The sequence below is a fragment of the Martes martes genome (assembly GCF_963455335.1).
Source record: "Martes martes genome assembly, chromosome: 10".
NCBI classification, from domain to species: domain Eukaryota; kingdom Metazoa; phylum Chordata; class Mammalia; order Carnivora; family Mustelidae; genus Martes; species Martes martes.
Genome location: NC_137898.1, coordinates 39,858,286 through 39,980,181, shown reverse-complemented (window position 1 = coordinate 39,980,181; position 121,896 = coordinate 39,858,286). Strand labels below are relative to the sequence as shown.

Genomic DNA, 121,896 nt, shown 5'->3' with positions numbered 1-121,896 from the left:
CTGCCTCTGATAGCTTAAGTAACTTAGAAAATGTGGACAATTTAAACAGAAGATACCTAGGTGTTTGCAGCCAAGTGGGAAATTTCAATAATTCTAGATACTTTCCTCCAAGGAACATAATATTCCACAATCTGGAATGACAAGCATATGCTATTCAAAGGAAGGCCATCAGTAACCTAGAAGGATAAAAGCTAAGTAGGATTCTTACAGGACCCAGAGAGAGAGGGAGACATTTCAATTCGGTAAGATTTCATCACACTTGAAGGATATTACTTGTTACTTGCTACTTAATCTCTTTATTTACATATAAAATATCTTAAGTCATGGTAATCTCTGCTTTGGTCTCCATATTGAAATACATATTTATTTTTTTTTTCAAGTTGCATCTCTTTTCTGTCCTAATTTCTCCCAGTATTCCTTATACAATCACATATTTCAGTTTAGGAAAATCTTTTTGAGAGTTTAAAGTGAGTTCAAAGTCCTTCTGTAATTTGTCACATTACTCTCTACATATACTATGGAATTCAAAATTAGAAGTACTTTTCTGATATTGAGAACAACAGTATTTGGTCTCCATTCATGTTAAACTTGGATTTTTCTCAGAAAATAAGAAGTTGGTTTTTTTTCCTTGAGTACAGAAAGAAAAGATAGGAATAAAATGGTTAAATCTTTCTAATGGTAAATTATACAGAGAAAGATACACCCTAAAAGAACACATAGCATAAGTGATTATACACATACATTTTTGGTAGTTACAATATATACTTAAGATTACAATGTGCTTTATTGAAAGCTTCCAGTTTTTTTTTTAATCAGATCACAGGGAAATCAAAAGATACTTTTTACTAGGCCACTAAATATGGCAGTGCAACATATTGGCTTATGTACACAGATGTGGATAAGACAAACTAAATTATTTCTTCTATCTCCAACACTCAAGAAATTGCATAATCATAATTTCTTGGAAATGTCTCTGAGGCTAACACTGCCAAGTAAAATCAAATAAAGCTGAACTAAAAGCTGTCCACTTAAAAAACCTTGATAAGAAACAAGTCACAGATGAATCCTAGAGCTTATTTGTATAGCCTCTACCTGAAAGAAGTGTGTAATTATTAGAGTGAATGTTGATTTAGGAATTCAAGTCAAATAATAAAGAGTGATACTTTAAAAAATAGCTTCTCAAAGCACCTTCCTCTTCAGGAATATACACTTCCTCCATCTATTATAACATGTATTATAACAAATGATACTGTCCTGAGCTCTTGGTTTACTATATTCCAGGAAAGGGCCTAAAATACATGTGCAAATTATCTGTTGCGTATTTGTTGAAAAAGGTAATAGAAAATGTTGCATTTAAAATATCCCTGGAATTAGATACCGTGAAGAATTTTTTTTGAAATAAATTTGCCTTAAGAAATGCTCCAGGAGAGATTTGTGAATGGCATTAAATATGATGCTTTAAAATATATTTTTTGGTAATGGAGAAGGAAACATCAAGTTTACATTACTGTTTTCCAATATTTATAAAATTATCATAAATTATTCTATTGAGATTAGAAAATTTAACCCATTTTCCCACTGTCTGATTACTATATCATTTATAAATCTTAGTAGAGTTAAATTTCCGTATAATAACTCTGGTTAACTGATTCTTAGATAATCAACTTACTTCTAAAGACATTTAGTACTTGGTTAGGCATTTGCAAGTGTGTTGTCCACAAAAGAGACTTCATATTTTTAGCTGTAGATATTAATTTAAAAAGTACTAAAAAGAGAAAAAGATGGAGTGAATGAGGGGGAGAGAGACTGAAAGAAAGGAAGGAAGGAAACAGTGGTTTTAATTACATAATTAAGGACTACAGTTGCTTCTAAAGTAATTGTGTATCCTTCCACCAGAGGGCAACATTTGCAAGTCATTTAAAAGATCTCTCAGAAGTATTTCCTCATAGGTGGATATAAACAAATGCAAACCTATCAAATTGTTATTGGGTCATATCTTCTATAAATTTCAAAGAATACTATAGAGACAATTATTGAAATGATTGCATATAAAACTCAATATCTACTCCTAGTAGAACAGGCAATAATTTATTCTTTGAATATGTAAGAAGATTCAACTCAGGAAGAAGCACACTTCTCTCATGTTACTGGCATTTTCCTCTGTTCATTATCAACCATTCACCTCAAATACAATAGAGAAATCTCATGGTGGGATAAGCAAAGAAAACGTAGCTTTGAATCAATGAATAAATTAAGGAAAAAGTCATAAAATTTTACAAGTAGAAGGGGTAACAAACCACTTACTCTAACCCATCATCTGCACAAGTAAGGAACTGAAGTTCATTAAAGTGAGATGATCGATTAAAAGTTAGAAGGATGATAACCAACAGAATCAGGATCCAAACCCAGGTCAGCCAATTTCACCTTTCATACTGTAATGCTGTCTAGATTCAAAGTGTGATCCATGAACAAATGGTACTGGAAACTTGTTAAAACTGTTGAATCTTAGGGTCCACTCCGGACCTATTGAATCAGAATCTGTGTTTTAACCAAGATCTTAAATTGTGACAAACTACTCTACCTCGTGTCTTCAGGCAATTCATTAAAGCTAATTTTTCTCTTCAATAAAATGGGAATGAAATTAGTTTAGTCTGAAGAATAATTATAAGGAATAAATGTGATCATGTAAACGAAAGTCATTCATAATTTGTAACAAGTTACACACATTAAATAAATTCAATGAAACCTCCTTTTATTTTTAAGAGTGCTTGGGTAGAGGGGACAATTCTTCTATAGGAAGACTTGTCTAATAAATCAATTTAAGGCACTGTTAAAATTGGATGGAAAATGGTGTAAGGGGTAAGGGAGGTAAGTGAGTAAGGGAGTAATCTCACCAGATTAATACCATATGTGTAACCACTAACGTTTCTTTGCATAAGATATATCTGATCTTGATTGATCTTAAGGTTGATCTTAAGGTCACAAACATACATGTTGAGTACTTGAATTTGAGGATCACACATGAAGAAAATCTGTTGGGTATGTTCATAGTGCCTGAGTATATGTCTCTTATATTGGGAACCATTAATTTAAGAAAAGCCTAAATGGCATTCTTTGGTCTCAGGTGGCCTAGTAACAATTCTTGTAATTTTCCATATACAATATTTTTCCTTTGTTTATGACTTTGCTCAAGATGTCCCCTTTGGCTGGGATGCTCTCCAATCTTAGCCAGTTCCACTGGGCTGTTATCGCCTTCGTAGAGCTAAGTTTCTTTTCAAGTATTAAGACAGATGAGGAAACATCATTTCCGGGGATCTTTTCTGTATTCTTTAACTTCCAGGCAGGCTTATTTACTTATTTACTTGTCCAATTGCATCCATAATTGTTTGTAATTGTATTTCTGTGTCTATTTCCCATAGCTTGTGAAATCTTTCAGGGAATATTCCCAGAACCTAGTGCAATTCTTGGCACTAAATGAGTATTTTTAGAATGAATAAATCAATATTAGCAATAATTCTGATTCAAGCACTTGCCTTGTTATCAAGAGAATGGAGGAGCCAGATGACATTCATTTCAATAAAGGTGAATGTAATTATTTTACTACAGAAACAATGTTCTCATGTTGGATTTGTATTTCTTGGTGCCCTTTCAGATAATCTATAGTGCAGAGTTAGCAATTCCATTTCATGGTGGTTTATATCGCTAGTTATTTGAGGTTAAATGTAAGCAGGAGATTGAGGAGAATCAGTTTTATATCACCCTCCTAACTTCACAGATATTTATCTAACTTCTATTTTTTGTATAACTTCCCAGAATTCCAAAATCATGGAATCCCTAAGTGAATTTGATCTAATGAACTTGGTTACTAAAGAATTGAAAAAACATAAATATTTTGAAAAGCACTCTAGATGAGTAAAATCCTGGTTAACTTGAACCTTTTATTTGGAAGGAGATAGATGTGTATGTGTGCATGTGTGTGTTTCTTTCTTATACTAGATCATCTTTGGGGATATTATTTTGAAAGATTCCAGAGTTCCAGTGTTTTAGAAAAATCTGGTTCACTGTTTTATAGGGACATATATTTTAATGCATATTTATCAAAATGGTATATTGATATATAATATAACTTAATAATGGCAGATAGTTTTAGCTACTTTTGATTTTTTTTGACTATCCATTCACTGTATACATATCCATTTTATTATTTGGCCTATTTAGGGAACATTCTTACATGATTCTGTATTTAGATCCATACTTTAGAGATTTGGTCCCAAAATCCCTAAGAAAAATCTACTCCCCCTGTTGGCTTAAATAAAATCCAAAGATTTTGACCTTCATAATGTGGCCCAAGGGCAATCAGTTTTGTAATCACTTGGCTGAATGGCATCTAAGAGGTTTGTGATTCATGTTAAGTGCATTAATAATTAACATTAAGCTAGCATAGCTTTCTTGCTTTGCTTAGTGAAATAGATTCATTGATGCTATACCTATGTATGTGATAACAAAAGTCTTATATGAATGTCTCTCTAGAATTCTGCTTTAAGGGAAGATGGTACAGAAAAATCACATTTTAAAGGAATGTAAGTGATTTCAAATAAATCTTGAAAATATCATTACTCATAATTTGTTAACAAGCACAAGATATAGCCACAAATTTTCTTGTTATATTGATATTTCCATATTGTACTGTAAATCAGTTAAGTGAAGAATCATAAAATTCTAAGGAATTTATATTAAACTGGCTGTATTTTATTTAACCAAGGGCACTGAGGTTGCAACTCATCTTTTCTTTCTCTTTCTCTCCCTTTCCTCCTTCCCTTCTTGCCTTCCTCCTTTTTCTCTCTCTTTCTTTCTCTCTCTTTCCTTCCTTTCTTCCTTCCTTCCTTCCTCCTCTCTCCCTCCCTCCCCCTCTCCCTCCTTCATTCCTTTTTTCCTTTTTATGAGAAATTAAAACAAAACACATGAACAATATAATTATACATTCCGTGTACAAATGTTTTATATCCCAAGGAGACCAAGCGCCCCAGAATTCCACAAACATAAATGAAATATGTTGTAAGCTTCCTTCCCTGCAACACTGTCAGAGCTGGAGGTAGCGCGCTGGGCAAAATGTAGGAAACTAGAAGTAACTTGTCAATTTTTAATGAAGTCTTCCTCCTTTGAAGAGTCAAATGCACCATTCTCTCTGCAAACTCTGGCGATGATGACATATTTTCACTTGGTTTCCATAGCATCCAATCCTGAAGACGCCCAGAGTGGTTCTTGGTCAGGGCGATCCACCCAGCTCCCTTAGAAAGTTGGCGACCTGGCCAGCCAAAAGCAGCTTTCTCTTTTCCGAAAACTTACTCTGTCCGTGGTGCTGAACAATTCTGCCGAGACGCGCCCTAACGGGCGCTGTCAGTAGCGCTGAAGAAATCTTTCCTGACGCTGCCCAAATCAGAACTGTGTATCTGTTATTTACTCACGTCCTCAAAGAGCAGCAAGCTTTCTCCATCTTAATTCGACACTACCGCAGAGCAGAGTTGCGCCGGCGTGAGGAAAGGAGATCATAGGCAAGGAGGAAAAACTAACAGCAGCATTGCTCACCTGAGACCTCAGATGCTCCCATGAGTTTTGGAAGTGCTCTGCTCCCTACAGCAAAGACACCATTAAAAAAAAATAATAATACTATTCTTCTGACTTTGCTTTTACACAAAGGTTCTGTGATATTTCTGCTCCTCTGTTTAAAAGCCAGAAGATTTGACAGCAATAAGGTTTTCAAAATCCGAAATTTGCATTGTTTTTCAGTGCACCGACTTCCAGGACAAGGACTCATCTGCACCCGCCCAAATACCATGGCACTGCGTGCGCCCTTTGCCACCGGATCCTCCCCTTCCAATGAGACTTTCTGATTGTGTCTACCAACTCTCCTATTAGGAAACCCGTGGGTTGCATGCAGCTATTCTGTTGTATTCTCTTTCTCACTCCCTCCCCTCTCTCACTCACACTCTTGCTGGAGGCACACCAATACCGTTCTGCTGAGAAGAAAAAGCCCACAACTACCGTAAGCGATTAAGACAATATGCGCAACTCTCGCCTTTCATAGCCACCACTATTTAAATCTGGCAAGAGCCAACACCAGTCTTTGCAAGAATGGAGTCGGTAAAACAAAGGATTTTGACCCCAGGAAAAGAGGGGCTAAAGAATTTTGCTGGAAAATCCCTTGGCCAGATCTACAGGTAAGAGAAAGCAAACCCATGTTTGCCTGGGGCTCAGCATGAAAAAAATCTACAAGGCTATTTCTGTAAACCCTGGTTGCTTTGAGAGATTGTAATATGATCAGGAAGTCTTTTTTGTTGTTGTTGTTGTTGTTGCTCAGTGCTTAAGCGGGGCTGCTCTGGAAACCTGCTTATTAATTCAGGAATGTTGCACTAAATGAACCTGTCTGCTTTGTGTGTGTGTATGTGTGTGTTTTTTTGTTTTGGTACCTGCAGATTTTCATCCTTTCCTACCCGGGATTTATCCTCTGTACAATTGAGAAATGACCAGCACCTGTTCAGAGAATCTGTGTTTTGGTGCTTATAATCACAACAAATTAAATTCCTTTGATGCAGACAAATGAATTTAAAAAATACAACCCTCAAAAAATTAACCAAGAAATTCCAAAGAGTAATGGCAGAAGGAAATTTAGATCTCAGTTTCAAAACCACTCAAGAAGAGAATCTCCCAGTGGAATCTTCCTCATGTGCTGAAGGAAGAAGAATCAAAATATATCAATAATTAATAGCTAAAGCAGCTCTTCTCTCAGAACCCGAAACAATGTATATGTATTTTAATTATTTGACTTCTCCCAGAAGTCTATTTCTTGCATGGCAAATGTCACAGTGTTCATAAGAATAGCCATTATAATAACCCGCAAAATGACTTCGAGTATTAGAAATGATTTAATTTTGTTTTTCTCCCTGTAGTCAATGTACTAATTATACTGAAAATTTTACACCTTTCAAGAATATTGCATGAATACACTTTTCTTAATAATATGAACAAAATCAAGAAGAGAGGGCAGAAACAGAAGGATAAACGGTTCCAAGACAGCGCTAATTTTCACATTTGGGAAATTGAATTCTTTAGAAATGCATAGAAAATGTAAAGAAAATGACCAATGCACTTCCTGATTTTCCAAATCTATTTGGCTCTGGTGGGCTTCGTGTAGGCACCATCATGCATCTATGCGGCAGTAGATACCGCAAGGGCCCTGCAGTCCCGCAGCTGCCCTGGTAAGAGCTGTTCTTTCCCAGCTCAATTGCCATCAGGTAGGGAGTTCAGGTGCATAGTCCAACTTTGCATGTAGCAGCTAAAGCCAATGTAAAAAAAAAATCACATTAGTTACATTATTTTTTTTCTCCAAGAATCAATAATTTGCCCTATGTTCTGATGGTGGGATTGGACTTTAAAAATAAGCATTAACATAGTTGCAAAAGCCTTCATGATCTATTCTCCAGGTGATATTTTGTATAATTTGGAGGTCTAACGTTGTGTTCTAGTAGCCTCAAATTGCTTGGCAGTCAGCTCCCAACCTGTGCATTCTTGGAATTGATCTTCAAATTTCATTCGCTTTACTCTCATGTGTGTGAAAATAATTGTGTGTGAATATATAATTTAAATGGGCACACAGAAAAATAAATCACATGGTGGATTAAAACAAACCTGTAAATTGCAAACGGAGAAGTTCTTTGTTTAAATATCGAAAGTATCCATCTCTAGGGTCCACAGTGATTCTACTGTTCACATTCATTCTTTTTTTCTTCTTTTTTAAATAGACATATCACGGATATCTTGTGGGCTAGAACAACACCCTCAGTTTTTAGTAAAACCATGCCATCGCCCTGCTTTCCTCTTCTCCCTGCCCCGTTCCCTCAAGGACAAAAACCTAAAAGGAACTGAATTAGACCGGTGAAATCTTGTAAAATACAAGGCAAATTAAAAAACACCAAACAAAGCATAAATGAGATCTACATTGGTGTGGAACATCTTACCAGAGTTGATTTGGGGCACGTTTGTGTATCTGGGAGTCGCATTTTACGTCTTTGGAAATCTGCCCATGACATTTTTCAGTGTTTGTAACCGAGATAGTAATGACGCAAGATTGTGAATAATTAATTATTCATGTTCTGGCAGTGGGAAGCTTAGGTGTCGGCCATATGCTGCGGAGGCCTTTGTTTCAAACTCGAGTAACAAGGAAAAGAAAGTAAGATATGTGACAGGATTGTGAACGTTGAACTAGCAGCCCGGGCCTGGAGGAATGGGCAGTAGAATGCGCGCGTGACACTCTCAGACAGCTTTCACGGACCTCTGCGTGGGCACCGGTCTGGAGAGGCCTTAGTCCCCCGGGTCCCCGGGCTCAGCTGGGGGGGCGGGATCGCGCATCCTTAACTCAGAAAGCTTCAACTTGGCTGGGAAGGAAGGGGTAGCCCGGGTGCAGGACTGAGCTGGGCTGGCCTGCAGAGGCGGGCCCCGGGAGGCTGGGTGGCTGGGTAACTGCCTGTTGCCGGTGGTAAAGCAGGGTGGACAGGAGGAATCGACACAAGTGCGGACAAGGCGCCGCTCCGGTGTCCCATTCCCGCCTAAGCTACAGACCCAGCGAGAAAGTTAGGCCCAAACGGCCTGTGTCAGTGAATCCAGGCGCTGCAGGATGGATCCCGAGGGAATGGGGGCTGGATGCCCCCGGCCAGACTGTATTAAAGTTGAAGAGATGCTACCGCAGGGAGGGAGACTGGCAGGAGCCTGGAGAGCCGGGGAGGTCCCAAAGCCTGGTGGCGCCCTAGCACCCTAACTCCAGAAGTAGTCGAACGTGTCAGCGCCCCTCCCCCCAGCCCTGACGGGTCCTGGGAATGGGGTGGGCGGGCGTCGGGGGTGCCTAACCCGCCGCGTCCTTGCCTTCCCCCGCCCCCCGCTCTGCCGCTCAGGGTACTGGAGAAGAAGCAAGACACCGGGGAGACCATCGAGCTGACGGAGGATGGGAAGCCCCTGGAGGTGCCGGAGAAGAAGGCTCCACTCTGCGACTGCACCTGCTTCGGCCTGCCGCGTCGCTACATCATCGCCATCATGAGCGGCCTGGGCTTCTGCATCTCCTTCGGCATCCGCTGCAACCTGGGCGTGGCCATCGTGGACATGGTCAACAACAGCACCATCCACCGCGGGGGCAAGGTCATCAAGGAGGTGGGCAGCCGCTGGCCGTGTGGGTTCGCAAAGCCACATCACCTGTTTGAGCTCCATTTCCCCCCAGTGAACGAGGAAGGCCTGGATGCTCGCTCAGCCCCCTGCTAGCACTGCCGTTCTAAAACAGGAGTAGACCCGCGGTAGCAGTATTACCTCCCCTTTCGTTCCTGCTCTCAGGGCCTTCCTTTTCTCACCTGCAAAGTGGAAAATAGCATCTAGCTCACTTGATTTTTGGGGAGTAACTTCATACGAGAAGTTGCATAATGTCCGTTAAATTTAAATCGAAATATATATATATTTTTTTTCACTCGGAAGAGTAGGCTGCGTATCAGTGATAATGTCCCCCTGGTTTCCTCCAATTCCTGCCAAGCATTCCTAATAATAAAAATGAAATAAAACCGAAATCAAATAAACTGCGGGCATGTCGGCACTTTCCGCGGAAGGGCCTTTAGGAACTGTCCACCTAACTGGTGGAGAAGAGCCGCCGCTCGGAGTGCCTCGAGGTCGCAGGGAATTCAGTCCCGTAATCTCGTGAATGTGTTGGGGTGACGCCCAGGGAAAGAAGGGTCAACGTCAAAGTCACTGAAACCCGTGGTGTAGACTTCCTGGTCAGGGATCTGAGCGAGCGTAAGCAAGGGTTGGGAGGAGAAAATTCGGGAACCGACTATGCATGAGAAGCTGCTGGGCCCTGGGGATTCCGGGAGACCCTGCAAAGTGCATTCGGTTTCAAAAGGAGATACTATTCAAAAGGAGAAAAGGGATCCTCAGTTCCCCTGGCGGGATTAGCACTCCTTTGCCTTTCAGATGCAGATATTTACTTTAAGGTTCACCTTGTGGGGCCGCCTGGGATAGCTAGGGCGGAGCTAGGCCTTGACCTTCAGACACACCCAGCTCTTAAGACCCTCCTGAACAAATTCTCCTCTCCACTGGCCACCCCAACCCCCCACCAATTCCCAAGGCTACTCCAAATCTTTCTGGCCTACGCCCATCCCTATTTTGCAGGGACGACCCTTTCCTCTGGCTCCTCCAACCTCCTCACCTTCCATCCCAAGTGCCCCACTTCCCTTCGTCAGAATTCCCGTGGTTGGATTTCATTCTGGAAGCGACCTCACTATCGCATTAATACTGGTTGGTGTTAGCTAAACAGACCCCGCTCAGGGGTCGCTATCCCCAGCCGGCAAATGGAATCTCTCCGTGGAGAGTTCTAATTTCCAATACTGGAGCTCAGAGGAGTCCTCAGTCATCGAGGGGATCATACCTGCCTGACGGTAGTCGGGGAGCAAACCCAAGGCGTCCAGCTTCGCCATTAATTGCAATACATTTCAAATGAGCACACTATTTTCCGTTAAAAAAGAAGCATCTCTTCCCTAGAAGAAGGTATACATTCAATTTTGTCAGAAAACGAAAATTCAGCCACCTCCCCCTCCAGAATGCAGGGAGTGCCCCGGGGGTTGAGGGCTCCTGAACCTGAGTCTGCAGCCCAAACACTGACTCTACTCTTTCCCTCCACCCCGTTCTTTCCCCCTACCCCCACAGAAAGCCAAATTCAACTGGGACCCAGAAACCGTGGGGATGATCCACGGTTCTTTCTTTTGGGGCTACATCATCACCCAGATTCCGGGCGGCTACATCGCGTCTCGGCTGGCCGCCAACAGGTAACGCGCCCACAGGGCTGGGGGTCTTGTGCCTCCGAAGGGGCATCAGAGGCTGGGGGCAGGGACCACAGGCCCGCAGGATTGGAACTCCTGCGTGAGGTCTCCTGGTTCCCTGGTACCTCCGCTCTCGGGGCTGGAACTGCTGTTGCCTCCTTCCAGAATTCGGCACCCGAGAGGATTTGGGCTCGCCAGGCTGCGCGCTGGTTGCCGCTTCCTCTCTGTTCTGGCTGAGCCAACTTTACTCCAAATGGTCGACGTGCCTTAAGGCCTGGTAGGAACTGAGGCCGGGAGAGGAGTGGACGGAGCCGGGACTGAGCCGCTGGGTGCACAAAGGGGACGCACTGTGTGTGTGTGTGTGTGTGTGTGTGTGTGTGTGTGTGGTTTAGGGGGGTAGCGACACGTGCTGCACTCTCGCCAGTGCGCCTCCTCGGGTGCCCCGGTCCCTGTGGTGCTGACCTCCCGGCAGGGCGCATCGAACGCCGAGCGGCGGAGACGCCCAGATGGCGCTTTGGGTCTGAAGGATTTGTCTCTATGGAGGCAGGCGGGACTTCAGGCGCCCGGGGTGCGATTCCACCTGTTAATGAGCGCGGGGGGTGAGTAGGGGCGGGGGTGGGGACTGAGCTCAGCTGAGTCCTGAGGCTTTCAGCTAGCAGCGGGGGACTGCAGCCCAGGTCCTAGAGCTACCTCCAGGGATGCCACTGGGGTCACCTGCAGAGACACCCCTAAGTATGGGGCATAAAGACTGATGGGGTGAGGATGTTTAGGAGCACAGCCTGGCCACTGCAGGGTGAGAGGCAGCTTTATCTGCTTCATTGTGTATATTAAGATAAATAAAACTAAATACATTCTCAAGGCTGAATTATAAAACTGAGAAGGAACACTGGCACTCACCTTTTCAAGTGTTGCTTCATAGAGACCCCCCCCCCCAAAAGACTTCAGGTCTTTCCTCAGATTTTGTATTTGTGACTTCACCTCCCCCCTCCCCCATCCAAAGTTAGATTTTCTGGGGGAAGATATCTTGAGCTGGGCACGCTCTAGTCTTGATCCCCTCTTTACTTTTGCTTTTGTAAACTGGTTCCTTCTCATTTCTCAATAAAATCTCCTAGGAGGCCTTTTCCAGTGGCTTTTGTCACCTAACATCCCATTCACTAGTGGTGACTTCCTGCCCAAGATTTTTCTGTCCTCTGCAAAGCCTTGGGAAGAATCCTGGCAAATTTATTTTAGTCTTCACAATTGCTTGGGCCAGGATTTTTGGACAAACCTTCAAAAGAAGAGAGTAAAAGATTAGGAATAGTGCCTTTTGAATATCATCTTTACCCTGACATCATGATGGTTAGTACTCAGACCCAATAGGAGACAAACTATTCTTTTGAAAAAGGAATCATTTTATAATGAATATCATTAACTATCTAGAAAACCCAATTCTATGGATGGGATAAATCAAATTAAAGAAAATATTTCCTTAAATAGTACTGGTAATGAACATACTCATTTTTGGATCCCTAAGTCACAATGTCTCGAATCTTTTTTTTTCTCCTCAATTTTTTTTTTTCTAAGTCAAAATAAACTTCCTAGAAAGATAGTCCAAACACACATTTGTGAAATATTTTCACTTCAGGGGGAAAACAACCAATAATTCACAAAAAAACAACAATGATACAAGAAACTCAAAATAATGTGAAATGTAACAATAATGGCTGTGCCTTTAAGGTTTTTTCAGAGTCAAAACCTTCAGCTTGCCAATTGTTAAAATGCTAACATTTTCCTGCCAGGAAAAAAACACCAGGGATGCCCCAGCTTTCCCTCTTTGTAACACTGGGAGGTCAATAAACAGGTTTTCCTGGTTTAAAAAAAAAAAAAAAAGCAATCTCATTTCTATTCTATCATTTTGCTATGTTTAGTGAAGACTCATGCTAACTCAGGTTCTAATTTATTTGGTAGATTTTTTATTAAAGGAAAAAATTGTGAACTTTAGAAGTCACATTTGGATCTCAAGTCACCTTACATTTGTAGGGATATTCAAGGAAGAGAAACTTAATATCTTCATAATGTTTTCAATGTCTTGTGCTCTCCAAGACTGAGAAAGCTAAAATTTATTGTAAAATATGACCAACATAATAGAAGATAAAAACGAACTTCCTTATCAGATCTTTGGGTTTTGACATCTTTGTCTCATTTAAAAGATATAACATAATGTTACAAATACAGTTGAAGCCTCCTGTGAAAACAGGTTTAAAAAATGTACAACATTCCCTTTTCTGATGATGAAGTATTGTATCCTAAGAAAAATGTATAAAAGAGAAATGTACAAAAAAGAAAATATAATTAAAACCATAAATTAATCACACAGAGACCTTACTGTAAGCATGTCGGTAAATGTCCAAATAGTCCTATATATATGTTACATAGAATTTTATCTTAGAACTTTTTTATTAACACAAAATCTGAGAGATTTAGAATTGGTTGGAAAGATGTACATTTCCTAGTATGATCCTTTTTCAGAAATAGAAAAAACAATACAGCAAGACAGGTTTTCCACCTACAAATATTGTATGCCTATTCAAATAAACTTCTCCCTATAGATCATCTAATAGTAGAACAAGATTTCCCTTGAGTGGGATACTGGGGACAGATTCCTTTCCCTCTAGGTGTAAAAGCTCACTTTGGAAAGTGTTTGCCATCACAGTTATGGGTGGAACTGGAGTAGAGGAACTGCTCCCCTAGAGAGAAGGGCTCCTGGTTACACCTCCTGGCAATTTTCTCAATGAAAAAACCAACAGCAATGATGTGACTTCTCTATTTTATGCTTTAAGCAAAGGCAGCTGCACCCTTGGTCAGAATACAGAATCTTGGTTCTTTTTCTGGTCAGATTCTAAGTATTCTTGCTTTTTTCCTCATTGAGAAAAAAAAGCTAGGGAAGAGAAATCTCAGTCTCAGGGGAGGACTCTTGCATCATTTTTTCCTTTGTCTTTTCTTAAAGGGCTATAGCACATCCTGGACAGGAGAATTTAGTCACCTCCCTGGAGGGCTTTGGGGTGAGGAATTCAAGGACGATTCCTTGCAAAATCTGCAGTTTTTCTAGTGAGGACATATTTACTATAGTGATAACAGTGTGTTGGGGGAACTTAATGTTGCCTCTAAACAGTACAAGACACGGGGCTTACATTAATCCAGATAATTACAAATGTGGACTTGCTAAGGATTATTTTTATCTTGCATTTTGACTGATTAAGAACCTAGGCAAGTACTTAACAGGAAAAACAACAGAATTTTTGCAAAGGACATAATCAAGGATGGTCAGATTTATCAAATAGTTGGTCAACGTTATGTTTTCAATGGGCAATATGATCTTCACACTGGACAATATTATCTTCCGTCTTTCTAGGGGGCAATATTAAATGAAGCTTATTTAAAAAATTTTCCAATCCTGCTCATATCTTCTTGATCTGTCAATGGTGATTTAGTTTTTTACATAGCACTTATGGTCAGCTGTCCTACCAGTATTTTACTTATTTATCTTTTTGTTTTGTCCAATAAAGTGTAAGCTCCATGAAAGCAAGCAATTGTATCCATGTTGTTCTCACTGCTATATCCCTAGCATCCCTATGGCCCAAGACAGATATTTATTGAATAAATAAAACGAAAGTGTCTGGGCTTTAAAAAAAAAAAAAAAAAGCAGTATGGCAGAGTGGTTAAGATACAGGTTCTAAAGACAAACCAGGTAGGTTCAGACTCCTAAAGGTACTACTTAATAAATGAATAACATAAATTATTACTTAACTCCTCTGAACTTCAGTTTATATTTTTGTAAAAGGGGACTAATCAAAGTACCTACTTGATATGAGTATCATGACAGCTAAATAAAGAATATGTGTAAGGTTCTTAGAAGTGCCTGGCCCTCATTAGATGTTGGCTCTTATCATTTATTATTATTATTATTTTTAAAGATTTTATTTATTTATTTGACAGACAGAGATCACAAGTAGGCAGAGATGCAGGCAGAGAGAGAGGAGGAAGCAGGCTCCCTGCTAAGCAGAGAGCCCAGGACCCTGGGATCATGACCTGAGCAGAAGGCAGAGGCTTTAACCCACTGAGCCACCCAGGCACCCCTATTATCATTTATTATTAATAAAGCCCTAACTTCAGAAAAAAATGAAAGAATAAGTAATATCTTTAGGCCATTCAGTATTATTTATGTTTAAATTTGTCTTAAGTACTAGTAATGCAAAAGGATTATTTCTATTGTGATGAAAATGCATCTTTCCACCTGTCAGATTTCTAGCTTTATTAAAATTATTTTCCCATACACATTATTCCAGCTAAAATATTGTCCACTGAAAATGCCTTAAGTCTCATTTGAAGGACTGTCTTAGGAAAGCTTTTTAGCCAAGGGATAGAGAGTGCTAGTAATTCAATGCATTCAGTCTTGAATTCTAGTCTGGTATTGTAAAAACACTTAGAGAAATCCATTAAGTCTGAGGTTAGACCTCTCTGTAAAAAGTTACAGTTTATTTCCTCCTACTTCTCTTTTTTATTTAAAAAGGGTTTAATTCCTGGAACAACGTTTTGTCTTTCCAGGTATTTCTTGGGTTCCTAACTTGACTTTTGCTAAAGAAAAAAATAGTTCTTTATTTGAATAAGAGATTGAGGATCCTGTTTGTAACACTCAGTGAACTTCAGCTAACAGAAAGAACTAATGTTAGAGGCAGATAAGGCTCATCTAATCCAATCTTCTCACTTAGAGACCAGGAAAGGAAATAGAGAATCAGGGAGGTGGTGAATCGCCCCAGATCACAAAAAGATTGGGACTAAAACTCAGGTGGCCAGCAACGCATGATCTCAGGCTATCTCTACACTGAAATTTAGCATCTCTGCTTGATACTATGTACTTCACCATAAAGTTCACTTTCAGGAGCAAGCTGAGCCATCTGCTCTCTCAGTGAGTGCCTACAATCCATCATGCCCCAAATCCAGGAGAGAAATCCAAGAATTAGAAAGAGAAGCCTTAGGCTGGCCCAAGGGAGTCAGGTTTGGGTGTCAGGAGAAACATACTGTATTTGTGTGGTGTGTGTGTGTGTGTGTGTGTGTGTGTATGGACTCCCAAACAATTTGGCTATATAGCATGAATGATTCTGTTCTTTTCTCTGCAAGAGACAAAAACCTAAACTTGATAATGGCTTAGACAAATAGTGTGGTTTTCTATAGGAGAAAATAATGGCATTTAGAACTTTTTCTCTGTACCCAGCACTTTGGTAGTATGTGGGCTTCTGCAATCACTGAGCATCACTGGGCAAGGGGGTGAGAGTTCTGGGGGGAAGGGGTGCTTGGGGTAATTTAGACCTTCTGTCTGCAAAAAAAGAAGAGATTCTTCCTTGGGATTTTGATGGCTACAACTCAATTCATACCACTGTTATGAAAGAGAGAGCAGTTTATACTTGAAAATCAACAAATTCAAATGCCTAGATTTAAAAACTGTTAACTCATGTGAACTTGCATTTATAAAAATGAAATTTGGTATACTTTAGGTAAATATTCTGGCTTGCCTGATTCTGAAAAATTGTCTTGTGAAAGGGATTTTCAGAAAGAGAGGAATGAGGATACTTTGAACATAACATCTTCATATTTTAAGTCCAGGAAGGGACAATTTTACTGATGTTATTCTTTTTCCTTCACAGAAATAAAACAATGAAGATGTGCTTTATTTATTGGAATAAGCATTGGAAATTAATTCTTAAGTGTCATTACCAAACACATATGCAAACATTATCTATCTATCTATCTATCTATCTATCTATCTATCTATCGTCTTTCACTCATTTTTTCCCCTCTCTACTAACCTATCCATTGCAACATCTACATTGCAGGGATTCCTTAACCCTTCCAGTGAGAAACATTTGCAAATTCCTTTTGTAGGAGAAAATAATTCCGACTATGAACATAAAACTGTGGCAAGCAACCGCCATCCTGCTGTGGTGGAAATGGTTTATCACCATCCAGTCCGTTAGGGCCAGAGGTGACTCTGTGTTTCACTCCTCTAGCATCTCACTGCTTTCCCATTGTGGGCTCTGTAGGGACAAAGCAGAAGAGACTTCCTTTTTCTGACAAAAGAAAATGCCTCTCCACAAGATGAATAAATGGATCCAGAGAGGGGGAGGGGGTCCCTAAGGGCTTGCACGTGGTTTGCTGACATGAGCTTCTCTTTCCTTCGATTCTCTTCTCCTCTCGCCCTTTACTAGCTCTGGCTTCCCCTGTGGCTGCCAACAGCCAACTACCGCAGTGCAGAGGCAGCCTCTGGAGGGGAGGGCCGTGATTTTGAGGGAGGAGAGAGTCAGGTGGGCAGCTGGTAGAATGATTGTCCCGCTGCCATATGCCACTGTTGGGGCTGTCTAATTTCTCTGTCATGAGTGATGAAGTCATTTTTACAACTTAATGATGTACCAAGGGACCCAGAGGGCTGGCTTGTGCTTGTGTATTCCTTTTTAAATACGGGAATTGTGCGTCAGATGTGACAAAGGGAGGCGCCTGGGCCCTGATTTGATTAGATTAAATAGATTAAGCAGCCTGAATCAGTCTATTCCTACAGACCCTCTTGGACAGGATTAGTGCCACACCTGGGGTGAGGAACACTCGTTCCCTGTTAAGTGACAAGCCACTGTCCAAATGGAAATGGGTTGATCGATTTGGGGAAAATGGATATCATCTGTAGAAGTGACAAGTCACCAGTGTTCCTGTCACCTCTACCAGGCAAATCCTTTTGGGTGGGCTTGGTAGCTGAGGGTGTTTGTGGCCGTGGGTCATAGAGAAATAATGGGACCGAGAATTTCACAGCTAACTCACCCTGGAGCACACAGAATGTTAATCATCAGGCAGGGGTGAGGCAGGTTTTCAGCAATTGCATTTGCTTTTCCAAACAGGGACACTGTATGCTTCTCAATTTTGAGAATCTGTTTGGTAATATAGAGCCTCCTACCGCACTCACTGTCTCACACACACACCCACACACACACACACACACACACATGAATAGACACCCGTGTCCTTAAAGTCATTCTATGTAAGAGAATATAATCATTTCACAATGGGGGACAAAGAAGAGAGAGAGATAGTGTGTGTTTTAACTTAAAAATAAGCAAATTGAATTCATTTTAATATGTCATTTGCTGCAGGGGAAATCATGAGGAAAACAACAATTTTAAGTAGCTTTCAAGTGGTTCATCATTTTGAAAAGCAATCTTAATAAGCAAATGGCCCTTATTTTATTTCACAGAGATTATGATGTCCTTTGAGCAATGGAAAGCACCCATCAGTTTCTAATCCTGTTCTTAAGGCATTTGAAGTGTTAAGATTTTTCACATTTACTTTGCATGTTTCTTTGCCTTTTTTTTTTTCCCCTTGGCTGAATTACTGACACCCATCTCTGACTTATATTCACAAGCATGGGTTTTTCACGTAGAACTTTAGCTGCCAATTATACAAGGAGAAGGACTTGAGGCGAAATGAGCTATCATGCTAGTTGAGATGCAACTTGCTCTATGGAACTTCAAGCTTGGCGATACTTATTTAACTAATAACTTTATGATGGCTTAATTAATTGTTCAGTGAAAGAAATGGTTTAGTTAAGTTTATTGCTGAAAATTTTTGTGTAATTTGTTAGTATTTTCAGTGATGTTTTATTTTTATGGGTCGTACTGGTATGAATATATTGCCTGATATTACCCATATTGATATAAGTAGTGCCTGGTATTACAGAGAACTTAGATTCACAACTGAGAAAGTTTATATATATATATATATATATATATATATATATATATATGTGTGTGTGTGTGTGTGTGTGTGTGTGTGTGTATTGAAAATAGACAAATATTTACTTGGGAAAATTTGTTTCTAGAAAATGTTTTTTTAAAAAAAAAGATTTTATTTATTTATTTGACAGGGAGAGGGATCACAAGTAGGCAGAGAGGCAGGCAGAGAGAGAGGGGAAGCAGGCCTCCCTCTGAGCAGAGAGCTGATGTGGGGCTCCATCCCAGGACCCTGAGATCACGACCTGAGCCAAAGGCAGAGGCTTAACTCACTGAGCTACCCAGGCACCCCAAGAAAATGTATTTTTTTGAATAATAGTTCTTTATTTACCTATACATTATTCACCTTTACTTGGAATAAGTGGTGGATCAGACCATAAGTGAGCTTCTTAACTGACATAGATTATAAAGCAAGCAAACAAAAAAACAAAACCCAGAATATAAATCAGAAATCAGCTAAATTTTTCAAACATATAATTGGTTACTTATATTGACTAGTCTTAAATTTCTATTCTATAATTGACTTTCATGAAAATATTCTCAAATAAACTACATTATTATTTGATAGGTCATTAAACTTAACATTTTGCCTATTGAAAACATAGAAAATGTACCTGAGAAAATCCACAATGAAATTTCAAAAGAAAAAAAAAATTGTAAAAATGAACCTAAAAAGCAGCATAGATGTTCTTCTTAGGCCTACTTAAGTCAAGCAGTAACAAGATCGCTTAATTTATATGATGGAATAAAGGACAGTATTCTCCTTCCCTGTAGTTAAGAAGAGTCTAGAAATCTAGCTTTTAGATTAAAACGGGGGAAAACAAAGCCAGCTCTACTGAATGGAAACCCAGAAGCGCTGCTCTAACCAAGCACAATGGAGAGGGATGAGTATCAGGAAAGCTTTTCAATCAACGAGAAGTAGATCATTCAGGGATAACATTTCTACCTCTCCCTAAATAGTACATTTGTACTGGGGTGGGAAGAGAGAGAGAGGATATGAGTTATAAATTGTTTTCTTAATTGCCTTAGTTCCCCATTTCAGGAAGCAGATGAAATTAGAATAGAATACAATACTAAATACATGTATTGCCAAACTTTTTATGCATAGCCATCATCTTTCTTCCTCATAGAGACTCTGTAAGGCAGACATTCTTAACACTTGTTTTACTGATGAGAGAACTGAACAAAAAAATAGTATCTATTTCCCCAACGATCACTAGCTGGTAAGAGGAAGAGCTAGGCTATCAACCCTAGTAGGTCTGATTTCAAAGGATGTGCTTCTTTTACTAAACACATTTCTCCTATAAAATAACTTTCTGTGTGTTCTTTAGAATATTTATTTTATAGTCCCTTAAAAACCTTACCATATTCATTAGTGCTGGGCTAGGCTCATAGGAAAGAACATAAATGTGGAATAATTTATAATATTTTTTGCCTGATTTTGGTTTTTAGACGAGCCTTCTAATCAGGATAAACTTGGAAACCTATTATGGTGGAGATTGCTTTCAGAGCCGCAATGCTATGAAATGCAATTATGTGTCAATGTTGGAACCAGTGCTAGAGATAATGAAACTCACAAGAACTGTAAATGTTTCTTAGTATATAATCTATTTCCTTCTACCTAGATAATCAAAAATATATTCAATACTTATGTCTGTCTGTTGTTTGTTTTTTGTTTTTGTTGACATCAGGCCAAACAAAACTAATGACTGTCAAGTGTAATACAATATACATGATGACGACATTAAAAATTGATAAATGGTGGGATTCTTTCAGAGGACAAATATGTCATCTCTGAAGCATTACCACCTAATTCAATTTTGAATGCAGAGCTTTAGAGACCGTGATTTCAAAGGCTGATGAGGATGCTGGGATAAACAGAGACTGTGATGGCGGTGGGTTTCTGGAGATTCTATAGTGTTGTTGGGAAGGCAAGGATGAGGTCAGACCGAGCCAAGTACTTGAACTCAGCAACTCTCTCAAGCGAGGATTTATTCACGGGAATACTCTACATTCTGGTCCATGGCTGCCATTCTCCAGTTATTTTATGAGAGTAACTCAGCTACCTAGGATTAGTAGGATACCCAGAACGGTAGTTCATCCCCACTAAAAGCGCAAGAACAAGGAAATGGTCAGTTGATTGAAAAAGATGTCGGGATGATAAAGGCTTGAAGGAGAAAGATCTGTTATCACCCACATCTACCTCAGGAAGGGTAGTTAAATTGCCCTAAAGTCTTCATACAAAAGTAACTGGGCGGTCATTTTTTTAAAGATTTTATTTATTTATTTGATAGAGAAAGAGAGAGAGAGAGAGGACACACACAAGCAGGGAGAGCAGGAGAGGGAGAAGCAGACTCTTTGCTGAGCAGAGAGCCCAATGCAGGACTCGATCCCAGGACCCTGAGATCATGACCTAAGCTGAAGGCAGATGCTTAATGACTGAGCCACCTAGGTGCCCCTGGGTGGTCATTTCTTAAGAGCATATCATGTATAAGACATTCTGTAAGCATCATGGAGTTTGAAGAAGTGAAATAAAGACCTGGATTGTGTTCCCACAAATCATGCTGGGCAGTAGGGGAAAATGTGCCCTTGAATTCAGTCTTATAAAAGTAATCTACAGTTGCTTGAGGGATATCTGAGAGAAAAGATTGGCCAAAAAAAGAGGTGTGTGTGTGTGTGTGTGTGTGTGTGTGTGGTGGGTAGGTATTAGGGATAAGGGTGGCGGTGTGCCAAACACCAAGACACACATAATTCATTTGGACAAAGCTGTACATTTTTAAAAAATCTTTTGTTTCCTGCCAGATATTTTAGATGGCTTGTGGAGGCACAGATTGAGAGCCTGATGCAGTTCAGTACACTCAGTATGCCTTCAGAATGGGACATAGAATTTTTACGCGATGTCTTCATGCACTTTACACTGGTAGAATTTCTTTTATTTTTTTAAGATTGTTATTTATTTATTTATTTGAGAGACTGAGGGAGAGAGAACACAAACTGGGGGGAAGGGCAGAGAGAGAGGGACAAGTGGACTCCTCACAGAGCAGGAACACAGGGCTGGGTCCAACAACCCTGGGGTCATGACATGAGCCAAAGCCAGAAGCTTAACTGACTGAGCCACTCAGGTGCCCTTAAGCTGCTAGAATTTCAAGATGACATGAACAACTCTGAATCTGTTGTTATAGAAGCAATACTATTGGGGCACCTGGGTGGCTCAGTGGGTTAAAGCCTCTGCCTTCAGCTCAGGTTGTGATCCCAGGGTCCTGGGATCGAGACCCGCATTGGGCTCTCTGCTCAGCAGGGAGCCTGCTTCCTCCTCTCTCTCTCCCTACCTGCCTCTCAGCCTACTTATGATCTCTGTCAGTCATATAATAAATAAATTAAAAAAAAAAGAAGCAATACTATTTAACCAGGGCAAAAGCATGCTGGGAAAACAAAAGGGCAAAGAATAAGAATTCTCTGAAAACTCTAATGACTGTTGGGAAATTCCTGTATAATGATAGCTGATATTTATAAAACACTTACTATGAACCAGGTACTGTCCCTTTCATAACTGATTCATTTAATCTTCATGATAGTCCTTTGAAGTATGAAAACTTATTATTTCCATTTTACAAATGGAAAAAAAGTAAGGCTTAGAGAATTTAAGTAATAACAACTTGTCCAACATTATACTTAGAAAGAAATTAGCTTTGGAATTTGAATTCACATACCATAACCACAGCTTTTAGTCTTAATATTATAGTAGGCTGTTTATATGTCCCCAGGAGAAATATGGCAGCTGCTCAGGCAATTTGGCCAGTGAGGGCAGTCGAAATTAGGCCCGAGAACTTCACTTTGGATCTTGAGCCAACCATCTAATTATAATTTGTGCTTTGTAAGGGATATTGGGCCTTTTAGCAGGTGTTTCCATTCCATTCTTGCCATTCCCTTCTATAAATAAAGGTAAACCCCCTTTTCCAGCTATGTCTACCACTGTCCATTTTAGGGTTGTCCCCAGTCCTGCCCCAGCTCTGTCCTTTCTGGGATGTCTTGGGGGAATATCTAGCATAGTACTGCTAAACCCAAGATTCCCAAGTCAGAAAAAGTAATATCAGCATCATCTGGAAACTAGTGAGAAATGCATATTCCCAGGCCCCACACAAACCTCCTGAGCAAGAAGCTCTGGCGCCCAGCAATCTGTGTTTGAACAAGTCCCTGCAGATGATGATCGTGAATGATGAAATCTGAAAATCCCTGTGCTGAACTATTTTATATTCTAGAACTTGTATTCCATACTTAGTTCGATTTCTTCCATTTCTCTTTTGAAAGCTAGACTTTGCTCATAAAAAGACAAAACTCTCCCTATATAAGCTTTACAATTCAACTACTTTGAAACCTAGGCCAGGGGAAGAATCTTTTTTTTTTTTTTTTTAACTCCTCATTGCTGCTATCATCGATTATTCAACATGTTTTTGTCTTCCCAAATGGTTGCCATTTTTATCTGCTGATGATGGCACTGTATGAGTACTAGTTCTGCTGCCATTACAGTAGACTAGAGCTTAGCAGATAAGCATCTAGGATCTATAACCTGACCAAGTCAATACAAACCACAGTTCTCCACTTGGTATCCATGTGACTGTAGCAAGCTATTTAAATTCACTTGCACTTAGTTATTCTATCTATGAAATAAGGACAGCAGTAGCTGCATGCTGATACTATTATTAGCTTAAAATGAGAATCTAGAACAGTGACTGACATATGCTAATAATTCAATAACCATTGGCAATTTAATATTATTCCTACTTGACTGACTCACATCTATGGATTTATTTTTACGTGCCAGGCACCTTCGAAGTGCATCATTTTTAGTCTCACAGCAATCCTATGATGTGTAATAGATGAATATCACCATTGTACAGATCTAACACCCTTTTAATGCTTAGGCTATCCCAGGCATTTTCTAGATGCTTTACTTATAATAACACATAGGTTCTGTTAATATTCCCATTTTTCAGACAAGGAATGAAGCATGGTTAGTTAAATAACTGCTTGAAATCACTCAAGTAATAGATAACAGAAATGAACTTCAAAGCCAGGCAGCCTAGCCTTAGAATCTTGATCATTACATGGCTCTTCCCTTTTTATAGGCAAGGAATCAGAAGCCTAGAGAAGTTAACTAACTTTCCAGCCACACAGTTATTGACTGATGAAACAATGGTCTTATAAAAATTTCTGTACCATATTTATGTCACTCCCCCCTCCCCCCCGCCCCCGCCAACCACCACTAGTGACTTTGGTGCCTTGCTCATCTGAAAGCCAGCATCTCACCAAAATTTACATGGATCCTGGTCACTTTCTGTCTCCCTGGGCTCCTAGATCCCTCTCCCCTTAATTCTAGTAAGCTTTGTGATTACCTCATCTTAAGGGCTTCATCACTGTTTACCCTCTACAATCACTCCAAGTTGCATCGTCCCCAGGATGCCAAGAAATTACAGACTCTGCTCTTCCCCTCCTTGTTTAATCTGTATTTCCTTACACCCTCCTCACACCTTCCTTGTTGATAATGTCACTTTCAATGGCCTACGTCTCTTAATCAGGGTACCAGGTACCACCATGTCCAGGCATTTTAAATACTGACCTAGTTTCTAATATAGAATGAAATCCCTTCCATTTTTGAACCTTTGCTGATCAATTTCCTCTTTTTGGAACTTCTTCCTTGTTTTTTCTTTTTTTTAATGTTCATCTTCCAAGACCCAACATGGAAGTATCCCTGTGAAGGGTTTGCTTCTTGGTCATCCCAACTGGAATGAGATGGAACCCTTCTCTGGCTTTTCATTTGTACTCCTGTTATGACCTTTGGCTTAAGTTGTCTCCTGGTACTTGTCTCTCCTTCCTTTCTCCTTCACACCCAGGACCATCTTTATCTTTCTCCTGAGTGCCTAATAGCATCACACCAGTGAAAGAGCACAGATTTTCATGTCTCAGAGCCCTGGATTCCAGTCTCTGTTTTACTTCTTGTTTTTGTCTTACACAATCATTGTCTCCAATTTCCTATTTGTACACTGAGATGACTGTGTGGCTCAGAGAGTAGTTGTGAGGATTACATGAATTAATGTAGGTGGAGTGTGTATAGTAAGTGCTTGGTAAGTTTTAGCTCCCCTTTCCTCCTCAGCACCGTATCCTACTCTAAATATAGTCTCACAAAGAGTTGGAGTGTGAATGCATAAATGAATGTTGAATGAAGTAGCTGCTTTAATTTTGGCTGTGTGTAGCACAGCAAGAGAAAGTGTGAAGGCTTCCCATACTGGGCAAGAATTGGATAATCAGAATTTTAATTATCTGGGTATTGAGTTGGATAACAATGATGTGAAATTTTAAAAAGAAGATGAGTTTCTGAAAAGTCTTAGGGATTTCATTTTTAAATAGAAAAAAAATCAATGCATTTTTATGATCCAATAGCAACTAATAATGAAAAAAGGGATAATTAAAAGAATTTAATAACTTAAAAGTAGGAAGCATGTAGATATGTCACAAGATTATATAATTAGAAACACTCTCCAGGGCAAGAGTGGAAAATGAACTTTGAAATGGATCGATTGGTGTTTTCTTTCAGCAACAGTAGGGTGAGTTCAAATAGTTCTGTGAAGACTATTATTTAAATTTAAAGTTAGAATCCTGAAACGTATTACTAACTGCATTTGTGCATAATCAGATGAAAACCCTAGTAGTAAACCCCACTGGCTTTGGAATTAAATTTGAACCAGGGTTCTTCTACTTGGAACTGAAGAACAACTTGTGCAAGTGTTTTCACTTATCTCAGGCTTAGTTTCTTCATCTATGAAACGGATGTATGAATCATATCCATCTCACTGGGTTGTGAAGTGGTTGTGGATTTTATGGCATGTGAGCTGTTAGCATGGAGTCTAGCAAGTTGAAGAAGCACATACTAGATTGAGGTCAAACTCTAGTGGGCGCTCAACAAACAGTTTATAATTGATGCAGTTCTACTGGTGGGTGATTTTGTCGCCCAAGGGACCTTTTGCAATTTTTGTGGATGTTTTTGGTTGTTACACCTTAGGGGCAAATGCTGTTGGCTTCTAACACGGAAAAACAGCTAAATGTACGATGCCCAGGACAACATCCCACAACCAAGAATTAGCTACCCTGAAATAAAGTTGAGTGGAGGTTGAGAAACCTGGAGCTACAGAATGAGTAAAATTCATCTCCCTCTGGCAGATGCACTATTTTAAAACCCTTCAGAGAAAGTGATGGTTGAAAGTTATATTCATAGAAAATAAATTTCATGCATCATACTTACAAGAAATTATCATAAAAGAAGACACACGTATTAGATAAAACTAGATATAAACCTTATGGGTTTTTTTTTCCCTCAAATCTGAGCGTGCAAAATTATCACCTGGGTTTCTTATTAAAACACAGATTTTCAGACTCCACTCCCAGCACAGTCTGATTTGGACCTCTGGTGTGAAAAATCTGCATTTTTTAATAAGCTCTCCAGGGAATTCTGATGCAGCTGGTTCATGGGCAACAGTTTATAGGGATTCTTCTGAAGGGCTAAATGGGGCGGTGCATACCTCATATAAACACTTTCAAAAATCCTGTAGCATTATGTAGCTCTGATTCTCATTATCCTTAAAGCCTGAAGCAGGGTCAGTGTCTTTTCTTATTGAGGATCCCATAAGCAACATGGGATTCATCGACAGAAAATGAAGTCAGCACGAGTTTGGCAGTACCCAGGCAGCCTACCCATACGACCCAAACTCCAATGTCATTTGCCCTTCCTGCTTTCATCCTCTTTGTTACACAGGTAACACTGCACTCCCAGAACAGTAGAAACATATGTTCATCTCACCAGCTTTGGGAACTTGCACCATTCACCACTAGATCCAGGAAACATGCCCCATACACTTTCTCCTATTAAAAGAGACCTACAAAATGTCCTGGGGTTTGCGTACAAGAACATTCGGATTGTATTTTTAAGAGAGGTGAAAATTCTTTCGACGTAGAAGTAATGATTCATAAAAATGCATTTTAAATCAATTTTTATAAAATTTTGTGTTCTTATTTATAAAGACAGGTTATGGAACTTTGCCTTTCTTTTTCTGAAAAAAAGTCAACGTCACTGGGTGTGTGGCATCATAATGGGAGTAATCATTTTTAGAAATAGGAAGTTTCTATTTTGCGACACATTTAGGAAATAGGTTATTCTTTGACTCAAGCCTAAAGATACCTATTCAGCAAACAGCACAGAGGCAGAATGGAACAGGATATTTACCTCCTGAGTGTCGAGCTCAGTGGTGAGAAGCCACTAAGGACAGGCGGATATTGGGTTACATCAAGTAAACGAAAGTATTTGACCTGGTCTATGATTCACAGAAAAACAGCTGATCCCCTTGAGCCCTTCACAGTCATTTCTCAGATTTCAGTAGCTGATTAATAATGATCAAGGCCCCGGGGTGCCTGGGTGGCTTCATGGGTTAAAGCCTCTGCCTTCAGCTCAGTTCATGATCTCAGGGTCCTGGAATCGAGTTCCGCATCAGGCTCTCTGCTCAGCGGGGAGCCTGCTTCCCCATCTTTCTCTTCCTGCCTCTCTGCCTAGTTGTAATCTCTCTCTCTCTTTCAAATAAATACATAAAATCTTAAAAAAAAATAAAATCTTAAAAAGAAAAACAATCAAGGCCCCTTTCAGAAACTTCAGTCTTTAACTCTTATGCTTAAATGGACCCGTTGGAAGAATCAGAGCTTCTGTGAGGCAACAATCTTCACTGAATTCAAGGCTCAATGTTCAGCTGGAGAAAACTTGCAGAGGACACACAGCTTAGCTCATTAGAGATAGTGTGTCCCCAAACTCCTCCACAAGATGATATTTCTAAAGTTCCCCAGTGAAGGGAATATTTTTCTTACTTAGTATGAACATTACGGAAGGTTTTTTAAGAACAAAGTGGAATTTTTGCTTACAGATGGAGGAAGGTATGAGCACCGTATTTTCAGCAATTCTTTTCTGAATTGCTGTGTGTATGTGTGCAGCTAGAGGTGTGCCTCAGACAGTACCCCCACTCACATACACAAAAAGGAAATAAAAAAAATATATATTAAGTAGTAGTTATTTTCATTACCAATACTTGTGCTGTCGGATCTGATCATGAGATTTCTTGGGGCATTTAAAATATAATTGCATTCATTAGATTTTTATGTACATGCAGCTTCTAGGGAAGTCGCAAACAGTTGTATACTGTGAGATATAACTCCATTCAGGTGTTTGTTATTTTTTTGATAACTTTTCAGTGAGTATCTGCTATGTGTCAGGCACTGTGCTGTATTAGGGATATAACAGTAGACTTGAAACACAAGGTCTTGCCCCAAAGCAGCTTACATTGTAGACTGAGATATTAGCCCAAACCATCAACAATGATTTGATAAATATTTGCAATTTTTTTTTGTTTGTTTAAGATTTTATTTATTTATTTGTCAGAGAGAGACACAGAGCTCAAGCCAGGAGAAGTGGCAGGGAGAGGGAGAAGCAGGCTCCCTGGACTGAATCCCAGGACCCTGAGGTCATGACCTGAGCGGAAGGCAGAGTCTTAACTGACTGAGCCACCCAGGTGTCCTAATATTTGCAATTTGTAATTAGATCTATGAAGAAAATAAATATAAGTACATATAACTGGATTTATTGAATCTTTTATTTCTTGTGCTTCAATAATGTAACATTTCAAGATAGTCAAAGTATCTATTTGTAGTAGCTAACTCATCAAGTACAGAACATATTTCTTTCAGGGAAAAAAAAAACAAAAAAACAACCTACCTTAAAATTGCCTTTAACTTGACCTGAGAAATTGAGAGCCGTTAACTCCTGCTCTTTTTCAGGGTTTTTGGAGCTGCCATACTTCTTACCTCTACTCTGAATATGCTAATCCCATCAGCAGCCAGAGTGCATTATGGGTGTGTCATCTTTGTCCGGATACTGCAGGGGCTTGTTGAGGTATGGAACCCCAGGATGGCGCCATCTTAAGGTTGGCATGTTAATCAGAACCAGCCGATTATCTTGGACTTGATCTACAAATAAACATTTTATAAGGTTGTGTCTACAATAGTATGCTTCGAAAATTGGAAAATTTAGACATACAGATATTTTGTGCTTAATTAATCCTGAAGTACGACTGTGACTGCTTGCCTCCCCTTCTCTAGAATTAAGTGGTATTAAAGAAATGTTTAGTGACTATTTGGGGGGGAAAAAAAGAAGAACAGGCACTTTGGTTAATGTGCTGTAAGGAAAATTTCTGAGTCTGTCCTTTGCTGGTGATAACCTTGAATTAATACTTTTTGGGAGATTTATACCAAATCCTTGTTGGACTTAAATCATGATTTGAGTTTTCACTAAAATATTTCATTGACTATATTCTTTGGGAATGTAACTCTAACGATTGACTTTTAAAAACTTCAGATCGGCCTACCGGTTGCCCTTCTCTTCTCCTGAAATGTAGTGGGAGTAGATAAATCAGATAAAGTGTTAAGCACTGAAAACATTCTCCTTTCTCTCCAAAAAGAAAGAGAAGATTGGTAGGATAAAAATGTATAAAATGAGTAATTACTTTAAAAGTCTTATGTTCTAGACACTACTTTTGGGAAGTGTGAGCTTCAAGGATTTAGCTTTAGCTTCCTCTGTATGGATTCTGTATATTTGGGAATCACTGTGTTTAATGCCTCACAAAAAGGCCTCCCACATTTCTCAAACTATTCAGAGTTCCAGATGAATGGAGTAATAGAGGGTCTTTTCTTTTGCCTTCATCAGAAGGGAACTGAGGTAGAAGGAAAACTCAAAGGGTGCAGAGAATTTGGACAGGTCATTAAAAAGAAGCCATATCTTACCTGATCTGGGCTGAAAGTTTTTAAGGTGGAATTTCAGGGAATTAGCAAAGATCTATGAGGCATTAGGAAAAGCTAATGCCTTGTGCCCATTCTGAGGAGACAACGTCAGAGAAGGGAATGTGCTTGTTTTTCAGTGACCCTGTATCTTTAATCGTGATATACATCTTCCCCGTCACAGGGTGTCACCTACCCAGCATGTCACGGGATATGGAGTAAATGGGCTCCTCCTCTAGAGAGGAGTAGATTGGCAACCACTTCCTTTTGTGGTGAGTCCTGCATGCAGACAGTTATGGTGGGTAAAACTTCAGGAACAAGTTGGATAAGACCTGGAAGGGGATAAAGCTCACCTCTAAAATCATTTGGAGGGTGTGTGTGTGTGTATACATGAGGGAAGGTTTTTGACCACCACTTCAATTTCTTTAATTCTTATTGGTCTCCTTAAATCCTCTGTTTCCTCTGTGTTTTGTGTTTTTCTAGTTCATCCATTTTATCTAAGTTTTCAAATATATTCATGAATAATTTTTGTAATAGTCTTTTTAAATTTATTTCTTTTATTATAGTGTTATTATTTTTAGATACCTTTTGTGTTTCGGGGTAAGTAGGTCACATCTGCTTATGTAGTCCTGTGTCACTGGCTATATATATAGACATATATATGTATTTGGAGATAGAGAGGTATGAGTGTACATGCACCTGAGTGTGCAAGAGTGTTTGTGAGAGCCTCCCAAGAGACATGAGATGAAGTCAAGGATTTCTATTTCTTTCACTTACCTATCTCCCATTCTCCCATTTATTTTAGGTTCATATGCTGGAGCTGTAATTGCAATGCCTTTAGCCGGTATTCTTGTGCAGTATACTGGCTGGTCTTCAGTATTCTATGTCTATGGTAAGTTGCATACTACACAGTAAATTTGAAAGACATGCATTAGTGTAAACTAAAATGGTGAGGTAGATCACTGAATATACTTCTGCTTTCACTCACATTTTTTTTCCATTAAGAATCCTTTCCTTGGGGCGCCTGGGTGGCTCAGTGGGTTAAAGCCTCTGCCTTCTGCTCAGGTCATGATCTCAGGGTCCTGGGATCGAGCCCCGTATCGGGCTCTCTGCTCAGTGGGGAGCCTGCTTCCGCCTCTCTCTCTGCCTACCTCTCTGCCGACTTGTGATCTCTGTCTGTCAAATAAATAAATAAATAAGATCTTTAGAAAAAAAAAAAAAGAATCCTTTCCTTATATTTTGAGAAGATTAAGGAAAATGTTCTATCATTATGATTCTCCCTACCTTGTTATTTATTGTTTTAAAAATACAAGTACATTGTTGGTGGAAACTTTATGATATATTTCATGTATAGTCCTTGATTATGAAAAAATAAATAAATTAGTTCTTGATTCAAAGCCAGTTAAGAGGAAAGAGCCAGGCAGCACATACATCTCTTTCTTTGCTACTGTTTTCTTGGCTGACCCTGCTTCCTCAAGACTGAACAGGGATGGGAAGCTGGCAGGGGATAGCAGTGCTAAGGCAACAGTTCACTTTTGTGACAAATTATTGACAGTCACCTGCAGCAACCTCACATTTTAGTTCTTGTTACTCCAGGATGAAATGAGATGAAGCCCTCAAACAGAAATAAAAAAGGACAAGAAGTCCTAAGTCTAAAGTCCCTTTCTGTTCACTTTCTAACTAGAACCAAAAAGCTTACCACTTGAGAGTACCCCTAGAGTCTAGAGACCCTTTTTTTTTTTTTTTTTTGCCATGAGAAAAAAGAAATATAAGAGAGCTGGATTCCAACTGATGTCACTGATTTTTTTTTTTTAAGATTTTATTTATTTATTTGTCAGAGAGAGAGAGAGAGAAAGCACAAGCAGGCAGAGTGGGAGGCAGGCTCCCCACTGAGCAAGGAGCCCGATGCGGGACTCGATCCCAGTACCCTGAGATCATGACCTGAGTCAAAGACAGAGGCTTAACCAACTTTGGACATGGGCAGGAGAATGTGAAATATTAATGACATCATGAGGTAGAACTGAATAGTATATGGCTGCTTCCAAATTTGGCATGATCCACTCCCATTTCAAAATGTTCTCATCAGAGCAAATTCTTATGTTTGCAGAATATTATTAAATATGCTTTATAGCAGGAGCTCCTATTCTCGTTCAAAAGCCATAGATAGGTTTTAGATTCATGAATGTCCTAAAGGATAAGCCACGCATGCATTTGTACATTTTTTTTCCTGAGGAGATGTTTTTCTTAGATTTTAATCCATATCTTTAATTAGATTTTAGAGTCCATAATTCAAAGAAGTTTAAAGCAAATGTGTATAGGGTATATAGCACAAGTTGGGATGCCCGGATATTAAATCCTTTGATTTGTCCCTTAATTGAATCCATTATTTGATTGAAAATATGATGTGACTTTAAAGTAAGAATATTAATTTCCAGGGGTGCCTGGGTGGTTCAGTTGGTTAAGCATCCCACTCCTGGTTTTGGTTCATGTCACTATCTCAGGGTCATGAGATCAACAGCCTCAGGCTCCCTGCTCAGGGGGAATTCTGCTTCCCCCACCCTTCCCTTGCCCCTTCCCCTGCTCATGTGCCTGGCACGTGCACATGCTCTCTCTCTCTCTCTCTCAAAATAAATAAATCTTTTTTAAAAAAAAGAATATTAATTTACACAAAGCACTCATGAAAATCAATCTCATTATGTCAAGTTGTATCTCATTTAATATCTATCATTCAATGATACAAAGTTTAAATATTAGATAATATGAAAATATCACGGCCCCATAGTACTTGCTTACTTACCATGTATAACAAAAATGAGGTCTTTGAGCCACGTGTTCAATATTAATATTTCAAAAATAAATAAGATAAGAACTGTATAGTGGCTTATGTTAAAAGAAGATAATGCATATATAGCAATTAGCTGAATGTCCGGCACTTCAGAGGCATTCAGTTGGAGTGATGATAATTACTACTGGATTACAAGAGCTTTCATTTATTGAGTGCTTATTTTGTGCCATTCACCATGCTAGTTGCTTCATGCATTATCTCCTTTAACCATACTTTGCCACAATCTCATAGAAAAGAAATTGTCTCATTTTAGAGTGGTGGTTCACAGAGAGTCAGTCATTGACTGGAGCATGTCACTAGTAAGTGACACAGCCGGGATTTGAATCCGGGAGAGCCATATTCCATAACCACTATACTATACCAAATTTTCACATACCATCTAACTCCCATTTGTGTTTGCTGTCATGTTTGGTAATGAAAAGGAGCATGGCCCGTGAAAATCTGTGGTATTAAGAAATAATTCTTAGAGATTGAACAAGGAAGAAAAAAGTATTATAGAGATCAGGAGCATTTAGACTGTTACCCAAGGGATAAAGAACAGTAGAAGCCAAAAATGACATGACTAGCCTCTGGGAAACTGGAATGAATCACTTGAAAGTCTTTCTTTTATTAATACTTTAGATTTACATTTCACAATAAGGGCATGTTTTAATAGAGTGCTAAATAAAGAAAGGGATGCAAGGACGCCTGGGTGGCTCAGTGGGTTAAGGCCTCTGCCTTCAGCTCGGGTTATGATCTCGGGGTCCTGGGATCGAGCCCCACATTGGGCTCTCTGCTCAGCAAGGAGCCTGCTTCCTCCTCTCTCTCTGCCTGCCTCTCTGCCTACTTGTGATCTCTGTCTGTCAAATAAATAAATACAATCTTTAAAAAAAAAAAAAAAAGAAAGGGATGCAAAAAAATTGTAAACACTCTTTTGTGTTAGAATTTATAGTTTTCATTTGCCCAAAGTGATCAATAGGTAATACTATGTACTGAAAACAATAATGGTACACTGTCACATAAAGTGTTAAATGTTACTACAATAATTACAGAAGTCCCCTACCCCCTGCTTTTTTTTTAATGAATGGTAACCACCCAAGCTAAAATAATCTAGATTTTATTTAATAATCTCTTTACTAGATCTGGAAGTGCTAACAAGAAAGGGAAATGAGTACTTCTGTTTTTGTGGAAATACAGACCACTCTCATATGGCCAAGGAAGGCAAATAAGAAAACAATCCCTCCTTATAAAATTCTTTGAAGACAGGAATTCTGTCTTGTTCACCATGTTTCTCTCACTTAGCAGTGTGCCTGGAATAATAAAGGCAGTAAATGTTTGTTGGATGTATGAACATATCCCAAACCACACCATTCAATAATTATCCAATGCTGCGTCTCAGCCTTTTTGAAGACAAAGAGCTAAAACTACAGGACCAGCCTTTAGGAAGCTTGGAGTTTAGTGGCATTATCATGAGAAGAGCTGAATTGGAGAAGCATAAACTCCAATTCCCATCCTAGAGAATGGGTTTATCATGAGATCCCTACAGTTTTATTCCAGCGAATGACAGTTAAATGGGGGTCTTTGTGATAGATTTTTGATTTTCTTCTTTTGACCCCTTCCTTGCAGGAAGCTTTGGAATGGTCTGGTACATGTTTTGGCTTTTGGTGTCTTATGAGAGTCCTGCAAAGCATCCTACTATTACAGATGAAGAACGTAGGTACATTGAAGAAAGCATTGGAGAGAGTGCAAATCTTTTAGGTGCAATGGAAGTAAGAACTTTATTATGGTGTACATTCCTGTTTTTATTCTTCATCTCACCTCCCTTTGACCAACCAAACCACTTTCTGAGTCCCTATTCAACAAAACCAATTTGGTGTCAATCATGATTGTTTTCTTTCCTCCATCCATACTTTCTGACTTGGGAATAATTGTTACTTCCCCCATCTAGAATTCTTTTTTTTTTTTCTTTATCTTTCTTAATGATTTTCAAATTTTCCCTGGACTATGACAATGACTATAAACCTAAATAAGCTTTTATAAACGTTCAAATGGTTCATAATTTAAATGAATTCAACAAATATTTGTTAATTTCAGATCATAGGACATGCCAGATCACCTAACACAATCATGAAAAGGGCTATTTTTTGTGTATTGAACTGTCTAAATGTAGGTTTTACACGTGTGGATTTACACTATAAGTGGTGAAAGAAATCCAAAATCATTAGAAAGTCAGTAACAGCTGACATAAATATATTTTTAATGTAATATAATCTTGTTATTGATTAAGTCTTATTTTCAGGATTACTTTTATGAAGATAAAGTATCATAAAAAATATAACATGGACCCCTTTTCTGATTCTAATTTGATTTCTTGCATGGTCTCTGTGGAGAGAGAAAATGCAGCTCTGCATCAATAATGCAAATCTTTTAGTCTGTGTGACATTAATATATCATAAATATCAATTAATAAATAGCCATCTGATACTATTAAAAATCGGGAAGCAACACTAATGTATTTAGACAGGCTCAGAAATTCAGCACCTAAACAGTAACTCAATTTCCTTATGCTGAGAGCTGGGAGGTAGAGAACCAGTGTCTCCTATAAGTTATGCTTCTCTTTCTTTTGAAGGCTCCTCCCCTCTTCCTAATTAAGTTTTAGTCCAGCTGTAATTCTCTACTTCGTTATCAGAGAAGGTCTGTCTTTGACATTCCAGCCTAGGTAAAAAAGGTCTATCTATCACACACTATTGTTGAGGCCTTTAATGAATAAGAAAAATCCCATATTGGATATCATTCAGAAGTGAAACTTCAGTACTTAAAAAAAAATTCTTGCACTCTGGACTGGCATAGAACTTCCTCCTGCCTGTTTCCATCTGTAAATGGACGAATGGTCCATTTATATAATATTTTCTAAACATAATATTTTTTCCAAACATAATATTCCACTTCTTACTGAAGTTTGATACTTTCCTATAGCTTCAAATCAAAATTAAAAATGAGATTATATTTTGGTCATTGTACTTACGGTTATTTTGAAATTTTTGTTGTGAAAATTTCCATATACAGCAAAACGAGAATAGTAACAGAAGCATCCATGTATCCACTGCAGACATGCAAGTGTTGTCAACACCTTGCATTATTTATTTCACTTTTCTTATTGCTGAATGATTTCAAAGGAAATGAGCTCTCCTAACATTTTAGCACAAATACTTCACATGCATCTCTAGAAAACTAAAAATACTTTTTCACAATCTAAGTACAATTATTATATCTAAACAATGAAGAATAATTCCCTAACATTACTTAATACCTAGATCATATTCCGATTTCTAATACCCAGTCTAAATTCGAATATCTAGTCTATTATCATATGTCCTTTGTGGCTATTTCTTTGGAGTCTGCATCTAATTAAGAAGTACACATTGCAGCTGACAGTAATGCCTTTTAAATATTTTTTCTTAAAAAAATTAAATTTAGCCTGTATACAGAAAAACACACCAATCATAAGTGAACAACTTGCTTAATTTTTGTAAGCCATACACACATGTGAAGCAAACAGCCAGGTCAGTAAGTAGACTGTTATCAGGATACTATAAGCCCTCCTATGACCCTGAACAATTTTTTAAGGTATAAAATTAGATGCTTCTATTTCACATTTGATGAAGTGTTTTACAACCTGAAGAATAAATTTCTTAGTAGAGATGATCCAGATATGAATAATAGAAACACTTTCCCAGCAGGAAAAAGTTATTTACTTTTAATAATATTCTGAAGTTACTTCTTACATTAACATAATACCACAATGCTGACATCGCTGTATTGAACAATTTTCATTTTCTGTGAAATAAGTATATTTATCTGGCACTATCTTCCCAGAATATATAGGTTTTAAAAAATGCACATTTTCAACCCAGCTATGATATTGTCACTGGATATTTTCATTCAAAGCCACAGTACTCATTATATGTTATTAGGAGATCCTTTTGGTTTGCATTGGTTTTTCTTTTTTGTCATGTGTATTTGTGATCGCGATGGTATAGCTTCTTACTATATTACTGTTAAAGTGACCTTGAAAGGCTTAATTAGAGTAGTTAGAGTCACAGCCAATACTAGCAGTTATGAGGCTCTCCATCCAGGAATAATTACCAAATCTGTGTAAAAAATGTTTGTCTCCCTTTTTACAAATTTGGCCAGGTTAACGATCCCAAGCTAGCATTAAGTGGAGTTATTTCAGGCTACTCTGACTTCACCGAACAGTATTTTGACATTCAAAATAAAATCACTGAGGAAGTGAGAATATGAGAGACACTTTTGGGTCTAAAAATGTTAGACCCAAGACTAAAAATGTTAGTCTTAGGGGAAGATACTTGCTTCATATTTGGGCATGTATAGAATCTTTGAGTACACTAAATATAATTTCTAAATGGGTATCATAAGCAAAGCCAATCCCATGTAGGTGGCTAATTTTGAATATTTTGAATGTCATAAATAACTAGTTATGATGTGTCCATGGTCTGTGCTGGGTAGCCACATACTTCAACCCAAATGTGTACCATGTGAGTTTTATAGAACCATGCCGTTCAGTATTATAGAATTTACATTGACTTTCATTGTCTATCAAGAGAATTTATAGGGGTGCCTGGGTGGCTCAGTGGGTTAAAGCCTCTGCCTTTGGCTCAGGTCATGATCTCAGGGTCTGGGGATTGAGCCCCACATGGGGGGGGGCGGGTCTCTGCTCAGCAGGGAGCCTGCTTCCTTCTCTCTCTCTGCCTGCCTCTCTGCCTACTTGTGATCTCTGTCAAATAAATAAATAAAATCTTTTAAAAATACGTATTAAAGATAATTTATAGATAGTGGTATTATTAACTTTATATAGGGTCTAGAATATTGCACTTTTAATTGTTCTTATTTTTCTCCTCCAAACTATATCGAATTCTCAATGTTTTAGATAAAATATTTTGGATACCAACAAGGTCACTGATAGGGCAAGGATCTTTAGCTGAGGTGTGATTTATCACTGCCAGAAAAAAAAAAAAATATCTTGGAAACTAGGATCTGTGCTTTAGGAATTGTTTTCTATAAACGTAGGATCTTATACATTCCTCAAATGGGATCAATTTAATCAGAAGAAGAGGCTAATATCTTTTTTTCTTCCAACAATTATTCATGCAGCTAAGGTTAACTAGATTGCTGCAATTAACTTCATTACCTCCTACTCATGCCTCAACACATACATCCTGGAAATGCAAAGCACCTATTATTCCCATTTAAGTCAGAAAATATTTTAAATGGTCAGAATGTCTCTCTTTTTTGGGATTTCAGAAATTCAAGACCCCATGGAGGAAATTTTTTACATCTATGCCTGTCTATGCAATAATTGTTGCCAACTTCTGCAGAAGCTGGACGTTTTACTTACTGCTTATTAGTCAGCCAGCATACTTTGAGGAAGTCTTTGGATTTGAAATCAGCAAGGTATGTGAAAATTGTCCTTGTTTAACCAGTGCATTATTTTTGTGCTCAATTGGATATTAAGTTCCTTTGTCAATATTTTATCTTCTAAATTTTAGGAGTTACCCATTTATTTGTTTATCCATTTAACAAATAACTTCTGGGAAATAAAGACTAAGTGAGGTGTTGGAGTGTCTGCTGTACTCAGCTGTCTGCTAGAAATCGCTCTTTTTGATGGAAACACTGGCAAAATCAACCCAGTCTCTGTCCTCATGGAACTTATAGCTCAGTTAAGGTGGACAGCCCTGTAGCCTTTCCCCTCTAAAGAAACAGGGGCGCCTGGGTGGCTCAGTGAGTTAAAGCCTCTGCCTTCAGCTCAGGTCATGATCCCAGGGTCCTGGGATCAAGCCCCACATGGGGCTCTCTGCTCAGCGGGGAGCCTGCTTCCCTTCCTCTCTCTGCCTGCCTGCCTCCTTAATTGTGATCTCTATCTGTCAAATAAATAAATTAAAAAAAAAAAAAAAGCCTTACCCCTCTAAAGAAACATAACTTCCTTTAAGTCTCAGGTCAGAGTCAATGTAACAGTGAACAAAAAAATATTTTATTGAAATGGAATTGTGTTTAAATAATTACCAATCTCTTCTTCAAGGCTTTCAAAAATCTGGTTATCTTGTCTGTGTGAAAGCTTTTTATTTTGATATAGTCCTGATTGATAGATGGATAAGGAGGATGTAATACACATAGACACACACACAGACACACACACACACAGACATTCTGGAATATCACACAGCCATAAAAAGCATGAGATTGTGCCATTTGCAACAACATAATGGACCTAGATGGTATTATATTAGTTTAAATAAAACAGGTTTTGAGAAAAATACCATACGATTTCACTCCTAGGTGGAATCTAAAACAAAACAAAACAAAACCAAACAAAACCCAAACGGATAAACAAATGAGAAGCAGAATAAGACCTGTAAATACAGAGAACAAACGGATGGTTGCCAGAAGGATGGGAAATGAGGAATGGGCAAAACGGGTGAAGGGAACATGAGATGCAGGGTTCCAGTTATAGAATGAATAGGTCATGGGACTAAACAGCACAACATAGGGAATATAACTAATGAAATTGTAATAGTGTTGTATGCTGATAGATGGTAGCTACACTTTTGGTGAGCACAGTATAACATATAAACTTGTCAAATTACTTTGTCCTGCACCTGAAACTAATATAACATTGTGTGTTAACTATACTCAAGTAAAAAAAAAATTTTTAAATTTCCTATAAACTTAAAAAAAGCTGTCCTTCTAAAAGATTTGAGAAAGCAAAAAAAAAAAAGAATCTGAAAACATTCTTGTGTGTCATTTATTCAACTTATTCACTTAACAGACTTTTGGTGAATAGGATGTGTGTGAAGATTTGTGTTAGGTTCAGAAATAAAATCATTGTTCCCATGCTCAGGAGTTCACAGCTTGGTGGTATACACGAAAGTAATTAGTTACCAGTTACAGCACAGTATGCTAAATCTTAGAGACATTTGTTCATAGCTGTGAAAAAATAATCATTCTGGGATTTTCTAGAAGGACAAAATGAACATAAAAATAACGACTTTATATTTATAGAAGTGTTTGAAATTCACAAGATCCTTTCATATTCATGAACAACCTTATTTGGTTGACCAGCTGGATAACTCTCATCATTTCTGTTGATGGGGAAACAAACTAAGGAAGGTATTGTGTTGCCTAAGGCCACGCGGGTAATATATGCCCGAATCGAGCTTAAGCCCCGATTCTTTATGTTTCAGTTCCCTTTACTATGCTATTCAAATTCAGGTGGACCCTATCTTCATTTAAGCACTTAGCAAGTATTTGTTAAATACCATCCCTGCCAAGCGCTTTGCGGAGTACTGAATACACTTGTGTGTGCTGCCCATGGACTGGCCATTTCTCTTCATGTCATTACATACATCCAGCTGGGCTCGCTATTCATATTATGTCTCTACTTGAAAGACTATCTGAGGCCTGGAATTGAAGAAAACCTGAGTTTAGGGAGAAGCTATTCTAAGAGCTCTTTTGTAATCCCTGTTTCTAAGGAAACTGTTCCCTCCATTCCTGAGAAGAATGGCTGCTTTAGATAGGGCTCTTCTCTCTAGAGCTGATCAAACATTGCAGGGTAGCCTTTGGAAGCTCTGAGAGGTGTTACACTTCTCAACAAAGGCGGCTGGAGGTGTGAGTCCATTTTCATAATCTAGGACAAATATGACACTGAGAGGCTATTAATAAAGTCAGGTCTCATGGGGGAGAAGTGAAGGAGCCAACTGATGTTAATGAACCGTGTGGTCATTCTGGGCCTGTAGCTCCACTTAATTGAAAATGCTTGAGTAAAAGCAATGATATTTTGCAAAAGCTAAATAGAATAACTAGATGAGTTGATCTGATTCACTTGTTATATTTTTAACTAAAATTCAGATAAGTTCTACACACACAGATTGGCTTGAAGATTTTGATTATACTCTCAAAAAAAAAGTCACTGACTTACTTGAAAAATGTATAAAGGAGGTAGTAATGGAAATAGAAAACAGGCTTTAGACTCAGGCTGGCATGGCTCTGGATCCAAGCTCTGCAATAAACTATTGATACATAACCTGGGGCTGGTTTTTGAATGATTGCCAGCTTTGATTTTCTTTTTTATAAATAATGGTATTAATACCCTCCTTCAGAATCATGGCAAAATATAAGCAAACTAAAATATTTAAATGGAGGATAGTTCTCTCCAACCTTAGTTAAATTGAGTATCCTGCAGACTAAAACACAAGTGCAATAGCTCAATCTTCATTTCAAGTAGACTGGCCCAGTTAAAGCAGAAATAAGCATAGATGTGTGTATACATGTTATATTTTAAGTTATATTTTAGTATTTTATAGAAATTAAAAATTAATATAAATTGTAATTAATATATTATATTATATATATAGTATATAATGCTTATATAGAAACATTTTTAGCCTTTGGAAAATGACCTATCAAGGGAAGGCTAGGGCTTGGATTAACCAGCACTTTGAGAGGTCAGGTTACAAGAGATAACCAAATGAGAGGAAACATTCATTCCTTTTGAGCTTTACATTTAGGAGCAGAGGACAAGTGTTGAGTGGCTGCTCTTTGTTGTGTGATAGTCTGCCAATTTCTAAACAGAATATGGAACAGGTGGGGAGAGAGGAAATCCAGACTGTGACCCAGAGAAGCAAAGAGGAGAATGCATGAAGTCTAATAAGTTTCTATGAAGAATCAGTCATATACTCAAAACATTTAGCCTAGTCTTGTAAAACCTTAAAATAATGAGCAAAGTGCTGTGGGATTATCATAAATAATGATACTCCCCCAAAGTTGTGAGCATTCTGATAACATGTCATTGCAAGAGATTATGGTAAATCACCAAAGACTGAGGAGATCGTTGAATAACTTTCATAAAGTTCTGCAACTTGGCCCTGATGAGGTCACATACTGAATAGGTCCCCATATTGTCCTAGAAACTGAGAGATTGAGTACCTTCAAGTATTAAGTCAGTGGAGTAGGATATCCCCAACTTCTGTCTCATTAACCTCTAGATCATTAGCTCCTTGCACTTTCCATAGTGCTTTGTTAAAAGTGAATAGCTAATAATCATAGCTTTATTCTTCATTTATCCAAAGGAATTAAATGTCTATTTGAGTAGATAGTAAAGAGCAAAGTGTGTTCGACTTAAGAGCTTCTCAGATGCCTCACTGAGTCGATATGCAGGTCCATGGTGCGAATTTAGGAAATGCAAGTCACTCTCCGGGTTTCTCTGCCTCTAAAAGCAAACACACAACATACAATGTTGCGCAAATCCTTACATGGTGTATTTCAGAATGTTTTCTTGTCTGAGGGCTTCTTTCTACATATTGGTTGCTTTAAATATATCTACTGTAGTCAGGAATAAAGAACAACTCTGCTTTGGAGGTGCTATTCTCAAAAGTGATAATGTTTGCCTTAATGTCGGTTTACCTTATAGTTTAACTTAGTTCAAATTTGTTGAGCCTTTACTAAATGACAGGTTTTGAACTAAATTAAGAGCAGTCAGCACATTGTCTGGTTTTATTTGATTTTTCTTTCTCAGATGGTTATAGTGCTAAGCATAGTGTTTAAAAGCCCAGGTTTCAGACTCAGGTAAAAATGGCTCAGTATTTGGTTCTGGAAATGATTTTGCCCTTTTAAGTGTATTTTCTTCATCGATATAAGAGAGTAATAATATAATAAACTTTCATCTAGATAAAAAAAAGAGCGAATTAAATAACTCAGACATTTAAGCCATGTAGGAGTCATTCACTGACTGGGTTAATCATGATAACAACCGGACTCCGTGGGCGTGGTACTCTATTGTATGCCATTGTGAAATTGACCAATCTTTGTCTCAAACCTTCAATAATCTAACTTGGAAGACATTTTTATACACAAATAATACTTTTCCCCAGTACTTATAATTTGTAGAAAGTATACTTCAAATTACACTTAGGAAAAAAAGACTTCCTTAATATGTTTAGATTCAAAATCTGCTTAGTCTATGAACAGAGTTAAAATGCATTTTATTCATACTTCCTGCCTTCATGATGCCCAGAGAAGAGTGTCTTGCACAAAATTATTGGCCAAGAAATGTGTGTTGAATTGATGCTGGTAGGTTAGATTTTCGGTTGAGCTATTTCGTATGACATTAATACAGAAGCTACATACCACTGTGTGACAATGTAACAAAATACTGATATTTGACATAGAAAATACCTAAAATTGAAGAACCGATCTGCATTTTCTGGGCTAAATTTAGCTTCGAAACTAAATATAAAACTCATAAGAGATACATATTTAAAATGCAATTAAGGTTTTTTAGCCTTCCTAAGAATTAAAAAAAAATTAAAAATACAGCTTCTTTAAAGCTTGTCAGATACATTTCTTGTCCCTCTGACTCTGTCTCTGTCACTCTCCCACTCTCCCACTCACTAATGGTAAATTTTTGCAAATATATTTAAGAATATAAAATGGGCACATAAATGTGAATCACTCTGTGATAAGATAGTTTACTCATAAACTATCTTATCACAGCAAAAAGCAGCATGTTTTTGAGTTTTGAGTTTATTCATAAACTCAAAATTTACTGACTCATTACACAGGAAAAAGCATATTCTCTCCTAAAAGATAAAAAGTAATTTTACTTAGTTAGCTTTTCTCATTTATTCTGTGGAAGTTATTGCTTATTCTAGGAATGAGTAAGTGGTCATTTGAAGATGGCATTTTTCTCTTTCTTTTCCTATAAAGAATTTATGACAGATTCAAACAACCAAGACCATTGCTTATATTACATATGGTCATGTGTATGTTTCCTCTTCTTTTTCTTCAGGTTGGCATGCTATCTGCTGTGCCACACTTAGTAATGACAATTATTGTGCCCATTGGAGGACAGATTGCAGATTTTCTAAGAAGCAAGCAAATTCTTTCAACTACTACAGTAAGAAAGATCATGAATTGTGGTGGTAAGTACCTAAGTCATGTGAAAGACATGATTTTGGTTCATGAAGTGCTGATCTATAGGAGTGAGTAATTTTACTGTGCATGTCAAATATGCAGCTAAATTCATGTTTTCTCTATTCATTTATAATCACTTCCCTATCCTCAAATTTTCACAACTCCTAGGTTTTTTAAAAAAAGATTTTATTTATTTATTTGACAGACAGAGAGAGCAGGAGAGGGAACACAAGCAGGGGGAGTGGGAGAGGGAGAAGCAGGCTCCTTGTTGAACAGGGAGCCTGACACAGGTCTTGAACCCAGGATCCTGGGATCATGACCTGCGCCAAAGGCAGATGCTTAATGACTAAGCCACTCAGGAACCCCTTATGACTCCTAGTTTTAAATAACTACATAAATAGCTCATCCTTGCCCACCATTGAAACTTAAGGGTGTGTTCAGTGTTTTTATTAAAATGGAAAGCTTCAGGGGCACCTGGGTGGCTCAGTGGGTTAAAGCCTCTGTCTTCAGCTCAGGTCATGATCTCAGGGCCCTGGGATCAAGCCCCGCATCGGGCTCTCTGCTCAGTGGGGAGCCTGCTTCCTCCTCCCTCTCTCTCTCTCTCTCTCTGCCTGACTCTGCCTACTTGTGATCTCTGCCTGTCAAATAAATAAATAAAAATCTTAAAAAAAATAAAATGGAAAGCTTCAGTAATCTCAGTAATCTCTCTGCATAAATTATAACTGTTATTATTATTATTTAAATATTTTACTTATTTGAGAGAGAAGGTGGGGTAGGGACAAAGGGAGAGAGAGAATCTCAAGCAGACTTCCCACTGAACACAGAGTGCATGGGCTACCTGGGGCTTGATTTCACCACCCTGAGATCATGACCTGGACTAAAGTCTGGAGTCTGAGGCTTAATGGGCTGAGCCACCCAGCTACCGCTGTTATTATTACTTTTAAGATAGACTCCCTGAAGAGGCTTCTTAGGTCAGATAAGCTTGAGAAGCTCTAGCACTTTTGGCTCATTGGAAAAATTTACACAAATTTCTGAAGTGTTCACGTGTGTTTGTTTCTGAAGGTTTTGGCATGGAAGCAACCCTGCTTCTGGTCGTTGGCTATTCTCATACTAGAGGGGTAGCTATCTCATTCTTGGTACTTGCAGTGGGATTCAGCGGATTTGCTATTTCTGGTAAGAAACATGTTCTTAAATTTATAAATGTAACATGCTGCTTTTTTCTGGAATAATTCATATATTCTCCTTTCCTCTTTAATATTCTATTGTTGAAAATTTACTTAACATAGTTCCACTAGAAAGTAAAAAGAATAGCGCATTTAGAAATCGTTATTTGGATTTGTCACTTCTCTTTTTCCTCCTGCTTACCCTTCTTTTTTTTTAAGAGAACATTTCTCTGTGATTTGAGCATTACAGATTAAGTATTGAATAAGAAACTATACTTCATTCCACTGCGATCATATCTTTGAGCTAAAGTATAAAAGAATATTTACTGAGCACCTGCTGTATACCTAGTCTCCTGTAAGGAGAGTGTTGAGTGTGGTAGAGAATATCCTACAGTTACCCACTTCCCAGGGGTTTAGGATTCTCTGACTCTAAGCTGATGTGTGTATTTCAGGTTTCAATGTTAACCACTTGGATATTGCTCCAAGATATGCCAGTATCTTAATGGGCATTTCAAATGGTGTTGGCACGTTGTCAGGAATGGTTTGCCCTATCATTGTTGGTGCAATGACAAAGAATAAGGTAAGATGTAGCTAAAGAAATGTTCTGTTTTAGAAGATTCTCCCTTATGGTAGAGAAGAGTTACTGTATTCTGTTTGGCGCTCTCTCTGTGGTCCAGCCACCAGACCTCTGAGTAAGGGAGTTAACTGAGGCTCACTAGAAAATCTCTGAGAACTCCGAGGAAATCTTCTTTCCTAACTAATAAGCAGTGTGCTTTTCAACACCTTTTAATATTTCTTGTATTTCTGGTGTAGCAAAACAACAACAGAAGACCCTTTTTTCTCTTAGCTTGTTAGAGCACTCAGTAGGAGACTTCTGAGCTTTATTTGGAAACATCAATTCAGACTCTACAGTTATCAGTGGGAGAATATTGTTATTAGCTCTCTGTCCTTATATGTAGAGCTTCACAATTATTGTTCACCATAAGGAAATAAACAAAAGAAGTAGGAGGAAAAATACACATAAATCAATGGAAATTCCAAGAGAGATGGTGGGTATTTTAAAAATTAGCAGACCACAGATATGTTTGGAGTTTTATTTCAGAACTTGAGATTTAAAAGACTTTTTAATTAATGAAAGTCATAAGATTATGGAAAGTTTCTACCACAGTCTTTGCTTTATAGAATCAGAACAGGGTCTTCCTCTAAAGATAGCGTTTTTATGAAAAGCCTGATGGTGGAGCATTCGAAGAAGAGGTTATGCTTTTCAAACATGGGGAGTCTGTTCTCACCGTGCTGCTTTTTGTCACTGCAGTCACGCGAAGAATGGCAGTATGTTTTCCTGATTGCTGCCCTGGTCCACTACGGCGGAGTTGTATTTTATGCAATATTTGCCTCAGGAGAGAAGCAACCCTGGGCAGACCCTGAGGAAACAAGTGAAGAAAAGTGTGGATTTATCCATGAAGATGAGCTCGATGAAGAAACAGGGGACATTACTCAAAATTATATAAATTATGGTACCACCAAGTCTTATGGTGCCACAACACAGGCCAATGGAGGTTGGCCTAATGGTTGGGAAAAGAAGGAGGAATTTGTACAAGAAGAAGTACAAGACTCATACACCTATAAGGACCGAGATGATTATTCATAACAAAGCTAATCGCTGGATTTATTTTTAGTGTTTGTGATTAAATTAATTGTGATTGCACAAAAATTTAAAAAAAAAAGTGATGTACACATGTAAACATGTCAACCAGGCAAGTCTTGCTATAAAAATGAATCAAAACAAACTCATGAAGTTACCATCAAGTGGAATCTGTAGAAGTTGTGAAATGCCATCATTTCCATTCAGGCCATCCATTTTTGCGTTTGTGATTTAAAGGTTGACTGGTCAAAATTGTAGAAGCGAGTAGTTACTCATTGGATTCATGTGAGCTAAAACTCATCACCATTTAATAAAGCACAACTATGACAGTTGGCACATCCCATCCTACAAAGGTTAGGAAGCCAAAGCTACTTGATCATGCAAAATGCACTTATATATTTGTTACACTGTATTGCAAGATATCGTGCAGAAGTCCTGTTAAGAGACCTGAGGATGTCATGTTGGCTGGATCAGGTGATGACAATGTTTATTGAATATAAATTATGGAGTTGATATATCTCTCAATTAGAGAAGAATATTGTGGGCTAGCAACTAGCAAGGTGTACTAAATAATTATTGTTATTACATAATGTGGAATATTTTGTTGGTTCTGAAAAGAAATATCTTGCAGTGTTTTATATGAAATGCTTGTGCACATATACTTATATCTGTGAAAGAGAACTTGTAAAGGGAGGGGTATGCTTCATGTTCTTCCATTCATTTACCTAACAGTATAAAACACTTCACGTTTCAACAGAAATCTGACTTTTCATGTAGCATATCACATAACTTTTTGCAAAAAATATAAAAAGTAAATAGACTTTAATGTATTTTTTATTACAACTTTGTACTGGTTGTAACTTGCATTAGAAAAAAAAAGATGCATACACCATAAAGAATCTAATAAGAAATTTACTATGGAGATACAGCCCTTAAAATGCAATATTAACAACAAGAAATAAAAAAAATGGTTTAGATATTCTTCTTCCTTAATAACAAAATACTATATGAACCTTGTGCCACAGAGCTATATATAATATGAAAAGATAAACTTAATAGAGATATTGTAAGTAGATGATTTTATTATTTAAAGTCCCATTTAAAAGATATTTGTCTTAAATATATAGGACGATAAATTATATTAAAATTATATCTATATATATCTGTATATCTTATACATATCCATACACAAAAGCATAATAAACAATCGTCACAAAAAACCAAAAATAGCATACACCTAATGTTGGGTTAGGGGACTGCAATTTCTACTTTCATAGAGTCATAGAATTTTAGATGGGGCAGAGGCATTTTGCTTGTCATTTCTTAATACAACTCAACAGGAATTGCAACATTTGTGTTCCAAGCAATAAGTGCAATGCATACAATTTCCTGTCTGTATATTATCTTCATTTTGCTTGTGGTAGCTGTCTGGGTGGTTGGAATGATTTTTTTTTTCTTTTAAAAAGTTAACATCAGATCTCTTTAGAATGTTCTAAATGATAATAATGCATTTCCCAATTCAATGCAAAATGTCATCGGTGTATCTAATTGTCTCTTCTGGATATTTGATCTGTTCATTGTATTGTGCTAGTGACTGGAAGCCGTGCTACTACAAATAGAAAACATAACATTTGTTTTAAAGATGCAAACCATCCTTGACCTTAAGAAAATAAAAACATCCTTTGCTTTGTGTCTCAAAGTGATGTAATGTGATCATAGCTTTTGTTGTGTTGAATGAAAAGATGTGGACTACCATTTTGTTGCTGCAAAAAAAAAAAAAGTATTAATAAAATGCTCTATTTATCCTTTTGTAAAAATACAATACATTAATTTGGGTTTATTTTATTTAGTTTGCAGCTTTATGAGAATTTAGCTTTTGTGCACTCCAGCGAAGCCAAAGCTAGGTTTGAGAATAATAACCTTTTAGCTACTTGAGCTCTAATGGAAGAACATGGTGCTCTTGTTATTACATATTGTAATATGTCATTACATATTACAAGAGAAAATAACTCTTATTATATTATTACATGTAGAGTGTGTGGGATGTGGTTCCATAGACAGAATTTTGCATCAAGAAATGGGTCTCAGAGTCAGACTCTATCTTTCGATGATCGTCTTCTCATAGCTTGTGCACTAAGCTTACAGAAAACTTTGGGAAAAAATTCATAAGTTGTCAGATCAAAGATCCCATCTAATTTAGATTGTACGTGTAGATTGTGCTGGTCATTGTCTTAACCATTCTAGGCAGAGTATTCCTGTAACTCCACAATGACCCAAAGCAGGTGCTCCTTTTCAGCCCCGACTGCAAGGGGAGAAACTGAAACTCGTGAAGGTTAAATAACTTTCCCGAGGTAAAACAGAGTACCGGCATTATATTATAAGGTGTCAGCTAAACCAGCAAGCCATGAGCAAGACGTATCAAGGTAGCAGCCAGTGGAATGTCTGTGTTGCTGCAAAAGTGATCATTCCGCTCCAGTTTCCGATTTGACAGATGTGTAGAAAGGGAAGACCATAATCATACAGCTCTGGAATCTTCGATTCCTAGAACTTCACTGCTCAAAAGGACTCATGGGATGATTTAGGTGACATTCCTTATTTAACTACCGAGTCTCAATGAGAGAAACTGGATACAGAGGATACAGAGGATGTTATGGGTTTGGAACGGAGTTGTTATGGTAAGCTGTGCGTTGTTTTTATTTTTACTTTCTTTTTTAGCCAGGACTTAATGTAAGAAGTTAATTGAAGAGTATTTATCGGTTGAACCACAACCCCGTATTCACAACTCACATAAGCTCAGAGTGTGTGTGGAAGGCGATGGGAGAGGAGGGAATGTATTTTCTTTCCTTACAATCCTCTGCACAAAGAAACAGCAGCCAGGGACCCAGCTCTCTTATGGAGCCTCACATGCCATTCCTGTATAACTCTGGCAAAAATGAAAGTGTCTTGGATCTAATACTTAATAATTTCCCCAATTCTATGATGCAAAAGTTTACAGTTCCTGTAAGAGAGTGAGAGAATCGTTCTAATGATGTCTCCAGGAAATTACCACTGGTTACCCTCATTTGCTCCTACATCTCATTTTCCATCTTCCTTTTTTTTTTTTTTTTTGAGAGAGAGAGACTGTGCACAAGCAGGGGGAGGGCCAGAGGGAGAGAGAGATCTCAAGCAGGCTCTGTGCTCAGTGCAGAGTCTGATGTAGGGCTCAATCTCAAGACTCTGAGATCATGATCTGAGCTGAAATCAGTAGTCGGAAAATTAACTGACTAAACCACCCAGGTACCCCTTCCCTTTCTCCTCACACTCCTTTTCCTCCACATCTCAATGTGTATCCCCATCTGCAATGTTATATATATGAGGTATTTTGTAATTTGCAAAATGCTTTCTTATGCATTAACCCATTTCATCCACACATCTGCCTTGTAAACTTGAAAGGCCACATATCAATATTAGCATTTTTATTTTCCAAGTAAGGGAACTGGGTGTAAGAAAGTGTAATTAACTTCCTAAAGATTCCCTAGGTAGGATTAGAACAAGATATAGACTATTTGGCCACAGCAAGAGAGTGATTTATTTTTATCTTTAAATCACTTTATTACTCTTCTGATTATAAATGTGGTACAAGGGAAAGGAGCTTTATTAGGTAAAGAACAGTTTTTAGAAACAGTGGAAATGAGGGTAACTGATAATCTCGCTATCCAGAAATAAATGCCATTTAATATTTCTGGAATCTTTTATAAGAAAAATATGCAGAAAATATTTTGCAGTTCTCAAATTTGAAGTCATACTTGGTCTACTTTGGCAAACTACTTTTTGGATTGACAATATAGCATGTGTATTTTCGTATTTAAACAATAGTCTAATATTTTATTGCATGAGCTGTATTTAATCTATGTATCTAGTACCTTATTTATGAAAATTATATCTATTTTTGCACCTTTTCCCCTTTAACTTTCTACTTGCATGGATGATTTTGGGAAATGCAAAGTTACATAAATACACTTTAAACCTCTATAACCATGATGGATATTTAAGTTACTAGCCCTCGCTTATTATTCCTGTGTTTGTCTACCGAGAGTGCTACTGGCAATCTGCTTTTCTGGGATTCAGTTGCTAATTTATGGATTCACTTAATAAATGTTTAGTAAGCATCAACATTGTGCAAGTCACTATCCATACCGTGGTGAGAAAACAGCCCCTGCTCTCCTGGCTCCTAAAATCCAGATTTCCTTTCTAAGGTGTTTGCAGCACCCCAGCTGCCCAGACAGGGCACACAGATATGACTGAAGTTAAGAGGCTTTTCCCTGAGAAAAGATTTTTTTTAATTCCCAAAACTCTCAAAGGTGGGTGCCTTCAAGGTGCTCCCCATGTCATTTTTTTTTTTTTTGAAGTTTCAGATGAGGATCCTTTTCTCAGCCTTAGAGGTCCCCACGTTGGGGGCAGTCCCGGTCCTTCGGCAAAATGAGCATCAACTACCTCCAGTGCCTGGATCTCCGCAGGAGGGGAGATGGATGAGTTGAACTTCCAAGCTCGTTTCCCAGCTCTCCTTTGCATTTCGTTCTGTCTGTGTTCCTCTGGTGGGTTTCTAACGACCTGCACATTTTTTTCTACCTCACCTCCCAACGCTTCTTGTATATATTCCCTTGTCAGTCTTACCCACAGACCATGGCTATTGTGATTTAATTCTTAACGGGGTGATATCACTAGCAGGGTTTTTAAAAATTCTTTTTTCTCCATCCTCATACAAGACCTCAAACCTGCATTTTTATTCCGCGGCTGTCAGAAACACTTCCTCTGTGAAGGTTGCTCTGTGCCATACAGTAGCTGAAAATGCCCCAGCTTCTCCAAGCTTCCCCATGAATGCAGCCAGGCACCTAAAAGCTGTGGCAGCCGGACCTACAACCCTGTGCCTCATCCAAATTCGGCAGCTTTTATTGAATGAAACCCTCAGATTTCACCAACAGCAAACCAAATGAAGAAACCGCTTCACTTTTGTTAAATCGCATTCAAGGACATATTTTATTACTTTGCTCAATATGCATTAGATACAAATCCTTGCATTTCTAAGGGTTTGAGGGATGCTATTGCTGTTGCATTAGTGCATTCTGGGCATTTAGAAATGAAAAGACATGGGGTCTGCCTGCCACGTCCCCTTCTTTGTCTCCCTCTCAAGAAGCTTAGAGACGGGCTCTTTGGCTCAATTGCTATTTTTATCTTCGTTTCTCATTTTCAGTTAGTGTCTGTTTTTCATTGTTTGTTTATCTAGGTGTTATTACTTTGGATTTTGTTTTAAAGGAGGACGTGAGTGAGGGATCTGATGATAATAATAATAATAATAATAATATAATAATAATGCTATAGGAATCTTTCATATAGGGCTTATGAAATTCCCAGGTTCCCAGGGTTTCACATGTAAATATCTAACTCATTTAATCTTCAAAATAACCCCTTGTGGGGCGTCTGGGTGGCTTAGTTGACTGAGCGACCAACTCTTGATTTCGGCTCAGGTCGTGATCTCAAGGTCCTGAGGTCAAGCCCCACATAGGGGCACCGCATGGAGTCTGCTTGAGATTCTCTCATTCGCTCTCCCTCTCCCTCTGCTCATGCACGTGCATGTTCTCTCTCTTTCAAATAAATAAGTAAACAATTTTTTTTTTTTTTAATCTTCAGGGGCGCCTGGGTGGCTCAGTGGGTTAAAGCCTCTGTCTTCGGCTCAGGTCATGGTCTCAGGGTCCTGGGATAGAGCCCGGCATTGGGCTCTCTGCTCAGCCGGGAGCCTGCTTCCTCCTCTCTTTCTTTGCCTGCCTCTCTGCCTACTTGTGATTTCTGTCTGTCAAATAAATAAATAAATAAATAAATAAAATAAATAGTTTAAAAAATCTTCAAACTAACCCTTTGTGGTAGATACCATTGTTAACTCCACTTTGTAAATGAGAGGAAGCAGGCATAGAGAAGTGAAGTAACTTATCCATGGTCCTACAACTAATGGGGTAAAGTAAGGACATGAGTGTAAGCCGTCCAGCTCTAGATCTTATCCTCGTCATCACTACAGTTGGCTGCCTCTAAATAGCTGTATGACTTTGAGAAGTAACTTAATTTCTCTGAAGCTCTTTTTTTTTCACCAATAATATGGCCCTCTAATACCTAATTTGTAGCTGAGATTGTGATTAAATAAAGTAACAGATAAAGTGTGTAGCACAACTTTCATGTTAATATTTAAGAAGGGTCATCTTGCTTGCACCTTTCCCCTTCGTGCTAAGGAAATACAAGGTATGGACTTTTCAAGTGTGACCTCAATGTCAAATTCATCACAATGGATCATTTTGGAAACCATCTTCAGATATTTTTATCTTTACCAAAATTAAATTACTCAGGGTAGTTACCTAAATTACTTTTTTATTTATAGCTTATAGATTCTATGCAACAGAAAACAGGTGCAGAATAATCAGCCTGTAGGATGCTATTCATATGAAATATATACTTATCAGATGATATACTGTGGTAGTAAAAGGATAAAGATATGGATGGGAAGGAAACACAAAGAAGTATTCATGGGGGTGGTAGCTGGAAGGAAGAAAGAAAATAGATTTAGGAAAAGCCTAAGAGAAACTTCAAATTTGTCATTTTTAACTTTGAAAGATGATCTGAAGCAAATATAATAAAATACCAATATTTATTTATTCTGAGAATTTATGTATGGCGTTTTATTATCTTTTTTAGACAATTCTCTGTATTGTAAAATATAAAAGCAAACCAGATAAGATATTTTGCCTGGGAACACAAGTTTTATTTCTCTCCAGGTTTTTTTTTTTTTTTTAAAACCTCTGGGCTGTCAATGAAGATATTGTCATAATTTTCCAGAGCATTTGACAGTTTTCAAGAGCCATAGCATTTAATGCAACAGCTTTGGGAGAATGTTTTTATTTTATAAAGTCAAGATAAAGGTAGAATTATACACATTTATGAACAGGTTTATGAATCCAAATGAAGTTCTCGGGCACAAAGCCAACAAAAGTGTGCATGAGAATAAATGTCACAGATGAAAGCCTTCTTTCTGACAGATCTCATCAGTCTATAGGACTGCTTCTCAAAGATTAAAAAAGAGGTTTGAGAAGCCTATCTATCTCCTTAAATGCAGGGTGGAAATTACTGCATCACCATTAATCTAAAGGCATATTAATTCTCAATTCCAGTTGCAATGGGATAATAGAAAAATCAGAATTATGTGGATTGAATATCTAAATCTGCCAAAGCCTCTTTTCATAACCCAAGGCAAGTCACCCCAGCTCTTTGGGCTTCAGCTTCCCCACCTGGAAGATAAAGGAATTCGTTAGTCTTGATAGTTTTCTAAAGATCCTCCTGGTTCTGAGGCTTTGAAGCTTTCTGACTTTATTCCCACTGACAAATAGCTGAGTTCCTCAAGTCAACTGAAGATTGTAATTGTTCTCAGAATTCCATTAAATATAAAACTAAATTTTTACTTTCTTGTCTTTTTTTAAAGATTTTTACTTATTTATTTGAAAGAGAGAGAGAGAGTGGAGAGAGTGAGAGGAGATGGGGGGAGGGGCAGAGGGAGAGGGAGAAGAAGACTTCCTGCTGAGCAGGGAGCCTGAAGATGAGAGGCTTTATCCCAGGACCCCGGGATCAGGACTGGAGCCCCCCAGGATCATGACCTGGGCCGAGGGCAGACAGCCAACCAACCTAGCCATTCGGGTGCCCCTAAATTTTTACTTTCTACCTACACTCTTATTGATACTTAAAAAATCTTGATAGTCATTGGAGGTTTGTTCATCCTGGTGGGCTTCTTTCTGTGATGCTACTTTCTTTCTGACCCTTTTAAGAAACACCTTACACATTCTTATAAAACTTTGGGTTTGAAGATTATACAGAACCCTGTATTAAGTAAATGTCCTGCAGTGAGTTGACATACTTATGTGACCAACACAAGTCTTAAGTTCTAGTAACAGGTTGCACTCAACTTTTATCGGTTTGATGGGATATATTATAAAGTCCTGGCACTGGTAAGGAAGAAAATACATGCTCAAAACCCCTTCAATGTATAGGTGGGAGAGCTGCAGATGGAAACATGAAATGACTGGTCAAATTGTCCCCAGGTAGTTAGTAGCAGAAGGGTTAGGTTAACCTACATCTTGGGATTCACAACAGAGCTTTTGAGATAATTCAGAAGCACTCTTTCATTCAGTAAGTCAGGCAGTCTGTCAAGTAAGTATTTATTGAGAATGTATTATGTGGCAGGTACTAGGAGTATGGTGGGGAAAAGAGCTAAATGGATTCTGCCTTCATGGAGCTGTAAATACATGGAGGTGACAGAAAATAAAGAACGAACAGAAAAATCACTTATGGTTGTGATAGATGCTATGAGAGAGATGTATAGGTACATTGAGAAGTTCAAATGGGGGACTTGACCTAGTCTATGGGTGGAGGAAAATTTTCTCAGGGGTGTTACATAAAATGTGAGACCTCAAAGGTGAATATGACTTAGCCTGGCAGAGCATGACAAGAGAATGTTTCAGAAAGAGAAAATGGTATGTGCAAAACCCTAAGGTGGAAAGAACTTGGTAATTACTTTGGTATTTTAGTGTGAGCACTACATAGATGTTCATGAGTATGCACACAGAACAAGTGAGACTTACTTAATATGTAGATATGTTAATCAGCTAAGCTTAATTCTAGCATACTAAAACATTTTTTCAGGAATTACAATATTTGCCCATTCATTACTTCATTCAACATCTATTAAGCTATATGCCATCCTTATACTATACTACAGAGATAAAAAAATGAATTAGGCATAGTCTCTGCTCTTGAGAAGCTAATGGTTTAGGAAAGAAGAATAAAACTAAAAATAACTATAGAAGGAATGCATCAGAGCAAAAAAAAAAAAAAAAAAAGAGAGAGAGAGAGAGAGAGAGAGACAGAGAGACAGAGAGACAGAGAGGGCTCCTGGGTGGCTCAGTTGGTTAAGCAACTGACTGATCATGACTCAGGTCATGATCCTGGAGTCCCAGGATGGAGTCCCACATTGGGTTTCCAGCTCCACGGGGAATCTGCTTCCCCCTTTGACCTTCTCCCCTCTCATGCCCTCTCTCTCATTGTCTCTCTCTTGAACAAACAAATAAAATCTTTAAAAAAAAAAAAGAAAGAAAGAACTTCATACATATAGAATCTCTCATTTGGGCAGCAAATTCTGCATATCAACAGAAATTCACAATCATTTCTGTCATAAATATGTTACTGTACCATTTCACTTTTACACATGATTTATCAAAATTTGCAATTAGACATTTATTTGTTAATAATGTTAATATTAAATTATTTTCCCCTCTAAACTGTAAATGCTGGGAGGCATATCTTTTGCTCTCCATATTATCTCCAAGGCCTAACATAGATTAGGAACTCAACAAATAATTAATGGGAGAATTCATGGTCATAGAATTCATGCATAGTTGATGTGCAGGCAGAATTATATTATCCTCATTAAATTAATTCTTCTTGTAAGAAGGAAAGTCAGAGACAGAGAGAAGACATCAAACTAGACTTTGAAAGTGGAATAGATGTTTGCCCACCTTTTAAGAGGAGGAAAGGCATAGACTCAGAGGCCACATCACTGGCAGATCAGGGAGGTGTAGCCACAGTGATGTGTTTGGAGGTGTGAGCAGGTGATGCAGAGGGACTATCACATATGCTAAGGAACAGGTACAAGGCTAAATGGGATGATTAGCCTGGACATGCTGGGCCTTAGATGGCAGACTACACTGTTTAGATGTTATATTTAAAAGAATTTTTAGTGGAGCCTAAGATGAGCATTTCTATCTCACAGGTTGTTGCATAGTAGTGGGGGAGGGACTGGAAGTGGGTTCTGTATAAGAGCGCCAAGGCGGACATGGTGTGGGGGAAGATGATGTACTCTGGGAATCATAGTGTCTTTCCAGATGTTAAGATAGAAGCTTGACTTTTCATTTGTTTCATATCCACCTACTCACAGCTCAAACCCAAGAGCAGGATGTGGATAATCAAAATCTATTGACAAATACATGATTCATGCTTTCTGCACCTTGCAGAAGGAGTCCAAGTCAGAGTGATCCACTTGTCCCTGGCTTTCACAACTCTAGACAGAAAGAACTAGACACAATATTTATGAAATAATAACTTTTCTCCTTCTTCTCTTTCAAAAGCCTGTCTGAAATTCAAGGTTATCCACAAGGACAAGACAAAGTGTCTCAATCTTGGTTGTTTTCTCTCTCATATCTCAGAGCATATTTGTTCTGGAAATAATCCTAAATTGGTTTCTTTCCTCAAGGAAATTGATGCACTCAACTCAGAGAACAATAGACTCATCCAAATGGTAGATTCAAGTTAAGGTTTGACCATACTCCATCATTTTTTATGCTTTTTTTTGAAGTTGTATTTCTTTAAAAAATTTTTTTCTTGATAGAACATAGTTCTTTATGATATGTCTGGAAACAAAAATAAAATCTTAAAGTATCACCAGGGGGGCTTGTAATGTCAAAATTGTACTTCTTTATCAGTAATGGTGGACATTATAGTTGCCTGCATTAAGGCTTTATTTTTAAAAGCACAGAAAGGGGTGGGTGATCCAAAACATCCCCCTTACTAGGAGTTGACAAATTCAATGTCGAAGTTGGCCTTACATCATGTTGAGAAAGGGACAGGCAGGGCAAGGTAAGGGTCTCCATGAGTAGTCTCACAGAAATCCCAAGAATGTGGAGGTGTAAGGAAACCAGAGGTAAGGGAACACTCCTGACCCCCCTGCCCTACATGTCTGAGAAAGGGTGTAGTCTTATTTAAGACAGTCTCTGCCAGTGTCCAGCCTTGGCAGGTCCAGGTGTCCCCAAAGGAGGGGTGGTGTGAGTGAGATGAATGGGAGAGCCACACAGCGAGTTCCGATCAGTAGTCAGGATCTCCATCTTTATTCTGATTATCGAGCTTCTTATATAGGCAGTTTAATGGGGGCAGGGGGTTTACATTCATGAAAAGGACATTAAAGGACTCAAGCACTCATCAAATAATTTCTCTTTGTTCAGCACATGTTATTCTAGCTAAGCTATAATGGGTACAGACTGGCACCACGGATGGGGGACAGGGTCTTGCTTCTTGAGTAATCATGTCCCTCAGAAAGCCATGGGAGGTGCTTTTTGGTGACTTATTCTGGGGTCTGCAGGAAAACAAGAGATAGGTTAATGGAAAATGAGAAGCTATCTGAAGAAATTAAGTGTATAGGAGGGAAGTAGGAAAGAGAAGGCATTACCTTTGCAGGAGGCAGGGTGTATTTTAATGGCTCTGCTTGTGAAAGCCTTGGACAAACATCAGCTTAGGGAGGACACCATCTATTGTACACATCTAAAGTTCTCCATTGTCCCAGGTACAGAATAATTTACCTCCTTGAAGTTGCTCCGGCCCATAAGCCTGAGAGATGTTTGCAGCAGATGAGCAAGGGGCTCTTTCTTTGAGAGAGAGAATGGGGATCAGAGTAAAAGGCAAGAGACTCAGACCATGCTTATCTGCGGGGCTATCCGGCCCTCAGCAGGGTTAGGCCTGCATCAGCTCAAACCTTGACCTAGTGGGGCAATGCCCTCTACCAGGCCTCATGGCTCCCAACAAGTCTCCTGTGGTCAACAGAAAATAAACACACCCTAAAAAGAAGTGAGCCTTTAAAGATGTTATCACTAGTCCTGCTTACACAAAGGTGCTGTCAAGTAGAGAAGTCAAAAAGACTTAAGTTCCCTGGTTAACTTTCTATAAAAGAACAACGCTGAAGACCCTCAGTGGCAACCCCGTCAGGACCCTTCTCACTTCTGAGAGCTTTTTCTTTACACTTGCTTGAACAACGTTCGCTTTACTCATTCTCTGTCCGCAAGATTCATTCTTCAATGCCATGAGACAAGAACCTTGCTCTCTTGCATCCATACCTCCAACTATTTATGAGCAAACCACTTCATTTCTCTGAGGTTAGTGTCTTCATCTTCAAAATGGGCATAAAATGCAGAGCTCACCAAATCGTGTCAGAAATTAATAAGTCAGATGACTTGATCTATGAACTGTGTAAATCTCTGTAGGGAGCCAAACAAATGCAGGGACTTCAAGCTTCCCCATTTGGGTGAAGTTAGCAGCTCTGCAAAAGGCTCTCAACAAAAGGAAAGCATTTAACCAGATATAAACATATTAGCCCATTGGTAACTATGAATATTTTATGATCTATTACAGGTTTTCAAAATGCCTTCACTTACTCTCTGTAATTTGATCCTCATTCCAATGTTGTGACTTAGAAAGGAGAAGAGTCATTATTCTCATTTTTTTTTTCAAATAAAAAAAAATCAAGACTCAGAGGTAGTCTTTGATTTGTCTGATCTGGGGCTAGAACCCAGGACTAGTAGGACATTCTTCAGTGCGGGTGGGCAGGAGCATGACTGCATGAAGACCCTGTGTGGGGAGAGGAGAAAGGGACACTGAAAATAAGGGAATGGTCCTGGAAGCCTGGTATGTCATGCTCTGTTTTGCTCACTGACAAGAAGTTACTTTTATTTTCACATAACCCTTATTTATTATTGTCTTATTACTGGTGCTTCCCAGCAAATGTACTGGAGGAAGCAATCATGTTTTATTTCTCTTTATGTTTTCCCACAGCACCCAAACCATGCCTCTCACCTAATATAGAATTGAGTGGAGGGAAACTCAGAACACCTCCTCATTTGCTTCCTAGGGCTGTCATAAGAAAGCATCACAAGCCGGGTAGCTTGGAACAACAGAAATTAATTGTCTCACAGTTCCAGAGGCCAGAAATCTGAAATCAAGTTGTCAGCAGGTCCAAGCTCTTGGTAGAGGTGCTAGTGAGTGATCTGCTCCAGGCCTCTCTTCTAGTTTTGGTTAGTTCCTCGGCTTATGACAGTATAACTCCAATCTTTGCATGGCATTCTTCTCCCTGTGTACTCGTCTGTCTCTTCACACGGCATTCTTTTTATAAAGATACCAGTCATACTGGATTAGGGACCCACCTTAGTTCAGTGTGACATTATCTTCACTCGACTAATTATACCTACAAAGACCTGATTTCCAAATAAAGTCACGTTCTGAAGTCCTGTGGGCTAAGACTTCAACATATAAATTGGGGGGGGGGGCATAATTCAAGCCATAACAACCTCCCTCTGGTCTTAAGAGATCCTAGAAGTCTCTCAGTTTATCAGAGCTTGTTCAATTGGGGACCACAAAGCAGCTATTCTTAATAATCTCTCCATTTTTTCCATTTAGTATGAGTAATAAAAGTCTTGCAAAATATTCTAACACTCTGCTTATTGTGGGCATTGGTTACCTAACATTCTCTCCAAGATGTGTGGGAATGTGATTGTCTGACACGGCCCGAAGTGGGAGAGTAAAGATGCGTTCCGGCCAGTGAGGAAGACATCACAGAGATGCTACACGGTCATTCTGCTGACAAGGAGTCAGTCTGATAAGACACGTTGTCGATCCCCTCAAGAATCAGATGGCAGAAGTCCTAGACCAAAGGGCAAGAAATAAAATGAGCACTGGAGACAAGGGCATAAAACAAGTGTACTTGGCTGTGTGACTGGTATCCCAAATCAGTCAAGAGTCTGATTTTTTCCACTTGGCAGTTCATCTTGGTCTATGCTTAACATTACTCAGAAAATTAAGTGGGTCTCTTCAACGCAATGGCAACCGCGGTCACCGCAGAAGGTGGAGCTGTTATTTGGAGTGAGCGTTCTCCCGTCAACCATACGTATCTCAAGGTAAGATCTGTGCAATTGAAAAGTCGCCTGAAAATCAAATAAAACCAGAATCCCTCTAGGTCACTCTGCTTCTGGGTCCTAATGAGATCACATAACAGCTAAACCTGAGGTCCACTCCTGGCTTGATGTCTAACTTTCCTTTTTGGGGAGATTCCCTTGGGGTGCCCTTATGCATCCGAGTCACTGACTGGGTTTTTGCTGAATTTGGCACCAGAGGACTGGTCCACCCATGACTTGCTGCAATGTGACTCGGAGAGCTTCCAGCAGGGACTCTTCTTGATACCGCCGTCCTGGCCTGAGGGGCTATTGCTCTCTCACACGTGGCCTGCCCTTTGCCAGTGAATTGCAAAGAGGGAGGTTGGAATGGGATGCCATTTCTTTCAGTCGCCTGGCTTCAAGGTACATGGTTGGCAGCAGAGTCCTGGCTGGGTTTCAGCCCCAGTGTTTCCCTCCACCCAGACTTGTTGTCCCTTTACCACTCTAGTCTTTCCCTTAGTTACAACGCAGCTCAAGACAACCTGAAGGTTCTACAAAGGTGGGTCAAAGAAGGGATCCGGGATTATAGAAGATTTTCAACTGATCACTATTTAGGATTACTATTCAAAGGCCTACAGAGGTCAAGCGTAGTACACAAAAGGAGAAAGGAGAGTAGAGATGGGGTAACACAGAAAATTTATACCCACTTGAAAGGGGCCAGCAGTCCCTCAGTTCCAGCTGATCATGGCCCAGTGGAACTGATGTCACCTTTTTCTGAAAGGCAGAAAATCGAGATATTTATGTGGCATCCCAGAATTATTGTTTTTAAATACTGGCAAACATAACGGCAAATCAACAAACAACGTAAGCTAAACAGAGGGTCTCCAGACCAATTTGGCCCTTAGGCTCTCACTTGGAAGTCTCTGGGCTGGCACATAGAGGCTATGTGACTTGGGAATTTCTCAGGCTTCTCATATAGGATGCTTCATTCATTTCAGGCCTGACTTCCTAGAAAGATCTATGAATAACTCCCTGCCATGCTCTTAGCCTATGTCCCAGTGGCATACATCACCTTTTCCCCTTCACCTGCAGCTGTGCTGGAAAGCATCTACCCACCTCAGAGGCCAGCCTGAAGAGATTGAAGTCCAGACAGAAGAAACATTTTTATCCTCATCCATGAAAGCCTACATGCCATTCATTCAACCAATACGGACTGTGTGACCATGCACAAGCAGATACTGCATGTTTGTCATGGAGTTTATTACATGTTTAGGAGACAAATTTTTAAGAGTAAGTAAGTAAATAAATAAATAAATATGAAATTTCAGAAAGGTATGTGTTAGGGAAAAATAAGTGAGAGTAATGGGATGGAGAATGGTGGGAGGGTAGAGTTCTACCTTAGACTTGGTTGTCAAGAAAGCCTCTCTGAGGAGGAAACTTATACAGAATTTCTTAAAAGCAGAGCTGAGGTGGGGATTCCTGAGTGATTTAGTGAATGTATGTTCTTAGCAGAAGGGGAACTAGGGGAAAAAGAGGCCAGGGAAAGAAAGCAAAGCAGGGGTGTGGTCTCAGATGTGGGGTCCTTAAGCCTGGTCCCACCAACAGCTCTAGAACATGAATTACACTGCACAACTGGTACCACCTTGAAGCAAGAAGGTTGACCTTTTGTAGCTACCTGTCACTCAGTCACTGGCTTCATTCCTCCTCCTGGTGAGGAGAACGTAACCTCTTAAACTACGGGGCTGGGGGCAGTTCTTTGGAAACGGTGGCAGGTGTGAGCTGTTAATAACCAACACACCCAATAGCTGGGGATGGGTGCACCAGCACAGCAAAGGGAATATGGGTAGACACCCACCATATTCACTATCAGAGGTGATATGTAAGCTTGGCTCTGGAAGTAAGAAACAGTCATTTATGCAAATATCTGGAGGAAGAGTACTTCCAGCTGAAGGAAGGGCTCATGGGAACAAGCTTGGACAATGTTTCTGGGGCCCAGTGGGAATGTGGAGCATGGGGTGAAATGTAGTTGGAGAAGCAGATGGCTTAAGTCAGGTAGTGCATGACATTATTTTGACCACAAGATTCCATTCCAGTCTGTTCCAATCAATAGGAAACATAAGTTTTCATTTTTCCACAGTTAAAGAAAAGCTGTCTTTTCTTACTAGTTGTAAATGAATAAGCTCTTAACCCTAGATGTGGTGGGAAGCTATCTTGTAACCATAAGAAGTATAGCTATGGAGGAAGCTGACTCTTGAAGAAGGGCAGAGCTGTAAGAACTGTAAATAAATGAAGCCAGAACCTGGACAAAGCTCTGCCTGGACCTATCCTGTGCTACCTCTGAACTGTTCACATTTATATAAACCATAAATACCTTGATTTATTTGTTTATTTATTTAGAGAATGGGGAAGAAGTGGCAGAGGGACAGGGAGAAAGAGAATCCCAGATTCCCCGAGAGCATGGAGCAGGATGTGGGGCTCAATTTCACAACCCCGAGATCATGACCTGAGCCAAAATCAAGATTTGGACACTTAACCAACTGAGCCACCCACGCACCACTCCCCCAAATTCCTTTTATTGTTTAAGCCAGATGTTAGTAATGCAATATAAGTCCTTCTAGTTGATGCAGAATTCAGAAGAGAGGAGTATTTCAGGGAGGAAGGGGTGACCACAGCGTCAAATGCTGTTATTTATTATTTAAAAGAGGACAGAAATTGATCCTTAGATTTTACAACATGGAAGTTGTTGGTGATGTTGACAAATGTTGTTCTCCTGTGACAGAATGGTCCAAAGGAAGAATATGTAACTCCATAAGATACTTCGGAAACACGTTTTTCTAGATCCATACTTGGAAATTAAACCTTCTCTGAAGCAAGTGTCACATTCAGAGATGTGGCTGTACCCGTTATCAACAAACATTCATTTTAGCACATCAAGCAGTTTAGCACCTTCATTCCACAGCTTCTGAGACACTTCTATTTTTTATTATAATTCCTACAAAGCACTTGCAGAAGTAAATGACCCATTCCTATGGTTTTCCAAGAAGGGAGACGTGTTCTACCACAAAGGTAACCATTCCCACCTCTTGTCTAATCAAAAAGTAACATGGCAATTTTGTCATCAAGTTTTAAACAATCTAAAGGGTAATAACAGTCGTATTGTAAGTATAAGCTATCACCTGTTCCCTTTCATCTGGTAATCTGTGTACGAAGAAAGCCCTTCCCAAGCCCATGATCCAGGAATGTATCTAAGCCCTGAGATGATGGCAAGGGAAAATCCATTCTGTCTTTCCACAAGTTTCTCTGGGGAATCACTGCTTTTCACCTGGACAATGGGTAGCTGATCTTCTTGCCAAGTCCACACTCAACCTTTGCTCAGGATGAGCTGGAGAACCTTATTAAATGTTTTTTGTAACCTGAGGCAGAAAACCTAATCCGTCCACAAAAATATACAAAGTGACTCTGTTGACACTTTAGGAATACACCTGTGTTTCCACTGGTGAAACTTATCTGGCTATACCCACATGGATACCACGGCAGAAGTTCAATAATCTTGGAATTAGCTACTGAACCAACTTTGAGACGTTATCTTCTCTACTTGATCTAATACTCTTCCTCTTTTGCTTTACTCTGTTTACTGAGTTGCTCAGTAAGAATGCTTTTATTTTTAAAAAATTTGCTCATTTTTGATATATTCTGCTGCTTCCTAAATGCTGCTTTGTTTTCTTTTTCTGGAGTGGTATCTCCTTGAATTGATGAAAGCTGAATTGCTCCCTCCTTGTTTCCATATTTATTGGTTGGGACTCTTTGTTGAAAGAGACAGAAGCCTAACCCAAATTGTTTTGGATTTCTTCTGCTTTGCTTTCTTCTAAGGTTCAGCCACTCTCGCACAGACTTCCTTTCACTTGAAATAACTGGAGAGGAAAATACAATGTTTTAATTAATCAGATATAGGTTTTATCCATGACTCCTAGGTGGAGTCAGTTTCATTTAAAGTTGATGATTGAGAATGGTGAAGGGGATGATTTCCCAAATTAAATAGGGAGCCATTAATTGACACCAAAAAGGTGAGTGGTTGGCAGGTTCTAAACATCCTTTCTATTCCCCATTCTTCTGCATGCATATCAGCGTTTGGAGCTAATTGGTTTCTGAGGCTGCAGATTGAGAGTAGAAAATTTCCCACTAACATTCTGGTGAAATGTTGAAGGAAGAAGAGAGAACATGGCCAAGAAATGGATAGAAAGAGAAAATGGAAAATTAAAGAGATACTTCCACAAACAGAAATGAAAGCTGGAGCATATAGTTAGCAATTCAAGAATCGGGAATATGAGTATCAGAGTAGGTGGGAACTATCTAGGCAAGCATTTGAAGTTACATTTTCTGAGAATATTTACTCACATGGGAACACACTACATTGTAGAAATAGAGTAGGTGTTCATCAAAAGCGACCTTTCCTTCCAGCTAAATTGCACTTCCCAGTCTCTTGCATTTAGATATTCTTAAATGTCTGATCTTTAGTCAATAGAATGTAGGCAGAAGCTGAGACCTGAAATCTCCTATGAGAGCCTTCATGCCTCCATGCTAACTCTTACCTTCCTGCCAGATCCAGCAAATGCAGTATAGAACTTGGAAGCACCTAATGATGGCATGGCCACTAGATGGGAAAGCCTGGGTTTCTCAACGATTAAATATAGTAAATATCCCAAGTGAACCAATTCAGCTATTAATTTAAGTGAGAGCTACATACAACTTTGTTATGTTAAGCCCTGCAACTGGCATTGTTATAGCAATTGGCATATCCTGATGAATACACATAATGTAGAGTTCAGTTAGTTTTTAAATGTGAAAATTTAAACGTGAAACTTAAATACAGTTAATTTTTATTTTTTTACTTTTTTAAAAAAGATCTTATTTATTTATTTGTCTCAGAGAGAAAGAGAGAGAGAGAGCACAAACAAGAGGAGTGGCAGAGAGACAGAGGGAGAAGCAGGCTCCCTGCTGAGCAAGAAGCCCCTGATGTGGGTCTCCAGGGATCATGACCTGAGCCAAAAGTAGATGCTTAGCTGACTGTTACTTTTTAAATGTGTAATTTATTTTGAAAAATAACAGAAATAAAATAGGAAAATATAAACCAAAATATTAAAGGGTTAATGGAAATGTGAACTCTGGGTACTGGGCTTATTGACAATTTTTTTTCAAAGATTTGATTTATTTATTTGACAGACAGAGGTAACAATAGGCAGAGAAGCAGGCAGACAGAATGGGGGATGTGGGAAGTAGGCTCCCTGTTGAGCAGAGAGCCCGATGTGGGGCTTGATGCAGGGCTTGATGTGGGACTTGATCACAGGACCCTGAGATCATGACCTGAGCCGAAGGCAGAGGCTTAACTCACTGGGCCGCTCAAGTGCCCCTTATTGACAATTTTATTTTTTTTTTAAATTTTATTTATTTATTTGTCAGAGAGAGTGAGCACAGGCAGACAGAGAGACAGGCAGAGGCAGAGGGAGAAGCAGGCTCCCTGCTGAGCAAGGAGCCCGATGCGGGACTCGATCCCAGGACGCTGGGATCATGACCTGAGCCGAAGGCAGCCGCTTAACCAACTGAGCCACCCAGGCGTCCCCCTTATTGACAATTTTAAATGATCTTTTCTGAGATTCAAGATAACTTTTAAAAATAAAAATGAACTAATCTTATCACTGTAGATAAAGTTTTAAGAAAAGCTAAATGGAAAGGGTGTCGGGAAAATGTTGAAACTTTCTGCTCTTCTTTATTGGTCTGATTTTGTGTGCTCTCTGCAATATGGAGCATGAATAAGGTGATAGAGTTTAAAAGGCTAGGAATGGCCTGGACGAATTCCAAAGAATTTCCAACTGCATACTTAGGAAACTTTGATACTGGTCAGATGCTCTTCCAGTAGGTCTATGAAAACAAAGAAAGATGATTTCCTGCAGTGGGTGCATTGGAATGAAGAAAATGCTCTTTAAATTTCATTGATGGCAACTCCAAAACCCACATTTTAGGCAATTTTAGGCAATTAAAAATCAAGACCCTGATCAATAGTAGAATCCTGGTGCATGGAGTGACCAAAGCAATGAAAAACGAGGTGGGACATGAGCAGAGTACAGTAGTTAGAATGTAGGCTTGCGTGTTTTAAGAAAAAGACCCTAAAACATAGTTGCTTGAATGGTTTGGCCAGTTCAAGGTTTACTTCTCTCTCATCTCTGAGACAGGAGTCCAAGGCTGTAGGATGAGCTGACAGTACTGAGGAGCAAGTCCTGTTCATTTTGTTGCTTTTCAGTCTTGAGAGTGTTGCCTTTTCTGCATGTTCATGGATGTCCCTCCTCTACTTCAACATGCCAGTGGACAGGAAGAGGTTGACAGAAGTCAAACGCGTGGCTCTGATCTATTTCCATTGGCCCAAACCTAATCACATAGCCATGTCTATCTGCAAAGAAGGCTAGAAAATGTAGTCTTTATCTGGGTGACCACATATGCAGCTAAAGTTCCTCTTATTAAAAAAAGGGGAAGAATGGGTAGTAGTTGTTAAATATCATTAAACAAAATGTGGAAAATATACTGAGCAATTAGGGAAAAGAAGAATCAGGATCAGATCTAACTGTACTGGAAAAAGAAGAAATTTTAAAATTAAATCCAGACTGTGTATTATTTTTAGTTCATTAGATATAGTTATGTTAAAATTGCCTTTCCTGATTAAAAAAATTCATGAAGTGGATTTGATGACTTTGAAAGTCTTGAGTGAGTGAAAGAACCCTTCAGAAGAGTGCTCTCCTTTGATAAACGGAGTTGGTTGGACCAAATTCATTCTTGTCATGAATTTTAGACATGTTACTTACTAGGCAAAAAGAGCTTTGCAGGAGCTGACTTGCCTGTGGTCAAAGTGTCTGAGAGAGAAGTCCCTAGCTATCAGATTCAGAGAAACAAAGAATGGTATGAATGGTAGGCAGGAAAGGGAATGATCCCTATGCCAAGACTGCTGCTTGCCAGCTTTCTTATTCAAAGCCTCACATCCTGGTAAGACACAGTCCCTCCCAGGCAAGACCTTGTCTGGCAAGGGACAGATAGGACTTAACTCAGACTCTTTTCAGGCAGAATCTTTTCTTAGATTCTAAGAGAGCCTTCTTTGGAGGGACTGTGCTTTGGACCTGCCCTTTTTATAGGGCATTTGTAGGAATTAGATTACGTTCCTCCTTACATTCATCAACCCTGACTATCCCCCACTGATCCAAATGTCTTCCCGCAGGGTCTGCTCTTTCCCTTTGCTACAAATCCCCACTCCTCTCCCTTATCATTTCTCCCCTTTTCCACTTATAATTTATCTTAGTGTGACCTTTTGATAAGCTTAAAAACCACAGCAATATGTGCTCTTCAAATGCTAGAGAGGAGCATATATTTAAAAGAAAGCTTTGATTAAGACAGACAGTCTAAAGTTCAACCATTATTCAAACTCACTTGATGTGAATGGTATCACCTGTAAAATCATGATCAAGAGGAATTTCACAATTACTCTCATGGCTCTTTTTTGCAAAAACAACTGGAATAAAGAAGAGAAATCCAGGCTCCATTGGAAAAGAGAATATTTCTTGGCTAAGAGTTTCCACATATTTTTCATTAGGATGAGCTGGTAATTGATATTAGAATGTATGTCTTAAACATGCATTCACTGGACACCTTCAAAGAACCACACACAATGCAGAACTTAAGCACACCATCTCTCATGTTAAGTAAACCTGTGCTCCTTTCCCAACTCAGCGACTTCAAAGCTATATATCCTGAGCAGAAACCCTCTACAGCGTCTCAGAAACCTCATTCATCAAACAGGGATAATCAGGTAGCCACATGACAGGAGCTGTGAAAACTGAATGTGAGAGAATGCATAAAGGATATAGAGCAGGGCCTGGTATAAAGTAAGTACTCAATAAACAAAGTATTAGCCAACATAGAAGTCTGTTGTCTATGTTTTATAAAAACATTCTTATCACTACAACACATTACATTAGGAATTACTTGTTTATTTTCTATCTCCCTTTGCTGACCACAGCTGCATGTGGGCAAGCTATATTCTGTTTAGTTTACCGATGTATCTCTAGTGTTTAGAATGATACCTAAAACATATTTGGTGTTCAATTAGCATTTAACAAATGATGGATCTGTCTCTCTTTACTAATATGACCACTTTTTGCTTATTTATGATCTCATCCAACCAACAATCAATCAGTTATCTAAGAGCTTAATTTGTACAGCATACCATGCTGTGTTCTGAATGATCATGCCCTTAGTTGACCATGTCTCTATTCAATATTCATATGACGCTCATCCAAATTGATCTCACGATGCAGTTTTTGGTGTTGACTTAGTGTATTAAAGATGCTATAATCATCTCCCAGTCAGCACTTCTTTTATTAGAATTTACCTCAACCACAGGACCTTTAGAAAGAGGGCAATTGAGTAGCCATATTTGGACGATACAACTTTATCCCACTGGACAGAATTAAATGGACCAGGGTAGATATTTTGTGTTGGGGAAATCCAAAGAGAGAATTCATTCTCTCCATTTTTGTCTCTTTATTGCCTGGTCTCCCTTTCTTTCTCTCACTCCTGAATTTAGATAAAGAGATTTTGTCATTTATATGGTGATAGGCACTAACATAAAGAGGTCACTGAGACTTATGGCTACAGTTTTTGCCATTGCTAATCGAGCCCCAAAAGACACACAGAAAATAAGAGCCTGACAGAGGGAGCAGTTCCTTAAAGAAGATAAAGCAGCAGATGTGCAGAGAGAATCTGAGACCACAGAGTATGGGGTCCAATAGGAGATGGAGAGTGTATTAAATGATCTGACTGCATTTTTAATGTGTGGTTGCTGGCAGCTTTCAAGCACCCTCCTTTCTCTCCTGCTCCATGTCTCAGCAAACTGCTAAGAAAGCCCAGGCACTCACCTCCATTGGCACTGGTGGCAAGTCTAAACCATGCTAGACCCTGTTTGAGAATCCTCACTCCGGCCCCTCCCACTAACTACAATAAATCCCAAAGCCAATTGCTCATAATGTCACTGGGACCGAAATGGTGCAGGCCTCCTGGGGAAACACGGTAGAGTCATTCCTTTTGGTTGTCAGAGTTGCTGTTAATTTTGTCTGCAATTGCCAGCAAAGTACAGGAAGATGTATGAGAATGAATTATTGATTTTCACTTGTATTCTGGTTGGAGCAGGTTTGCAGCTTATTTCCAAGTAACTCTTTTCATCTTCATGGCAATAAATACAAACATCAATTTAATTTATCTCTTTGAGTTAGCACTTTTCGTGATAAATTGTATTTGTAAAACAACTAACCCTTTCCTTATTATAATCAGCAAATGAAGAGGTATAGCTGAACAGATTGTTCCATCACACCAATATTCAGAAATAGCAACTTTCAGTTAAAAAAAAAAATCATGGAAGGTAAACATAGTTTGTAGAGGGCTTTAAATACAATAAAACTTACAGACTTGAGAACCAAAAAGCTTCCTATGGAAAATAGTTTTGACAGTGATTGAGGAATATAGTCCTTTACTCAAACTCAATTCCCCATATTATAAGAACTTTGGTTTAATTGTGTTAACCCTCTGTGCTTTTGTGATTTCTTCTCTTCCCCCATCCCCCATTCTGCAAGAAGAAAGTCGAAGTCTCCATGTTCTGGAGCCAAGCTGCACCACTCTGAAAGCACTTACACTACATATCTTTTTGTTTGCAGTGTCCCCTGTAGTGCTGAAGAGCTCTTGTCCCCTTCCTTCCATTTGCTTAGGAGACAATGCTTTTAAAGAGCAACTTCGATGGCCATTGGCCACAAAGTAGACCCCTCACTGCTCAACAGCTGTTTGAAAGCTTCTGGTCCAAACACGCATGAGGATTTGATCTCTCAGAATTTTGTTTAATGAGGATGGTGACAGACTCACAGCTTCAGCACAGCTCACCTGTCCAAAATAGGCACAATTTCCCAGAAGTCCTAATAATTCAAAACCATTTCGGTATGGTCTCTACAAAAAGGCATGCTGTCTTCTCTATCAAGCTGAGACATGAGGCTCACCAAGTGAAATACCAAAAAAAAAAAAATCTCATATCTGATAGCTCATTTTAGCATCCATTACAATTGGTCTTCCTTTACTGGAGATCATTCCTGGGGAGAAAAGTTTAATTAGGTGCAGGTGGTGCTCATTAAAAATTTATCTCTGTAAATATTATTCTTTCAACTTTTTTCATTATGATTGATTCAACTTTGAAGAATCTTTGATAACATTGTAATTATTTTAGATTGAATTATTAGATTCAATATTAGATTAATGATTAGATTTAATTATTTTATTTAAAACTTACCTTCTCTTTCTGTGTGTGTATGTGTATGCACGCACATTATGTTTATGCACATACTTCCTTGGATGTCAAGAAAAAAATATGAAAACCAGATAATTTTTGACATTCTGAAGCAAAACTTAATGAAAACCCATAACTTCTATTTCTGGAGATTCCAAGGACAGCATTTAAAGCCAGAAATGTTATGAACATTATTAGCCCAAGACACATTTTTCCATTCTGTAGAACTGCCATATGATAGCTCAGAGTGTTTAAATTGTCTTTATTTGTTATTTTCACTTTCACCTCCCAATTAGAGCAGAGCTGCAAAGCTGCAGGGAAATGGGGAGGAGGGTGCAGAAGAGGGGGCTGTTAAGCACAAAGATGATTTATATGATTTTGTAAGATAGGAGAATGTAGCCCAGGAAGAGAGGGTTCTGACTGGTGGGCTAAGGGATCTTGCACATGTGAAAGTTAGCAGTTTCCTCACTTGTGTGATTTTGGAGATATAGGGAACTCCTTTTCTTCCTCCTGTAAATATATCCTTTACCCATTCAAATCCAAGTGCATATATAGAGGATCTACTTTATGCCAGGGGCTATGACTGGCATGAAATTCAAAGGTGGAAAAGAGACCCCCTCCTCCATTTAGACAGTTTATAGTATAGTGGAACATACAGAAAGGAAGAGAGGCATTCAGGATACAGGCTGATAAATACTACGATAAAGGGAAGCATAGACACTACGGAGTGAAGGATGAAAACCTTGACCTGGTCCTTAGAGTCAAGAACTTCTTAAAGGAAAGGTAGGCTGGTACCTGAGGGACAAGAGAAGTTAGGTGAAGAGAGAGAGGAGAACCGAAAGAAAAGACAATAACATGAGTGAGGGAAGGGACAAGCAGGAATAAAGACTTGGAGGCAGAAGGATATTGCAACCGGGTTCAACTTTTCATCAGTGGTTTGACCTTGGGCAACTACTCATTGAAAATTGATTTCCTTATCTGTAAAATGTGGATGATATATTTACCTTTCAGCATTACTGAAAAGTAAATGAGATCATGGATCTTTTTTAAACAAGATTTTATTTATTTATTTGACAGACAGAGATCACAAGTAAGCAGAGAGGCAGTTAGAAGCGGGTGGGGGGTGGGGTGGTGTGCGGGAAGCAGGCTCCCTGCTGAGCAGAGAGCCGGATGCGGGGCTCAATCCCAGGACCCTGGGATCATGACCTGAGCCGAAGGCAGAGGCTTTAACCCACTGAGCCACTCAGGTGCCCCAAGATCATGTATTTTTAATTGCTGCCATTGTTAGCAAGAAATAGAAATTCAACTTTGACTAATTTAAGTATAAAGGAGATGTATTGATATATGATGTATTGATATATGATTATATATGATGTAAGTATTAAGTATAATGGATAAACTATATATGTATTGGAAGTTTATTGAGACATGCTGTAGAACATGCAGACCTTAGTGAATGCAGGGATTTGGCTGCATCTCAGGACCAACTACAATTAGAGATTCAGATGCTATTAAGACGTTACTGCTTTTCATATCTATTTCCTTTACATGTGAATGTTATCCTTCCCTTCCATAAAGCAGCAGCTTTTTATTCATAGTAGATGATCATGGCAGCCCTAGAAGTCAACTTCTGAGTTTTATATCTTTGACAGAACCGACTCAAAGAGAGTTTGCTTCTCAGTTCTAGTTCCAAAATTATCGGGAAAGGACTCGTCAGATGCCCACCCCAAAGCCATCACCTGTGGTCAGGGAGTAAGGTCATAATATATGCACTTGGTGGCTCCCGAAGTGACTTTGGGAGATGCAGAGGCAGTTCAGGTCCTGGTTTTTAAAAATACTAACCAGGGTGTTTGGGCGCCTCAGTTGGTTAAGTGTCTGATTCTGGATTTCGGCTTAGGTCATGATCTCAGGGTCATGATCTCAGCCCTGAGTCAGGTTCCATGTTGGGCATGGAGCCTGCTTAAGATACTTTCTCTCCTTCTCCTTCTGCCCCTCTCCCACTCTCTCTCTCTCAAAAAAAGAATACTAATTAAAGTACATACCTTTGGTGCATATCGACTCTATGTTGTGCACAATACAGTAAACTTAGATACAATATCTAATTAAATGTTAACCTAGTGAAGGAGTTACTGTTATTATTTCCATATCATAGATGAAGAAACTAAGTTATAGTGAAGGGATCACTTGTTCAGGCTTTATACAATAAATAAGGTGAAAAGCCAGGATACCAAATCTAGCTTGTCTGGCTCAGAGTTTGAGCTACTGACTGTTTGGACATTCAATTTAATAAATGTCTCTTTTCAGCTATAGACCAGACTTCTACTTCCCTTCAGCAAGCAGAAGAATTCTGAATCCTGGGGTGGTGGGGAACAGCTCGTTCCTCTCTCTCCCCAGTGTTGAGGGCCAGCCAGCCAGAGATTATAAGCCATGAACAAGAAAGCCAGAGCAGAACTCAAAGACAGGAATTCTTTAGATGTTATAGATCACACAACTTTGAAGTGATTCTGTTACCTATGTCTATATCATTTTTATCTTTCCAACAGAGTATAAAATATCACACCTTTCATGCTAAAAGTGACTTTCACATATGGATGCTGATTTTTCATAAACTTTTGTGGCGTTAGTCCTTGCCTAAAGCTATAGATCTCACTAGAAATTAAAGAAAAGTGATTCTATGATTCTAAAAATGGATGGGGGGAGATTCTGAAAGGAATTTTTAAAAGACAGATGTATCAAGTGCCTATACGTTGATTAAAGATTAAGGAATGGACTAATTCTTAGTAGCTTCAGGGTTTTCCATTCCAACTGAGTGTATTGCCCAATGACATTATTAACATTTTGGGTGGATCAGAATATCCATTTCCAGTCTCTTCACTCAAATCTGCATGGCATTTGTTGGTGTTTATTGGAGTAGAGGTTGGAAACACTTATGACTTTGTTGAGAAGGAAAGGAGAGAAAATATTATTGCAACTGGATTTGTTCATTAGTTCAGTTATGTATTTATTCTACCAGTAAACATTGAGGTAGAGAGAAATATGATCGAGGAGGGAATACAAAGGTGGCTTAACTTTTATCTACAATATTTTGTTTATAAAAATCTGGAGCAAATATGGCAAAATATTAAGATTTGTTTAAAGCTTATTATAGGTCGAGGGTGCCTGGATGGCTCAGTAAGTTAAGCACCTGACCCTTGATTTCAACTCAGGTCATGATCTCAGGATTGTGAGATCCAGCCCCAAGTCAGGTTCCATGGGGAGCCTGCTTAAGATTCTCTCTCAACCTCTTCCTATGCCCCTCCTCTCTCTGTCTTTCTCTCTCTCATTAAAAAACAAACAAACACCTGATTGCTAGCTAGGATTTTGTTGAATAAGAGTGGTGAGAGTGCTTTAATGTTTATTTTGTCTGTTAATAATATAGCTATTCTTGCTTTCTTGTGATAAGTATTGTAGTTTTTTGTTAAGAGTTCAGACAGAAGTTAATGGTGACATCAGGGTCTCAGTAATTTTCTCATAATCATCCTAAACCATAAGAAAAGCAAAAAAAAATTTTTAAGAAGATTTTTATTTATTTATTTGACACACGAAAGAGAGACAGTGAGAGAGGGAACACAAGCAATGAGAGTGGGAGAGGGAGAAGCAGGCTTTCCAAACACTGAAAACAACAAATGATGCCAAGGATGTAAGTCAATGGAAACTGATTGCAAAACACTATAGTCACATTGAAGATGGTTTGGCAGTTTCTTACAAAGTTTAAGTATAGTCTTACTGTATGATCCAACAATCATGCTTCTGGTATTTGTCCAAATTTATTGCAAATTTATGCTCCCACAAAAATTATGCAGTTCCCGACAGGTGCTAAGTTGTTTGGACACAAGCAATTAACAAAGAAGTTGTTTTGCTTTTAGGGGCACCTGGGTGGCTCAGTCCTTAAGTGTCTGCCTTTGGATCACATCATGATCCCAGAGTCCAAAGATTGAGCCTCACATCAGGTTCCCTGCTTAGTGGAAAGCCTGCTTCTCCCTCTCCCACTCAGCATCAAAATCAGAAAAAAAGAAAGAAGTAAAATTGTGTATTTATTTACAGATAATAGGAACTAAATATATAAAATCCTGTAGACTCAACCATTTTTTATTTTTATTTTGTTCATTTTTTAAAAAGAAAATTTATTTTTTATTCCATTCCAATTTTAATATTTTTTTATCTTTTAATATGTTCAGTTAGTCACTGTACAGTTCATCATCGGTTTTTGATGTAGAGCATACTTACAATGATGAGCCCAAGTCATGTGTAGAATTATTAAATCACTGTATTATACTGCACTAGATTGTTCTCTATGTTGGCTTTATGTTCTACACCAATAAAAGTTTATTAAATTGAAACAAACAAACAAACAAACGAAAACAAAAAAACTAAAAACAACTCATTGTAGGTCCAATTATATTTGTTTTATAAAAGGAAGTATCTTGAATATAATATATGACATTTGATTGAAAATAAAGAATAAGAAAAAAGGAAATATGTTTTAAAATCCTTTAGTATTAAAATCACTCCATTTTGCTCCATTTTTTTTTTAAGCTTTACTTATTATATATTTTAGAGAGAGACTGTGTGTGCAGGGTCAAGGGGAAGAGGGAGAGGTAGAGAGAGTCTCAGACAGATTCTGCACGGAACATAGACCCCGACGCAGGCTTGATCACACAACCCCGAGATCAGGACTTCAGCTGAAACCAAGAGCCAGTCACCCAATCAACTGCACCATCCAGGCACCCCCAGTTTCTTTTCTTTTCTTTTTTTTTTTAAATATGCTATTCCCACTTTGTGACCATAAATCCTAATATACCAGCACTATGGGGGTTTCAAGACTTTATTACATGGTGCATTGTTTCTCTGTGTTCTGTGTTTGGTCAGTGGTGGTGGTGGAACATTTTGGATCTAGAAATTAAAAAGGTACATCAAATTGGAAGGCACAGACCTCTCAGAATTGTCTTTCTTCAACCCCAAATAGAAACTTCCTGTTTGGAATATTACCTAATATACTTACATAAAGTGCCTTAAACCTCAAGCATGAGATATAATTTATTCTAGAATTTTACATCATCCGATCCTGAGCATGGGGCAAGTCAGTCTTCTAAATCTCAATTCCCTCATATGTCAGTTAGGAAAAATAAAAAAAAAATAGTGTTATCTTACAGATTGTTATAAAGAGAGGTGACTTTACCATGACATTAATAAAGGATAAATTTCAAAGACTCATTAACACAAGTTCATTGCAAATTCAGTATCCAATTTTGTATTTGTAATTTTGTATTGTTTTTCTTAAAAATAGCCTTCCAAATTGACTATTTTCAGGCCTGATAATATCTGGATCTGCCTCTGGTTACAGAGATGACATGAGATATTAAGTAAATACAAAGCTTTAGGGAAGTGCCTAATATAGAGAAGAAAGAGAGGAGCAGTGGGGGAGGAGAGTTAAAAATTTTAAGGGAATTCATTCTCATGATTGTGGAGGTTGGCAAATCAAAATCAAAGGCAGGACAGCAGGCTGGAAACAGAAGTCAATATTGCAATCTTTAGGCTGAAGTCTGTAGGTCAGGCTGATAGGCTGGAATTCAGGGGGGACTTCTTTGTTACAGTTTTGAGGCAGAATCCCTTTGTTTCTAGCTAACCTCAGTTTTGCTCTCCAGGCCTTCAGTCGATTAGAGGAGGCCCACTCACATTATCATGGGTGATCTTTCAAATATTAAATGATAGCTACAGAACACCCTCACAGCAACATCCAGACTGGTGTCTGAGCAAACAACTGGGCACTACAGCCTAGTCAAGCTGACACATATAAATTAACTACCACCCAGATTAAGTGCTCAACAAAACAAAATACTCTGCAAAGTCCTGATTAATTTTTCTTCTCCTCCTCTTCCTCATCCTTCTTCTTTGCCTTATTACAGCCTATATTTCTAGAACAGTACCTGAAATGTGAACGGTTCTCAAAAAAATCTTTTGGGAAAATGGATGTGTTAAGAAATGCAAGAATGAATGAATAAATAAATAAAAATGTATTTGCCAGCAATTAGCTGATACGGACTGTTCAAAAGAGCTAGCATAGTTAAGTCCAATGAGTTTGGCTGGAGGGCATACCAGATAAACAAAAATGGAGTCTGGAGTGCATTCTGTGTTTTTGCCCTGGTCCAGGGTGTCAGGTCTTAATACGTGGTTATGAAGTAAAGTTTGAAATCTGAGGAATGAGTGATAAATTCTACAATCTCTGTATTACTTACTCAAGGCAAAAGTAGCCTTTCCTTATCCAACATTTACTATTCCTTGATATTGCTAAAATGTAGCTGGACTTGACCTCAAGACCATTACAAATATTTTTCCTCTGATCTAGACTGTCTAAAATACAAGGCAACATTCAGTCACTTGTCCTTATCTTTATCTTTCTTTTATTCCATGCTCAAAGAAGTCAGTCTAAATTTCACCTTTTTCTCACTCTTGCCTATCTCTCAGTTTGAAGGGTGTTCATTCTTCACCAGACAGTCACAGAATGGAAAGTGGCAGGCAGAACTATGTCCTAAAATTCAATAAACACTTCTCTCTTATGCAGGGGAAATGTATAAGCTTGCCTTTAAAGGGTAAGGCAAAAGAGGATTCAAACAAATCCACTTCCCTTTCCTTCCATGATTCTACTGCAGTGCCCGTGCTAACACCAGGAATCAGATCATTCTGTTTTCCTACGTTCTTAATAAATCAAGCTCCTCTGGAGGTCAAAGATGAAAGTGGTATCTATTTGCATCTCAGTTTCAATCTCTGCTCGGTAGCTTGCTCCAGAATGGTTCTTCCTGGGAACATGTGTATCCTCATCAAAATGCCAATTACATTTGTTCCTTCAGCATTATCAGACAAGACTTCTTGCCCCCATATTGTGAGTGCTTTGTGTATCTGACTTGTAATTTACACATGTCAGACACCAGCTCACTGGATGGCCCCTGGACTGTGAAGTCTCACTAGTGACAGAAACAAGGCAAACTCTCCACATATATCTGGGCCAACTCTCCCCTCTCAGTGTATTTTACACTATTTGAATGAGACATGGTCATGGAAAACCAGGTAAGATCTAAAGACCAAAGCTGTCATTGGAGATAGATTCTCTACTCCTCTGTAAATTGAACTTGTGGACCTTAAAAGGTAAATATATTTTGAGGAATTTGTTCATTCCTTTATTTCTTCATTTTTTTCTGAGAACTCGACCCTCCCTCCACCCCCCGACACATGAACACACAGAGGTGTGGACCTCCAAAATCATCTGATAATATATATCCACAACTCCTGGCTATACTTGTTTGAGTAGTGGTGAGTATTTGACCCAGTTTGGGCAAATTTGATTTTCTTCACAGGAATTTGGAAATATAATTCTCAGACATTAGTTTACTGTCTTTTGTTTATTTGAACTATGAACTAATATAAAGCCAGGGTTGGGATAGCCATTGCTTGAAACACTAGTAAGACCTGAACTACAGAGAGAGAATGATCTAGACAAAAACATCATGCCGTCTCCAAAGAAATAGCCATGGTATGTGATAATTTTCTAGTTCCTGGTCCCAAGCCTCAGAGAGGTCATGGCTATACTTTCTGTGCATCTATAAGATGACACCTTTGCCCTTATTATGATTATTCCTTGTATATAAGTTAATATAAGTAGATTTCTGTTTCTTATCACCAAAAATATCTTGATCAAAATATCCTATGGAATCCACAGTGACCAAAGTTAGTGCATTTATTGTAGAATCATTGATTTTCTATAAAAAATAATCATTACGTGCATATTGTGTCTAGAAACTGCTGGGTGCCAAGGGAACAAGATGGAAAAAAATATTCATTTTCAACTGTGAGGAAAGAGATGAACAACATTGACTGAGTGATTAGGATATACTAACATTTAAAATAATTTCTCACAGAAATTGTGCAATGTGAAAGGCTTAGTTATTCTCTTTTTAAGGCAAGTATTTATTGAATACCTACAATTTTTCATAGTTTGTCCTTAAATCTGGGAATAAGGTACTGAACAAAATAGGCACATCCTCAACAACAGAGGATTTTATATTCTAGTGGAATAGATCTAAACAAAAAATCTCAAGTAATACATACGCTATAAGAAAAAAGCAGAATATTGTGATGGAGAATGCGTAGGGTTGTATTTAGCTATGTGTGAGGACGAAGTGGAGGAGAAGCAACATTAAAAAGGATGGCCAGGTGGCATCTGAGGTGAGACCTGATTTACAATAAAGTTTCACTACAGGAACAACATCCCAGGCAGAGAAAATAACAAGTGCTAGAGCAACTGAGGCAGGAACAGGTCTAGTGTGTTCAAGCAGTAGAACTCAGGCCAGAGTGAGTGAGGCATAAGAAACAGAGAAGAGCAATGTGAGGTGAGGTTGCGGAGAGGGGAGGCAGCAACCATCCAGAGCCTTGCAGACAACCATAAAGAATTTGGATTTAATTCTATGTGTAGTGGAAAACCATTAGAGAATTTTAAGGAGAGGAGCAATATGATCATTTGTGTTCTTGCAAGATTTTGGTAGAGAGTAGCCTGGGGTGTCCAAGAGAAGGAGATGGGAGAGCGTTTAAGAAGGTGCTTCAGGTGATGAGGGGTGATGGTAGCCTGGCAAGGATAGTGGAAGCAGAAATATAAAGAGGCATGTGGATTTGATATTTGTTTTTGGAATCTGACTAGACTTACTAATGGATTCATGAGGGGCAAGCAAGAAAGAGGAAACAAGAGTGATTCCCAGCTATTGACTTTTGCAACCTTGTTAAGTGCTCTTAAAAATGGAGGAAAACTGGGAGAGAGATGAGCTTTGTGTGTTGGGGGATGATGGTGAAGAAACAAACAGAATCTAGTGTTCTCTTTGGGCAGGTTATGTTTGAGCTGGCAAACATCTCAGTGAGATGCCAGGGAGGCAACTGGGCATACGAGCAAGGAGCACAAGAAACAGGTTAAGCCCGAAGAAATTGACTTGAAAGACATATCTAGAAGAAAAGCCAGGACTGTGTTAGTAAATGCAGGAGAGTTGTTATCAGCAAGAGAAGGAAATTCTCTCATGCTTCTCTGATTTTCTCTCTCCCTCAGCATGTATATGTGAAGGATATTATGAAGTAAGATCATTTTCTAGGATGATAACAAAGTGAATTAGTCAGAAAAATAAGTGGGACTGGTAAGTAACACTCAGTGCCTAGACGGAATTCACGACTGTGAATTACAAGTGACTACATCTAGCCTGCTTGGATGATTTTTTTCAGTAATATAAGTTGCTCCAATGCAGGACAGAATAGGCAGATTGGGGGCGCCTGGGTGGCTCAGTGGGTTAAGCCTCTGCCTTTGGCTAGGGTCATGGTCTTAGGGTCGGGCTCTCTGCTCGGGGGGAGCCTGCTTCCCCCTTTCTCTCTCTGCCTGCCTCTCTGCCTACTTGTGATCTCTCTCTGTCAAATAAATAAATAAAATCTTAAAAAAAAAAAAAAAAGAATAGGCAGATTGTTCAGTTTGACCAGAGTTTGAAGTTTTTTCCATTAGAGTATTTTGGAGGAAGAACTAGGAAGGGAGTTGATTATGTGTAGAAATGAATGACCGTAGTGGTGGAGCATGGAATCCAGTTGGTTAACGAACGTGTTATTTATTTTTGTAGTAATGTTCCCTAATTTGTTGTGGTCTCCTCCACACTGAAAATGGCCATTTGACTTCCTTTGGTTAACCAAGGGCTTGAAAAGCATTTGAGCATTAGGTCTTGACCTATCCGTGCTCTTGGGATATTGCCATCACCTCAATATGAATAAACTTTCATTATCCTATTGGGAGGATGAAAATTTATATGACTTAGTCACTCTTGTCACATCTGCCAACAACCAACCTACTGCTAGGTATATGAGTAAAGTCATCCAAGACCAGCCAAGTCTCAGTCAACTAACAAATTGACTGCAAACTCACAAACAAAATCAAGTAATATCAACTGAGCCCAGACCAGACCAGAGGAACCCCCACGCAGAATTGTGAGCCCAATAAGTCATCTGTTACATAGCAATAGATAATAGTACAAGTGATGGGTGGTGAGGAGAGGTAAATGGATTGGAGGTCTGAGAAAGAGGGAAGGATTGGTAAGATGAGACTATAAAAATAAATGTGTTGGGAAGATGAAAAAATTTCCAGAGATAGACAGTGGTGATCGTTGTGCAACAACGTGAATGTACTCCATGACACGGAACTCTGTACACTTAAAAATGGTTAAAATGGCAAATTTTGCGTTATATATCTTACCACAATTAAAAAATAAAATTAAAAAAACAAATGAGTCAGAAGATAGATTTTTTATTATTTTTTTCTATTAAAGAAATTGAGCTTCAATGTAGAGAATAATTTGCTCAAAGTTACACAAACAGGAAATGGAAAAACTATGAATAGCAACAAGACTTCCCTTCTCTGACATTTGTGGCAGAGCGGAAAGAACACCAGACCTCACTGAGCATTCATAAATTTTATTTTAGTTGGCATGAATTTTAAGGATCATCTAGACCATCCTCTTAGTTTATAAATGAAGTAACACATATATTTGTGTCATTGCATGCCCCTTAATTTACTTGATTTACTGAATACTTCCTGGACATACCCTCTGCACCTGGCATGCACTCCTCAGTGAGTATCCAGCTCACAGAGCTTCATGGAGCTTTCCCTCATGATGACATATTCTATACCAAAAAGTCATAAAAAAATTGCACAATTACAAGTTATGTTAAGCACTCTGAAGGAAAAATACAGAGGAATTTGTGAATATATATCAGCAAGACCTCATTTTTGGTGGTGGCGGGAATCAGGGAAATCTTCCCCCAAGGAGTGACTTAGGCTGAGACTGGAAGGATTTGTAGGGGTTATGGAGGAGAAATCTCTCTGTGCCTCAATTTCCTCATCTGTAATATGAGGGGAATTGGACTAAATTCTCTTCCAGATCTAAAATGAATTATGCACTAAATTTAGAGATAGGGGATTTAAGTTTGACTGGAAAACAGATGTGACTATGATTCAGGAAGTTGCTGGTTTTTACATTCATGTGGATTGTTTATTATATAGTTCAGTAAGAAAAGATACTTAAAACTGGTATTTGGGCACCCAATCTTTTTTCAATATGTTCGAATGAAATCCCTTACCTTGGGCTGAGCTCTCATGGGATTTTCATGGTATCTTTTAATCAAAACTTAAGCGTACACTATAGAATGGCTCCAGACTTCTTTTTCAATATACACAGAGGGACTACAGGAGTTATTTCCTTTGCCATATAAAATCATCTCTCCAATGGAAAATATGTTTCAAATTAGGCACCGAGTCCACGAATGAGTGCAGTGTGAATGTTCTATGTCAAAATGTAAAAGATTATTAGAAATGAGAAATGTACATTTTATGTATTTATGCTAAACTCTGGATTCATTCTCTTTGGAAATATTAGCATCTCAATCCCCAGCTGGGCAAAACCACCTTATTTTAGCTTACAGTTCTTTTCAAGGAAAAATGTGGGGGGAAAAGTTGCTTTAGAGGCTGGCGTTGAGATGTGAGCACAGTGGTTTTGAAGTTATGCTTTTTGGAGATTAGGAGTTCCTCAAACCAAGCTGGAGCATTCTGCTTCCAAAGTGAGCAACAATTTTCTGAGACAAGTATTGGCTCAAATTTTAAGATTTCTTCCATATATATTTCTTGATAGTTTGATACTTTCTACAGCCTGTCTTTAAAAAAAGGAATGATTGAGGAACAAGCATGTAGGAAAACAGAAATGGAAATTCACGCTTGCTCTGATGGCCTGTCTGCCCCCACTCCCAACCCTAGGACACTAGTGATTGTGACTTTTTGGCAGACATATAATAAATTCATATTTTCTACTAAAATTTATGTCTAGTTCAAATGACATAATTTAATATATAAATATTCTATACACTATACACATACATACACAACACACTAAAATCCCATCAAGATTTCCTGGTATTCCAAGGGAAACGGGAGAAAACCATCAGCTTAATTGATAGGGGCCTTTTCAATTCTAGTGTAACTCTTCACAAACAAACATTGATTTGGGTATCTACTTTTTTAGGAGATAACTGTTCTTATAATCAGTTTTACAGATAGTGACATGAAGACCCAGGAGAGAACTGTCTTACCTGTGCACACACACAATGTTCAATGTAAGGATCAGAAGTCAGGAAATGTTGAGAACAGCTTTTCCCCACGCAAATTTCCCTGTTAATTGCCTGTTGTTTGAATTTGGTCAAGCGTCAGCCGCGTCCCTATCATAAGGCACTGATTGTACATTTGTGATAGCAAAGAGGAATAGCAAACTTGTCAACATTTTGCCTAATTCCTCTACTCTCATACTCATCCTGGAGGAAACTGGGAGTCCCCCAGGGGAAGAAAAGTCCACTGGGAACTGAAGTTGAGTCTCCAACACAGGCAATAGGGAGTGGTAGAGGTTTAAGAGGGGCTAGAGCCCAACCTGCCCGATTACTGAAGTCCTAAATGCTAGGGACAGACTCTGAAATGATATATAATGTGAAAAGGCAAGATAGGGTATCAAGTCAGTATATCAAACCCAGAAAGGAGACATGGTTGTTAAAAATAGAACAGGTAAATTGGGAACACACAAGCAAGAGGTCATTGGCTTAACTTCCAACCATGAGTTTTTGCCTAGGACGACTTTAACATTGGTGACATACTTGTCAAGGTCAGTGCATCAGTGTGAGAGTATGAGAAGATTAAGATGTCCAGAAAATTAATGAATATAGTTTCTACGGTTTCTTCCAAAATAAGCTTTTCCCTCTAGGTTTAGAAATACCGTTGGATCAATATTTGGAATAGAAAGAGTGACACCACTATGTAATAAGTTCCTTAGCATTTGACACACTAACCAGATCTCTTTATTAAATGATGTTGAAGCATGCTTACTGATGGCGACAAGAGGCTATGATGCCCCTATTATAATATCCAAAATTATTTCATCAAGGAAAAATTAAATTATGTGTAGTGGGGTTTTCATATACCTCATGATATCATGGTTCTTGGATAATATTTATGCTATAGATAATCTTTCAAGCAAATTACTTGTTTAACCAGAACATCCTATCATACACTAATCTGGGTTATTAGACTTTGGGAAAAAATGTTTTAGTTTTCCAAACTCCTGAATCATTGTTTTATTCTTCAACAGGCACTTATTGGGTACTTAAGATATTCCAGGAACTGGGTAGGGACTGAAGTTTAAAGACAAATAGATACAGTTTCTAGAATCAAGTCATTTGCCCTTTAGTGGCAGAAAGAAGTGAGCCACCAATGTAATCCAGAATGAAATGTCCTGTGTTAGAGGTAGACACAAGATACTTCAGAAATCAGTAAAATAAGGAGTGTTGAGTTCATTCACTGTTGTGGTCTAATTAAGGGAAGATAGAACAGAGCCATTTTCCTTGAAATGATTAGGAAAAATGGGGGCACCTGAGGAATGATATTTTGAGCAGAGAGAAAATTATATGTAAAGTTCAGTAAACATGACATGTAAATAATTCGTAGTATATGGAGTGTATGGGAGTGCAGGGAAGAAGAGATAAGGCTAAGAAGTACCTTTGAAACAGATTAAATAGATCTTATATTCTTGCGGGGGTGTGTACATGTTCACATCCATGTGTGAAAATATAAAAATGCCCCTCACCATGTTGATTTAATGGAAAATTAATATTTTATCAGGAGGGCTATATATATATCTCTACTTGCCTTCAGTGGTGATTGAGAGTTTTCATCTCAGAATGCTGAAAAGGCAAGCATTGTATGTGGCATGAAGAGGCGGCATGCCCTTTGGAATCAGATGGATTGGCGTTTGAATTTCATTTCCTTTACTTCTTGGCTCTGTAACCTTGAGAAAACCACTAAATTGTTCGAAGTTGAAATACAAGGTTGTTATGAGTTGTAAGTATAATAAGATAGAAAGATTTTATCCTAGGGTTTGCAATGGGTATGAATTGTTAATTATGCATTTTTCACATGAGTGTCCTTTTATCTCCAAATACTATATATGTTTTTAAATTTTGTCTTTTTTTTTTACATGTACAAAAGGAAAAGAACCTTGATTACTTATATATAATGGCCTCTTAAGCTTTTTTTTTTTTTAAAGATTTTATTTATTTACTTGACAGACAGATCACAAGTAGGCAGAGAGGCAGGCAGAGAGAGAAGGGAGGAAGCAGGCTCCCTGCTGAGCAGAGAGCCCGATGTGGGGCTCGATCCCAGGACCCTGGGATCATGACCTGAGCCGAAGGCAGAGGCTTTAACCCACTGAGCCACCCAGGCGCCCCCCTCTTAAGCTTTTTACGCTTTCTTGCCAGATGACTTCGGAGCAGGTGCTTTCCGGTCTGGAGATTTCTGACCTTCCTGAGGCTTTGGAGACGCTGCATTCTGGCCTGCAGTTTTCAGGACAGGAACCTTCTGAGCTGGAGACTTCTTACCAGCAGTGGCCATTTTTTTTTTTTTTTTTTCTGGAAACTGCCGCAGCTGCCCCAGCAGTACCCTTAGCAGTGGATGCTTTTCTGGGAGAAACTCTCAGGAGAGCTGCCTTTTGCAGCTTTCTGACATGGACCTTGATTATTCTGTTTCTTATTTTCTTTACCTTCATAACTTTATAATGATCAAAATTTGTCATCTTGGCTTTTCTTTCTCTGGCTTCATTCTATGTGGCCCATCTAGTAGCTGCCCATTTTGTACTGATACCTGCCTTCTGCCAGGCTTGTCGGGCAAACGTCTGGCTGACGCTGTGTGGAAATTTGAGGATGAAGTCAATGAGCTATACGGATTTGAAAGGTATAGCCGGTCTTCTTACCTGAGAGCAAGGTCCATCAGCCAAAACCCTGTTCTGAGCAATAACATTTACGATCCTGACCAACTTCCCTGTATGAGGCCCAAAGGAGACGTAGGTCAGCCAGCCCACCTCCATGAAGCACCTGAAAACCAGGTTGGTGGGGGGGCGGGGAGGAAGAAGGCACTCCCTACTGTGCTCATGTCTATTTTGTAATTTTGTCAGTTTTCACTTTACTCTTTTTTAAAATTTAATTTCCAATTAGTTAATATGCAGTGTAATATTAGTTTCAGTTGTACAATATAGGGATTCAACACTTCCATGCAACACTCGGTGATCATCACAGTGAGTGCCCTCCTTAATCCCCATCACCTATTTCGCCCATCCCCCCACCCACCTCCCCTCTGGTAACCACCAGTTTTTTCTCTATAGTTAAGAGTCTGTTTCTTGGTTTGCCTCTCGCTCTCTTTCTCTCTTTTATCCCCTTCGCTTATTTGTTTTGTTTCTTGAATTCCACATATGAGTGAAAGCATATGTCTTTCTCTGACTGATTTATTTTGCTTAGCATAATACTCTAGTTCCATCCATGTCATAGCAAATTGCAAGATTTCATCCTTTTTGTGGCTGAGTAATATTCCTGTGTGTGTGTGTGTGTGTGTGTGTGTGTGTGTGTGTGTGTGTATCTCACCTCTTCTTTATCTGTTCATTAGTCAATGGACAGTTGAGCTGTTTCCGTAACTTAGCTGTTGTAGATAATGCTGCTCTAAACATTGGGGTGCATATATCCCTTTGAATTAGTATTTTTATATTCTTAGGGTAAATACCTAGAGGTGCAATTGCTTGTAGGGGGGCTCTGTTTTTAACTTTTGGAGGAACCTCCATACTATTTTCCAGAGTGGCTGCACCAGTTTGTGTTCCCACCAATAGTGTTTGAGGGTTCCTCTTTCTCCACATCCTCACCAACACCTGTTGTTTCTTGTGTCATTGATTTTAGTCTTTCTGACAGGTGTGAGGTGATATGTATTGTGGTTTTGGTTTGCATTTCCCTGATGATGAGCAACGTTGAGCATCTTTACATGTGTCTGTTGGTCATCTGTATGTCTTCTTTAGAAAAACGTCTATTCATGTCTTCTGCCCATTTGAAAAATGATTTATTTATTTTTTTTAGAGAGAGAAGTGAGAGAGAGAGAGAGAGCACATGTGAGTGGGGGGAGGAGCAAAGGGAGGGAATCTTTCAAGCAGCCTCCCTGCTGAGCACAGTCTGACATGAGGCTTGATCCACAACCTGTGAGATTAAGACCTGAGCTGAAACCAAGAGCTGGACACTCAACCAACTGAGCCACCCAGGCACCCACTTCTGCCCATTTTTAATTGGGTTATTCATTTTTGGGGTGTTGGGTTTTATAAGTTCCTTACGTGTTTTGTCATTTGCAAATATCTTCTCCCATTCAGGAGGTTGCCTTTTAGTTTTGTTGATTGTTTCCTTTGCTGTGCAGAAGCTTTTTATTTTGATGTAGTTCCAATAGTTTATTTTTGTTTTTGCTTACCTTTCTTCAAGGGACCTATCAAAAAGAAATTGCTGTGGCCAATGTCAAAGAAGCTAATGCCTGTGTTCTCTTTTAGGATTTTTGTGATTTCAGGGTCTCACATTTAGGTCTTTTATCCATTTTTCTTAAAAGATTTTATTTATTTATTTGACAGATAGAGATCACAAGTAGGCAGAGAAGCAGGCTCCCCACTGAGCAGAGAGCCTGATGCGGGGTTTGATCCCAGGACCCTGAGATCATGACCTGAGCCTAAGGCAGAGGCTTAACCCACTGAGCCACCCAGGCACCCCCAAACTGCCTATTCTGTCCTGCATTGGAGCAACTTATATTACTGAAAAAAATCATCCAAGCAGGCTAGATGTAGTCACTTGTAATTCACAGTCGTGAATTCCGTCTAGGCACTGAGTGTTACTTACCAGTCCCACTTATTTTTCTGGCTAATTCACTTTGTTATCATCCTAGAAAATGATCTTACTTCATAATATCCTTCACATATACATGCTGAGGGAGAGAGAAATCCATTTTGAACTTATTTTTGTGTATGGTGTAAGGAATTGGTCTGGTTTCATTTTTTTGCATGTGGCTGTCCAGTTTTCCCAACACCATATGTTGAAGAGACTGTCTTTTTCCCATTGCATATTCTTTCCTGATTTGTCAAAGATTAGTTGACCATATGATTGTGAGTTCATGTCTGGGTTTCCTGTTCAGTCCCATTGATTTTTGTGTCTATTTTTGTGCCTGTACCATACTGTTTTGATTACTACAACTTTGTAATATAACTTGAAGTCTAGAATTGTGATGCCTTCAGTTTTCTTTTCTTTTTCAAGGTTGCTTTGGCTATTTGGGATCTTTTGTGGTTCCATACACATTTTAGGATTGTTTGTTCAGTTCTGTGAAAAATGCTATTGATATTTATATAGGGATTGCCTTTAATCTGTAGATTGCCTTAGTTAGTATAGATATTTTAACAATATTTTTTCTTTCAGTCCATGAACATGGAATATCTTTCCATTTCTTTGTGTCATCTTCAATTTCTTTCATTTTTCAGTGCTTTTCAGTTTTCTGAAATAGACCTCTTTAGCTAGGTCTATTCCTGGGTATCTTATTGCTTTTAGTGCAATTGTAAGTGGGATTGATTCTTTAATTTCTCTTTCTTCCACCTCATTATTAATGTATAGAAATCACAGATTTTTGTACATTGATTTTGTAGCCTCCAACTTTACTGAATTCACTTACCAGTTCTAGCAGGGTTTTTGTTTTGTTTTGTTTCTTTGTTTGTTTTTTGGAGTCTTTTTGAGTTTTCTATGCATAGTATGTCACCTGCAAATAGTGAGAGTTTTACTTCTTCCTTGCTGATTCAGATGCATTTTATTTCTTTTCATTGTCTGATTGATGTGGCTAGGACTTTCAATACTATGCTGACTTAGAGTGGTGAGAGTGGATATCCTTGTCTTGTTCCTGAGTATAGAGGAAAAACTCTCAGTTTTTCCCCATTTAGGGTGATATTAGCTGTGGGTTTTTCATATATGACTTTTATGATATTGAGATATGTTCTCTCTTAACCTTTGTTGAGAGTTTTTATTTTATCATGAATAGATGTTGTACTTTGTCAAATGCATTCCTGCATCTACTGAAATGATCATATGGTTTTTATCCTTTCTTTTATTAATGTGATGAATCATATTGGTTGATTTGCAAGTATGGAACCACTCTCCTAACCCAGGATTAAATCCCACTTGATCATGATAACTTATTTTTTAATATATTGTTGGATTTGGTTTGCTAGTATTTTATTGAGAATTTTTGTATCCATGTTTATCAGCAATACTGACCTGTGGTTCTCTTTTTTAGTAGGGTCTTTATCTGGTTTTGGTATCAGGTAATGCTGACCTCATAGAATGAATTTAAGTTTTGCTTACTTTTCTTTTCTTTTTTTCTTTTTTTTTTTTTTTGGAATAATTTGAGAAGAATAGATATTAACTCTTCTTTAAATATTTGATAGAATTCACCTGTGAAGCCATCTGGTCCTGGACTGACTTTTGTTTTTTGGGGAGGCTTTTTTTTTTTTAAGATTTTATTTATTTGACAGAGATCACAAGTAGGAGAGAGGCAGGCAGAGAGAGAGGCGGGGAGCAGGCTCCCTGCTGAGCAGAGAGCCTGACGTGGGGCTTGATCCCAGGACCCTGGAATCATGACCTGAGCCAAAGGCAGAGGCTTTAACCCACTGAGCCACTCAGGCACCCCTAATTAGTTTTTTATCCAAAGGAAAAATGTACTTCTCAAATCCATCTCTGTCTCTAAAATCCCTCCCATTCAATGCCCCTGTGCCAGTCTGAATATCTAAAATCTTCCCTGTGTGTTGTTTTATTGATGCCTGCCTTCTTGGAATACACTGTATTTGCTAGACTTGTTCAACCCCTATCAAACCTAGTCCTCATTATTTTTTCTTGGTAAACTCAATGTTAAAAAGACTTGAAAATGTGTAATCCTTTACGCTTAGATATTTGCATTTTGACAGAAGGATTACATCAGTTCGATCTTGCTATATTTCAAGCAATGGAAACCAACTCACTAACTTTTGTTTTTGTTTGTTTGGTGGAAATAAGAGCTTTATTGGGATATAATTCATGTGCCAAATAACTCAACCATTAAAGTACATGATTCAGTGTTTTATAGTATATGCACCTAATTGTGCAACCATCACCACAATCAATTTTAGAATTTGGCTAACTTTTTAGAAAGGAGAATATGTTAGAAGGATATTAGGGATGCCAAGAAATGATGGTACCAGACTTGGAACAAGCCCAGATCCAAGAAAACACTATGATGAAGAGATGGCTCACAACTGAGAGATTCTGGTGGGGCACCACTGCTGCAATGGCAGTCTCAAATGGGCTCCTTGGGTTGTTGCTTACTTACTTCAGATTCCATGTCTGGTAGGCTTTAATAACCACTTGACTATACTGAGCCTTCAGAAGTAGGAAACAGGCAACCAGCTTTATCATCCCACATAGACAAATAGAATACCTTAGGGCAAGAGACTATATATTGAGACCCAAATGACAAGTGCCTACTATCAAGAATTGTTGGATATCCATAAAAAAACAAGAATAGAAAGTAATGGTGAAATTTCAGAATAAGAGGGATTCTTTTTTAAAGAGATACCTCATTGTGCTTGGAACATTGATTACTTGGCCACCAAGTAAGACCAACTGGCTTGAGGAATTAGTTCCTCCAGACAATTCCAATGAATATTACAGATTTTGGCCAATGTGTAATTCCCTGCTTCCCCCCATCCTTCTTTTTTTTTTTTTTTTTTTTCTTTCCTTCTGAGCCCTACTGAAATGGTAAATTTCAAGAAAATTGCAACCTGGTTCATAAGTCTGTTTCATCATTAGAGAGGAAAGGAGTCAGGAATCCAAAAGATGCCTTCTTGTCACCAGAGATTTTCAACCCTTTTCCATGGTTATTGGTAAATAGCTTCCCACCTGGATGGGAGTTAGCATTAAATGTTTCCACAGCCCCTCAAATTTTTGATGTTCTGTGATTTCTTAACTTTTTAGTGAATTGTTACATGAAGAGAGAAAACTCCACAAGGAGTCACTAGATATCTATGGGAACTTTGCAAAACTTCAAAAAAGAACCCATAGTTAAAAATGCAATAGCACTAAACATGAACCAAATTTTTCCAGGATGGTCAAATGAACCTCTACATAGCCAAATGTCAATATGTATAATTAGAATGTAGGAAATATTTTGGGGTAAAATTGCTTTTATTTTCCTCCAAATGGGTGGACAAGAGGCTCCTGGGATTTTGATGTTTTCTTTCATAGCATTTGTTTTGGTATTTGTGAGGATATTATACCTTCCCCAAGAAATGTGGTCACACATAAACTTAGAAGCCCAAAGCAAAGTTCAGACCATACCCTTAAAATGAACCAATGGTATGTTTGTTTTCATCTTATGTGTTTATTAATTTTCAGATTCATTCCAAAAGAGATTTGATATAGCTTAATAAAATACAGGCACAACAGTAAGATGATACAAATAGTAAGAAGCATGGAAACAGAAACATGTCTTTATGTTACTTGTTATGTATCAACTTTAATCTATAAATATTAGTTTCCTTCCACTGCTTCAAGCAGTCCAAACAGTGGCCTGAGTGAAACCAGCAAGACTAATGCCTTATTATTCAAGCACATTGACATGGATGACTGTGAGTTTTTTGCCTGTCATGGTGAAACTTCTGAGGTAAAAGTGGGAATTGCCCAAAGCAGACAGACCTGGGTGTATTTTCAGGCTGCTGACTACACAGCCTTATCAAAGGGTGTACACTTTTGAGTACATGCTCTACCCTAAGTCTTTCCCCAGACTTAGCCACCCTCTGTCCCACCGCAAAAGGAGCCATCTTCCCTAACTAAATAGCTGGCAAATAGTCAACATTAATATCTGGTAATACACTAAGAGATCTTTTTGATATTCTCTCTTCCCTCCCCGAGGATAGGTCCCAATTTAACATTTAAATGCCCAGCAGGGCAAATATGGAACCTTTGCCGCACAGCTGGCATTTCTCTGGTCCTCTGGCTACCAGTCCAGTGTTTGCCTACGTAGCACCAACTCTCATGGAGAGATGGTGGCTGTCCTGGGAGGATGTTGAAGACCATAGTTTTGGGCAAGCAGAACTACATAGTACTCCTCATAATCATTCATACATACATTAATTATTAAGAACTTCTATGTGTCAGATACTGTGTGGGGCACTGAAGGTATAAAGATGAACAGAGGTTTGAACCTTGGTTTTGAAGAGCTGGCAGATTGGTGGTAGAAGCAGGTAAATAAATATGCCTCACATCAGTGTACTACCATAATTATGGTAGTGGGGGTGGGGGGGATAAAGAAAAATCCTTAAGCCTGCCTGAGATGACTGAGGAAGACTTTTCATCTGTGTTTTGAAAGGAACATGAATTTGGCTAAGTGGAAAACTTTCTATGCAGGGAAGAGCCGGGCTAAGGCAGAGATTAATTGAAGCTAAAGACTAATTTGGCAAACTTTATAGCTGGGTAGGATTATAACAGTTATGAGCTGGAGCTAGGCTTCCTGGGTTCATAAACTAATGCCTGTTGACCGTGGACCATGGGAGCTGTTTATTTAGCCTCTCTGTACCTCAGTTTCTTCATCTGTAAAATACCCTATAGGTTTGCTGGCAGAATTAGAACAATTTCCAGTACATAACAAGATTACATTTGTGTTAGCTGTTGTAGTCTCACTATGGCTGGGCACAGGACAAGGGGAAGGCATGGTGGGACTTGAGGCTCCAGCAGCAGGCAGGAAGCAGGCAGTAAAGACTTTACAGGGGCACCTGGGTGGCTCAGTGGGTTAAAGCCCCTGCCTTTGGCTCAGATTATGATCTCGGGGTCCTGGGATCGAGCCCCACATTGGGCTCTCTGCTTGGCAGGGAGCCTGCTTCCCTTTCTCTCTCCCTCTGCGTGTCTCTCTGCCTACTTGTGATCTCTCTCTCTCTCTGTGTGTCAAATAAATAAATAAAATCTTAAAAAAAAAAAAAAGACTTTTCAAACCTGAAAAGCTTGGCCATACACCCTGAAGGATTAGCCGTTATGGATTGTCAATCAATCAGAGAGTCATATGGCCAATCATTTCTCCATTTATAAATGACAGTTTTATGGAAAATCAGACCATAATCCAGAGCATGTATATACTAATGAGAATGCATAGACTGTGCTTGCTTGGGGCCTGGGTGATCTTTAGTTTGAGCGAATCTTTCCAGTGTTGTAAATAGATATCCTCAGGTAAAAGGTGTTATTGCTGAGCTAATAAAATGTATGCTTTGAAAGAGTCTCCATGTGCCTGCAAAATGCATACCTGAAAAGTGATCAGAACCTTTAGTACCTTGCTCTGGCTTCTAATAAAACATATGTTCTTCCATTAATACCTTATTAATAATTACTTCAACAGCTTATTTTTAATGGACTTATTAGAGATGATAAAAGAAAAATAAACAAAACTGACAGTCCATAATTTTTTAGCTTAAATTTTAATTATGTATGTAATACATTAAATATTATATATTCTATAAAAGATTCTATAAAGGCAGGATCACACTGCATATTCTATATATAACATGTTTTTCTCCTTCTTAACAATGCAGTGTGAGCACTTTCCTGTATTTTCAAATATTCTTTCTATCTTCAATTTAACAGTTGCAGATGTTAGGGCCAATTTAATGTTAAAACCTGTTTAACTACTAGGGCCTGCTTAGCCAGAGCAACTCCATATTGCCTAGGTAGAGATATTGTTGTTTACATCCATGGACTGCATTCCAGGAATAAAAGCCCCCATAGTTCCTGGTATGGTTCTGGGTATCGATTCCGGGAGTAAACGCCTTAACAATAGAAGCCATGTACCTTGGGTCTGCGGTTATGCCCTATAAAACCAGCCTGTGAGATCGGGAGGGGGTCGCTCTCTTCGGAGGCAGCCCTGGCGGGTCAGTCTGACTTCTAATGCTTGGTATAGAATAAGGCTTTGCATTACTTTCACTTTGTCTCAGTCTCGTTCCTTTGATAACAGGCCCCAACAGCAGACAGTTTCATCATCCAGCTATAGTATAATTTTCTCTAATTCCTGGATGTTTACTTAGATTCCAAATTTTTTTTATAAAATAGTGTATAAAAACAAACATTCTTATAGCTCTATCTTTGCCCAGGTCTATGACTTATTTTCTTCAGGATAATTCACAGGGAGCAGTTCTCCAGCTTTCACAAGGCCTGATTTCACTGGAATCCTTTGGCCTGGGTTCTTCTAGAACTTTCCTCAGAAACGAGTGCCTTTAGTGTACTGATGCAAGGCTTGCCACAAACGCCTTGACAGCCGGTGGGGAAAGAGCAGTTTCCTTGAAAGATCAACTTGTCCTGTGTGAATGAGATGACAGGACATTCTCTGCTATCTCAGGGCCTAGGGACTGCAGAGAAGGTGGTTTCAAAGGACTCCATTAGGAGCACAGTCTGGCACGGAATCCTGTCCTCTCAGCATTACTCAAGAATTTCCACTTTAAACCAACAACTGCTTTTCAGTTTGCAATTCTACAGCCAGAGAATGAGAACAAAATGAAAGTCTTAATCCTTAATGAGGGTTTATGACACTAAAATGTTTTTGAGTGTATTCCTTAATATCATTATGTTTTAAATGGAAACCCGTTATTGTTTCCTTTGACAGACATAAAGAATCAAAGAAAGATTTCCTTTCCAAACCAAATGGAGGAACTTAGGTAACTGAAGGGGAAAACCAAATGCTCGGAGTGATTGACCCAGAGCTCTTTTCTCTATAAAAATTTTCACATTTTCCTTTGAGGAAAAATACAGTTAATTGTGTGGAAATAGATTATAACTTTATTATTATAAATATGTATATTTATTTACAAAACAGGTTGGACCTGTCGACAGAATTAAAAAACAACACGTTTTGGGTTTTTTTTTTTTGTTATAGAAAATAATGCTTGTCACTGTCAAGAAAGATTAAGGAACAAGATAGAGTTACCTGTAATTCTATCATCCAGAGATAACCATTGTTAACGTTTTCCTTGTTAAATACATTAAGATAAAATAAAAATAGGATAAATTAATCACTACTTAATATCTAATTTTCGCTTAGCAACAAATTAAAAGTGTCTTTCAAGAAATTAAGTGTTCGCTCATTTTATTTCATTGTATTGATTTAGCCAATCCTCTAGATTACATTTAGCTGGATTAAAAAAAAATTATTATTTACACTGCTGCTCTGACCATTTTGTAGCTGTATTTTGTTCAAACCTCTAATTATTTCTTGAGAAAATTATGTCCAAGAAGATTGTACCAATTCACTCACCAGCCATATAAGTGTTTTGCCACACTCTTGTCAGCATTGGCTATCATTAAAAACAAACAAAATCCTTACAAAATAGCAAACCTTCGCTATTTTAATTTACATTTCTCTGATTGTTAATGAGCACACACATTTGTCCTTTGGGGTCATTATATGCAATCACTCACCACTGAAAGGAATAATTGTTTTATCAATGTACTCTCCTGAATGTCACTTCATTGGGCATACTGATAAGTCACAGCTAGAGAGAATATTTCATCTTCAAACATTAATTATAGGTGGGAGAGAGATAGAGGGTAGTTATATAACTACCATTATGTAATGATTATACTGTATATAATTACTAATGGTTTATATCTCCTAAAATTGAAGCCGCCAGACGTTAAAATGGTTCCAAGGTCAGTGCCAGTAAATTAGGGTGGGAATCGGTTCCATGCGGCGCATTCTTAGATGCTGAGGCGCTCCCCTGGAGGAGAATGATCAGCTCCACTGACATCCTTGGCTCGGGAGTGACGGGGAGAACGTCTGAAACACAAGGGTAGGTTTTTCCAGCTTCAGGAAGCAGTCAGTTGCGCAAAGAACAATAGTTCGGAAACCAAGCCCTCGGAGGACCGCATTAACTCGTGCAGTAACAAGTTCAGGGACGCTCGGTGCCTCAGCTGTTCAATAACGAGAGAGGGGGAGATGGGGCGGTTGCCATGGCGATGCCGTGCCGCACGTGCCGCGCAGAGCAGGGCGGTGCGCGGGTGACCCTCGGCCGACTTGAAAGGCGGCGTGGCGGGCGCCTGGCCTTGGCCTTGGGAAGGGTCGTCAGTACTGGGCTTCTGGGTCGCGCCTCCGCCGGGGCTGGAGGCGGACGCTCCCTGGCGGCGCAGGCGGGGGCGCACAGGGCCGCTAGGGGAGGGCAGGCGGCCGTGGGCCCGGAGCAGCGCCCCTCCCAGCCGCGGGATGCTGGCAGCCATTTTAGCGCAGCTCGGATTCCGCAGCCGCCTCCCCGCCAGGCCTCCGCGGGGCGCGAATCGGGCCGCGGCCCGCGTTGTGGGTGCGGGGGCGCACCGGCCCTGCAGGCCCCCGCGCGGCCTCACGCCGGGTGGCCTTGTTTTTTGTTTTTTTTTCCTGGTCGTTTGCTATTGAAAAGGATCTGGAAGTTAATTCCCAGCAGACTGGGAAGCGATTTCACATCTCGCTCTGCCTGGCGGGTGCGCGAAGGGAGCGGAGACGCAGATGCGATAGGAAAGCGAAGGCTGCGGTCTTAGCGCATTTGGCAAGGGCCTTTTATGTCCTACACCATTTGCATTTTGCCGCAGTGATTTCGGAGGCAAAGCCGTCACGGACTTGCCTGGAACTGACTGATCATTCACACGTTCTTAAGGACGCCAAGCAGATCCTAATTTGTGCTGTTTGCACGGAACATTCTCAGGCAGTGCTCTTTGCGTTTTACTCTGCCGCTGTGGGGAGATACAAAGCAGGGCCCGCACCATAGTTTGCTTTATTAAATTCGGCCTCTGCCTGCTTTAGGCATCTCATTTTCCACCTAATGGATGGGGTGACACGAAACCGTGGCACTTTGTCTGCTCGGGGTTTTTGGGTCTGCTATATGGCATCTACTTTCGTCCTAGACTGGTACGATTTTTTTTGACAACTGGGACCTAGTGACTTCTGTAATTAGAGTGATGTAATCGAGTGTTAAATCCTTTGGGGAGGGCAGGAGCTGAGGTGGAAAAGATTCTTAAAGACAGTGATGATATGGGTCGGAGGTATAAAAAAGATGACAAAGCACAAACATTTCTCCTGCCTCCCAACTAGGAGCAAACAAAGCTCATTTCTAATTCTCATACTTACAGAATCTGAGAGCTAAAACGCGGTTCTTTGAGATCTTCACACTGTTTTTTGCAAATGGAAAAACAAAGATTTGAGGAGATCAAGAATTCATTTCTCAGGTTCACAAAGGCACAGGAATACAAATCTGCTTTTCTAGTTTGACCACACTGTCAAATATGCACTATATGGGATTTACCACCCCGCTAAATCAGTGGTTCTCAAACTTTTCATCTCACACCTCTTTATAGTCAAAAGGACACTGAAGAGCTTTTGCTTTTGTGCGTCAAGTCTATCAGGATTTATCATATTAAAATATAAAACTATTTAAAACTAGATATAAAAAGAGTGCCTGTGAACAGTACACTTTGTGAAAAAAATTAGTGAGAAGGGCATTGTTTTACATTTTTTTGAAAATTATGACCTGGCTTGCAGTTGCACTCCTATCTGCTTTTGCATTCAATCTGTTTTAATACGATGTTTTAGTTGGAGAAAATCTGGCCTCTCACATTAAATGGAAGACTTGGTAGGCCACCTGAAAAAGTTTGGGGACCTCTCAGCAGTGTTGTGCCTGAAAATATTTTGACAACCAACTCACCGGGGAGGAAAGAAGAACCCGATGTGCCTCATTCGCCAATTTTCCTAGTGTAAATATTCTTCACGTGGCTGATAACACAGAGTTGGGAAGAAATGCACAGGAGCATAGCATTATGTGATATCTCTGCCATATAAATACAATAGACAGAAATATCCTCCAGAGCCTAGAAAGAGTTAAATGTAGGAAAATATTTAGGAAGTGATGGGTTTTGAGTATTTATTACCTTTATTTTAATATAATGTGTTTAATTGTATGTTTTTACCATTTAATTTTTAGTAACAGTTACATTTCACAAAGACAAGTCAGAAAGTTCTCAAAAGCTTGGTGTCTGTGAGGGGAGAGAAGCTACTTCTGCATACCTACCTCTGGGAGTCCTCAGACTAGATTTTGGGAATCACTGTATCGCACTAGTTCAACCAAAATTCATTAAGCACTTATTTTGTGCTAGTGTCTGAATATAACATAGATTGAAATTCAGAAATAAAGTGCATATGATCAAAGGTAGGGAAAAAAGAGCAAATGCATTATTTAGGATAACTTTAAGCCTTCCCTTAATAACTCAGTTGGAGTTAAGTATCTGACTTCTTTAATACCTTCCTCACCCCACTAAATGATAAATGTGTTTGCATTTCCTCTGGAAGAGATAGATATTATATTTTATATCTTGTAGTCCGGCTGTAGGCTAAGACACTATTTCATGTGACAGCTGTGATCTGAATATGAGATCTCTCTAAAGGTAAAATGTCATCTTTACCAACAGATGTGTATAAAACCACCATGATTTACAAATTTAACCTTCTGGGCTGCAGACGGCAGGATTTGTTTGGTCTTCCATACAACCATCATGTTTCCAGATTAGAGAAACCATACTCATGGTAAAGGCATGAAATGTGTACCAGCATTGTGGAAAATTAGTCATTGGATGATTATGTATTGATCATCTGCTCTGTGCTAGAAGCTGGTGAGCTTACCACTCTAAGTAGCCACTCAGCACTTAAGAACAACATTGATCAAGGGAATTTCCCTGAGCACTCGGTTTGGTGTGAGAGAAGTATTGCCCTCAGCCCTGTTAGTGCAAAGTGTAGGAGGCACAGCTTCTTTTTCTGTTATTGGCCAACTCCACAGCTATGTTACCTGCGAACACACACATGAACATATTCTCGAGTGAGACTTTAAGTCCCACTTGCTTTGCAATGTACAATTTACTAACAAAGTGTTTTTGTTACTGGCTTAAGTGTCATATGTGAAGGAAAGGTAATTAAATTACAAAAAGACCTGGCAAGGGCCTTTCCAACGGGCCTTGTTCTCTAAAGACTTGCAGTGTGTGCCTCTATCCACTGCTAGAATTACCAGAATGTGCTCTCACTTCAGATGCTGCAGTCTTTGATAGCGTGAGGCCTCCCTCCTGTAGCTGGGTGTCATTCATCGAGGCACACCTCTAAAAGTTGTGTGACCTAGTTGTCGACTCTAGAAAAATTTCTGTTGTGGTCAGAAAATTAAAACCCCCAACTTCAACTTAGCATGCCCGGCCTTTCTCACCAAACCTTCACCCCCTCAATATTTCGGTTTGTTTGTTATATTTTGTTTTGTACCTTTCCTAACCACCTGGGATTTTAGAAAAGTAAGAGTTAGGGATGAGGCGGAAGAAACGAAAGCAGCTGTGATTTCCACAGCCTTGTTTCCACATCTGTTGCCTTCATGTGTGCGAAGGGAACCTCCAGGGCTGTTTCTCAGCTACATGAATAACTAACTCTGTGACCTGGCTAAGTCTATGAGATGTCGGACTAAATACTCTGGGAGATGCCCTGTGGTTCTAAAATGATTTCACATCGGGGCGTCTGGCTGGTTCAGTAGATGGAGCATGTGACTCTTGATCTTGGGTTTGTGAGTTCAAGCCCCTGTTGGGTATAGAGCTCACACAAAATTTTTTTTTTAAATAAAATAAATGTTAAATTTTTTAAAAAATAAAATGATTTCACAACAAACCTAAGATGCTACAAAAGTTCACAAAGACTAGAAGTCCTTTGATATTAAAACTATATATTGATGTCACAAGACCTCTTATATATCTTCACTGCAGAGGCAATTTGGTGCAGTGATTTAATTGAAAGCATCAGCCTTGAAATTTGAGCTGAATTTGAATCCCTTTTAGCTACTTACTAGGTCTGCGGCCTTGGATATATAACTTTAAGACTTTAAGACTAAGTTTCTTCATCTTTCAAATAGGGATTTTTTTCATGCAACCAAATATTTAGTGAACACCTAGTATGTGCCACTCTTTTAGGCATAGGAGTCATCAATAAACAAGCCAGAGATAGGTCTGCCTCTCATGGCTAATAATCTGATGGATGGGTATGGACAATAAACAATAATGAAAAATATACACTAGAATGTAAGCTAGTGATAAGACCTAGAAGTGGTAGTTTCTTCAATGTTCATGATGACATAGAATCTAAAATCCTATCAATGAATTTTTCATACTCTATTACGATGGAAGCCATCAGTCTAGCACTTTGAATGGATCATTCATCTGTTCATGATCTTATCATATTATGCACTGCATTGATTGTTTGGAAAATACTGGTTCACAGATTTGTGTGCATCTCCCCAATATGGGCAGATTTCATAATATAATATTAAAAATTCATATTCATTGATATTACCACAGCTTTCATCAGAACAGTCTTTAGTTTTTGGAAGCCTTTAAGCTCTTGATGTCATATACAAATTTCCTGAAATTCTAATTTTCCTGGAAAACTCAAATTTTATTATTGGCAACAAATATTGTCAGTAGTTTTCCTTGAAGTGACAGACTTACTTTTAGAAAATATCTGCCAAATACCCAAATTTCTCAGTTGATCTTTTGAACAGAAATGCTGTTTCATGAAATATAAATTAGCTAATTGTGTTCTCAATTCCATCACACTAGTGTATTTCTTTGCAATACTCATCATACTTTGGTATACACCAAAAGTGCTTTAAGAGTACTTTCCATTTCATCATGTAGACTATTCAAAAAGTGTAATTTAAGAGTAGAGATTTAATAAAATTAATACATTTTATTGCTTTATTAATAATGTTCATAAGTGACTTTTTTGGTTTGTTTTCATTTTTTGTTGTTGTTGTTTTGTTTTCATAACTTGTGACTGCATGGTGTGGAAGGGTACAATGACCACTAGTAAAGTTTGGTGTCATTGCCTTGATTCATACTAAGACACCAAGGATCTTATCTACCATTGGTTTTGTACCATTGGTGCAAATGTCAATGCAGCAGAGAAGGTATAGGAAATCTTCGTGTTATTATGAAAATATTGTTCTCCTCAGGGAGTTCCAAAAAGGGTCTCAGAAATCCCCACGGGACTGCAGAGTACATTCAGAGAACTGCCACTATAAGGAAAATCAGTCAAGAGGAGGAGGTAGAGATTGACCTGGGCAGAGTAGACAGAGACTTGAGCTTGGATCATCAAGAAAAGCCTCTCTGAGAAGATGAGATTTAAGCTGACACCTGAAGGATGAGAAGGAACTGGCCAAGCAGAGACTTGCAGGGAAAAGAATTCAGATGGAGGAAACAGCTAATTTCAAGAAGCTCTGAGATGGGAAATTCAAGGATAGAAAGAGGGTCATGTGGCTGGGACAAAAGGGCAAAGGGAGATTTCAACAAGATGAGCTTGGCCAGTGAGAATACTTGCAGCATCTCAAATTCAGGATTGGTATTTAAATAAAATAATGCTTGCAGAGTGGTTAACTTAATATGCTTTCCCTAATTAGCCCCCAAGAAATGGTAGCTGTGTTCCTCGGGCATGTGGTGAATTGGACGTACTCTATAAACCCTGAAGCCTATTTTTCCCGTGCATGGACCGATCTTGAGGCATAAAAGCAAGGTTCTTGTCTTCTCTTTTAGCAAAACACTGTCAAGGTTGACATGAAACTCACAATAGTCTAACATTCAGCTCACCAAATTTATAGCTTTAACAGTTAAGGAATATGGCTATTCCTTATCCAAAAGAAAAAAAAATATAGCATCTTTATGTTTCTCAAGCTAAATGTTTAGTTGAGTGAATGTGGAGATATTTGAGATCCCCAAATGCTTGAAACTAGGAGAGGACATAAAATGAGGTATGTTCCAGAAGGAAGAGGGATAATCTCTTCTCACTTGCTCAGTATAGATTTGTATGTTACATTTGTCAGATAATCTGTTCTGCACCATTGTCTCAGATACTTTAGACATTAAATAAGCAGTAAGTAGCCATGCTTTACTTAGCATCATGTTATGGCAAGAGCTGGACCTTATATCTTTGTTCATTTAACTATCATTAATTGATGTCCATTAAGGACAAGGGTTGTTCTAGAAGCTGGAGATACAAAGATGCAAGACATATTCACATCTCAAGGAACTCCTATTCTGGAAGATGAGACCGATAAACAAAAGAAAACAAGTTTTATTTGAGTTGTGGACCTGCCAAATGTTGCAGAAGTTTAGAAGAAAGACAACCAAATATTTGTGTGAGAAGATAGCATGGAGGTCATTAGGACCTCCTAAAAAACTGTGACATTTAAGTGGACTCTTGAAAGGATGTATAACAATTACCCAATGTCAATGCAAAAATCAGACTGGGCAAAGTTAAACAGGCAAAGATGACTCTTCAAGCCTGTAACAATGAAGGAGAAAGGCCAGAACTCAGTCTGAACTCAACTCCACTGAAACAAAGTGTGGTAGAGGTTTTCAATGGTGGGGGTAAGCTAGTGGAAAAGTACATGACAAGAAGGGCAAGTCATAGACCAAATATGTTTGCTAATTTTTTTTCTTTTAAAGATTTTATTTATTTATTTGACAGACAGAGATCACAGGTAGGCAGAGAGGCAGGCAGAGAGAGAGGGGGAAGCGGGCTCCCTGCTGAGCAGAGAGCCCGATGCGGGGCTTGATCCCAGGACGCTGGGTTCATGACCTGAGCTGAAGGCAGAGGCTTTAACCCACTGAGCCACCCAGGCGTCCCTAATTGGTTTTTTATCCAAAGGAAAAATGAACTTCTCACATCTTTATGACAGGATGTAGTTTTGCAACTTGTAGCAATGTGCTCACCAAAGTTGGGAACCTACTGCCCCACAGAGACGAGGAAAAACCATCAGAACTTTTCTCCAAAGTGATTGTATCATTTTATATTCCCACAACTTGTGAGAGTCATAGTTGTTCCACATCCTCACCAACACCTAGTGTAGTCAGTCCTTTAGATTTTGCCTTATTTTGTGGGTGCATAATGGTTTCTCATTGTTGGTTAATGTGCATTTCCCTAGTGAACCACTCCTTTCTGAGCCTATTGGCCTCTTGTTATGTACCTGCTCGAAGTCCTGTCTATTCCTCCACTGTTTTTTCTATCATCCTTAATATCAGTCCCTTGCCAGGTATGTGTCTTGGGAAAACCCTCTCCTAGACAAGATTAGCTTTCATTAATACATCACTTGATAAAGTCACTATCTTTTTTTTTTTAAGATTTTATTTATTTATTTGAGATATATAGAGAGAGAGATCACAAGAGGGAGTTGTGGGAGGGGCAGAGGGAGAGGGAGAAGCAGCCTCTGCACTGAGCAGGGATCCCAGTGCAGGGCTTGATCCCAGGACCCGGGATCATGACCTGAGCCGTGGTTAAGCAGAGCTTAACCAACTGAGCCACCCAGGTGCCCCTAAAGTCACTATATAAAGATATATCACAGGTTTGAAGATAGACTTAAAAACATTTTTTTTTAAAGTATTAACTTCTTTCCCTCTGAAGTCTAGAATGGTTTTATGGTGCAGGGTGAGTTGAATTACATTGTATAGCCCTGGATATATCTTACTGGACCCATATTTCAGACACATAATTTCTCAGTTGTTAACTGAAATTGACATCCCTTTTCTCAATCAGGTCAAAACTTTCTTCTGTTATTTGTCACCACTTTTTATAAGTTGTATTTTCTTACATAAAGTACTCCAATCACTTGTTTATTTCTTCTATTTCCTATTTCTGCAGCAACATAGAAACTTCCAGCCAACACCTCTGGGAAAATTATTTGTGTCAAAAGAAATGTCAAAGATCCAATATGTATACACTACAAAAAATAAAAATATTCTCTTTCCTTCTCACCTTGATCATTGTCATCTTACTCTAGTCATGAAAACACATTCTGGAAAAATGATTCCATTTCTCTGTGTCAGAAATACAAAGAGTTCTTTCTTTATCCTCTCAGTTTTATAGGTATAATTTTCCCTTCAATTCTCTTTCCTAGCTACAGGAAATGCTCTATTTGAGAAAACTATCTTTGCTCACCTCACATATTTAGACCCTTTGTGAAATAAGTGGGTTCGGTTGGAGATCTTTTTTTTTTTTTTTTTAGATTTATTTACTTATTTATTTGACAGACAGAGATTACAAGTAGGCAGAGAGGCAGCGAGAGAGAGGAGGAAGCAGTCTCCTTGCTGAGCGGAGAGCCCGACGCGGAGCTCCTTCCCAGGACCCTGGGATCATGACCTGAGCCGAAGGCAGAGGCTTTAACCCACTGAGCCACCCAGGCGCCCCTCGGTTGGAGATCTTATTAGTAATACAGACACTGCTCATTTTTGTTTGTGTTGAGACCTGAAGACCATCTTTTCCATTTCATCTATTTCTATCAGCAGAACTTGTCATTTCTCGATAGTTATTTTTCTTCTTCAGGATATATCAAAAGAGAAAATTGTATAGGAAGAAAAAATATATATAGCTTCTCATTCTTACATATTTTTAAGAACTGGGAACTTAGCAGTTCCTTGATTAAACCTAAAAAGACACGAAACTCTTTGGTCTTCTCTTCACTTACCTTCCTTGGCACTTTAGTGAAGTGATTCACACTTTGGCCCTCCCACCAATTGGAAATCAATACATGGGCTAATGGAGCCCCAATTTAAGCAACTGACTTGGAGAATTGTACTTAGAAAATTGTTGAAATATGGGGCACAAATCCCACCTCACTGGAGTTCTTGGTCTGAAGCTTTTGCTTGAAGTATTCAAAAACCTTGAATTTCATAAAAAGTATTATTAAAGGTAGAAGACTATCGCTAAATATGAGACTGCCTGAAGCTATGGACTAGACAGGCTTGGAGAGATTGTTAAGACTTCATTCACTTGGGCTTAATTGAACACATCAGTACAAAGTCTCTGGAGCCTCTTGGGTTCCTCATTATTTAGAGTTCATGTGCTTGTTTGATCTCTGAGACTCTCTAATTGTTTTCACAGCTATATCAAGCTAGTGCTATGAAAGCCAACTGTAGGAACAAAATATAGAAAGTTCATAACTCTTTCAAAGAAAAAAAGGACATGGCAGATTAGAGACCTCATTTATTCATTGATTAAATATTTATTGTGTCCCTATAATGTTCCATATGTCCCTGCTCATTGCTGGAGCACACATCTCATGTCTAGTGGAGAGTCATAAATGTACAAGGCTAGTTGCAATCTTCTGGATATTAGCTGTAGAAATGTGCATAGAAAACTATGGGCACTCATGGAAGACCTACTAATATGCATGAGTGTCTTAGTGTGTGTGTATATTTGTGTTACATGGTGTATCAGTGGTAGCTGGGGAAAATTTCCTGGAAAGCTTGATGTTATCAGCTAAATTTTGAAAGAATGGGTAAAACGTAGCTAAGTCAATAGTGTAGAAGTGTCTTTATGGTAGAAGGGACAGCATTTGCAATGACAGAGGGACGTGTGTGAACATAGAACATTTGAAGATCAATATCTTAGTCTGAGTGGAATTTCAGGTTCAGTGGGGAAGAACGGAGAGAGGTGAAGCCAGAGACGTTTGCCAGATCATGAAAGTTACAAGATGCTGTGATAAGAATTAATAGGTGGACTGTCGAAGAGCAGGGAAATGTCATGATGTTTAGATCTGAGGTTTAGAAATACTGCTTTGGCAAGGGAATGGGTGGATCTAAAAGTGGGACAATAGGGGTAATGATAGAGAACATTTGATCATTCAGTGTGAGCCAGCATTACAACAATTTGGTGTGTTGATTAGTAGTAGTATCCCTGTATTCCAGTTGAAGAAGTGCAGAAACAGAGCAGGAAAGTAACTTGCCCAGGTTCACTAAGTAATAAATGGCAGAATAAGAATTCAAACTCATCAGGCTAGCTGTCCATGCCCTTACCACTTGGCTAGACTGCTTTTCAATAATAACTAACATTTATTGAGAGCTATCTCTATGCTAGGCAGTATTCCGAGCATGTTATATGAGTCTGTGAACGTATTTAGAACTACCCTATGAGGCAAGTATTCTTATTATCTTTGTTTTATATATGACATAACTATAAGGGGAGAGAGTAAATGATTTGTCCAATATAATCCAGCGAGTAAGTATTCAGAGGTGGAATTCAAACGATCTGAGAAATAAATATGAAATACCAACCTGAGCTCTCCATGTCTGTGAGTGTTGAATACACTACATTGAATACAATACAATGAGTGTTGAAATAATCCAGGCAGAAACCACGCCAGCTTGAAGATAAGACAGTGACAACGGAGGTATAGGATATAGATCCAAGGCATAGCAAGAAAGTAGATTTTATGGGATTTTCAGTGTTTATTGAAAGAACAGTGGGGAGTGAGAGGAAGAAATTAAGGATGATCTGGGTGATGGTAGCACCATTTATTAAAGTGGAAAATAACAATTAAAAAAGTTGAAAATAATAGGAGAAAAACACATTTTCTAAGAAAGTTTATAAGTTCAATTTTGGACATTTTTCACTTTCATGTGCCTGTGGGACGTTCAAGTGGAGATGATCAATGATCAGTTAAGTTTAGAGGTAAGACTAGGAATGTCTTTTGGGAACTATAAGAGTAGAGAGAGGTAGTTATGGATATAGACAGAAGCATGATTTCTAAGGGAGTGTGGGAAAAGTGAAAAGATAAATATGCCAAGGATGGAACCCTGAGAAACACCAACATTAGAACACTGGCTTTCAAACCAATTTTTAGCTGGGGAAATAGTTGTGCAATAAAATACAATGAAATTATGTAAAGTAAATCAATTTGTAGGAGAGATCAAAACAGAACTACTATGGCTGAATGGTTCTGGGAATGGTGGAAAAAGGGGCTATGTGTGGGCACTGGAGGCTGCAATAGGGGACTGCAGTGGGGGAGCAGGGAGCAGTGGGTAGGCAGTGAAGCCTAACAGTCAGGGCTCCGATATTAGTTATCTATTGCTGCATAACAAATCACCTCCCAATTTCACAGCATAAAACAACACACATCTGTTAGCCCACTTTCTCAGGAATCTGGGGGAGCTTGGTAGGGCGTCTCTGGCTCGGGGTCTCAGGTTGCAGTCTAGTTGTTGGTCATGCTTGGGATCTCACCTGAAGCTTTGACTGGCAGAGTATTTTTCTCTCAACCTCACCCATATGGGTTTGGGCACACCTCTGTCTCTCATCACATGGGCCTCTCTTATGGTTCACTCATGACCTGGCAGCTAGCTGGCTTTTCCAGGTTGAGCAGTCCAAGAGGGGGCAAGCAAAGGTGGCATCTCTTTTAAGATGGAAGCCACAGTCTTTTTATAGCCTAATCTCAAAGAGACATCATATATCTCATCTGCAGTATTCTGTTCATTAGAAATGAGTCAGTAAATCCAGCCCACCAGTCTGCACGCAAGAGGAGGAGATTATACAAGAATAAATACCATGAGGAACAAGTCATTGGGGGTCATCCTTGAGGCTACCTATCAAAATCCTCATCTCCATCACATCCCCTTACAAGATATTCATAATGCCTTATTTGGAAACCACTGATTAAAATTCTAAGCAGAAACATAAAAAAAGAAACTGGGACACGAAAATCTATAGAGGTAAGAAAGAAACCAGGAGTGGGGAGACATCCTGCAAACCACCCAAACAGTAAGTTTCAAGAAGGAAAGAGAGGTCATGATTGTCAAATACTGTGGAAATATCAGAAGCCATCCTCAGATGTACCACTGGTAATCTAGGCAGGGACAATTGCCATGCATTGTTGTAAAGATTATTGTGGATAAAAGAGCAAAGTCAAGGAATAAAAAAAGTAAGAAGAGGTGACTTTGAAAAAAAAAAAAAAAGAAATTGTGAAAGAAGGAAAGTGGGTGCTGAATGAAGAAATTTTTTTAATGAAGGTGCAACTTATGAAACGCTTTCTGATGTTTAGCTGTCTCTGTAGTATCAGTAACAAAGAAGAAAATAAGGCAGTGGGACATGTTAACCTAATGCTTCATCCCAGTGACCAAGGGTTCTACAATCCCCTGCCTGAGTTACAGAGGAGCAGGGCATGGAGACTCTGACAGAGACTGACTTGAAGATAAAAGATTGGACTAACAAGTCCAAAGAGAAATGCAGAAGAGTGTTTTCTAAAATTTCATCTTCCCCTTTGATAAGTTATTACAGTGTTCTGAGGTATTACATTGTTGTTCTGTAGCACAGTGTTTATTCTGCCTATTTGGATCTTTTATATAAGTCACATTTGTTAGAGAAGTAATGCTCATCCTAATGCACCAAATAAAATTCGGATTATGAAATAAGTGCCAGGAAGAACATTTCTTTAAGTATGCTTCCAACCAAGTTTGGAGCCAGGTTTGTCCCTCATCCCTCATTCTTTATCTTCTACAGTAATAAGACTTTTCCTCGATTCCCTTAGTCCAAGCTAGTACCATCCTAGAGAGGCACCTCTACTGTAGTGGTTAAAGTCACAGGCTCTGAAGTTAGACCACCTGCTTCATTTTCTAGCTCTTACATTGATTGCTGTGTGCCCAAGTCCTTGGGCAAAGTACTTAAACTCTTAACCTCTCTGTGCCTCAATTTATCACTTGCAAAATGGTGAACATTTTACCATTGGCAATATGGTAAAATCTTTCTCACTAGGGTTGTTATGAGCATTAATGAAGTACCAGCAGCTTGAAAGATGCCTAGCCCATCGGAAAGTACTCAACAAATGTTTGATGCTATCATTGTTGGAATCAGCATCATTACTTTATCACCTTTACTGGAAACCTGAAAGTGGTATTATTGGTGTTCACTCTACCTTCATCCTTCCACACCTGCCTGGCTATTCAGTCTATGCTACTTTTGAAGTAGGTATTGAACTTGTCTTTATCAAGATTTTGATTAGAAAGATTAGACACAAAGCTTGCTTGCTTGGAGCTATGACAGCAGCTCCGGTACCCTTTTCCTCAACAATGGTAAATGACATTCATTACTGTACCAGGTTGAATAGTGTTCCCCTAAAATTCAAGTCCATTGGGAACCTCAAAATGTGATCTTAACTTGGAAATAGGTTTGTTTGTTTGTTTGTTTTTCTGATGTAATTATTTAGGATGAGGTCATACTGGATTGGGGGGCCTTAATCCAATGACTGGTGTCCTTATAAGAAGAAGAAGCAGAGAAACAGACAGAGACTCAGAGGGAAGACAGCCATGAAGGCTAAAGCATCAATGGGAGCAATCCAGCTACAAGTCAAGGAATGCCAAGAACTGCTAGCTAGGAAGAAGCAAGGAAGGAGTCTTTCCTAGAGCCCTCAGAGAACTCATGGTCCTGCTAACACCTTAATTTTGGATTTCTGGCCTCTGGAACTGTGAGAGAATAAATTCTTGTTGTTACAGTTAACCACCTGGTGCTGAATTGTTACAGAAGCCCCAGGAAATGAAAATAGTTATGAATAGACTTTTCTAAACTCTTCAACGTAGCACACTTTGATCTGATTCTTTCGTGCTCTGTCCAGATTCTCCTTCCATGGCTAACCTTTCTGCCTATCACACATGCTGTTTGGTCAGCTCAGTAGGTCTGCACTCCATTCCCTATTGTATGAATGAAACCAGTACCCTTACTTTGAGGCTTGACTCAACTGTGCTCTCTATATTCTATAGTATGTTGTTGTTACCTCTATATTATAGGTTTTCAGTTTTTTTAATGAAGTTTTAAATTTTAATTCCAGTATAGTTAACATACAGTGTTATATTAGTTTCAGGGGGTACTATTCTATACATTAGTCAGCACTCACCATGATAAGTGTACTCTTTAGTCTGCATCCCCTATTTCACCCATCCCCCGGCCCACCTCTGCTCTTCTAGCACATATTTTAAGTCTTTGTGTTTTGTGCTATAGATATTTGCTGCTAGGACTTTTTTTTTTTTTTTTTTTTTTTACCAGACTGGAAGTTTCTGTAAATCAGAGTGGGTGTCGTTTTAGTCTGTGTGTTTGAGTCAGTAACGAGCACGATGTTCTGCTTATCAACGTTTATAACGTGTTTGTTAAGTGAATGTATGAGTGAGACAGTGGCTGATTTGCAGGCAGACCTCCCTTTTCCTTGGTCAATCAGTGAGAGTAAATCTAGAAAGCCCACCATGAGACGCATTATTTTTATTATTTTTTCCAGATTCATGTGATTTTCATGGTTCTCATGATCTCATTAGAAGCACCAGCTCTGGAAAGAAGGAGCTGTTAAATCCAGAACATTTTCCTGAGAATGTATTTATCAAATCAGAGATGAAGAGAAAAATGAAAGAACCGGGCCACAAGGAAGAAAAGGAGGTGGGATGAGAATTCAGTTTTGTTTTCCCCGGAAGTGAACCTCTCTGTGAGGTTTAGACAACCAAGAAGCCAGGAAAGAGGCTCCAATTAGATTTTTTGAAATCTCATTTTTATGCGGGAAACAAACAAGGAACAATGCTTAGTCATTGCTAGTTGTTGCTCCATGACAAGTAGCCCCTTTCATGATTGAGTAAGGACTTCTATGTCTGGAGGGGTGGGGTTATGCAAATGAAGGACGGGTGAAGGAGGATCCTCTGGTGACCCGATGTGGTCTACTTGCCTCTGCAGATTAGTTGGTACCTCCCTCTGTCCTCTAAGGAAGCTGTTACAGTAGCTCTAAATTCCTATTTTCCCAAGTCCTGTTTATTCTAATTGCATTTCCTGTTTGCAGGGAAGGAACACACAGGCTGAGTCCTACAGTTATTTGGATGTTTGCTGAGGCAGAGAGAGGATTCATGAGTTGAGCTGAGCCGAGCTGCTTCTGTTTCTGCAGCTGGCTGGGAGGGCTGTGGGGGGTCTCTTTTCTCCATGGGGGTGAGCAGTGCAGCAGAAGGCTTTCTATAGAGGCTCTTTGAGTCAAAAAGCAGAGGTTCGTCTGCCCTTGCCATTATGTCTGGAACCCTCAAGGCAGTATTTGGAATTCATGCTCCCCACCTGTGTCTACCAATACACTCCCTGGGGCATGACTCAAAATTATTCACATGCCAGTATTCTGGCCTGGACCAAAATGTTTTAAAATTATTTATGTTCCAATTACACTTCATTACTTTTTAACTAAAGATCTCATTTCACTCCAGTGACGAATCCAATACAATCTGGGTCATTTCAAAGCAACCACAGAGAACCTACATTTGGGTGACATATTTCAAGAAAGACACAGCATACCATTTAGAACCTTCCTGAATTTATGAGATAAAGTGCTCCGCTAAAGCTCAGAGATTCAGTTTGGAGTTGTTACAAAAGGTAATTAAAAAAAAAATCTCAAAGTTTTTCTTAATCAAGTTCTGGCAATATCCATATTCATGAAGCAGGTTTTTTGTGTGTGTTTTTGTTGTTTGCTTTTTGGGTTTTTGTTTTTGTTTGTTTGTTTTTGTTTTTGAAACAGGTTTTATTCTTTCCTTTAATACTGTGATTAAATACAAATAATGTTTCAGTAGATCTTTGCTCCCACAATGTCAAAGCTATCATTCTGATTTCTGTGATTTTGTTAGAGAGAAAGAAATTCTACTAGGGCCTCTCCCACAGTCAAAACAAATTGTTTCAAAGGAGAGAGGCATGTTCAGTGGCTTAACAACAACCTCAGTGAATTAGTTTCCCCCTCATTTCAGACTGAAATCTCATTTTTTGGCTACAGCTTTCCCCAAGGAAAAGGAGTACAACATGTCCTTGAGGTTCTCATTGCCAGGATTTAGCAAGAGAACTGATTTTTTTTTTTTTTTTCCCCTTCCCTGCAGAGGTCTACAGAGCCCTGGTTCAGAAGATTCAGCTGAGAAATTCTTTTCCCTCACATTTCTTAAAAATGTTATCTTTGGTTTTTGTCTTGGGTGGGAAATTTTTGAGCTTTTCTTAGGTGTTTTTTTTTTTTTTAAATTTTGATTTAGTTCTCTGTGGGCAGATGGTAACTTTGTGTTGATTTTAATTTGCATGGTAAGATGGTATGGGTGCTTCCCCTGTATTAGCTTTGTAAAGACCATGTGAAAGGCTAGAACATTAGCAAACATTTGATTCACTTGTGAAGTGACCCCAGTTTGCCAGGTCCAGGATGGACCTTGCGTATCTGCTCTCATGTATCCTACCACATATGACTAAATATGACCTTGGAGAAGACCTTCATCTCGTAGGGGTTTGTCTCACTATTTTGTCAACTGCAGAGATTGGACCAAAAGTTCTTTCCCTAATTGTTCTGGGGAATACTATGACCTTTGACATGGCAATATGTGTCCCGTACAATACATAAAGATTGAAATAAAGTAAAAACTGTGGTTAAATAGGGTGAGAAATGTTTCCAATATATTCTTGTCTTGAAGATTCATATTTTCTATTACCACTTTAAAGCCTTTAACTTTTCTGTGGTACAGAAACATTATAGAAACCTGTATAAATCTGTTCTTCAAACTTCACTGACCATTGTGTCAGTCAGTATAGACTTGGTTATGCTGAGAGAAAAAAAAACTACATCCAAATCTCATATGCTTAACATAAGAAAGTCTCTCTTTCTCTTCCTCTCACTTTTCACCCTCTCATTACATTTGTAATGTGGTTTAATGGAGAGGGTTTTTTTGTTCATAGTCACTCAGGGATGCCAGCTGATGGAGTAGACATCATCATGAAAATTGCAGATCATTAGGCCAGAAAGAAATGAGGACGTTTAGGAGGATCTCAAATCAACTATTAAATGTTACAGTCCAAATACAGCACATATAATTCCCACTCAAAAGTCATTGGCCAGAACTAGTCACACGACCCTAGTCAACTACAGGGAAGGTAGAAACTGCACAGAGGAAAGGAAAGCTGATGGTGGTAAGCAGAACTAATGACTACTCTGACTTTGAAACCCTGTTTTATTGCAAAAGCTAGAACTAACTTTGAATTACATTCTGGAAAATTCTGTAGTGGGGGTGCCTGGGTGGCTCAGTGGGTTAAAGCCTCTGCCTTCAGTTCAGGTCATGATCCCAGCGTCCTGGGACTCAGCCCTGCATCGGGCTTTCTGCTCAGCGGGGAGCCTGCTTCCTCCTCTCTCTCTGCCTGCCTCTCTGCCTGCTTGTGATCTCCGTCAAATAAATAAATAAAATCTTTTAAAAAAAAAATTCTGTAGTGGATGCATTTTCTAAGAGCCCTTCCATTTCTGTAAGTCTATAATTCTGTAATGTATTTGCGGAAAACCTTTCCCTTTTCTAGTTAATATGTATGCTTCTCTGGGAGAAAATACCTTATTTCTTTTTCCTCATTTATTGAGATAAAATACATATAACATAAAAGAAAAACCGTTATTTTATAAGCTAAAGCTTTAAAAGATGAAACTTTTAGTTGACTGTAGGACCTTTAGGAGAGCTGGTCATGGTGTGTCTTCACACGACTCACTGAACATTTATATTTTGAGTACAATTGCATACCCTTAGATTAAAAGGGAAAATGAGGTCTGCCTGTGAGTAAATCCTGTTAAAAACGGAATCTAGACAGTCACCACTTGGAGGAGGGTTCAGCACAAATTTGTGAGCCCTTTGGTTGGACCTCTTTTCTATTCACTTTCTGCTGCTGTTAAAATCCCAAAGATGTGAAAGGAAACAGAAACAGAATATGTATTCTGTTTTCTGTATTCCAGAAACAGAATATGTATATATAAGAGAGGATATATATATGTATATGTCCTTCTTGTTATAGAAGAGAAGATATATATATATATGTGTATATATATGTATATATAGAAGAGGATATATATATGTGTATATATAGAAGAGGATATAATTATATATATATTTTCAGATTAATATCCACACATACACACGTATATATATGTGTGTGTGTGTGCATGTGTGTATGTGTGTATATACACGTATATGTATATACACATATGTATGTGTATATATATACACGTATATGTATATACACACACATATATATATGTGTGTGTATATATATATAAATCTGAATGCTCCCTTACAGGTGCTGGTGCTAAAATTAGCTAATGTTTCCACCATTCTTCATTCACCTATGTTTCCTGCTCTCAATCTATGTCCTGTGACTATTTTTTTTCCCTTAAATTCTCTTTGTCTTCTAAGGAAATCATAAGACTACAGCCTTGCAGAAATAAGAGGCTTGCATACCATAATTTTCTTTAGGGGTTGGGGGATACAATTTATAATGTTTGGGTGAGCTGCTGACTTGTCACCAATAAGAGAGGTTCAATCTATCTGCACTTCATTCTGACCAACTGTCTAGTGGGACCTCAGTGACCAGGGTGATATTTAATTTGTCACAGAGCAGCTGGAGGCTATGATAAATTCATAACCTTCTACGTCCCTTCTCTCAATATACATGCGATTTGTTGATGTGTTTATATACCATCCTGAGAATGGAGGCAGATTTATAAACATTTTGTAATGCAAAATGGAGCTGAGCACAGAACTGTGCACAGTCATGGTGTGTGAATTGCTAATAGGCCACGGGTCTGGCTTAAATATACATCACGTCCTGCGACATTAATCAATCCCTAGAGCTGCGGGAACACAAGGCTTGTCCTTCGGGGACACAAAATGCCTATTTTGAAGAAAGGAATTATAATAAGGAGCACATAGGCATTCTAGACCTTGACGCTCTTAGCAGCAGCACATCTTTTGTTTCATTTTTGAATGAAAAGCATTTACAAGAAGACACTTGTGTTAGATGCAGCCTGACTTTTTTGAAAAGGATAAATACAGTGGCTTTGCATCTATATGAAATATCCAATTGTTTGGCAACTTACTGGTTCCCAAATCTTTAGCCCTTGGACGACATAATAAAAAATCCTCTTGTATGTAAAATTTCTTCAAGGCTAAGCCCATCATGAAAAATTAATGGATTTTTGAGTGGGAAAAAATGGAATCTTTTTTTTTCCTCTCCTCTTTGCTGTCATATACTGTTAAAACACAGACGGTTTCTTTTCCTTTGCCTGTACTTCCAAGATATAACGTCTTTTTATTCATCTGTTTGATTTAAATACTTGTGAAGCAGTTGGGGATGGCACACAGCCATGCATAGCACCTCCACAGTGCTTTTACATCTATCCTTTAGTGATGTGACCAGCATCATATGAAACATTTTAGGCAACCCGCCATCTTCTGCATTTTAAAGATGTGATAACTGAGATTTAATTTAAATGACTGGCCAAGGATATTTAGCTAGAAAATGGTTGGGTTGGGACTGAAAGTCAGATCTTCAGGTTACAAGTCAAGGGCTTTCCCTAACTGTGGTCGTTGTTCATACAATTAGTTCCCTGGTTATGTACTTTAGGTGTTATTTGTTTATAAATTCTTTGGGCTTTAAGAAGGTAACAAACCCCCACTGAAAGCATGTTTCAAAAGATGAGAAGACATCAGTAAAACAAAAAATTTGTTATAGGCATATACCAACACCTAGAGGTGTTAACAACTTTTAAAGCGACATTTTGTGTCTTTGTTCCCGACCCAGCATGCTGGACAGATGGGGGCAGACCTTGGGTTAGAACGATCAGAATTTCTCTATGAAATCACTCTTATGAGAAAACACTTCTCCCCATCTCTAGCTGTTTCCTTTCATGTGGGAGGAACTCGGTGTGTATATGTCCTCACCTCATCTGCCCCTTGCTTACTCTGATCTGGAGGAGGAAGGGTGACTGATCTGATTATTACACTTGTGACGAATGAATGAGGCATAAGCAGAGTCAGCTCAGCCACTCTGTTCTGTGTTCTAATGTAGTCCTTCTGCTCTGCTCCTCTGGGGGCTGGTTTTGTCCCTGTGTGGGACGGGTGGGAAAATTGCCTTTATTCAGTGTGGCTGTACCTGGGTGGAGAGTCTATCTAATTCTCTGTACACACTTTAGTTGGCTCAGCTCAACTTTTGGCTGTCAAAATGTCATGCTTGGACATCCATCTGTCACTCCTTGGCTTTATTTATTTTTTTTATTTGTTCAGACCCTGAAGTTATTACAGAGGTAACATTTATTGAGTATGCTTAGAGATTTCAATAGCTGTGATCCCTGAATTTTTTTATCTTTTTTTTAAATAAAGTTGCAATCTACAACTTTTTTAAAAAGATTTTATTTATTTATTTATTTGTCAGACAGACAGAGAAAGAGAGAGAGGGAGCACACACACAAGCAGGCACAGTGGCCGACAGAGGCCAAGAGAGAAGCAGGCTCCCTGTGGAGCAAGGAGCCCGATGCGGGTCTCGATCCCAGGATCCTGGGATAATGGCCTGAGCCGAAGGCAGCGGCTCGACTGACTGAGCCACCCAAGACGTCCCAATTTTTTTATCTTTTAAACTACATATTTATTTTGAACTTCGGAGCATTTGCTGGAATAATGAGTTCCTCAAGCCTGACATATAGTTAATAATAATAATAATAATAATAATAATTGCAGCTGATACTACCTGAAACTATGGTAAATGCTTTACTTGCTCTATCTCATTTAATCCTCATTGCAATATTTTTGATGAACATAGAAATTATCTTTGGCTTTGAGATAAACGATTGACATTCAGGTTCAGTATCTTTGAATGAGAGTATCTCCCTTTATGGGCACAGCAGCATAAAAACTGTACTTGTCTAAAGCAGCAAAAGATGCCTCAAGTGGGGAAAGGATTCTATGCGGTGCCTCCAAGATCTTTTTCTGGGACTGAAGAACTGTCCTACCAAGCTTCTGGAAGGCTCTGCCTCTCAGCCCCTTGTCTCCTTGCCCTACTGGGGAGCAGCAGCGGGAGCTAGGCAGTTTAGGCAGAAGTCTGTCCATCCTTGCTCTGGACCATGGAGAGCTGTAGAAAGTTTCTGCACCAAACTGTGAGACTGTTATTCTCCATGCATGGCAGATTCTGCCTAGCCCATTGTTTTTCCTCTTCTAGGTTCAGACCCACATTTCTTTCTTCATTCTTTTGCTCGTTCATTTATTTGTTCATTCCCTCTCCTTCCTTCCTTCCTCCCCTCCTGCCCCCCCATCTATTATTTATTTGATTAATATCTTGCTGACATTTGTTCTTTGCCTGTTAGTGAAGCTGTCATCCGGATCATTGAGTCTTTCCCCCTTCTGCTTTGATTTGATCAACAACTGCAGTTTTATCCCCTGGTAAATTAAACCCAAGCCATTGTTGGCAGAAAAGCAGCTCTTAAATGACAGTGTAAGTTATTTCTTGGTGGGGCCCCCTACCAGCCCCCACATTTATGAGATAATTGGAAATAAATCTGAGACCATAAAAGATAGAGCGGGTGAAAAAGACGCCAGGATAATTTTATAGCAGACTCTATGGGAATCTCAGAACTTTTAACCATTCTGGGTGAATAAACTGGACAAATGGCTAAATTTCCTAAATACTTCTTCTATTTTAAAAAGTGGGTTTTTTTGGTCAATTGTGTTTTAGAATGAAGTACAATCCATCTAGCAAAATTTTGTAGAGTTGTATTTACCTGTCACAATTGGCTTTAATTCATAAGCAGTAAATTCTTAATTATTGGCATTGTCAGAGATTGATACATTCTGTATAATTCAAAATTCTATTTCCTAAAGTGTTGTCAAATAGTCTATGCATAGATTATCCATTTAAAAGAAGAAAGCTTTATTAAGATTTTTACTGGGGGTGCAGGGGTGGCTCAGTCCGTTAAGTGTCTGACTCCCGATTTTGGCTCAGATCTCAGGGTCATGACATTGAGTTTTTTTGTCTGGCTCCATGTTGGGCTCCATCCTGCTTGGGATTCTCTCTCTCCCTCTTCCTTTGTCCCTCCTCCCTGCCCCACTCACATGCACTCGTGCACGCATTCTCTCTCTCTCTCTCTCTCAAAAAAAAAGTTTTTTGCTGAAGAAAAAACCATTTTTTGATAATTCAGAATAATTCAGCTGGTTGGGAATCCCAGTACTGCCACATCCTTGAAAGTACCTTAAAACTGCTAAGCCTCAATGATCTCACCTGTAAAATGGGAACTAGAGTAACTCCTAAATAATAGAGTTAGGAGGCAAACTAAGTAGGAATAATTTACATCGTGTACCTAGAATACTCTCCAGCATGGTAAGTGTGGTAGGTTTAAAATATGTTTACAGAGTTTCTGATACTTCTCCCTTCAAGAGTTGGAGCTCAACTCCCATCCCCTTGACAGCAGGCTGGACTTAGTGACTTAATTTCAGTGAATAGAGCACAGAGAAAATGATGATGTATCATTTCCCTGATGCTTGGCATTATGTCTTAGTTGCTCACGTGGATCCCTGTTCTGGAGGAAGCCCAGTGCCATGTCACCAGGGCATGCAAGCTGCTGAAGGCGCAGGTATGTGCGGTAAGGAGTTGTGACCTTCTGCGTACAGCCAGCAAGGAGCTAGTTCCTTCTTCCCATCACCCTGTGAAGGAGCTTGGAAGCAGATCCTTAGTCTTTGCGTATCTGAACTGGTCATCATTTTGACTGTAACCTTATAAGAAACTCTGAGACAGAGTTACCCAGCTGCTGCTTCTGGACTCCTGACTCTCAGAAAATGGGTGAGAGAATATTTGTTGTATTAAGTTTTGTGGTAATTTGTCATGCAGCTGTCGATTAATACAATAAGCACTCAAGAAATGTCAGCTGTTGTTATCTATTTGCTCTCAGCAGTTCTGAGTCTTTTTTGAGAGCCATGAGCACACCCATCTTTTTTTTAATTTTTTAAAGATTTTATTTATTTATTTGAGAGAGAGAGATCACAAGTAGGCAGAGAGACAGGCAGAAAGAGGGGAAACAGTCTCCCTGCTGAGCAGAGAGCCTGATGTGGGACTCGATCCCAGGACCCTGAGATCATGACCTGGGCCGAAGGCAGAGGCTCAACCCACTGAGCCATGCAGGCACCCCAAGCACACTCATCTTTTGACTGGAGTCCCATAAGCCTCCCTAGTTAGCAAGAGCTGGATGGAACACTTCGTGCTACTTCTTTAACCTGGCTGAATTCAGAGCCAGCTACAAGTTAAATTCTCTCACTTTATAAAGAGCAGCTTGATCACTTTATTTTCTATAGCAGAATGATAATTTTTTTTTTAAAGTGGCTGAAAGGACTTCTGCTTGGACCTCACTGTTGTCCAAAATAAAAGGGGGGCCATGTGTGCACTTTCTATGTATAAGTACATTTCACTTGTTATAGATCTATTTATTTCTCCTGATCACATGAGAACACCAAAGCTCAGTATAAATTATTTTCCTAAGATGGCTTAGGAATGAGAATGTAACATGTGAATTTGAAACAGGTCGCAAATTTGAAAACAGAGCAGACCCTAGGTTTAAATTGCATTAAATTTTGCTAATGAAATGGGGAACTTAGACTTGTTCCCTGTGGGGGCTAGGGGTCATGCTTGCACATGGGTGCAAGCATGCACGCGTACACACACACACAAACACACACAGTAAATCACAGTAGAGACCACGTCTGATCCCACTGTGACTACTTCCAAAGGCATGTGGAAGGTCCTGGGTGAGAAACTGGGGAGGCCCGATGAGACTATGGATGACTATGCATAGTCCATCCTGATGGCTGGGGAATCCAGTTCCACGGCACACCTGCCTTGCTGAGAGTGAGCCGGTGATTCCTGGTCTTCCCTAACACTTCACAGATCTACCAGAAGTGATCAAGGTTGTCAGAAGGAATGGAAAGCATATAGAATAACGTGAATAGTTCAAGAAAACATCTTCTGGTGTCCATTAAATACAGATTTAGTGTTATTTAGCCATATTCTCCAGAAAATAAGACTTTCCAAGAATTTTTTTTTTCTCACTCACAGAACACAGGCAAAGTTATAACCTAAATTCACGTGTGTCTTTTTTTAGGGGGAGGAGAGGGGCTCTAAACCAGTTGTTTTTCAATAGCATAGACAATTTTCTTTTAAAGTTCTTTCTGTCGGGCCGCCTGGGTGGCTCAGTGGGTTAAGCCTCTGCCTTCAGCTCAGGTCATGATTCCAGGGTCCTGGGATCGAGCCCCACATCGGGCTCTCTGCTCGGCGAGGAGCCTGCTTCCCCATCTCTCTCTGCCTGCCTCTCCTCCTACTTGTGATCTCTGTCTGTCAGAAAAATAAATAAATCTTAAAAAAAAATAAAGTTCTTTCTGTCTACTAAGGAATTTGAATGATTCCATTCTCTAACAAATGACTTGACATTTCAAATTTGTGGATTTATTATTTTTTTAAAGCAGCCATTTTAGCCACCAGTCACATAAACAAAAAAAGAATTATGTTTTTTCTTACCAGATCGATATTTGTTATAACCAAGATGCTAGTAAATTTCTAACTACTGCTTAGTCATTGAGGTCTGGTATCTTTGAAGTATGACGAAAAAAGTGATTCTGGACGCTAGTTATCTTGTGGTCATGTTTCCAGAAATTCTAGTAATAATTTGAGTCAGTTTTATAATCTTGAAGGAATGGAAGGTTACCACTTAAATGGTCCTTAACTACTCATTGGTCAGTCTGACCATGAGATACCTTGTTTTAGCAATAACTAACCATCAAAGGGGGTCGGAAATTCAGATATTGCCTGCATTTCAAGCATCAGGAAAATTCTGGGGCTAGTTCCAGACAGCTTAACCTCTTTGGGAATTACAAAAAGGAACATTTGGTAACGGAGAGTTCACAGCACACATATTATCCACAGAACAGGGCATTTAGGAGAACCGAACATTCCCATTCTTATTTCTTGGCTGACAGCCCCAGAAGCAGACTTTGGTTTTGAAAACAGGATCTGCCATTACTTGTTATTTGACCTTAGATAAACCATTCCACGACTTTAAGGTTTAATGTCCTCATCTTAGGGCAGGGTGATATTAATATCAATCACATAGGTTGTTAGGAGGATTTAACAAAATTATATACATAAAGTAATTAATATATATCTAGTACTTGTATTCACTCTATGAATTTAAGCAGTTAATGATAATAACAGTAATATCAACAACTAGTGCCAATTTTTTTTAAATTTATTTATTTGACAGATAGAGATCACAAGTAAGGAGAGAGGCAGGCAGAGAGAGAGGAAGGGAAGCAGGCTCCTTGCTGAGTGGAGAGCCCCATGTGGGGCTCGATCCCAGGACCCTGGGATCATGACCTGAGCCGAAGGCAGAGGCTTTAACTCACTGAGCCCCCCAGGGGCCCCAGTGCCAATTTTTTAATACAAAACCCATGTATCTTTCAGAAGAAGAGAAGGGTTAATACACCATTCTTTGCACCTTTGCCTTTAGAATGACAAATACTGTGTGTGTGTGTGTGTGTGTGTGTGCGCGCGCACGTGCGTGTGTGTTGCAGGGGAGGGGGAGTCCTTGTGTGCACTTGAGGCAGACCCTCAGAATATTACCCAGTCACCTGATAATGCTGATTTAAGAGGCTTTGCAGAAAGGCTCTGCTGGTCCTTCATAGTTGGCTCAGGCAGCCACGTCTATGTTCTCAGGCTTTGCACATTAAGGGCGTGTGATTTCATACAAACCATGATAATATGGGGTCCTTGCTTGGCACAGGGTCTAGAATGACCATAATTAAAAACAGACTCCCAGTAATGCAATGGGTCTTGAGAGCTGACTCAAGTTCTACCACATTTTACTGCTTAGCAACATTTGACATCATCTGTCATCCACTGCTTCTTAAAACACTCTTTTCATTTAGCTCCTGGATATGCTGTCTCTTGGTTCTATTCTTTCTTCACTGATCACTCCTTCTCAAACCTTTTGACTGTTTCCCTTCATCACCTCAATCACTTATTCCTAGAGTTCCCCAGGACTCTATCTTGGACCACTTTTTCTCTATGGACTTTCATTCCTTTGGTGATCTCACCCTATTCCCCTATCTTCAAAAGCATCTCTATCTTCTTCATTCTAAACTGGCTATCTCTAACCCAGAACTCATTCTTCAATTCCAGAATCTGCTTGAACTGCCTACGTGACGTAACCACTTGATGTTTAAGAGGCATCAAAAACTAACCATGTCCTGGGGCTCCTGGGTGGCTCAGTGGGTTAAGGCCTCTGCCTTCAGCTCAGGTGGTGATCCCAGGGTCCTGGGATTGAGCCCCGCGTCAGGCTCTCCGCCCAGCGGGGAGCCTGCTTCCTTCTCTCTCTCTCTCTGCCTGCCTCTCTGACTGCTTGTGATCTCTGTCTGTCAAATAGGTAGAATCTTTAAAAAAAAAAAAAAAAAAAAAAAAAAACAACAAAAAACTAACCATGTCCCAATTAAACACCTGAATTCTCTTGCTAACCTATCCCTGCCTCTCCTGTTTTTTCTGCAGTCTTCTTCGAGTGCCAACTCTATCCCTCCACTTGCTGAGGCCACAAACACCGTAGTCTATAACACCTCTTTATCCCACTCTGCACATGACTAATCTATAGGAAATTCTATCAGCTCTACCTTCCAATAAAAATGGAATCCAACAGCTTCTCATCATTACCACTGCTTCTGCCCAAGACCAAGTCACCTGCAGTTTTATAGGTGGATTATTTGTAATAGCTTCTCTCTATGCGCCTCACTGACCATCTCCCATCTGTTCTCAAGCCAACCGTCTCAGGGATCATTCCAAGCTGTTGACTGAAATCTTGTCACTCTTTTCCTTTGATTCCTCCAGCAGTTTCTAATCACACTCAAAGCCAAGCACTTAATGGCCAACAAGGCCCTCATGATGTGTTTCCTTTGTTCCAACCTCTTCAACCTCATTTCTTACCCTCTCTCTAATTCTGTAGCATTA

The 121,896-nt window shown here is 39.0% G+C and overlaps 1 protein-coding gene and 1 pseudogene across 2 annotated transcripts; one reads left to right on the top strand and one right to left on the bottom strand.

Moving 5' to 3' along the window:
- Positions 1 to 6,132: 6,132 nt before the first annotated feature.
- On the top strand, positions 6,133 to 46,139 carry SLC17A6 (solute carrier family 17 member 6; the record flags this gene model as incomplete). The annotated part of the gene is made up of 12 exons (XM_080817751.1): positions 6,133 to 6,218; positions 8,946 to 9,198; positions 10,735 to 10,853; positions 28,523 to 28,637; positions 29,703 to 29,790; positions 30,324 to 30,410; positions 33,969 to 34,111; positions 37,665 to 37,814; positions 43,204 to 43,336; positions 44,391 to 44,501; positions 44,944 to 45,071; positions 45,804 to 46,139. The coding sequence occupies 12 exons, from the start codon at positions 6,133 to 6,135 to the stop codon at positions 46,137 to 46,139; spliced, it is 1,749 nt and encodes a 582-aa protein (XP_080673877.1).
- A 38,494-nt stretch (positions 46,140 to 84,633) lies between these two features.
- On the bottom strand, positions 84,634 to 89,669 carry LOC308350802 (large ribosomal subunit protein eL14-like; annotated as a pseudogene). Its single transcript has 2 exons — positions 89,584 to 89,669; positions 84,634 to 85,322 (listed from the first exon to the last, which is right to left on the bottom strand). The product of its transcript is annotated as a large ribosomal subunit protein eL14-like (transcript).
- Positions 89,670 to 121,896: the final 32,227 nt, after the last annotated feature.